At 42.9% G+C, this 122,415-nt stretch overlaps 1 protein-coding gene across 1 annotated transcript; it reads right to left on the bottom strand.

The window, feature by feature from the left end:
• Nucleotides 1-57,842: 57,842 nt before the first annotated feature.
• Nucleotides 57,843-118,836, bottom strand: sec13 (SEC13 homolog, nuclear pore and COPII coat complex component). The gene is made up of 9 exons (XM_063068379.1): nucleotides 118,741-118,836; nucleotides 108,707-108,751; nucleotides 97,049-97,164; nucleotides 93,146-93,297; nucleotides 78,215-78,348; nucleotides 77,745-77,878; nucleotides 69,603-69,723; nucleotides 66,695-66,841; nucleotides 57,843-59,148 (listed from the first exon to the last, which is right to left on the bottom strand). The coding sequence occupies exons 1-9, from the start codon at nucleotides 118,741-118,743 to the stop codon at nucleotides 59,038-59,040; spliced, it is 963 nt and encodes a 320-aa protein (XP_062924449.1). The 5' UTR covers nucleotides 118,744-118,836; the 3' UTR covers nucleotides 57,843-59,037.
• Between the last annotated feature and the right edge of the window lie 3,579 nt (nucleotides 118,837-122,415).

The following is a 122,415-nucleotide window of genomic DNA, read 5'->3' on the forward strand; positions in this document are numbered from 1 at the left end:
GTACCGTGCTAAACACCGTATTCAAACACCCTGCAACAGGTGCATGGTGTATCTAATAAGGGGAAACTCACACCGGCTTACTTACTGTCAAACTGTGGGCAAAATTAACACCAAAGAGGAATGTAATATTACAAGCTATTAGAAAAAATGTAGATGAGGGTTAATTGCTAAATGTACTTCAACACAGATAAATATATGGTGATGCACATTGGTGATCAAAATGCAAAGAGCAATGGGTTCCAGAGATGCTGATAGACAAGTCATTAGCAGCAGCCACATAAGTCAAAACAGTACTGAGCAAATGCTGCCATATGGAATCAGAAGTGGTAAAGTTATTCTAAACTTGGGATTCCTGGCCAATCCACACTTATGAGATCCATATAAAAATTCTGGTCTCCAGAAAGTAAAGGACAGTGAAGAAAGTACCAAGTAATTTATAATGAGGAGTGCTTGAAGGCTCTGGCCCTCTACTCAATGGATTTGAGAAGGATGAGGGGGATTCTCAACGAACCTACCTACAAAATGCAGAAAGGCTTGGGTAGAGTGAACGTGGAGAAGATGTTTCCAATAGAAGAAGAGTCTAAGATCTTAGGGTACAACCTCAGAATTAATGGACGCCACTTAAAAACTGAAATGAGAAGGAATTTCTTCAGCCAGACAGTGATGAATCTGTGGATTTCATTGTCACAAATGGCTGTGGAGGCCAAGTCATTGGGCATATTTAATGCAAAGGCTGATAGGTTCTTGATTGATAAAAGGGTTAAGGGTTACATGGAAATTAGGGTTTTAAAAAATCAGCCATGTTTGGTGGAGATGGCCCAATACTTTGCATGAACTAACTCTGTTCCTATGTCTCATAATTTCTAAGTGTGGTTCCCGAACTAAATGTTTGCAACTGTCAAGAATAGTTGTGGAGGTAAGGTGTATTTTTTTTTATTTTTACAAAGCCTTAGAGGAGATCTAGAAGTCCTTAGCATGATGAATAGGTTGGACAGGGGAGGGCTTGGTGATAACGCTTTAACTTAAAGGAGATTCCAATGCTAAACAGAAAGTAACAAACAAGTGAAGACAATAAAAAGAAATTTCTTTGGTCTTAAAATGATCAGAATATGGAAATTACTGTCACAGGGATTTGTTGAGGTAAATAGGTCAGGTACTTTCAAGAAGATCTTTACATCACCAAAGGAGGGAAAACTGAGAGCACAGAGGCCAAAGGAGAGAAAGTTCCTATGGAGAAAGACATCAGTTATGGTCAGTAGGGTAGAATGGCCCATTTAATCCATGCTAAACAATCAAATTATAAAGGCATCTCTGGTGCCAAGGTGCAACTCTCCGGTGTTGCAATTTAGTTGCAACAAAATCTATTGTCAAATTTCAATTAGTAAATTGTTGGTATAAGAAGCAAAGTTGCCTGATTACCAATAGAAATCTAATTAGAAAGTAAGTGAATCCATGAGGAATTAACAATGTATGATTGCTCTTTCAGTTCTTTATGAGAAGAGGGGATAGGTTTTCAACCGTTCAAATGGATTAAAATATTATATGGTATAAATTGAAATCAGAAGGGAGTTTTCACAATCACCAAACACTCTTCATTCATAATCAGACTTCCATCCATCACCCTATAAAAGAGCAACACACATAAAAGGTGCTGGTGAATGCACCAGGCCAGGCAGCATCTCCAGGAAAAGGTGCAGTCGACGTTTCAGGCCGAGACTAACGTTAGTCCTGACAAAGGGTCTCGGCCTGAAACGTCGACTGCACCTTTCCCTAGAGATGCTGCCTGGCCTGCTGCATTCACCAGCAACTTTTATGTGTGTTGCTTGAATTTCCAGCATCTGCAGAATTCCTGTTGTTTACCCTATAAAAGAGTCTGGAATTCACAAATCTCTAAAGTTTAGGAATCTCCATCCCCAATTCTGGTTCCTTTGATCATTTGCAATGGGACGAAATGGAGGGAGTAAAATTATCCAATAATTCATTTATTTAGCATTAACAAGTTGTTTCATCTGAAGACTAATTAATAGTCACAAGCATTTGAAATGTCACTGAGACACAAGGATTTTATACGGAAGCAAATTCTACTGTGGCACTTCTCACAAGTAGTCTGGCTCAGTTAGGCTTGCGATATTTAGATATTATCCAAATCCATTCTTTACTTTAAGGCCATTTGTAATCCACCAAGATAACTCACATGCCAACACACACAGAATGCTGGCGGAACTCAGTAAGTCAGCCAGCATCTATGAAGGGGAATAAACGGTCGACATTTCAGGCTGAGGCCCTTCATCAGGACTGGAAGGGAAGGGGGAAGAAGCCAGAATAATAAGGCAGGAGGGTAGGGGAGGGAAATGAAGTGAGAAGCTGGAAAGTGATAGATGGAAGAGGTAAAGTGCTGAAAAAGGAGGAATAAGATAAGAGAGGAGTGGACCATGGGAGAAAGAGAAGGACGAGGAGCACCAGAGGGGGGTGATAGGCAGATGAAGCGAAGGGCAAGAGGGGAGGGGTGAGAAATTATCGGAAGTTAGAGAAATCTATGTTTATGCCACCAGGTTAGAGGCTACCCAGTTGGTACACGAGGTGTTGCTCCTCCAACCTAAGAGCTTGCTAATCTCAAATTTTGATCTATGATAGGATATTCTTCTCTTTATATAAGAGACTGTTACTGATGTATGGACAACTCCCACAAACAACATTAACTACCAATTCCATCTGCTTTAAGGTCATCAAAGATAATATCTGCATGTGTGATGTGACAGACTATCCCAGTCATTGTCATAAGGTGGTGGCTGGGAACAGACCCAAGCGCAAGACACAGACACTGAAGTACTAGGGACAGGACTAGGATACAGGGTGAGGGCAAGGACATGGACACGAAAACCGGGAACCCAGAACAGGACTGGACAAGAGAGCTAGGAGCCCGGGCTTGGACTCCGAGCCAGAGACTGGACAAGGACCCAGAACCCGGGTCTTGCCTCTGGCTCAGACCCCAGAACTAGGCAAGGACATGACTTGGCTGGCAGGCAGGACGAGGCTGGAGTTTTCAGGCTTGAGGCGAGGCAAGGCTTGAGGCTGGAGACTTGAGGGGAGGCGAGGCTGGAGGCGAGGTTTGGCTAGAGACTTGAGGCGAGGCTTGGCTAAAGACTTGAGGTCTTGTAGCTCCTCCTGCCAGGGCGCAGTACTCCTGGGCAGGGCGCGGATCTCCACCCGACGGAGGCAAGGGACAGGAAGGGACAGAACCAACCGTAGGGAAACAGCAAGATGGCCTGACTTACCCTGCGGAGGCAAAGGACAGGAAGTGAGCTAGGTACAGGGTGGCTCCAAGACAAGACTACAGGCGAGGTAAGGCGAGAGTTACCGGCAAGACAAGGCAGGGCTTCAGGCGAGGAAGCAGAAAGCAGGGGAAGGGATACAAGAAGTAAGGACAAGAACAATCCAGCAGCCACGCCCTGGTCTCTGGAGGTATTCATGCAGCCAGCCCCAACGAGAATCAGCTGCCTCAATTAGTGCTCAACAGGAACAGAAACAGGGTAGACAGGAAAACCTGGAGCAAGGGTCGATGGACCAAACTGTGAACCGGAATGCGGACTTCATGGACCTGACCATGACAGTCACAATGAACAAACATGTGCCTTTAGTGTCTAGGAAATTTTAAAGTGCTATGCAATAAACAGATTACTTTTGAAAAGATACTTCATGTAAACCAGGAGAGTAACAATGGAAACATAGCCATTATGTCATAACGACATAGCCAATATGAGCCATTAATAATAAACCCCCACCCAGTTGACATTCTGGGTCTTCAGTGCAGAGACTGGAGTGGACAGCTCAGTGCATCTGTGAATGTGAACTTCCCACTATTCAGGACATTTACAGCAACAGGTGCATAAAAAGAGCCCGAAGGATCACTGGGGACCCAAGTCACCTCAACCACAAACTGTTCCAACTGCTACCATCCAGGAAACGGTACCGCAGCATTAACGCCAGGACCAACTGGCTCCGGGACAGCTCCTTCCACCAGGCCATCAGACTGATTAACTCATGCTGACACAATTGTATTTTTAAGCTATATTGACTGTTCTGTTGTACACACTATTTATTACAAATTACTATAAATTGCACATTGCACATTCAGACAAAGACGTAACATAAAGATTTTTACTCCTCGTGTATGTGCAGGATGTAAGAAATAAAGTCAATTCAATTCAGATGTTGTTCCACATGAAGGAGCTAATTCCTCAGCTGAGGGAAGATAGTAGGTGGTGATCAGGAGGAAGCTTTCTTACTCAAACTGTTTGTCCATCAATAAATAGCTGAAAGAACTGGCTGTATGCACACAATAATATAATATGACATAAGAGCTGAATGAGGCTCCCCAGCTCATTGAGTCTGCTCCGCCATTCGATCGTGGCTGATTTATTATCCCTCTCAACCCCATTTTCCTGCCTTCTCTTCGTAACCTTTGACCCCTTTACTAATCAAAAACCTATCAACCTCCAATGACTTGGCTCCCATAGCCATCTGTTGGGGCTTGTTGGGGTCAGTAATCAATAAAATAATGTCCTCAAACTCAGAGTGGGCATGATATGGGTTAGGTTGCATTGGGATGAGCTTGGTTTTGTACTTAAACTCAACAATAGCAAAATAATGGAATGTAAAATTGACTTTTCTGTAAAGCAAGACTTACTAGCCAACTCTTGGTGCACTGATGTTTAACTTGGGCTCCGCCGGAATTGCTTGGCCAAGACCTTATTTCGGCCCTAGTTCAAACACAGACGAGGAAGTTGAATTGAAGAGTGCGGTGAATGTGATGAATTTGACCATCAGAGTAACATTTAACTGAAAATAATAGCTCTGTTTCTCTCTGCACAGACCCTGCCCAATTGGCCCCTTATTTCCTGAACTTTCTGCTTTTGTTTTAACAACTTAGCTTAACATTGAGTAGCTCTCGTGAAATGGAAGTCAATGGGAATCAGTGGAAGAACTCACAGCTGGTTAGAGTCCCACCGAACACAAAAGAAAAGGAAAGGATAAAAGACCAGTCACTTTGACTTGAGCACATTGCTGCAGGTCTGTGCTGTGGGTCCAGCCACGTTCAGCTCATTGAACAATGACCATCTCTCCTGCTGCAAAGCCAGAAGCAGGACTCCATCTTGATGACTGCAGAGAATTCTACCTCATCTGCAGTTTCTCAGACAAAGAAGCATCTCGATCCTGCTTCCAGTAAAATGTGAACAACAATCGGCCATGGGTGACTGGTAACACCAGCACCACATACTGTGAGTACCAGACAATGACTGGCTACGAGAAAGAGTCTAACTCCCTTCCCTTGACATTCAATGGCATTACCACTATTACGTTCCCCCACCATCTAAAAACTGGTAAGAGTGAGAAGAGGGGGCACTAATGAATTCCTAAAAATATTGTAGCAACAAGCACAGGTCAGAAGCTGAATATCCTGCGATGAGAGACTCATCTCCGAACACCCAAAGTCTTTTCCCCTCTACAGGACATAATACAGGGGCATGAAGAAACACACTTGCCTGGTGTAGCTCCAACAGCACAATCCAAGACTAAATAGGCCCCATTCTCACACTCCACCCACCATCTCCTTCTATAAGTGTGTAGCATCTATAAAAGTTTTCCTGCTGTAACTCCCCAAACCTCTGTTGGGACCTTCCAAACCTCTGCCATCTGGAAGGTCACCAGACAATTGTGAAACACTTCGTTCCTCACCTTCTACCTTTACCAAATATTGACACAAGCAAAACTATGGGATCATCTTCACAACTGTTGTAGCTCAAGAAGGCAATGCATCACCACCTCAAAACCAACTAGATACATTCATATCCCTTAAATGAATAACAAACCATAGTCCTTGGTCTTTCTTATCAATGCTCCTTTATGAAGTGGCTATTATTTTGTAGAAACATACATCAAAGTTGCTGGTGAACGCAGCAGGCCAGGCAGCATCTATAGGAAGAGGCGCAGTCGACGTTTCAGGCTGAGACCCTTCGTCAGGACTAACTGAAGGAAGAGTGAGTAAGGGATTTGAAAGCTGGAGGGGGAGGGGGAGATGCAAAATGATAGGAGAAGACAGGAGGGGGAGGGATGGAGCCGAGAGCTGGACAGGTGATAGGCAGAAGGGGATACGAGAGGATCATGGGACAGGAGGTCCGGGAAGAAAGACGGGGGGGTGACCCAGAGGATGGGCAAGAGGTATATTCAGAGGGACAGAGGGAGAAAAAGGAGAGTGAGAGAAAGAATGTGTGCATTAAAAAGAGTAACAGATGGGGTACGAGGGGGAGGTGGGGCCTAGCGAACATTGACTTCTCTAACTTCCGCTAGGCCCCACCTCCCCCTCGTACCCCATCTGTTACTCTTTTTAATGCACACATTCTTTCTCTCACTCTCCTTTTTCTCCCTCTGTCCCTCTGAATATACCTCTTGCCCATCCTCTGGGTCACCCCCCCCCCGTCTTTCTTCCCGGACCTCCTGTCCCATGATCCTCTCGTATCCCCTTCTGCCTATCACCTGTCCAACTCTCGGCTCCATCCCTCCCCCTCCTGTCTTCTCCTATCATTTTGCATCTCCCCCTCCCCCTCCAGCTTTCAAATCCCTTACTCACTCTTCCTTCAGTTAGTCCTGACGAAGGATCTCGGTCTGAAACGTCGACTGCACCTCTTCCTATAGATGCTGCCTGGCCTGCTGCGTTCACCAGCAACTTTGATGTATGTTGCTTGAATTTCCAGCATCTGCAGAATTCCTGTTGTTTTTATTATTTTGTAGATGCAGTTTCTGCACCATAAGGCCCCACAAGCAGATAATAAATTGTAAGATAGTTTTTTTTGTTGAAGGATCAACGTTTTCTATTTCTTTCATTCAGATGCCTTTCCTTTCAATACAGCTGGACCGGCAGGTAGAGGCTCAGTTAACGTGTCACCATAATGACAGGGATGTCTAACAACGCTCCAGTATTTCCTGAATGTGACACTGAAGTGTCAGTCTTCCACCCCAGCAGATAGCATGCTATTGATGGAGCCAAGCCAATACAAGTGAATCCTCCTTGTGCTATAAAAAACAATGCAGGATATCTGCCATTACCGAGGTGACATTTGCAGATACATTGAAAAAGATTCATTCTATGGCTGATTGAAGTGTAAGCAAAGTCTGACTGTGATTAAATAAACACTCTGAATTTAATTGCTCTACTGGCACAGCTGAACTGGACCTTGTTTAAATCTATGTGTTTTCTGAAGTCTTTCAGAAGCTGGCAAGATCCATACTGTTCCTCTTGTTGGTTAGGAGATATGTTGAGAGTTGGCAGGCATACTGACTCTTGCATTAGAGCAAGTACACCTTGTCCTGAAGTGTGAGAAAAGAAATTCAACGTGTAACACTTCACATGTGACAAACTGGAAATGCATGGCAAATATTATCCATTCCTAAATGTTCTGGATTCAGATCGAACTTTTAGCTTTCCAGATACTTAGACTGGGAATTTCCAATCTTCAGAGCATAACATTTCTTAGATCAGACTTTTTTTTTCTTTGTTTCTTAGTGGTGGATTCCTGGGAAAAGACCCATAGATAAGACAATAAGTTCCAGGTCAGTGAGGGATTCATTTGGACTGCAGGCCCTCAAGCTCAGTGAAGACATCCATTGATTTCAGTAGTTTGTTTACCTCAGCTAGGTCTTCTAGCCTTAAATGGTGCCATTTTTGCTAAAAACCAGGACACTTCCCACTTTCTGACTGGTAGCATCAATATGTAATGGAAGAATGGAATAATAGGTCTAACCGCCCAGCTACTAGTGTACTAAATAAGGAAGAGGGGAAAACGAGACCTAGCCAGAGTAGGAAGATGTGGGTTGGTTCGTGTTCCTCACTGTCCAGTTCTGATACTGCTGCAGCTCACCGCCCTTCATCACTGAATGACTGTTCAATCCAAATGCGCCCTCCCAGGGCAAAGACAGCAATAGCCATTCCAGGGTTGCTCGTGAGCACCCCCTAGTGGCCAGCGAGCAGCGGGTTCTCCTCTGTCCCTCCATCCCAGTGGACAGGTTGAGAGACACTATACTGCAGGATCCAGATGTGAAAGATTCTCAAGTGATTGTGGAGGGATTGTCTTGCGGGGGAGAATGTAAAATTGTACAGTCCACTTCCACTTAAGGAGATCTCATGCATATAACAAAAGCATTTGATAGTGATTAATTAGCACAGGAACGTGGAGGATAACTGCTGGTGTCTTTTTTTCCACTTGAAGTGATAAAGACATCAAAGAACCAGGCAGAGGGTCACCAGGCGTGCTGTGCTGCAATCACCTCCTCTGTACTTGCCAACGACATCACATCATACATTCACAGGCATACAGCTACTTCAGTTCATTAATAGGAAGTTTGCACTGGCTTTGAACTGAGAACGGATGTGCAGCCAATGATAAAGGGTAGCAATATCCCGCAGCGGGTCAATGCAAATGATCTATCTGCCCCAAACCAAACCAGCTCATTCCTTCTCTCCCGGTCCCGGGAATATAAACTTTAATTAGAATGACTGGAACTAACTCGATTTACATACTCTGTAGCCATATCCGGAGCAAAAATGTACACTTCCCTTCATTTTTTTTCCTTCGTTTTAAACCTGGTTAATGCAACTCTAAAATAACTATTCGCCATTCTCTCTACCAGGGAAACAGTAGCTGTAACTGACGTACACGTGTGCAAAAAGCAGAAACATAAACATTTTCCCATAATAACACCGCAGGTCGTTGTATCGCAATGTAAACAGACATGATGAAAACACGTTAACCATTCTGGTAATGTATACAAATTGCCAGCTTGGAAACATTGGTGCAACATATACCATGCTTACTTTTAATGAACCAGATCTCATTTTATTGCAAAACGGGTTTTTTTTAAATAAAAGAAAAATCCAGATCCCTAGGAATCTGCCGCCTCCTACCTAGCCAGTCTCGCCGCAAGATGTAGGTCCAGTCGCTGTAAGAATGCTTCGCACAAAAGCACAGCTCCCGCAGCCCGATCCATCCCGTTACAAATTCAGTGCATATACATTAAAACAATAACACTTGCTTACCTTCGTCGTGTAGTTTCTGCAAGCAGGAAGTAAAGCTTTTCCTCCAACCCGGCATTTCTGCTCGGCGGCTGCTGGAGAGGGATATATGATCAGTGGAAGCGGCTCTCGCTTCAGCTCAGGGTGGCCGTTGAGTCAGCGCCGGTCGCTGAGTTCCGCGATTACCATCTTCCGTACTGCCGCTGCTACTGCTGTCCCCACGCCTCGTTGTCGACTGCCAAACACAACGCCGGTCAGTTTCCTACCTGCGCACATTCCCCTCCCTTGTTCGTGCCTAAATGCGAGAAGGACCCTGTGGCCCAGCAAGAGGGAAAAACCTGAACCGAGTCACCCCGAAAACACGCCCGTCCCCCACTTCCCACTGTAGGTGACCCCGCGAACCCCCGCCACACTAAACCATGGGAGATCGCCTTAATTCCCCTACTTTCCCTCCCTCAGCTCTCTAAGTGATACGTCTCCACCTCCTTCCCCAACAAAGTCAAGGGAAGATCCCCTCCCCTCACAGGAGACCCTCTTGCTCCTCACCTCTATAGGAGTTCCTCTCATACTCACAATCGCAGATCACCCACTACCCGTGTCAGCAACCCTCCCACCACGTGCTTCCACCCTGCCAACTCTCTCCCAATGGGAACCAAATAAAACTGCAGGTCCAGATGGAGGGTCTCCATCCTGACACCTCCATAGATGCTGCCTGAACCTGCTGAGATCTTCCAGCAATTTGTGTGTGCTACTCTGGACTTCCAGCATCTGCAGAACCTCCAAAATGGCAGGTGCTGAAAACCTGAAGCCAAAACGGATGTAAGTGACGCTTGCTTAGAGTTGGTTTCTCTTTCCACGGATGCTGTTTGACTGGCTGAGTTCTTTCAGTCTTTCTGTGGATGTTCTTTAAAACCTTCCGACAGTGGCCTGCGTTCTTCCCTAAGCCAGCCATTTTTGGGTACTTTCACACCTGCTGAGGGAGATCACTCTGCACCCCATCCCATGCACCATACTTCCCTAGTGTCATGGGAACACATGCAACGTGCTGGAATCAATGTTTTGGGCTGAGACATTTCAGCTGTACTGAGAAGGAAGGGGGAAGAAGCCAGATTAAGAAGGTGGGGGTCAGGGGAACGAGTACAAAGGATTCTATCTCACCCTGACCAGGGAGCCCTTGGAGATAAGAGATGCTTTCAATCGTGACTACTGAAAAGTAAGTACTATAGAGAAGCATCATTCACGTCAAGTAAAAATTAGTTGTTACTACCCCCCCACCACCCTGAGATGAGGGAGGGATGAACACCTGTACAATGATTGTTTAAGGTCAGTGAAACTATGACCCAGTCTTTAAGGAAGTGGGAATTCAATTCCTGAAGTTTATCCAAGGATCAACTTTATCTATCATATACATTTACATGTAGTAGAAACTTGCTGTGTGGTGCTGGTGAAACCTTCAACAAAAACAGCACTCAACAATTCTACAGAATAAAAAATTATATAAAACATAAACTTGGAACTTAAAGTACGGATATGGAATAAAATGTGCATAAATACATAAATACCAGCAGGTACTTACAGTGTAAACAGCATTATAAAATGGTTTAAAGTTTCTGCAGTGCAGTGCAGTGTAGCGACTGAGGTAATAGTCACTGGGGGATGGGGTTGGCTAACTAGAATGGTTGATCAGATTAACCACCTGTTAGAACATAGAAATTTACAGTACATTACAGGCCCTTCAGCCCACAATGTTGTGCTGACCATGTAACCTACTCTAGAGACTGCCTAGAATTTCCAGAGTGCATAGTCCTCTATTTTCCTAAGCTTGGTGTACCTATCTAAGAGGCTCTTAAATGACCCTATTGTATCCACTTCCACCACCGAAGCCAGCAGTGCATTCCAGGCACCCACCACTCTCTGTGTGAAAAACTTACCCCGACATCCCCTCAGTACTTATTTCCAAGCACTTTAAAGCTATGCCCCTCACGTTAGCCATTTCAGCCCTGGGAAAAAGCCTCTGGCTATCCACCTGATCAACGCCCCTCATCATCTTATACACTTCTATCAGGTCACCTCTCATCCTCCATCGCTCCAAGGATTAAAAGCCAAGTACACTCAAGCTATTCTCATTAGGCACGCTCTCCAATTCAGGCAACATTCTTGTAAATCTCCTCTGCACTCTCTCTATAACACCCACATCCTTCCTGTAGTGAGGTGACCAGAACTGAACACAGTACTCCAAGTGGGGTCTGACCAAGGTCTTATATAGCTGTAACATTACCTCACGGCTCTTGAACTCAATCCCACGGTTGATGAATGCCAATACCATACGCCTTCTTAACAACACTGTCAATCTGTGCAGCAGCTTTGAGTGTCCTACCAACATGGATCCCAAGACCTCTCAGATCCTCCACACTCCAACTTACCATTTATATTGTATTCTGTCCTCAAATTGGACCTACCAAAATGAACCACCTCACACTTATCCAGGTTGAAGTCCATCTGCCACTTCTCAGCCCAGTTCTGCATCCTATCGATGTCATGCTGTAACCTCTGACAACCCTCCAGGCTGTCCACAACACACCCCAACCTTTGTGTCATCAGCAAACGTACTAAACCACCCTTCTACTTCTTCATCAATATCATTTATAAAAATCACAAAGAGGAGGGGTCTCAGAACAGATCCCTGCGGAACACCACTGGTCATTGCCCTCCATGCAGGATACGAACCATCTACAACCACCCTTTGCCTTCCGCGGGCAAGACAATTCTCTATCCACAAAGCAAGGTCTCATTGGATCTCATGCCTCCTTACTTTCCGAAGGAGTCTTGCATGGGGAACCTTATCAAATGCTTTACTGAAATCCATATACACTACATCCACTGCTCTACCTTCATTAATGTGTTTTGTCACATCCTCAAAAAATTCAATCAGGTTTATAAGGCACGACCTGACTTTGACAAAGCCATGCTGACTATTCCTAATCAGATTATGTCTCTCCAAATGCTCTCCTGCCACTCAGTTTCTCCAACAACTTGCCCACCACTGAAGTCAGACTCACTGGTCTATAATTTCCTGGGTTATCTCTACTCCCTGTTTTGAACAAGAGAACAACATTTACAACCCTCCAATCCTCCAGTACTTCTTCCATCCCTTTTGATGATGCAAAGATCATCATAAGAGGCTCAGCAATCTCCTCTCTCACTTCCCACAGTAGCCTGGGCTATATCTCATCTGGTCCCAGTAACTTATCTAACTTAATGGTTTTCAAAAGCTCCAGTGCATCCTCTTTCTTAATGTCCGTGTGCTTGAGCATTTCAGTCTGCTGTAAATCATCCCCACAATTGCCAAGATCTTTTTCCCTGGTGAATACTGAAGCAAAGTATTCATTAAGTACCTCCGCTACCTCCTCCGACTCCCTGCTTATCTTTCCACTGTCGCATCTGATTGGTCCTATTCTCACACAGCTCATCCTCCTGATCTTCACATAATTGTAGAATGCCTTGGGGCTTTCCTTAATCCTGATCACCAAGGCCTTCTCATGGTCCCTTCTGTCTCTCCTAATTCCATTCTTAAATTCCTTCCTAGCAATCTTGTAATTTTCTAGAGCTTTAACAGTACATAATTTCTTGAATCTTTGGTAAACTTTTCTTTTCTTCTGTTTACTTTGTATACCATGGTTTTTAACCCTACCATCCTGTCCCTGATTCAATGGAATATACCTATGCAGAACTCCATGCAAAAGTTCCCTGAATATTTGCCACATTTCTGCCATGCATTTCCCTGAGATCATCTGCTCTCAATTTATGCTCCCAAGTTCCTGCCTAATAGCATCATATTTCCCCCTACTCCAATTAAATGTTTTCCCAAATTGTCTGCTCCTATCCCTCTCCAGGGCTATGGTGAAGGAGATATAGTTGTGGTCACTACCTCCAAAATGCTTTCCCACCGAGAGATTTGACACCTGACCAGGTTCATTTCCCAAGGCCAGATCAGGTGTAACCTCTCCTCTCGTTGGCTCATCTACATATTGCATCAGGAATCCTTCTTGAACACACCAACAAACTCCACCCCATCTAAACCTCTTGCTCTAAAGAGATGCCAATCAATATTAGGAAAGTTAAAATCTCCCATCCCAACAATCCTATTATTATTGCACCATTCCAGAATCTGCCTCTCTGTCTGCTCCTCGATATCCCCGTTACTACCGGGGGTATCTATAAAAAACACCCAGTAGAGTTATTGCCCCTTTCTTGTTTCTGACTTCCACCCACACTGTCTCAGTAGACAATCCCTCCATGACTTCCTCCTTTTCTGCAGCCGTGACACTACACCTGATTAGCAATGCCGCTCCCCCACCTCCTTTGCCTCCCTCCTTGTCCTTTTTGAAACATCTAAAGCCTGACACACTCAGCAGCCATTCCTGCTCCTGAGACATCCAAGTCTCTGTAATGGCCACAACGTCACAGTAAGATGTGGGAAGTTTTTGCTTGAATTGCCCTATAGAGCTTTTCAGAAGGGAGCTTGTGCTCGGTGGGTAGTGTCCGTAATGATTTTTTTCTGCCCGCTTCCTTGTCCTGGGTGCATACATTCAATTATATGTGCCCAGGTTCCATGTTCTATAATGCCCTTAACTTACAAAATTATCCAGTCTAGGTTTAGCCTTCTTCCAGGTGCGTCTGGAAGTTGAAGTCCAATCGCTGAAGCCGGGAGAGCAGAGGCCCGAAGGCCTACCCTGGAGCTGGGTGGCTGCCCACGTGTGGGTGGGTGGGTGAGAGGGAGGAGAGGGTCTTCTTTTCCAGTTGTTGTTTTGTTGCTTGTTCTATTCTGTTTTGTTCTGCCGAGCACTTTGGGCATTCTATGTTGGCACCAGAATGTGTGGTGACACTTGTGGGCAGCCTCCAGCACATCCTTGTGTGTGTTGGTTGTTAACTCATTTTGCTGTATGTTTCAATGTACGTGTGATAAATAAATCTAAACCTAAATCTGACCTCAATGATTTTTTGGTGGGAGTTCATTACAAAGTTCCATTCCCCTTTCTGCGGTAAAGTGCTTCCTCTCATTGTCTCAGAATTGCTTGACTCTAATTTCCTCCCCACTGCTCAAGCCTCTGCCACCAGAGAAGCTGTGTCATCACCTTCCATTAGTCCCCTTAAATGCCACAAGAATGATGTTAAAGGAATCTAACTGATCCTGCTGGAGACAAGTGTTTAAAGGAATGAGTTAAAGAGAAATCAACTGAATTCAGCGTGGCAGGCGTTAGAATAGTTGCAAAAAAAAGGGCAACACTAAGTAGCGGAACAGAGAGCTCAGAATAAAGCAGCAGCTGTCACTCACAGGACAAATATACAATTGTAATCCCATAAAGAATTAAAAGGGATTTACAAAAAAAAACACAAACACACACACACACACACACACACACGAACAGGAGGTTTTGACAGATAGTAATTTCATTTCAAATTCTGCATTTTGATTATTTTTTTCTTCAGAAAGAACTTCGAAATGGTCAGATAAGTTCAAAGTGAAGAACGTAATGGAGGAGGTAGGGCAATTCCTTTGACTGATTTCTGCCACCTTCTGCAATATTCTGCCAGTCCTGTCCCTTTGTTATTCTGGCCGTAAAACCATACGACTATAAGTAATAGGAGCAGAACGAGGCCATTCGGCCCATCAAGTCTGCTCCCCCATTCCACCATGCCTGATTTATTTTCCCTCACCACCCCATTCTTCTGCCCTCTCCCACTTTGACACCCTTACGAATCAAGAACACATCAACTTCCACTTTAAGTATACCCAAAGACTTGGCCTCTACAGTTGTCTGTGGCACTGAATTCCACAGATTCACCAAGCTCTGGCTAAAGAAATTCCTCCTTTATTTCTGTTCTAAGAAAATGTCCTTGTCTTCTGAAGCTCCCCCACTATAGGAAACATCCTTTCCACATCTGTTCTATGGAGGCCTTTCAATATTCGATAGGTTTCAACTAAATCATCGCTACCTAGCTATCCGTTATGTGCTGGCCTTCGTGGTCAATGGTTCTCACGTGGCTAAGGCCTGCCATGTGTGCACCCAGGAAGCTGTGCAGCTCTGAGAAGGGTCTTCTCGTCTTTCCGTGACCCTACCCTCAATGTCAGAAATACTTGCAACTTACAGCTGTATGGGAAAAAAAACTTGCATTTGCAGGGCAAGATCCCACAAGGGTGATAATGGTCAGATTATTTCTCTTATGTGAGGAATGACTGATGACCGAGGCACCGTGGGGGATGACTAACTCTTCTTCAAGCATCACAAAGGGGATTATTTATGATCTGGAGCAGTTTATACTATAACAAAGTGTCCTTCAATCAATACCGCACATGTTATGAGTTTGTGTTATGTGTTGAGTATGTGAAGCATACAAATTAGCCAGAGAAAGTAGCTCACCTGAGGACTGGGAGAAATTCAGAGTTCAGTAGAGGAGGACAAAGGGCTTAATTAGGAAGGGGAAAAAAGATTATGAGAGAAAACTGGCAGGGAACATAAAAACTGACTGTAAAAGCTTTTATAGATATGTAAAAAGGAAAAGACTGGTAAAGACAAATGTAGGTCCCCTGCAGACAGAAACAGGTGAATTGATTATGGGGAGCAAGGACATGGCAGACCAATTGAATAATTACTTTGGTTCTGTCTTCACTAAGGAGGACATAAATAATCTTCCAGAAATAGTAAGGGACAGAGGGTCCAGTGAGATGGAGGAACTGAGCGAAATACATGTTAGTAGGGAAGTGGTGTTAGGTAAATTGAAGGGATTGAAGGCAGATAAATCCCCAAGGCCAGATGGTCTGCATCCTAGAGTGCTTAAGGAAGTAGCCCAAGAAATAGTGGATGCATTAGTGATAATTTTTCAAAACTCGTTAGATTCTGGACTAGTTCCTGAGGATTGGAGAGTGGCTAATGTAACCCCACTTTTTAAAAAAGGAGGGGGAGAGAAACCGGGGAATTATAGACCGGTTAGCCTAACGTCGGTGGTGGGGAAACTGCTGGAGTCAGTTATCAAGGATGTGATAACAGCACATTTGGAAAGCGGTGAAATGATCGGACAAAGTCAGCATGGATTTGTGAAAGGAAAATCATGTCTGACGAATCTCATAGAATTTTTTGAGGATGTAACTAGTAGAGTGGATAGGGGAGAACCAGTGGATGTGGTATATTTGGATTTTCAAAAGGGTTTTGACAAGGTCCCACACAGGAGATTAGTGTGCAAACTTAAAGCACACGCTATTGGGGGTAAGGTATTGGTGTGGGTGGAGAATTGGTTAGCAGACAGGAAGCAAAGAGTGGGAATAAACGGGACCTTTTCAGAATGGCAGGCGGTGACTAGTGGGGTACTGCAAGGCTCAGTGCTGGGACCCCAGTTGTTTACAATATATATTAATGACTTGGATGAGGGAATTAAATGCAGCATCTCCAAGTTTGCAGATGACACGAAGCTGGGTGACAGTGTTAGCAGTGAAGAGGCTGCTAAGAGGATGCAGGGTGACTTGGATAGGTTGGGTGAGTGGGCAAATTCATGGCAGATGCAATTTAATGTGGATAAATGTGAAGTTATCCACTTTGGTGGCAAAAATAGGAAAACAGATTATTATCTGAATGGTGGTCGATTAGGAAAAGGGGAGGTGCCACGAGACCTGGGTGTCATTATACACCAGTCATTGAAAGTGGGCATGCAGGTATAGCAGGCGGTGAAAAAGGCGAATGGTATGCTGGCATTTATAGCGAGAGGATTCGAGTATAGGAGCAGGGAGGTACTACTGCAGTTGTACAAGGCCTTGGTGAGACCACACCTGGAGTATTGTGTGCAGTTTTGGTCCCCTAATCTGAGGAAAGACATCTTTGCCATAGAGGGGGTACAAAGAAGGTTCACCAGATTGATTCCTGGGATGGCAGGACTTTCATATGAAGAAAGACTGGATGAACTGGGCTTGTACTCGTTGGAATTTAGAAGATTGAGGGGGGATCTGATTGAAACGTATAAGATCCTAAAGGGATTGGACAGGCTAGATGCAGGAAGATTGTTCCCGATGTTGGGGAAGTCCAGAACGAGGGGCCACAGTTTGAGGATAGAGGGGAAGCCTTTTAGGACCAAGATTAGGAAAAACTTCTTCACACAGAGAGTGGTGAATCTGTGGAATTCTCTGCCACAGGAAACTGTTGAGGCCAGTTCATTGGCTATATTTAAGAGGGAGTTAGATATGGCCCTTGTGGTTACGGGGGTCAGGGGGTATGGAGGGAAGGCTGGGGCGGGGTTCTGAGTTGGATGATCAGCCATGATCATAATAAATGGTGGTGCAGACTTGAAGGGCCGAATGGCCTACTCCTGCACCTATTTTCTATGTTTCTATGTTTCGAGTGGGATTTGAACTCACAACCTTCCAGTTCAGAGACAAGACTGAAACTCCGCTGGTACTTCCAAGAGTCCATGTTTTTGAGGCAGATGAATGAAGAGTCATGCAAGTTAGGAAAGGTGAAGGAATGGACCATGATGCAAATTGGTAAATTTGTTTATTATTGTCACATGTACCAAGGTAGAGCGAAAATTTTGTCGTGTGTACCTTTCATACAGATCAATTCATTCACAGTGCATTGGGGTGGTGCAGGGAAAACAGTAATAGGGTGCAGAGTAAAGTGTTACAGAGAAAGTAGAGTTCGGGTAGACAAAGTGTAATGTCAGGAGTCCATTTTATCCTACTGGGGAATTTTTCAATAGTCTTAATACAGTGATTGGAATTGGCTTATTATTAGCACATGAACCAAGATATAGTGAAAAGCTTGTCTTGCATACTGTTCATACAGATCAAATCGTTACACAGTGCATTAAGGTAGAACAAAGTAAAGCAATAAGTACAAGCAGAATAAGTGTAACAGCCACAAAGAAGGTGCAGTGCATGTAAACAAATAGATGCAAGATCATAACGAGGTGGATTGTGAGGTCAAGGTTCCATCTTATCATATTAGGGAATTATTCAACAGTTTTATAATAGCAGGATAGAAGCTGATGGTACGTGCTTTAACACTTTTGTATCTTCTGCCCAATGGGAGAGGAAGAAGAGAGAACATCCAGGTGGGTGGGATCTCTGATCATGCTGGACACTTTAGCAAGACAGTAAGAAGTATAGACAGAGTCCTTGGAGGGGAGACTGGTTTCTGCGATGTGCTGAGCCATATCCACAACTCTCTGCAATTTCTTGAGATCATGGGCAATGCAGTTGCCATACCAACCTGTGATGAGCCCGGATGGGATGCTTTCTCTGGAGTAATGATAAAAATTGCTGCAGGTTGAAAGGGGCAGGCCAAATTTCTTTCGCCTGTTAAGGAAGACGAGTCAATGCTGAGCATTCGTGGCCGTGGTGTCATCGTGGTTGGACCAGAGCAAACTATCGATGATGTTTGCTCCTGGGAGCTTGAAGCTGTCAACACTCTAGACCTCGGCACTGTTGATGTAACGCAGGGATATGAGGACGCAATCTCATGGGGCAGCAGTATCGAGGATAATAGTGACATTGGTGTTGCTGCTCACTGTTACTGACTGCGGTCTGTTGGTCAGGAAATCAAGGATCCAGTTGCAAAGGGAAATGTTGCGTCCCGTGTCTGAGAATTTGGAGACCAGTTTGCTTGGAATTATAGTACTGAAGGTGGAAATGTAGTCATTAAACAACAGTGTAACATACAATTGATGTCTTTACTGTCCAGATGCTCCAGAGATGAGTGTAGGAACATGAGGATGGTGTCTGTCATAGACCCTTTTTGGTAGATCAAGATTGTGTGAGAGGCTAGAGTTAACATGTGACTTGAACAGCCTCTTAAAGACTCCATGATGGTGGATATCAGAGCCAGAGGACGATATTTTTCTCAGGTACTAAGGTGATAATAAAACAGGTGAGAGCATGGCTTTTCTCCAGGTCCTCCGGTTTCTTCCCACAGTCCATAGACGTACTGGTTAGTAGGCTAATTGGCCATTGTAGATTGTCCTGTGATTAGGCTGGGGTTAAATCAGGGGTTTCTGGGTGGTGGGGCTCGAAGGGCCAGAAGGGGCTGTCCCACGCGGTAACTCAATAAATAAACTGCAATCTGCAAAAATAGGTAGCAGCACCTACATCACAATTATTTAACATTTATATCCCACAAGGCTGTGTCCTCAGCCCCCTACCCAGCGACCTGTCCACTGAGGAATGCGTTGCCAGATTCTGCTCCAATGCCATCTACAAATTGGCAGGTAACACCACCGTAGTTGGCTGTGTCTTACATACACAGCCACAGTGGCATGGTATGACGCTATCACAGCTCGGGGCATTGGCGTTCGGGGTTCAACCCAGATGTCCACTGTAAAGAGTTTGTACTGTGGAATTTGTGGGTTTTCTTTGGGTGCTCCAGTCTCCTCCCACAGTCCAAAGACGTACCAGTTAGTAGGTTAATTGGCCATTGCAAGTTGTCCCGTGACCAGGTTAGGGTTAAATCGGAAGTTGTCAGAGTTTGCTCAAAGGGCGAGAAGGGCCTATTCCATGGTGTATCTAATTAATAAATAAATAATGAGTGAAAATTCAGAAAGGAGACAGAGAGCCTAGTGACATGGTGCCATGACAACAACAAGAGCTGGTCATTGACTTCAGGACGGGGGCTGTTGCTGCTGCTCCTGTTTACCTCAATGGTGCTGAGGTCAAGAGGGTTGACAGCTTGAAGTTCCTAACGGTGAACATTCACCAAACATCTGTCCGGGTTCAAACACGTAGATGCCACGGCCAAAAAAGCTCACCAGTCCCTCCTTCTCCTCCTCCTCAGGAGGCTGAAGGAACTTGGCAGGTCCCCTCTGAACCTCCCCAGTTCTCATCAATGCCACCATAGAAAGCATCCCTTCCAGATGCGTCACAGCTTGGTACAGCAAGAAACTACAGAGCTGTGGTCACAACTCAGCACAGCACAGAAATGAGCCTCCCCTCCATCGACTCGATCTACACTTGGTAAAGCAGTCAACATAAACGAAGACCCCACCCACACTCTACATTCTCCCTTCTCCAGCCTTCTATTTGGCAGAAGATACAAAAGCCCGAAAACACGTACCACCAGGCTCAAGGATAATTAGTTTCTACCTATGTGGTGCATTTTAAAATGTAGACTTTAATTGTAAAGTCCCTGTTGATAAGCACCATTGAATTGGTAGGAGGGACATACATGATCACAGGGATACCACTAGGAAGGCACTATTCTCCTAGAAATAGAACAACTGGAAGAGTGAAGAACTTCCTCCTGTTGGCTATTCCTTTCCTTGGAATAGTGATCAAGGTCCTTGACCTGGCATCAGTGACCTCGGGTTTGCAGAAGTTCACAGTAATCTGCACCCTCCATCAGACAGACATATACATAATGATGAGGGGTATAGATAGGGTAGATGCAAGCAGGCTTTCTTTAACTGAGATTGGGTGAGACTAGAACTAAAGGTCAGAGGTTAAGGGTGAGAGGTGAAATATTTAAGGGGATCCTGAGGGGCAACTTCTTCACTCAGAGGGGTAGTGACAGTGTGGAACAAGCTTCCAACAGAAATGGTGGATGTGGGTTTGATTTCAATATGTAAAAGAATTATGGATAAGAATAACAGTTGGGACAGACTACATACAGTGAAGGGCCTGTTTCCATTGTGACTCTGTAAGCTGGTAACGATCTGAAACAAAATTATTATTTTGGAAAGAAAAAGTACTGTTAAAGCAAAAGTGGCCCAAAACAAAGAAAGATGTGGACCTGTAGTCATAGGCTCAAAGAGAACTACAGTAGAGAAACTTTTATCTAGTCCATGCCAAACTGTTGTTCTCCCCAGTTCCATTCAACACCACCTGGACCAGAGCCCTCCGGTCCATGTACTTATCCAAATTTATCTTAAATGCTGAAATTGAACCCACATCCACCACTTACGCTGGCAGCTCATTCCACATTCTCACCATTCTCTGATTGAATAAGTTCCCCTTCAGGTTCCCCTTAAACATTTCACCTTTCACCCTTAACCTATGATCTCTAGTTCTTGACTCACAATGGGAAAAGTCTGCTTGCATTTACCCTATCTATAACCTTCAAAATGTTGTATACCACTATTAAATCCTTCCTCATTCTGCTCTGTTCAATCTTTCCCTATAATCTAGCTCCTCATCCCAGCAAAATCTTTGTATATTTTCTCTGTACACTTCCAAACTTATTGATGTCATCCCTGTAGGTAGGTGACCAGAACTTCACACCATACGTCAACTTAGGCCTCGCCAACGTCTTGCACAACTTCATCATAGCGTCCCATCCCCTATACGCAATATAATGATATTTACAGATTTTGGAAGGGAAAAACAATGTTTAAGGGAAGTCACAAACACAAAAAAATCTGCAGATGCTGGAAATCCAAAGCAACACACGCAAAATGCTGGTCAGGCAGCAACTATGGAAAAGAGTAAACGGTAGACATTTCGGGCTGAGACCCTTCATCAGGATGACTTATTCTGATGAAGGTTCTTGGCCCGAAACGCTGACTATTTACTCTTTTCCAAAGACACTGCCTGGCCTGCTGAGTTCCTTCAGCACTTTGTGTGTGTTGTTAAAGAAAAATGACCCAACTGATCAAAGACATAGAGATAGAGTCATACAACATGGAAACAGGTCCTGCATCTGCACTGACTGTACCAATGCCAATTAGAATTGTGATGGACGGTGAAGCTTGAGATTTGAGGTTAAAGGATTATCATCAGATATCAGTCAGAAATAATGCCTGAAAGTCTTGCGGTTCATGGGGTATTTATGGGGCTGATGAGCAGGAATGAAAGGAAATAATAAATCCTTGCTTTTAAGTACCTGCTATATGTGCCTTTGAGAAACCGTAAAATGTTTTGCAGCAGCAGCAGCAGCATGGCAGCCAGCAATCCAGGGTTCACTTCCCACCACTGTCTGTAAGGAGTTTGTTTGTTCTCATGACCACGTGGGTTTGTTCTGGGGGCTCCGGTTTCCTCACGCATCCCAAGGACGTACAGGTTAGTAGATTAATTGCTCACACGGGTGTAACTGGGCAGCAGGGGCTCGTTGGGCTATCAATGCCTGTTACCGTTAAGTAAGTAAACTTGATTCATCCTCTGGAAAGCATGCACGAAAGTGCTGCTACTCACATCTCTGCAAAAGAATTATTTTTAATGCAGTCCATGCTGAACTGCACCTTACTTACCAGAGAGGGAAAAAAAAACCTCTATTTGATCCTTGCATTGTACTTGGCAAGTTAATTGTCCTTTTGAGAGCTCTATGCTGTAAAGATAATACAAGCAGTCTCAGTAACTGAGGACTGGAAAAGGAAAAACCCAGCCACGCTTTCAGTTATTGACTTTTGTTCAGTGACCCCTGAATATCTCAGCTGGATGAAACTGCATAAGTCACTAACACTCATAGTCCAGTCTCATCTCTAAGGTAGAGGACCACATAGAAATGTTTGCCAAGTTTTGCCAAATCTATGCTAACTTAGACCTTTACCTCATTAAATGGTGAATAAATTACCACCAACAAACAGATTTTTGGAGCAAATATCACATTAGCACAGGAGAGCTTGTGCCTCATCATTATCTTAATAGCACTTACTGCTAACGGATTACTACTTATCACATTGATTGGTAGTTATAATTTTTCATCAACCTTTACAGCTGTAAATTAAAATATAAAGATTTCCCATTTCTGTTTTGTTGAGACAATAATTACAACGTACAATAAAACTCTGATGAACTGCAAGCCAATTGTCCAAAGATCACGATAATTTTGTATCTAGCTCAACGTGTGCAGAATTCTGTATTCCTTTTAGCACAGCAGTGCCCTGGTTCCTGTCCTCTCTTTTATCTTATTAGTTTCTGTGGAAAATTTGTAAGACCCTAAGATATAGGAGCAGAATTGAGCCATTCGGCCCATCAAGTATGTTCTGTCATTCAATCATAGCTTTTCGTTTTCAATTCCATACTCTCTGCCTTCTCCTCATGACCCTTACCCATACCCCCATACCCCGCCTTTGTCAATCAAGAACCTATCAATCTCTGCCTTAAATACACCCAACAATCTGGTCTCCACAACCCTCTATGGCAACGAATTCCACAGATTCTGGCTGAAGAAATTCCTCCTCACGTCAGTTTTAAAAGGACCTCCCTTTATTGTAAAGCTGTCCCCTTGGATCCTAGACTCTCGTTCTAGTGGGAACATCCACTACGGTCTACGTCATTGTGGCCTTTCAATATTCAGCAGGTTTCAATGACGGACCTCTGTATCCTTCTGAGCTCCATTGAGAACAGAAACCATCAGACATTTCCTTATACGTTGAGCCTTTCATTTCTGGGACCATTGTTGCGAACCTCCTCTGGATCTTTTCCAGGGGCAGCACATCTTTCCTTAGACACCGGGCCCAAAATACGTATTGCAAATGCAGACTGACCTACGCCTTATAAATCCACAGCTTATGCTGCTGTGTGATAATATAAAGAAATGGAATTATGTCAGGGAACAATAGTCCAGCACCACTGAAGTCCCAAACATGCCATATTAACAGAGTTCTAGTGCAGTGTAGGATTTAGCTAGTCAGCTATTCTGTATTTCTGACCTCTGGAAATTCCTGCATTTGTCAATGGACGTTGGGATATGCGAAGGTTTTGACTTTTCCTTATACAGTCACATTTAAGGAAAGTATCTTGTTCTCAACAAATGTTTGAACAAATTTAACAAAAGCTTCACATGAAAAATACGTTTGCACTTTTACATCAAGTGTCACAGACATAACACTGTGATTGTAAATGAGAAGATAAGGATTTGCAGTAAAATTACACCACTAAAAACAAAAGAATGCACACAATACTGAAAAATTACTTAGCTTGAAACTGGCCAAAATGTATGTCTTCAAGGACCATGCCTCATGAAGGACCAATCACCATGGAAACCTGCATACCTGTACGGAGTCAGAGCCAAAGGTCAGAGCGAGTAAGAATAAATCCATGAGGGGTTTTCAAAGGAGCCTATCAGAGCTTTGGAGGTGAGTAAACACAATGGAGTCTTATGAAATATGAAGTAAAAACATCAATAACCAGGAAAGAAGGTCATTGACGTAAAACAATTACCCCAGTGCCTGACTTAACCAAGGAGATAATAAAATGACTGTAAAGTGTTTTTTTCTCCCTGTCCATTTCTTCATTTAGCCACCTTCATCCAAACCTATCTTGATGAGATGTCCTCTTTTATGAGAAAGTACTCCACACTAAGAAGTGTATGAAATTTACAAAGCCTCGTAAGAGATCATGGCTTGAGGTATGCCTCAGTATACTTCAACATTACTGTATGCTTGGCTATTCATTCAGGACAAACCTTGCGCCTTGATCCAGATAATGTATTTTGGAACAAAAAGCTTTTCCTTTTCCTTTAAAACAATTCCAAGTGTCACAGATTTCATTAATTCAAAGTTGTTCAGGTTCTGCGGATATTAGAACAGAGAACAGAGAACATTTCAAAACAGTACAGGCCGTTCAGCCCACAATATTGTGCCTACTTTTTAACCTACTCTAAGATCAACCTAACCTTTTCCTCGTCCATATTCCTGCATTTTTAATGTCCATGTGCTTATCTGAGTTTTTTAAATACCTCTAATGTACAGTATCTGCCCCTTCCACCACCGTTAGCAGTGTACTCTATGCACTCACCAATCTCTGTGTAAAAATCTTACCTCTAACCTTCCCCTACACTTTCATCCAATCACCTTAAAATTACACCCCCTTGCATTAGCCATTTCTGCCCTGGGAAGAAGTCTCCGACTATCCACTTGAACTAAGCCTCTTATTGTCTTGTGTACCTCCATCGTCACCTCAATCCTCCTTCACTCAAGAGAGAAAAGCCTTAACTCACTCAACCCATCCCATAACACATTAGATTAGATTATGAGGACACGCAGTTCTCTTTTATTGTCATTTAGTAATGCATGCATTAAGAAATGATACAATATTCCTACGGTGTGATATCACAGAAACACAGGACAGACCAAGACTGAAAAACTGACAAAAACCACATAATTATAACATGTAGTTACAACAGTGCAACAATACTGTAACTTGATGAAGAACAAGCCATGGGCACGGTAAAAAAGGTTCAAAGTCTCTCGAAAGTCTCACATCTCACGCAGACAGGAGAAGGAAGAAAACTCTCCCTGCCATGCCCGACCACAGTCCGACTCTGAGTCGTCCGAAAACTTCAAGCCTCCGGCACCAAGCACCATCTCTGCTGAGCGCTTTGACCCCAGCCCCGGCCGCCAGCAGCAAGAAAAGCCGAGAATTTTGGGGCCTTCCCTCCAGAGATTCTCGATCACACAGTAGCAGCGGCAGCAAACTGGGCATTTCAGAAGTTTCTCCACATGTTCCTCCATGCTTCTCACGGCTTCCTCCATCAAATCAGAATTGTGCACGGTACCCTATTTAAGAAATACAATATAATTTCACCAGAGAGGCTGCGCACGCTGCGTCACGCCGCCATCTTCTCCTCCCGCCACATGCTCACTAATCCAAACAGCATCCTGGTAAAACTACAAATTGACAATAAACTGGACTGGTCAAAGAACACTGAGGCTGTCTACAAGAAGGGTCAGAGATGTCTCTATTTCCTGAGGAGACTGACGTCCTTTAACATCTGCCGGACGATGCTGAGGATGTTCTACAAGTTTGTGGTGGCCAGTGCTATTATGTTTGCTGTTGTGTGCTGGGGCAACAGGCTGAGGGTAGCAGACACCAACAGAATCAACAAACTCATTCGTAAGGCCAGTGATGTTGTGGGGATGGAACTGGACTCTCTGACGGTGGTGTCTGAAAAGAGGATGCTGTCTAAGTTGCATGCCATTTTGGACAATGTCTCCCATCCACTACATAATGTACTGGTTGGGTACAGGAGTACATTCAGCCAGAGACTCATTCCACCGAGATGCAACACAGAGCGTTATAGGAAGTCATTTCTGCCTGTGGCCATCAAACTTTACAACTCCTCCCTTGGAGGGTCAGACACTCTGAGCCAATAGGCTGGTCCTGGACTTATTTCCTGGCATAATTTACATATTACTATTTAACTATTTATGATTTTATTACTATTTATTATTGATGGTGCAACTGTAATGAAAACCAATTCCCCCAGGATCAATAAAGTATGACTATGACTATGACTATGACTCCTCTGCACCCTTTCTAAAGCTTCCACATCCTTCCTATAATGATGTGACCAGAACTGAACACAATATTGCAAGTGTGGTCTAAATGGAGTTTATAGATCTTACGGTAGTTAATAGTGTTACTTCTATGTCACTTGGTCAACCGCTCCCATGTGGGAGAGTTCACATACTGCGCAAGCAGTGTTGTCAATGAAGTTCAGTTGAATATCCTGCAAGCTGGTCTCCAGGTGTCCCTTTGCACTCTCCCTCAATATCGAACCCAACATGAGGTCAGAAGTATTTGGTCCTCAATGAATTTGGGCTACAGACCAAAGGAGAACCCCAACAAGAAAGAATTTACTGTAAGACTATTTTTGCTTGTATATATTTATGAAAAATATCCGAAGTCTTATCAACCTAAACTTCCGATGCTAATTTGTTAGTTTGTATGCACCATGAGACAAAGCTGAGAACTGGCCAGAGTTGCAAGGCAATGCCTTCATGCTGCACACAAAAGTGGATACATTGTAATAATCTGTGGACCACTAGCCTCGGGAAGTGCACAGAGACACAGACATGGCAGAGAAGGCAGTCAAAGCCTCACAGAGAAAAATAAAAAAGATTTTTGTCGTCCAAATAAATAAAATACTAAACAAACAAACAGGAAAATGGAACAAATATCTGTAATACCAACAAATACTTACCTAACAAAGCCCCCCAAGGCATTTCATTTCTCTTATCCAGGAGACTTTGAGAGATGACTCAGATGCTTTGAGAGATTTAGGGTTGCAAGTAATCTCACTCAGGTTTCAGAAGACCATCAAGTAAGCAGACTGATATACTGCATGGGTGACAAAGCAGATGACATCATGGATGGATTAGAACTGACAGATGCTCAGAAAACAGTGCAGGACAACTTCAAAGAGTATTTCACAGGCAAGCAAAATATGATATATGAGAGGGCAAAGTTCAACTCCAGAAAACAGGAGCCAGATGGAAGTGTAAATGACTTAATCAACTGTGCATGTGGAAATCTGAGAGATGAGCTCATTAAAGACAGGATTGTTGTTGGTCTACTAGACACTAGTTGTCAGAGAAACATCAGTTGTAGGCAAATTTCACACAAGGAAAAGCTATTACTATGATCAGGCAGAGTGAGAATGTTTGTCAGCAACACTCAGGCAGAACTCAGGCATGAAAACAATGCTGAGGTAAAGCTAGAAGCTGTACAAAAGGAAGGATACAATCAAGGTGCAGTCAGAAAGACTACAGAAAGAGGTGACAGTAGAGCTCAGTTCAAACAAAGCCAGACAAGTGAAACAAAGAGCAGGTAAAATGTCCAACTGCAGGAGATGCGGCAAGTCTCCATTCCACGTCAAAGAGCTCTGTCCAGCAAAAGGAGTGAAATGCCATCAATGCAATAGAGTCGGCCATTGTAAAAGCCAGTAACACTCAAACACAGTTCTTCAGGAAGTCAAGGGAGACTATGATTCAGATGAAGAGAGAGCTTTCCTTGGGGCGCTGGATTCAAATAGACAAGGGTGGTGTACTAAGGTTCAGCTGCAAAATGAGGCAGTGACATTCAAAATGGATACTGGAGCAGATGTCACAGCTGTCCCTGAATTTCTATTTGCAACAAAGGCATTAACTAAACCCAGCATAGAAAGTGCTCTTGGGGCCAGGGAAACATAAGCTCAGTGTGAAAGGAATGTTTACAATTTCCATCTGTAAAAATGAGAAACAGTTAAAAGAGGATGTCTATGCTGATCAGAATCTCTTCTCACCAGTACTGGGACGATAGCCCATTGAGAAGGTGAACCTCATTGCAAGGCTGGATTCGCTAACATTGTCCAGTAGCAGGAGAAGTACCCGGAATTGTTCACAGGCCTGGGGGTACTGTAAGAAGAGTACTTTATCCAGCTGAGGTCAGGAGTAATGCCCTACTCTCTGACCACAGTGAGGCATACACCAGTCCCTTTGATGAACAAATTCAAAGTTGAACCTGAGAGAATGGAGGCGCTTGACATCAAGAGTTAAAAATACACGTGGACTAAGATGTTAACTGTCCTGTGCTATCACCAGTGGGATCATCAGTTGATCTGCCACCTGTCTTCAGGAGTTTCAGCCCGCTTATGATCAAGACTCCCTCGAGGTGGTGGGCCAGCAGTGCTAAAGCACCACCTCCCACTGGTGAGTTTAAAACCTTGGCGTCTGCCTCTATCAGATTTGTTGGTCACTTCCATCCAACAGATAGTCTACTCTTCAGGTGTCTATGCAACTACCAAAGGGTTTGCAAGATATGTATAAACTGTCTCACTATCTGCCTTTCTGGACATACTTGGTCCACACCCATGCTGAGCCTTTCTCTGCTGCCTCAGCTACAATCCTGCTGATTGACTTGATCTCTCTTCCGGTGAAGCCAAGGTCACGCAGCCACTTCTGGAGAGTGAATGCAATAAAGCCACAGCAACCTACTTCGAATGGATAGCATGAGACCTTCCACCTTCTGTCTCTGCACTCTGATCTTAATTCTGTATACTTGGTTAACTTGCACTCATGGGCTTCATCAACGTTGTCTTCCCAGGGACTGTGAGTTCACCAATAACCACTTCTCTACTGGTGTCAGACCATATGATTATATCTGGACGCAATGTGGTGAAAGCTATTTGCTCCAGAAAACTGTCTTTCCTGTTCAGGTCGGCCTTGACACACCAATCATTGGCTGAAGAAAGTATGCTTGATCGTGAGCCTGCGCAGTACACCCTTGACTTGGAGCCTTCTTTTACAAATGATATGCGATGTTCTGTGCAGCATGGGGCATGAGATAAGTTGTGCTGCAGTACTCTCTGCTCAACCGCTTCTGTTACAACTTTGAGAACGTTGTTATGTCTCCAAGTGTACATGCCGCTGGAAAGATTGACTCTGCATGCTCTCAAAATATGTTGAAGTGTTCCCTTCTCGCCACAAGCAGCACACCTGTCTGTCTTATCTTCATACCAGCTGCTGAGGTTGGCAGGTGTTGGGAGCAGGTCGTACGCTGCTCTGCATAGAAAAGAAATGCGGAGCAGTTCCATCTGCCACAGGACATTCCAAGATAGGTGTCGTTGTTCAACACTTTCCCACCAGGTCCAAGCCCGTTGTTTGGCAAGGCCAGCTGTTTTAGCTAACCTCTTATCCTCTTCCACCTCTCGTATTTCTTGTGTTACAAGCTCACGGCGCTCCTTACCTGTAGAAGATGACCACCACTTGTGAGTTGTCCATCCAAGTCCCTGGCGGGCTAGCTGGGTAGCCCCAACCCTCTCCTTGTGCTTCAATCTAGACCCTGCCTCATCAACTGCTACACGGGCTGACCACTTCCTGCCTGATCGCACATCCGGCTGGGTGTTCTTGATGACAGGGTCTTTTGAGTCTCGAAGCATCAAGAATGATCTTACCTTGGCTACCTTAACCTCTTCAACAAGGGATTGCACTGGGATGGTAAGCTTTGTCTGGCTACTGTGGAGTGAAACGTTGGTGAGGCTGATCGGTACTCCAAGCCACTTCTTCACATACTTGTTGATCTTCCGTTCCATTGCCTCAACATGGGACATTGCCACTTCATAGACAGTTAGTGGCCACATTATCCGTGGCATCAGTCCGTACTGCAAGCACCACAACTTCAACTTGCCAGGCAAGCCACACTTGTCGACACCCATCAGTCCTCTGCTGATCTGTCCTCCTGTCTCTTGAGCCCTCTTGGTGTCTCTCAGCTCCTCTGTGTACCATCGCCCGAGGCTCTTAACTGGTTGGTCCTGAATGGATGGAATCTCCTCTCCACAAAGGGTGAAATGAAAGTCAACCAGCTTTCCTCTCTGAAGAACAAGGCTCCTTGACTTCTTGGTCTTGAACTTCATTCTTCCCCAATCCATTAGCTCCTGGAGTCTAGATAGTACATTTTCTACTGCCTCTGTGCTGGGACCCAAAAGGGTGAGATCGTCCATGAACGCTCGTATTGGTGGTAACTCCCCTCTGCCATCAAGTGCGACACCTGGTCCCACTGATTCTGCAGCCCTCACAATGACCTCCATGGCTAACACAAAAAGGATGGGTGAAATTGCACATCCCATTGAGATTCCAACATCCAAGCTCTGCCACGTAGTTGTAAACTGCTGAGTGGAAAACCTCATCCGGAAATCGTTGTAGTACTGCATAACAAAGTTCTTCACCTTAGCAGGAATCCATAGGAATTCCATTACAACATAACTAGAGTGAATGGACCTACTGAATAGTGTGCAGACATTGTTCCTGTTCCCAAGCCAGATGGCACAGTGAGGATCTGTGTTGATCTAACAGAATTGAATGGTGCAGTGAGGTGAGAGAAGGTTATTCTGCTCTCTGTTAAGCGCACATTCGACATGTTGGGTGGAACAAAGTTTTTTGCCAAACTAGATGCAAAATCAGGGTTCTGGCAAACCCATTTAGCTCCTGAGTCACAGAAGTTCACAAAATTGATCACACCAAATGGATGCTATGACTTTAAGAGTTTCCCTTTTATACTTTATAGTTTATATTTTATTGTCGCCAAACAATTGATACTAGAACGTACAATCATCATAGTGATATTTGATTCTGCGCTTCCCGCTCCCTGGATTACAAATCGATAGCAAATATTAAAAATCTAAATTATAAGTCATAAATAGAAAATATAAAAATGGAAAGTAAGGTAGTGCAAAAAAAAACCGAGAGGCAGGTCTGGATATTTGGAGGGTGTGGCCCAGATCCAGGTCAGGATCCGTTCAGCAGTCTTATCACAGTTGAAAAGAAGCTGTTCCCAAATCTGGCCATATGAGTCTTCAAGCTCCTGAGCTTTCTCCCAGAGGGAAGAGGGATGAAAAGTGTGTTGGCTGGGTGGGTCGTGCCCTTGATTATCCTGGCAGCACTGCTCCGACAGCGTGTGGTGTAAAGTGAGTCCAAGGACGGAGATTGGTTTGTGTGATGTGCTGCGCCGTGTTCACGATCTTCTGCAGCTTCTTTCGGTCTTGGACAGGACAACTTCCATACCAGGTTGTTATGCTCCCTAGAAGAATGCTTTCTATGGTGCATCTATAAAAATTAGTGAGGGTTTTAGGGGACAGGCCAAATTTCTTTAGTTTTCTCAGGAAGTAAAGGCACTGGTGGGCCTTCTTAGCAGTGGACTCTGCTTGGTTGGACCAAGTCAGGTCATTTGTGATATTGACCCCAAGGAACTTAAAGCTTTTGACCTGTTCCACTTGTGCACCATTGATGTAAATTGGGTCGTGCGGTCCGCTACTCCTTCTGAAGTCAACAACCAATTTCTTCGTCTTGCTGATGTTTAGGGATAGCTTATTGTCTTGGCGCCATGCAACCAGGTTCTTAATTTCCTCTCTGTACTCAAACTCATCACTACCCAAGATATGGCCTACAATTGTTGTGTCATCAGCAAACTTATATATTGAGTTCGATGGAAACTTGGCTACACAATCATGGGTGTACAGTGAGTACAGCAGGGGGCTGAGTACACAGCCTTGTGGGGCACCGGTGCTCAGAGTGATCGTAGAGGAGAGCTTGTCCCCTATTTTTACAGCCTGGGTCCTGTCTGTGAGGAAGTTGAAGATCCAGCTGCAGATCTGAGTGCTAAGCCCAGGTTCCGGACCTTAGGAATCAGTTTATTTGGAAATATGGTATTAAAGGCAGAGCTGTAGTCAATGAAAAGGAGCCTTATGTATGCGTCCTTATTCTCCAGGTGTTCTAAGGAGGAATATAGGGCCAGAGAGATGGCATCTGCCATTGACCTGTTGCTCCGGTAGGCGAATTGCAAAGCGTCGAGGTTGACCGGTAGGCTGTGGTTGATGTGTGCCATAACCAATCGCTCGAAGCACTTCATAGCAATTGATGTCAGAGCCACAGGTGTTCCAGGTCCGGGCTGCAGGAGCTTGTCAGTGCCACTGTGTCTGAGCACCATGCAGTGTTGATCAGTAGGGAGACACCACCTCCCCTTGTCTTGTCCGAAGACACCGTGCGGTCCATCCGATGGATCGAAAATCCCTCCGGTATTTTGGCATCTCATCAGCCCCTAAACTCTTTCAGATGAGGATGAACCAAATTTTGAAGAAGCTGGAAGGAGTAGTCTGCCACATGGATGATGTAATAATCTTCGGAGGCTCAAATAAGGAACATGACAAAAGAGTGGAAGCTGCCTTGGAGAAAGTGAAACGGGATGGACTCACCCTGAACAAAAATAAATGTGAATTTGTAAAGTTGGAGGTGAAGTTTTTCGGCCACCAACTAGATTCGGACACATTGGCAGGGATCCGCAATTTCCTCGGCATGCTAAGTCAGCTGGGAAAGTTTAATCCAGATTTGGCAGAGAAAACAAAGCCAGTTTGTGACCTCCCCTCTTAGAGAAACATTTGGACCTGGGACACATCACAAGAAAAGAAATTCTCATCACTTGAAGCAGAGCTTATCTCTCCGCCAACATTAGTGTTTTTTGATCTGAACAAAGCAACCAAGGTCTCAGCAGATGCCTCTTCTTTTGGTCTAGGGGGAGTCCTCATGCAAAACTGCAGTGGTGTATGGAAACCGACGGCATATGCATCAAAAGCATATGGCGCCTTCGGAACAGCATTATGCCCAAATCGAAAAGGACATGCTGGCTCTCGTGTGGGCTCGCGAACACTTCAGCTGCTACTTGATAGGCACTAAATTTCTGCTTGAGACAGACCACGAGCCTCTTGTCAGCCTCCTCAGCTCACAGCACTTGGATGACTTACCTCCACATCTGCAAAGATTCAGAATGGGGCTTATGCGATGCTGTTATGATATTGAACATGTCCCTGACAAACCTTTCACAACACCAGACACTCTGTCAAGGATGCCATGTGAAAGCGCGTGGACGAAAGCTGACTCCGCCCTCATGGAAAATACCAACATCCACTTAGCTCAGTTACGTGAAAGCTTTCCTGCATCACAGAGTAAACTGGACAAAATTCGCACTAAGTTGTGAAAGGACCAAATCTGCATGCAATACTGTGAGCATGGATGGCCAGATGTCCCAAAAGGAGCTCATGAACTCAGACCTTACCGGCTTGAAAGAGATACACTCACCATTCTTGATGGTTTGCTGCTAAAAGGCTCCAAATGCATCAACCCTGCTTCAATGCACACCAAAATCATCAGTCAAAGCTACCAAAGACATCAGGGCATCGACAAATGTCACCTAAGAGCAAGTTAATCCGTGTGGTGGCCTGCTGGGAGATTATGTAAAGTAATGTGAAGCATGCAGAAAACTGCACAAAAATCATGCTGAACCTCTCTGCCCCACAGAATTCCCAGACTTTCCATAACAATTTGCAGGCACAGACATTTTTAAGCTGAAAAGGGACAAATATCTTCTCACTGTGGATTACTACTCGTGGATTGTTAAAATGTCCAAGCTGTCCTCTACATCCTCAGCAGCGGCTACACAGAAGCTGAAAGCTGTATTCGCTCTCCATGGAATACCAGAGAAACTTGTGTCAGACTACGGCCCACAATTCAGCTGCTCAGAATTCAAAGCCTTTGCTAGGGACTGTGAGTTCAAACACCAGACAAGCAGTCCACCTTGCCCACAGCCAAATGGAGAAGCGGAAAGAGCAGTGCAAACTATTAAGAGTCTCCTACTGAAGGGGTAGACCCCACAAAGCACTGATAGCTTATCGCTCCATAACTCTTGCGAATGGCTGCAGTCCATCAGAGCTGTCAATAAGCCTGCCCGTTCTCCTTTCCTTCTCCAGCCTCACTTACAGGACTTCGACAAAGTGAGAAATTTTGAGACAATGCAGTGGGAGAAAACAAAGACCACGAACAATCTCAAACACAGCAACATCTTTGTCGCCGTTCAGGAGTGGTGAAGCTGTTTGGGTTTCAGACCAATTCACCAAAGGAACAACAGTCCAGCAGAATGCACCACGATCGTTGGTGATCAGAACATCATAAGGTGAAATCCGGTGAAACAGGTGTGCACTCGTATGTCTTCAAAGTCCACGAAAGGTAGAGAAGGAAACAGAGTGGCCTGATCCTTATGACAAGGACCACTTACGGAAGGCGGACACTGCAGTTCAAGAATCTCCATCTGCTCCAAGATTTCCGGGAACCTCTACCTGATCAGGTCATTTATCTGTTCCACCACAGAGGTACACTCCAAAGCCTAATAACTTAGCACAGGTGACTAAAGAGGCAGAATAATCCTCTCACTTTGCCAGATTGTTCAGGTAGTCTACCCCAACCTCTATTAGATTTAGTACTTTTTAACAAGAGTTCTGATGTTGAAACATTTCACAAGAGGAAACTGTTTTTTAAAAAGAAAGAATTGGTGAAAAATGGAGGAAAACTAAGAGAGGTAAAGACCTTTAAAAACAAAAAGAAAGGCAATTATCATGTTGGAAATACATTTTTATGTTTATGTAAGGAGCATAAGTCACGCGCTATGGGTAGAATGAACGGAATCACTCAATTTCACTGAAAGTAATTTCATTGCTGTTCCATAGACAAGAAGTACATAACTAGTTTTTCTTATTTTTCAAGGGAAATGTAGTGTTAGTTAATAGTGTTACTCCTGTGTCAGTCAGTTAGCCACCCCCACATGGGAAGAGTTCACATACTGTACAAGCAGTGTTACCAATAACGTTCAGGAGAGTGTCCTGCAGCCTGGCCTCCGGATGTGGCTCCCTCCCTCAATGTCAAACACAACATTGGAGTTGCAACATTAACTTATGGCTCTTGAAATCAATCCTCAAACTAATGAAGACCAACACACCATACGCCTTCTTAACAACCCTATCAGCTTGGCAGCAACTTTAAGGAATCTAGGGACGTGGACCCCAACCTCCCTCTGTTCCTCCACACTGCTGAGCATCCTGCCAATGACCCTGTATTTGTCTTTAATTTCGCCTTGTTGCTGTTAGATCTTACCTCTCAGGTTCTTTATCCAACCCTTATCCATTCTTCTGTTTACCTCTGGAATCAGTTTCTCCAGTGCAATAATCAGACAGATCCACCCTAAACTAATACCGTCTTATCCAAGCCTCCATTGTTCACATTCAGGTTGCCCATCACCACTATCCTCATTGGCTTCCATTCCTCCAATACATTCAACTCAGAACTCTCACTCACTTTTTTGTATCCCTAAGATTCCTCAGCTGAGCCAGAGAATGCATTTTGACCAGCACAACACATTAGTTGATGCTCTATGATTCCTTAGGCTCTGATATCATGGGCATATTCATAAACTTACTTCAGAAGTCCATTACTTCAGAAAATGTTGGTAGCACTCGGTAGTAAACCATAGCATTTTCTTACTTCGGACACTTGAAAACAAAATGTTGGTTGAGGGAGTACTGAGTACTGTTTGCAGTGGATGCTTTCTAATAAGGCAGTAATCTAATAGCAATGTCTCCATTTTTAGATGGACAGAGTCCTATGATATTATCTTGAAGAAGACAGGGTAGATCTTCCCAATGTACTGAAGAATATTTTCCTCTCACCAAACCGTAAGAAACATTTCAGCAGCTCATGATCACATTGCTGAATTTGTGAATTTGTTGCCATTGCAACAGTAGTTGCAGAATCAGTAACAGGTTTATTATCATAGACATCTGTTGTGAAATTTGTTGGTTTGCGACAGCAGTTCAGTACAATGCATAAAAAATTACCATGTTACAATCTGTGTACATACATCTATTGATGCTTCTGGACACACCTTCAGTGATGTTCCTGGAATCAGCGGGTGTTTCGGGTCTTTCAACATCATACAGCCTCCTCCAGGTGACCCAACCGGGGCTGATCAGACCCCAGCTTGTGTCCAGATGGCTAGCTACTTATGACTCCATGGTTCCCCTCTTTTGAGCCACAGCCATCTTGAGGCCCTCTCTGCCGCATCGGTGGTACTGCGGATGGCTCTCCTCTTCCTCTCTTCCTCGATGCCCAAACTGCTGAAGGCTCTAACTAAAGAATGGGCTACGAATCCCCTACAACCAACCTCCACTGGGAGACACCTCGCTCTCCATCCAACCTGCTGACAGTTGCTGACCAGTCCTGTGTACTTGGAGAGCTTCCTTTCAAAGGCCTCCTCCAAGCTATCTTCCCATGGGACTGTCAGCTCCAGCAGCACCACTTGCTTAGTAGACTCAGCCACTAGGACAATGTCTGGTCGCAGGGTGGTGGCTGCGATATGGTTGGGGAACTTCAGCTGCCCTTCGAGGTCCACCAACAGCTGCCAGTCCCTTGCAGAGGTCAGAATGCCTGCAGATGTTCTTTTGGCAGGTATTGGCTGCTCCCCAGCTCTGACAAAGGCAATGGTCTGTTTGGAGGGTCAGGACCGCTTCGCCCACTCAACTCCTGTGCTGACGGCTTCAGCAATGGTCTTCAGGACCTGATCATGCCTCCACCTGTACCGTCTCTCACCAAGTGCCCTTGCACAGCTGCTGAGGATGTGCTCCAGAGTTCCTCGCTTGGAGCACAGTGGGCACGCAGATGACCCTGCCTTGCCCCATGTGTGCAAGTTTGATGGGCTTGGAAGCACATCGTACACTGCCTGGATGAGAAATTGGATGCGGTGTGGTTCGGCTTTCCAAAGATCAGCCCAGGTCACTTTCCTCTCAACCGCATTCTCCCATCTTGTCCAAGCTCCCTGTTGCTTCATTCCCACTGCCTTGCAGGCTCTCATCTCCTCCACTACTGCTCTCACCTCCTCCTGAACTAGACGACGCCTTTCCTTCCCTCTGGTGTCCATTTGGGGAGTTGGAAAGGATCCTAGCCCAGCTTGGCCTTGTGTGACCACTCCCACCAGCCTCCTGTGACGCAGCCTCGCCTCTGCCTCCTGAACAGCTTCCTCTGCCCTCCACTTTCTGCCAGTACTTACTTGGATCCCTGCTCTAGCCACCTTCGGGTCACTTGAGTCCCTATACTGTAGCACTTCTCTGGCTCTTGTTACCTTGAATTCTTCCTCCAAGGATTTGAAGGGCAGTTGCAGTTTGTTGTGGTGTCCATAGAGTGCGATGCTGCTCAGACTCTTTGGCAGCCCCAGCCACCTCCTGAGGTGGTTGCTAACCCTCCTCTCTAAGGTTTCGACTGTCGAGATTGAAACTGCATAGACAAGGAGGGGCCACAGGATTCTGGGAAGAATGCCATGCTGATACACCCAGGCTTTAAACTCCCCAGGTAGACCAGACTTGTCCACAGATCTCAGCTAGCCATCCAACTCGGTGCAGGTTGCCTGAATGGATGTTGTGTCCCTTAAAGAGCTGTCAAAAACTTCGCCTGAGTTCTTGACTGGCTTTTCTGTGATGGTTGGGATGGCTGTGCCTGCGATGCTGAACCGGAACTTGTTCTCCACCTTCCCTTTCCTCAGCACCATCGATCTTGATTTGGCAGGTTTGAAACGCATCCGGGCCCACTCCATCAGCTTTTCGAGTCCTTGCAGAATCCTCCAGCAGCCTGGGACTGATTCTGTGGTGACTGTGAGGTCATCCATGAATGCCCTGATAGGTGGTTGCCATTGAGCGGAATTCATTCTGGGCCCGCTGCACTCTGGTTCAGCAGACTTAGTGAGCATGTTCATGGCTAGGGAGAACAGTGTCACTGAGATAGTGTACCCTGTGATGATGCTGACCTCCACCTTGTGCCAGGTTGGTGTAATTGCTCCTGAAGAGACCCTCATCCTGAAGTTGCTGTAATAGTCAGCGATAAGGTCTCTGATTCTGCTGGGGACATGATATTTGGTCAGTTTGAGCTGCACCAGCTTGTGCGGAATGGAGCCATATGCATTTGCCAGGTCGAGCCACAACACTGACAGGTTGTCCTTGTTCTGTCTGGCCTCCCTGATGAGCTGTGTCACCACACCGATGTGCTCCAGACAGCCTGGCATCCCTGAAATGCCACCCTTCTGGAGTGATGTATCAATATAGGTGTTCTTTGCTAGGTAGGTGCACAACCGGTTAGAAACTGCACTGAGGAGGATCTTCGCCTCGACACACAGCAGGGAGATGATGTGAAACTGATCTATCTGGGTGGCATTTTCCTCCTTCGGGATCCACACCCCTTCAGCCACTCTCCACTGTTCTGGGATCTTCCCCCTTCTCCAGAAGATTCTCAGGATCTTCCACAGATGCAGCAGGAGCTTGGGGCAGTTCTTGTACACTTTGTACGAGGTGTTGCTTGGTCCTGGAGCCGAGCTTGCCCTTGCTTTGCGGACGACCTCTCTGACTTCCTTTAGCTGCAGCTCTGACACGTCGAACTGCACATCCGGTTCAGGTGGGTCTATTAGGATGTCGCACTCTCCCAGCTCCTGCTCTCTTTAGGGGTCATTATATATCTTCTTCAGATGTTGGTCTATGTCTTCCTGTGAACAGGCCAGTTTCCCACTGCGCTTCTCCCCCAGCAACTCCTTGGTGAACTTGAAGGGGTTGGCGATAAAGGCAGCACGTTTTCGAGCCCTTTCACGACTCCACCTCCGATGCCACTCTGCCTGGCGGAGGACCCTGATCTTCTTTCGTAGTATGCACATCAGCTGGGCCAAGCCAATGCGCTCCTCTTCTCCTGCCTCCTTGTATTGGGACTTCAGCGCTTTCATCTCCTGCCTGATGTTGTGGATCCTCAATGCTCTTTGGTTCTTCGAGTAAGATGTTTTGGAGCCTTCTTTCTCCTCTTCTCCGAACCGTTCAGCTGCGATACTGACAATAATTGTTGTCATGGCTTGCAGCTTCCTATCAACCCCTCCCTTCGGCGTTACCTCCAAAATTTGGTTAACATCTTCATCAAACTGCTTCCACAGTGAAGTCATGTTAGCTGCAGGCCATTTGATCCACCTCCTGTTAGACTTCATGTTCGAGGGATTAGTTTGCAACACTTGGAGGTTCCGGGCACTATGGGGTGCCTCCGGGCCTGGCCCATCCTTCGTCTCACCAGGTTGGACACCTGTGCGTTGTGCTGCTCCTGCTCCCGCCAAACACTTCATCCTCGCTTGGTGGATCTTCAAGCCGCGATCGTTCTTGCAGATTTTGCCACATGCACACTGCTCCCTCATCGTTGTTTGTTCATTGCCTGGATCTGATGTTGTTGTGTCCATCCGACTGGGGTGCTCATCCTCCCCCCTTCTCGGGCACTCCTGGGGGTATCTTTTCCTTAGATTCTTTGCAGGTTTTGTGGGGGTCCTCCTCTCAGAGGACGCAGATTGGGTTGCCAGCCCGTTCTGCCCTGGTTGCCGTCTCTCTGAGCTGTCACTGACTCTCCAGTCGTCACCACTCTTTTCACAGTTGTCACCCAGTCTTTCCTGGTTGTCACGGATTAACTCAGGGTGTAAGCTGTGTACATACATCTATTGATGCTTCTGGACACATCTTCAGTGATGTTCCTGGAATCATCGGGTGTTTTGGGTCTTTCAACCTCATACAACCTCCTCCAGGTGACCCAGCTGGGGCTGATCAGACCCCAGCTTGTGTCCAGATGGCTAGCTACTTATGACTCCATGGCTCCCCTCTTTTGAGCCACAGCCATCTTGAGGCCCTCTCTGCCACATCGGTGGTACTGCGGATGGCTCGTCTCCTCCTCTCTCCCTCGATGCCTAAAATGCTGAAGGCTCTAACTAAAGAATGGGCTACGAATCCCCTACAACCAACCTCCACTGGGAGACACCTCGCTCTTCATCCAGCCTGCTAGAAATCTATAAAACATTAATAATTAATGCAAAAAGAGAGCAAAGTTAGTGAGGTAGCGTTCATGGGTTCATGGACTGTTCAGAAATCTGATGGCAGAGAGAGAAAAAAGCTTTTTTCTAAAATGTTAAGTGTGTGTCTTCAGGCTCTGTACCTCCTCCATCTTGGTAACAATGAGAAGAGGGTGTGTCCTGGGAGGTGGGGGACCTTCAAGATGGATGCCGCCTTTTTGAGGCATCCATTGAAGAGGTGTTCGATGGTAGTGAGGTTAGTGCCCATGATGGAGTTGGGTGAGTTTACAACCATCTGCAGCTTTTTCCAATCTTGTGAATTGGCCCCTCCGTGCCAGACATTAATTCAATAAGTTAGAATGCTCTGCACCATACATCTTTAGAAATTTGCTAGAGTCTTTGGTGTCGTACCAAATCTCCATAAACTCCAGGTACAATCTAGTCACTGGCATGCCTTCTTCATAATTGCATCAATGCTTTAGGCCCAGAAGAATCCTCAGCGATGTTGACGCCCAGGATCCTGAAACTGCTCACTCTTTCCACTGCAGACCCCTCAATGAACCGGCCTCTCCGGTGAACGATATCGGTATTTGTAAGTAGGAGGCTGTGCACAATTCAGATTTGATGGAGACAGATGTGAGAAGCACAGAGGAACATCTGGAGTAACTTCTGAAATACCCAGTTCGCTGCCGCTGCTACTGTGCGATCGAGAATCTCTGGAGGGGAAGGCCCCAAATCTTTGGCTTTGCCTGTTGCTGGTGGCCAGGGTTGGGGTCGAAGCACTCGGCAGAGATGGTGCTCGGTGCTCAGTGTTGGAGGGCTGGTCGGAGGCTCGAAGTTTTCGGACGGACTCAGAGTCGGACTGTGGTCGGGTGCTTCCAGGATGCTGCATCGGCAAGTTTGCAGTGCTGGAAGCTCATGGCAGGGAGAGTTTTCTTCCTTCTACCGTCTGCGTGAGATAATGGGACTTTCGAGAGACTTTGAGACTTTTTTTTACCGTGCCCATGGTCTGTTCTCTATCAAATTACAGTATTGCTTGCACTGTTGTAACTATATGTTATAATTATGTGGTTTTTGTCAGTTTTTCAGTCTTGGTCTGTCTTGTGTTTCTGTGATATCACACTGGAGGAACATCGTATCATTTCTTAATGCATGCGTTACTAAATGACAATAAAAAAAGGACTGCATGTCCTGATAATCTAATCTAATAATCTAAATGTATTTTATCAATTCCATTCGGCTTTGGGATTCCTGGAAGTCTTTTTCTTCCATAAAGCTAAAGCACCCTAGATCAGTTTCAGACAGTTGCCAGGAGCGAAATGGGGATGATGAAGAGGCACAAAGTTGGTAATGGATGTGGAACACAATGGCTTTAGGCTCCCAACTTTCAGGAAATGTCTGCTCATTCATTCTGGGGAATCTGAGTGTTTAAAGGCAGTTGAGGATGAAGTTGGTGATAGGTGTCATGGGGACCACATACTCAGACGATGTGATGAGGAATAGTTGGTTGGGCAGAAATAGTTTGGGAAGATCTCTGTATTAGAGGCAATAGCGTTGTGTGTGTAGTGAGACGAGGAAATGGGGAAAAGTGGTGGAGGGAGAGAGGTAATAGAGGGTATGCAAGGGAAGACATTTCTGGTTATTTTTTGGTTATAATTGATTGAATGAGTAGGTTGTGCTTTCAGAAGATATCCAATATGTTTGCCTATGTAATTGAAATGTCAATAAACCTAGAAACATATGTAAAGGAACATCAGATAATTAAATAAAACACAGTAATCAAGGTTCAGGATCAACTTCATTCACCATATACATTAACATTTATTAGGAATTTGCTGTGGTGTATTGCTCAGAACGTAAGACAGTAGAAGAATTAGGTCACTTGGCCCATCGAGTCTGCTCCATCATTCCATCATGGCTGATTTATTATTATCCCTCTCAATCCCATTCTTTTGCCTTCTACCCATAACCTTTGATATCCTGACTATTCGAGAACATATCAACAACCATCACTTTAAATATACTCAGTGTGCAGTCTGACCAATGCCTTATGAAACTTGAGCATTGCACTTTTGTTCTTATATTCTAGTACAATCAAACCGAAAGGTAACATTGCTTTTGCCTTCCTTACCACTGACTTAACCTGCAAGTTAATCTTTAGGAAATCCTACATGAGGATTCCTAAGCTTTTCCATCTCTGATTTTTGAATTTTCTCTCCATTTAGAAAACTGTCTACATCTTTATTCCGTCTACCAAAATGCATGTCTGTACACTTCCCTACACTATAGTCCATCTGCCACTTCTTTACCCATTCTCCCAATCTGTCTAACTCCTTCTGCAAACTCCCTGCTTCTTCAACACTACCTGCCTCTCCACCTATCCTCGTATCGTCCGCAAACTAGGCCACAAAGCCAGCAATTCTGTCATCTAAATCGTTTACATATAATGTGAAAGGAAGCAGCCCCAACACTGATCCCTACAGAACACAGGCAGCCAACCAGAAAAGGCCCCTTTTATTTCCACTATTTGCCTCCTGCCAGTCAGCCATTCTTCAATGCATGCTAGTATTTTTGAGGTCATACCATGGGGTCTTATCTTGTTAAGCAGCCTCATACACAGCACCTTGTCAAAGGTCTTCTGAAAATCTAAATACACAACTTCTACTGATTCTCCTTTGTCTATCCAGCTTGTTATTTCCTCAAAGAATCCCAGTGGATTTGTCAGGCAAGATGTACCCTTAAGGAAACCATGCTGACTTTGGCCTACTTTATTATGTGTCTCCAAGTACCCCAAAACCTCATCCTCCATAATGGACTCTCCCCAACACCTTTGCAACCTCTGAAGTCTGGCTAATTGGCCTACAATATCCTTTTTTTCTGTCTCACTCCCTCTTGAAGAGTAGAGTAACATTTACAATTTTCCAGTCCTCCGATACCATTCCAGAATCTAGTGATTCTTGAAAGAACATTACTAATGCCTCCACAATCTTTTCAGCTATCGTACATCTTTCAGAACCCTGGGTATAGTCCATCTGGTCCGGGTGACTTATCTTCCTTCAGACTTTTCATCTTCCCAAACACCTTCTCCCTTGTAACAACTACACTCACCTCTAAACCCTGACACTCATGAATTTCTGGCATAGTGAAGACTGATACAAAATACTTCAGTTCATCTGCCACTTCCATGTCCCCCATTACTACCTCTCCATCATCATTTTTCAGTGGTCCAATATCTACTCTTGCCTCTCTTTTACTCTTTATGTATCTGAAAAAAAATTTTGGTATCCTCTAATACATTATTTGCTAGCTTACCTTCATACTTCATACTTTCTCCCCTTATGGCCTTTTGGTTACTTTCTGTTGGTAAACATCCTGCCTATTGATTAGAGGCCTGTATATAACTCCTATTGGGGTCTTTTTACCCTTGTAACGTCATACTTGCCAATCTCTAACAGCGCTACAAGATTTTCTACCTTATTCTGTATATTGCGTGCATTCAACTATAACACCTCCAGTCCTGTATTCATCACTCTTTTCCATTTACCCCCATGTACACTTCAACTCATCCCAGTGAATGCAATTTTGCCCTATCAACTGCCTGTCCTTCCTCACAGTATCACTACACTGCATCCATTTGTATATCAATTGACCTATCCTCAGCCCTATCTCTCCGGTTTTCCATCCCCCTGGCAAATTAGTTTAAACCCTTAACCCAGCAACTCTGGAAAACTTGCTCACAAGGATATTGGTCACCCGCAGGTTCAAGTGTGACCTGTCTCTTTTGTACAAATTACACCTTGCCTGGAAACCATCCCAGTGATCCAGAAATCTGAAACCTTGCCTCCTGCACCAATTCCCCAGTCACGCATTCATCTGGCAAATCATCATATTCTCATCTTCACTGGCATGTGGCAATCCAGAGACCACTACCATGGAGGTCCTGCTTTTCAGCTTTCTACCTAAATCCCTATATTCTGTCTTCCGAACCTCCTCCTTTTTCCTACCTATATCATTGGTACCGATATGTATCATGACTTCTGGCTGCTCACCTTCCCCCTTTAGAATGTAGTGGACCCGATCGAAGATATCCCTGACCCTGGCACCTGTGAGGCAAAATACTGTCTGGGTTTCTTTTTCGTGTCCACTTCGATAATAAATTTACTTTGAAGCTTGAAGTTTGAACTCTGTAAATTGTAGAGACTGTAGAACGTGAAAATCCCAGAAGATCAGCAGTTTTTGAGATACTCAAACCATGCACTCCCGCCCACCCCCCCCCCCATCTTGTACCAGCAATCATTCCGTGGTCAAAGTCATTTAGATCACCTTTGGTCTGTACGACAACGGAACCTTTTGACCATGTCTGCATGCTTTTATGCACTGTGTTGCTGCCACGTGACTGCCTGATTAGATACTTCCATCAACTAACAGGTACCTAATAAAGTGGCCACTGAGTGCAAATACCGGCATGCATTTACATTGTATTCAGCATTATAAAAAGTGGATTGAAGTGTACAATGCAGTGCAGATAATAGATAGGGGGGGTGAGTGGCTAACTAGAACGGCTGATCTGATTAACTGTCTAGGGAAGAAACTTTTAAGAGGGGATGAAGTTTTTTGTTTCAATAGCCCTCTAGTGCTTTCCAGAAGTGAGCTTTTAGGAAAAAGGCAGCTTGTTGGGTGGGTAGAGTCTGCAGTGATGAAAAAATATATTAACTATTTGTCTTGTCACAACAAAAATAATTAGTTATATTCCTAGTGCAGTAGATAGCTGAGACTTGCCCAGATCCTCTGTTCAATCTATGCTTTCTGTGGAGCATGGTTATACACCTTGGAACAGGAAGTCATTCATGTGTTCCTACCAAACATACAGACTCCTGTTGTCGGGTGGAGCAAGACATTGGCTTTGGTTCAACACATATAACTAACAGAAGAAAGCTGGTGATACCAGCGACCATCCATGAAGAGAGGGGAGTAAATGATTCTCCAACAGAATTGCATATTTAATTTCAGATTTCCAACAGTTTTTTTTAATGTTCTCATTTTTCCTCAGAAGAATTGAATTCTACTCATCGACAAGCAGAGACCTTCCGTAAACAGACCAGGTCTATTTCTAGCTAACGGCTGGGCCCTGTCCATGCTGTAAGTGGCATGTAAAAGAATTGCTAGTTATTTCAAAAGTGTTGTATAATGCATAGAAAATTATGTGCGATCTGTTGTGTCCAATATGATCCCCTAATACTTCTGAAAAATGAAAAGTACCACATTATCAGACTTGGCAACATAGAGTTGTACCATGTAGGAAGCGGCCCTTCAACCCATTACTTCCATGCTAACACTTCCTGTCCATCTACACTAATTGCACTTGCCTTCATGAAAACTATATCCTTTGATATCTTGCACATTTAAGTGTCTGACTAAATGCTTCTTAAACATGACAGATGTATCTATTTTCACCACCTCCTCTGGCAATGAGTTTCCGACAACAACCACTCCCTGTGAAGAAAAACGTATCACTCAGTTTCCCCTTAAAATTCCTTCCTTTCACCCTCTTGTTTTTGATACTCTTACCAAGGACTAAAACTGTTGGGTGTATTTATAAATGAGACAATGCACATTATTTTACAAACCGCAATAAAAGTAGAACATTCTGATACTCTGAAACAAGATGTGAAAAAAAACACATTACAAATAATCCTTTAGGAATGCTTGATTTTAATGGTGCCATGATCTTATTTAAGAGTCTTTCATTGACTTCCAAGGCAGTGTTATACATAGCCGCAGAAGTCATCTGTTTAATGTGTACTTAAGATGATCTGTTCGAAAAAGAGATGCAGATTTGGTGATAATATATACTTCACATCAAGATCAAGGACAAAGACACATATTGGCTCTTCATCTATGCCTTCCTATTATACATTCATGCAATCAATCTGGTCAGTATTTTTCTTAGAGGCATTCAAATACTGTTCTCCAACTTAAGCATCGAGTGAAGAAAGAAAACATTATTTTAAAACTGCAATATTAATGCAGAAATATTTTCTTTAGCAGAGGCAAACCTCTTCTGGGCTAAGGCAGATAAAACCATGGATGTACTTGGATATGCACAGGTTCTCAGACCAGAGCTGTGACAGAGCTGAATCCATCATCAAGGACCCCCAACGTCCAAGCCACGCAGGAGTCGGCCATCTGGCCCACTGAGGCTGCTCTGCCATTCAATTAGATCATGGCTGATCTGGCCATGGTCTCATCTCCACCTTCCTGCCTTTTCCCCATAACCCTTAATTCCTCTACAATGCAAAAATCTATCCAGCCTTGTCTTAAATATATTTACTGAGGTAGTCTCCACTGCTTCATTGGGCAGAGAATTCCACAGATTCACTGCTCTCTGGGAAAAGCAGTTCCTCCACATCTCCATCCTAAATCTACTCCCCCCCCCACCCCAAATCCTGAGGCTACATTCACTAGTTCTAGTCTCACCTAGCAGTGGAAACAGCTTTCCTACCTCCACCTTACTTATCCCTTTCATAATTTTATATGTTTCTACAAGATCTCCTCTCATTCTTCTGAATTCCAGCAAGTACAGTCCCAGGCCACTCAATCTCCCATCTTAGTCTAACCCCCTATCTCTGGAGTCACCAGTACCCTGTACAGTTGCAGCATTATGTCCCTGCTCTTAAATTCAATCCCTCTAGTAATGAAGGCCAACGTTCCATTTGCCTTCTTGATAGCCTGCTGCACCTGCAAACCAACCTTTTGCGATTCACGCACAAGCACTCCCAAGGCCCTTTGCACAGCAGCATGCTGCTGTCTTTTACCATTTAAATAATAATCTGATCTTCCGATTTTCCTTCCAAAGTGTTTGACCACACATTTACTAACAATCTATCTATCAGGTTCCTGAACCATCATGGATAACTTCACTCACCTCAACATTGAACTGATTCCACAAACTATAGGCAGACTTTCAAGGACTCTGTAACGCATGTTCTCAGTATTATTTATCTTTTTATTTGCATAATTTGTCTTCTTTTGCACATTGGTTGTTTTTCCGCTTTTGTTTATTTATAGTTTTTCATAAACTCTATTGAATTTCTTTACCTCTAAATGCCTGCAAGAAAATGAACCTCAATGTAGTACGTATATGGTGATTTTATATATATATATATATATATATATACACACACTTCAATAATAAACGTACTTTCAATTTGACATCCATGGACATGCTGAGAGATGATATTTGCCAGAGAGGAGGGACAGAAAAATCGCCCCATCACTCTTTTCTGACAATACTCTATAACAGTTAAATTTTGGGTTAAATTTCTCTTTTTAAAGACAGTAAATTGCAGCAAGTCATGGTGCACCCAAATAGAGACAGCATGATTCCAAGCTGAAAGATCACTCTATCTGTTCTGCCTAAATGGATAATTAGCTGTGCCTTTGAGACAGTGTTCATTCAGTGCTCACGCAGTGTTAGGTGGGTATGAGAGATATATGAGCTATTTGATCTTTTGGCCAAAAGACATGTTTTCAATTTTCTTTGCTACTCCAGATATAAAAGTAGCAAATCTGCCCTGTTATCATATCTACTCACTTGGTGGTAGCATGAAATCAAACCTCTGGAACAGAAACCAGGAGGAAGCAGACTGACGTTGCTGGCTGTTCATTTGTTTTTGCTGGGATCAGGATGAACAGAAGCTGCTCCCCCCACCCCAGTGTTCCCCACCATCACCATAAGACACGACTAGCATCATCCTCATCCCCTCAGCAAGAAGATGTTTGGCTGTTTCTATTTTGCAGCGCAGAACTGGCTGATCTGTACTGAATTTTATGCACATGACTATCAGCATACTCTATTGATCTAATACTAGCAACATTTCCTACTTTTGTTTCCCCTCATATGCTTCCCCTTAAAAGCATCCAAGTATTTCACCTCAGCTACTCCCTGTGGTAGAAATTCCACTACTCTGTGGACAAAACTGTCTCCCAGGATTTCTTGTAAGTTATACATTTGTGACCTTTGGTTGGGGAAACATCTTGCCAATGTATTGCCTGTTAAGTACTAACATACTTCTCTTTCCTGCCATTTGTGTGTTTCTGGTATCAGATATTAATATTTCTTGTCCTTCTCTATACCTGGGAAACCCATTATGAAGGTGCACTCAGTAATCACTCCCTGAGCACAAGTTTCAAAAACAGCTACTTCCCTTCAACCATTTGGTTCTTGAATATAGTAGTACAATGCAAATCGCTACCTCAGCATAACAACACTATGATTACTTCGTGCTAAAATGGACTTCTATTTGATCGAATGGTATCCTATCTTGTAAAAACTGTGTATAACTTATGTTTGATTTATCATGTCTTTCTTACCAGTGCTGCTATGTACCTGTGAAGCCACTCCAAGTAAGCTTTTAATTGCACCTATGTACGTGCATATGACAATAAAGTCAACTTTGACCTTGGCCTGTTGATGGGGAATGATTATTTGTAACACTACTGTGAGAAAAAAGAGATTAACAAGATGGCATTATTGACCCTGGACCAACCTGCAGCCCCCTAACTTGGATAATTTAATACAGATTTGGCCAAAAGTTTTAGGGTTAGGTGATGGCTGGAGTGATGATTATGGCGGGGGAGGTGGGTGTTAGGCGTGTTGGAGCCCTGATGGGAGACATCAGGGATTGGGATTGGGTGGGGAGGGCCAGGTTGCTCATAATTAGGAGACTGAGCAGCCAAGGTCCTCAGCAACAAAGTCTATGGATGGGTAGGAGGAATGAGAAGAGTTAAAGGAGTCGTCAATCCAGTCAAATTTGCATCTTTGTTCAAGAACCAAAGAGCTGAGTTTATTGTCATGTGCACATGCATGCACAGGTGCAATAGAAAAGCTTACTTGTAGCAGCATCACAGACCTGATGAGGGTCTCAGCCAGAAAAGTTAATTCCTTATTCCTCTCCACAGATGCTGCCTGACCTGCTGAGTTCCTTCAGTGTTTTGTGCAGGTTACTATAGAATTGCTATACAGAGGTAGTGTTTAGAGTCAGTTCAATAACCAGATAAGGGAAGTAGCTGTTCTTGAATCTAGTGGTGTAGGACTTCTGGCTTCTGTCCCTCTTGCCTGGTGTTTGCTGTGGGAAGACGGTATGGCCCAGATGGTGGGGATTTTTGATGATGGATATTGTCTTCATGAAGTTGCACCTCATGTTGATACCATCAATGGTGGGGAGGAATGTATTTGGCAGAGTCCACGACAGACAAAGGTAACCAGCGATTCTCTGTGGAAAATGGGCCTTCAGGCGTGAATGCAATCTGCTCTATGGAAGATCAGGATCACCCCTGCACTTCAGGATGACTGAGTACTGTCAGTGGCCTGGTGGCAGGACGAACACTGAGCACCCCATCATGAGGCTGCTAGATTAACATCAGCAGAAATAAAGCCTATAAATGAGTCATAAAAACAGTAGGGGAATGCTCTCCTTTTTAGCACCTGAATGAAAGAATGAACAAATATATTCACCTGACAATGTTAAATGCTCATATCTGACTCTGGGCACAGCCATGCAGTACGAGGGCCAGAAGGTACTGCCCAACCCTCTGAGAACTCTTGTTTACTTATTTCACATTTCAGCTGGATCTTTTGCCTTTTCTACACCTCTCCATTGCTGACTGTTTGTGGGAAAGGTGGTGGACAGCGGAGAGAGGGCTGCAATAGGGACAGGGACAGGAGCAGGGCCTGCAATCTACTTCTTGGCCAAATTGTTGCCTATAAGACATTTAAAGTACCTTGTGATCGTTTGGCTCTTGGCCTCGACTTCTCATCTAATCTAAAATACAGCAGCTTTAACAGCTCACTTTATGAGGAAAACAGACATACGATCAATGGGTTTGAATCTATGCCTTGGTGCACTGTTGTAAACCCTTTTCTACTGCATTCAATGGTATTACTTCAGCAGTGCCTTTGTGTTAATTCAGGTCCCTCACATCAATAGTTTCTGGACTTTCTTTCTCTCTCTTCCTGGAAGGGGTGTGAATGAGGCAGTATCACCCTGCCACTAACTGTAAGGAGCTTCTTCGTTCTCCCCGTGGACGCTCCAGTTTCCTTCAACATTCTTAAAAACACGCTGGTTAGTCAGTTTAATTGGTCACATGGGTAGAATTGGGCAGCAGGATGTGTTGGACCAGAAGGGTCAGATACTGAGCTGTAACTCTAAATAAATACATAATTTTTAAAAAATAATTGATAATCTCTACTTTTGTACCTAATTGCTTAAATTCATTGGTCCAAAATCTGTTGGAAAAATAACACAGATAAACAACTCACTCTTACTAATGGACAACTGGCAAATTAATGGCATTAATGATATGTCATGGATCATTGCTTAATTCATACCATCCACTGCGTGACATAGGCATCAAGTATGCAAAGAAACCTTTCAAAATCTCTGTTAATATAATAATTACTAGTACAATGCCAAAAATTTTGGTCAGAAAAGGGGGAAAATAGTTCTCTTGATCCTACTCAAAGCAACGTGTCAGTTTCAAAAATTAGGCATTTTACATTTTTACTTCAATTTTTCCTCAGTCTTGTAATCCAGCGTTTCTCTTTTTTATTTACGTTTCTGATTCTAATTTGACCTTATTTCACCTTCTTCTCTGTGGCTTGTCCTTTCTCAGTTCTCATTCACTGATTAAGGAGATACACTCAGAGGTTACTTTATTGAGTACACATGTACTTGTTAATGCAAATATCTAATCAGCTCATCATGTGGTGGCAACTCAATGCATAAAAGCATGCAGACATGGTCAAAAGCTTCAGTTGTTGTTCAGACCAACCATCTGAACAGGGGAAAATTTTTGATCTATGTGACTTGGACTGTGGAATGATTGTCACTGCCAGACAGGGTTGTTTGAGTATCTCAGAAACTGCTGATCTCCTGGGATTTTCACACATAATAGTCTCTAGAGTTTACAGAGAATGGTGCAAAAGAAACCCTGAAAAGGGAACACCTATGGGCAAAAGCACCTTGTTAATGAGGGAGCTCAGAGGAGAATGGCCAGACTGGTTCAAGCTGACAGGAAGGTGATATCAGCTTAAATAACCATGCATTACAACAGTGGTGTGCAGAAGAGCATATCTGAAGGCACAACGTGTTGAATATTGAAATGGATGCACTACAAAAGACCACAAACTTACATTCAGTGGCAACTTTATTAGGTACAGGAGATACCTTTATTACCTTTCACTATTATCAAAATCAGAATTATTATCACCGGCATGTATCGTGAAATTTGTTAACTTAGCAGCAGCAGTACAATGCAATACAGGACAATATAGAGAAAAAATAAATCAATTACAGTAAATGTATGTGTGTGTGTGTGTGTGTGTGCGCGCGCGCACACATTAAATAGATCAAAAATAGTACAAATCAGAAATAATATTTTATAAAAGTGAGGTAGTGTTCATGGGTTCAATGTCCATTTAGGACTCAGATGACAAGAGGGGAAGAAGCTGTTCCTGAATTGCTGAGTGTGTGCCTTCAGGCTTCTGCACCTCCTTCTGACGGTAACAATGAGAAGAGGGCATGCTCTGGGTGGTGGGGGTCTTTAATGATGAATTCCACCTTTCTGAGACACCGCTCCTTGAAGATGTCTTTGATACTATGGAGGCTAGTGCCCAAGATGGAGCTGATTAACTTTTCAACCTTCTGTAGCTTCTTTTGATCCTGTGCAGTAGCCTCTCCCCACCCCCATACTAGACAGTGATGCAGCCTGTTAAAGGCTCTTCACAATACATCTATAGATGTTTTCGAGTGTTTTAGTTGACACACCAAATCTCTACAAACTCCTTTATTTATATATATATATATATATTTATAGCTGCACCGATATGGTGGGACCAGATTGGATCCTCAGAGATCTTGACACCCAGGAACTTGGAATTGCTCACCCTCTCCACTTCTGATCTCCCTATGAGGACTGGTTCACGTTCCCTCTTCTTACCTTCCTGAAGTCCACAATCAGCTCCATCAATTCACGGTACAGAGCAATGATTTATGCTAAAACACAGCCAGCACATCTTTATTGATTCAAAGCTTTAGAGAACGAACTTGCATGTGTAATCTCATTTTCAAAGCTTTCAAAGCTTGCTCTACAACAAATTAATTATTGTTTTAAAGTCGTGTAGCTGCTATTACATAATTAATGTAACAGCTATGATCTGACAGGCAGAAACATAAGATATAATCAGAAAGTAATCTGTTCTGCTGTTAATAAGATGAGAGATAAATACTTAGATGAAAGTAAAATAAGACTGAAGATATTGGAATTCTGAAATGAAAAAAGAAAACACCACAGACACTTAACAGGTCAGGTAACATCTTTGGAAGGAGAAACAGAGATAATATTTCAAGTCAGGGACTTCATAATGATGAGAAAGAGTGATAACAGTTTTAAATTGCAGCGGTGAGGGGAGTGATGGATATAGGACTGAGGAATATCTGTGATAGAGAGAGGCCAGTGTTGCTGAGGGGATGAGTCATCTGGTTTAATGGAGGAAGTTACAAAGAAATGGATTAATAATAGTACAGCAGTGGGATATGCTCAGCAGGTGAAACTAATGCAGAGAGAACAACTAAACCAATGTCATAGATAGGTTACCAATAGCAAAAGTTTGCCGGGTCTAATGCAGGCAGGGAATAGCAAAGCCATCTGAATTTGGCCAATTCATAATAGAGTCTGGAAGGCCTCAATGCGACCCAATGGAAGGGGCTGTCCCTCAGTCTTTTGCCTCATTAACTTGTGCAGGATAGAGACAGAAAGATCCAAGTGGGATAGAGAAACAAAGTGAAAGAGAGCAGGAGGCTCAGGGTGCCTCCTGCAGACTGAATGATGGAGTTCTTATCCTCAGGATAGAAACAGTACTAACAAATTGTCATCAGATTGAAATGTTTAACTTTTGGTTATGCTTGTCACTTATTTAAAATATTTCACCTCATCTTAGGTTGTTTCTTCTATCATGCAGTACGTTAGACTAACTATAGTCATAGAGTTACACAGCATAGAAACATGCCCCTTGGCTATGCTGACCTTGTCCAGTTTGCCCCTGTTTAGCCATTTTCCCTTTAAACCTTTCCTATCCATTAATGTCTGTTAAACTTTGAAGCTGTGCCTACCTCTACTTTTCCCTCTGGTAGCTCATTCCATGTGACCTCTACCCTCTGTGTGAAAACTTTCTCCTCAGTCCTTCTTTAAGTGTTACCTCTAGACTTATGCAGTTTCATTTTAGACTCCTCCACGCTGGGAGATAGAATATGCTTCAACCATATCAGTACATTGTTACTTCCACAGGTAAAAATGATCATTCATGTGAAATAATTAATTCAATAAGGAATAGAGTAATATTCCAGTGAGTTGTATTTGTCAAATTATAATCCTGCAAATATGACCCAGTCACACAGTTAACTAGGATCATTTGCTTCAAAAAATTCTGTTTCAATTGCAATATGTATTAAACCTATGAACAGCCCAACAACCTGAAGGCAAATATTTTTATAGCCATTCATGTCATCATTAGCAATAATATTTTCCTTTCTGCATCATAATTCATATCTGCTTTTAGCTTCATCTCAATTTATTTTTTTAATGCTGTTTTCTTAGGTAATGTGTCAAAGTGTATTGTCAGTTATGCTGCCATGCATCAATGTGTCTCATGATCGAAATCTCATGAACACACTAAATTCAAAGCCATTGCCACACAAGCCTTATCAGTCAAATGAACTCCTTCAAGCACTGCACATTGGGTAAACATTTCTCCTGAATGGAGAAATACGTACATCCACAAGCAAATCTTAAGCATTAAAGAGTGCCAGCTTTTTCTAGAGCTAGATTCATAAATAAAAGTTGTATTTTAATGCCATTTGTAGTCTAAGTTAAAGATAAATTACATAATTGAAGTATGTATATGTCACCATGAGATTCGTTTTCTCACAGGCATTTGCAGGAAAATAAAGAAATACAATAGAATTTATGAAAAACCTTACACAAACAAAGACTAACAAACAACTAATGTGCAAAAGAAGGTAAATTCTGCAAATGAAAAAAATAAATAATACTAAGAACAGGAATTGTAGAGTTCTTGATAGGGAGTCCATAGATTGAGGAATCGGTTCAGTTCAGGTGAGGGAAGTTATCTGTGCCGGGACAGAAGCCTGATGACTGTTCATGAATCTGGTGGTGTGGGATTTACCTCCTGTACCTCCTTCATAGAAACATAGAAAGTAGGTGCAGGAGTAGGCCATTCGGCCCTTCGAGCCTGCACCACCATTCAGTATGATCATGGCTGATCATCCAACTCAGAACCCTGTACCTGCCTTCTCTCCATACCCCCTGATCCCTTTAGCCACAAGGGCCATATCTAACTCCCTCTTAAATATATCCAATGAACTGGCCTCAATTGTTTCCTGTGGCAGAGAATTCCACAGATTCACCACTCTCTGTGTGAAGAAGTTTTTCCTCATCTCGGTCCTAAAAGGCTTCCCCTTTATCCTTAAACTGTGACCCCTCGTTCTGGACTTCCCCAACATCAGGAACAATCTTCCTGCATCTAGCCTGTCCAATCCCTTTAGAATTTTATATGTTTCAATAGGATCCCCCCTCAATCTTCTAAATTCCAGCGAGTATAACCCTAGTCGATCCAGTCTTTCATCATATGAAAGTCCTGCCAACCCAGGAATCAATCTGGTGAACCTTCTTTCTACTCCCTTTATGGCAAGAATGTCTTTCCTCAGATTAGGGGACCAAAATTGCACACAATACTCCAGGTGTGGTCTCACCAAGGCCTTGTACAACTGCAGTAGTAGCTCCCTGCTCCTGTACTTGAATCCTCTTGCTATAAATGCCAGCATACCATTCGCCTTTGTCACCGCCTGCTGTACCTGCATGCCCACTTTCAATGACTGGTGTATAATGACACCCAGATCTCGTTGCACCTCCCCTTTTCCTAATCGGCCACCATTCAGATAATAATCTGTTTTCCTAGTTTTTGCCACCAAAGTGGATAACTTCACATTTATCCACATTAAATTGCATCTGCCATGAATTTGCCCACTCACCCAACCTATCCAAGTCACCCTGCATCCTCTTAGCATCCTCCTCACTGCTAACACTGCTGCCCAGCTTCGTGTCATCCGCAAACTTGGAGATGCTGCATTTAATTCCCTCATCTAAGTCATTAATATATATTGTAAACAATTGGGATCCCAGCACTGAGCTTTGCGGTACCCCACTAGTCACTGCCTGCCATTCTGAAAAGGTCCCGTTTATTCCCACTCTTTGCTTCCTGTCTGCTAACCAATTCTCCACCCACACCAATACCTTACCCCCAATACCGTGTGCTTTAAGTTTGCACACTAATCTCCTGTGTGGGACCTTGTCAAAAGCCTTTTGAAAATCCAATGGTACTTCCTGATAGTAGTAGCAAGAAGAGAGCATGCCCTGGATGGTGGGAGTGCTCGATAATGGATCCTACTTTCTTGTGGCAGTGCTTCTTGTAAATGCGTGTATTGGTGGGAAGGGCTTTGCCTGTGATGGACTGGGCTGTATCTACTACTTTCAGTAGACTTTCCTTTCCTAGGCATTGGTGTTTCCATACCAGGCTGTGATGCTGTTATATCATTGTAATGGTGGGGATACCATTGTAAGTAACTAGAAGATAATACCATACTTTTCACAATTAAGTATAACCAGACAACTATGATAAAGTCGTGGTGTGTGGGGGCATGGAGGAGTGGGGTAGTGGCTGATGTTGATCAGCCTTACTGCTTGGGGAAGTAACTGTTTTTGAGTCTGGTAGTCCTGGGTGTGGATGCTACGTAGCCTCCTCCCTGACGGTTGTGGGACAAACAGTTCACCAGCAGGGTGGGTGGGATCCTTCATGTTACTGGCCCTTTTCCAGCACCTTTCTGTATATATGTCACTGATGGCGGGTAGGCTGGCCAAAAGAAACTGCCGGCAAATTTGAAACTCGTGCAATTGTGGATAGTTATTAACTGGGTTAGGAAATTGATTGAGCGGCAGCAATCAAAGTAGAAATGAAAGGTAAGGCAAGATGGACCCACAACTATTTTCAATCTAGGTGTGAACATGGAGCCAAGTGAGCCAATAAAAAATATTGTAATTTTAGGTAGTATAGATGGAAGCACAACATTATAATCAAAAGTTAATAAATGGATTGCAGTGACAATAAATCAGAGGTCATCCAGATTGAACCTGTAAAAGACATTGTATTTTGAATGATAAGATTTAGAAACAGTAGAGAACCAATGAACTTTGGCTGTCTAAGTGAAATGTCATGGACACAAGGATCAATCGTACAACTAAATAGAATCCTGGCATTTAGATCAAGTAAATTATATAAACAAGTGAGTGAAAGTTGTGTGAAAGCTATACAATGCCCAGCCCTGGAGTCATGAAACCATTTCTTCCACAGAAATTCAAAACCCTAAGCAGAACATTTTCTTTTCGATGTGGACCTTTGTTCCTACGTTATTCAACAGTTGGTGTAATTTTGCACTCAAATGGGCAATTATCCAGACTAATAAAACACAAAATTTTTCTTTCTTTTTCTGGTTGACTGAACTAGTAACTAGTGGCATTCTGCATGGATCGGTGTTGAGACTGCTTTTCATTTTATAAATAAACAATTTTGATGACAGAATTGATGGTTTTGTAGCAGGTTTGTGGATGATTCAGATAGGTGGAGGGTAGTGTTGAGGAAGCAGGGAGTCTTCAAAAAGACGGACAGATTGAGAGAATGGTCAAAGAGTGGCTGATAGAGTGGTAGGGAAGTGTATGGTTATTCATTTTGGTAGAATAAATAAAGGTGTAGGCTATCTTATAAACAATTCAGAAATAACAGGTGCAAATGGTTTTGGGAAGCCTCGCAACACACACAATATTCTGGAGGAACTCAGCAGGTCAAGCAGCATCTATGGAAAAAGGTACAATCAACATTTCTGTTGAGTTCCTCCAGCATTTTGTGTGTGTTGCTCAGATTTCCAGCATCTGCAGATTTTCTGTTTGGGAATCCTCATGCATGATTCTCTAAAGGATAATTTAAAGGTTGAGTTGACGGTAAGGAAGGCAAATGCAATATTATCATTCATTCTGAGAGAGCTATAAAATAAAAGCAAGAATGTAATGCCAAACTATACAAGGCATTGGTCAGACCAGACTTGGAATTTTGGGTCCCTTATCTAAGACAGGCATTGAGAGGGTCCAGAGGAAGTTCACAATAATCATCCTGGGAATGAAAAAGTTAACATATGAAAAGTGTTTAATGGCTCTGGGCCTGTACTTGCTGGAATTTAGAAGAATGGGGGGAGGGGTTAGAATCTCATTGAAACCTATCAAATATTGAAAAGCCTAGATAGAGTGGACATGGTCAGGATGTGTCCTATAGTGGGGGAGTCTAGAACCAGAGTCCATTTAGAACAGAGATGAGGAGGAATTTCTTTCGCCAGAGGGTGGCAAGTCTATGGAATTCATTGGTATAGACAGATGGCTGTGGAAGCCAAGTCATTGGGTATATTTAAAGCGGAGATTGATATATTTTGATTAGTAAGGGTGTCAAACACTATGGAGAGGAGAGTTAATGGGGCTGAGAGGGATAGTAAATCAGCCATGATGGAATGGTGTCATGGACTCCACAGACCAAGCAGCATAATTCTGCTCCTGTCTTATAAAATAAATATAACTAATCATAGTTATTTTACAATTAGATTCCCAGTTTTCAGAGCATTCCCTGACTCAGCTTATGACAAGTACTATATATCAAGGAAAAATCACCACATTGGAAATAAAATGCAAGAACAACACATCATCAAGCAACAATATTGTATCAATTTATTAAACAATTCTATGTAAACCAATGGGGCAGAGTCTCACAGGAAACAAGTGGCAAATATTCAAATCAAATGGCTTAATTTCTCGTCTTTGTGATGAGCTTTTAAAAAAAATCAGCCCACGGTATACAACTCCTGTAGTTTCTGGTCTGAATTACACTTTGCAACAATACTAATGAAAGTGGACTAGAGCCAAAGGCTCACTTGCATAGTCTTAAACACCATGTTAAGACCAGTCTGTAGTGGGCAAATGGGCTTTGAAATGGAAATGTTGCAGTTACAGCTGGAGGGTACATTAACTTAATCAGAACAAAAAGGAGTCCACATCCATGAGCCTGCCGGAAAATGGGAAACTTCAGAAGACACTAGTTTGATTAAATCCAGGCACCTTAATTCTGAGAGAGTATAGGTGGTATTTCTGCAATGCAATCAGAGCACGTAGTAAGGAGAGCCCAGAGTGGGGAAGCGTCTTGACTGGTGGGCAACATTTAGAGGGCAATGCATTTCTTATTTCAAGCAGCTGATGAATTTGAATCATCAAAACAGTTTTTAAGATCTTGGAAGTGCTTCTCAAACTCTATAGATGCTGCACTGAATTAGTTGACACATGGTGGACAGGAATAACTTATTGGAAAATACCTTCCCTTCCTCTCCAAGTGACACTTCAGAAAGTTTTCTGGAACGGAGAGAGCATGGACTCACTGCTTGTGCACCAGTATAGCATGCAATGGTTCCAGTACAATGGCCATTAAGTTGTCTTTTAAATCCCTCTACTGCTCTGCTGAAGGTACACTATGGTGATAGACAAGGTAATGGCTTGTACCTTGCTCTCAAGTCGCTGCAGCAACGTTCTTGATTTAAGTGCCTCAGACACAGCATTTATAGCACAATGCCTTATGATCATTCCTAGCACAGCCTACTTGGCCAAACAGCACCTCCTTTTAAAAGCCTCCATTATGATCCCTGGAAGCACTCTGAATGTTGCAATTATAAAGGGTCCTCCTTACAGAATGACAGCAGTCCTTGTAGCAATACATTTCACCCCACTCATAATCAGTACAAGGATCCAGACACAAGATACTTTATTCGTTTGTTCCCAGTTTTCTTGGAATCCATTTTATTTTGCCAAATATACAACACGGAACACCACTCCTGCAGTGCTCCTTTTCCATTCATTGCTCGTTCTGTTGGCCGTCTGTGACACTTGATACTGACCCTTGGCCCTTGTTCACGTCACTGATGCAAACCCACTGGCCTTCCACTGATTCTTTCCACAAGCTGACCTGCGGAGACAAATTGGTAAAAGCAAGGTGCAAGGTTTGAATTAGGCAGCAATTCTACCAACAGCACATTGTGCTTTCCTAGCTGTGGCACACTGAGTGAGGGGCTCCGAGAATGCTACACATCAACCATCAAAAATTTAATGTTTGATCAAAAATGTCCACAGGTTTTTAAAAAAAAATGTCAGTATTACTGACCACATTGCTGTCTGATTCATGTTAATCCAAAACATCTTCTAATGTACTTAATGAAGTAAACCTACCATTTAGCCGCTATGCGATCCTGGACCAAATCCACATGGTTCATTTCTAACATCCTCTAAACCCTTCACTGCTAAAGCCATTCACTGTCTTGCAGAGCCAGAGGCCCAGGATCAGTCCTGACCTCCAATACTGCCTGTGTGGAGTTTGCAATATCTCCTTGTGAATGCTGTGTTTACTCCCACATCCCGGTGAACTGCAAGCCAGTACGATAATTGGCCACTGCAAATTGCCAGCAGTGTGCAGCTGAGTGGCAGACCCCAGAGGGAGTCTGAGAGAAAAATGAGAACGAGAGAAAAATAAATTGGAATTACTGTAGGATTAGTGCAAATAGGTAATCAATGTGGATGCAATGGACTGAGGCGCTGTTTCCTTGCTGTATGGTTTTTGACTCAGGAGTAGTTGGATTCAGGAAATGGATGCCATCTGAACACCCAATTTAAATCAGAATTTTGCTGACAACAATCATTTACAGTTCATGATAAACAAGTAAAATGTGAATACACATGGAGAAAGAAGCTCTATGTATACAGAGCCATTCACAATCTTAAAATGTGCGAAACAGTTTACAGTCCACGAAATTAAAGGAAATTCAGCCAGAACTTCAAGAAGAGAACTGTTCCATAAGTAGTAAATGGAATAATGAACAGATTATATGTTTTCGTGACGATGATTTGAGAGGTAAATATAGTACATCTTTGACTGACTCCTAATACATCGTGGAATTTTCTATATCCGCATGAAAGGTAACACCTCCAATAACACAGCATTCTTTGAACAGTGTATTACAATATCAGTCTTAAGACTATTGAACCTACAAGATGACTTCGTTCAGTTAACCCAGCAAAGGCACTATCCAATATAAGAAGTCAAACGGTCCTAATGGAATCCATGTTCAATAAGAACTGGTGCAGAGTTAATTATTTTTGGAAGCTTCAACCGATGCCAGTGATATTCTCTATTCCCAAAGACACTCTCCTCAAACTCATATTGACGGATGAGGGAACAACAGCAATTAACTTCTTGTGCTGCCCTCAACAATTTAATAGCTATTCACTGCCCACTTTGAGAAAACGTTACTGGCATCTCACTGGTATCTTCAAAAGCAAATCTGAGAAAGCACCACCACCTTTGAGAACTAAAACCTGAAAGAAATGCAGATACATAAAATAGACTGAAGATGTACGTGATGTGAGAGGAAACCAGCAGGCAGTGAAATGTTTCCTATAATCAGTACCAATCATCTATTCCTCAAAATGTGATTGACCACCCACATCCCCGTCCAGGTTCACCTTTTTTATGTATAGTGTGACATTTTTTTCATCTGTCAGAGACTGAAATGGTTTCAGTTGTTACGAGAATACACATAAAATTAAGATGTTTGCTGGCCTGGGCTAGCATCAGTGGCATCAGCAGTTGGTCTGCCACCTGCCCTCAGGGGAAGGAGAGATAAGGAACAATGGAGCAGCGTCTGGAGATGTGTAATGAAGGGATGTGGGAGAGGGAGCTGTCTGGAGCGGCTCCCCCCTTTGAACCCTGAACTGTTTGAAGTGATGGACAGGCGATACCCCAGCAGGGGGATAAAAAGGGACAGGTTCGCTAAGACAGACACACACGCCACCCGAGGTAACGAGACCCTGGAAGCGGTGCGCCTCTCACGAGTGGTGAGAAGTACCGGACAACGCACAGGGTGGAAAGGTACGATCAGCGGGAACCCGGTGTGTGTCCGCCCTTGCCTGGGTGCCGGGTTCACTGCAGAGGATCGACCGCATCTGGAGGAGGGGTCACAGTCGGTGACCTCAGGTGACATCACCAAGGACCCGCCCAAAAGCTGTTTGTGAGCCATCTCGCTGGTCTGTGAGCCATCTTGCTGGTCTGTGAGTGAAGCCGTTCTGAATGATGAGTTGTTCCTATTCTATCTCTCTCTTCCCCCACGTTGTCCACCGCCATGGCAACGATTACTGCGAACTGAACTACTAAACTGGACTGAACTTTGAGTCATTTTGAAATTGGTCATTTACCCCTAGACAACGATAGAGCTTGATTGATGCTGTTATCTTAATTCTGTGCACATGTGTGTTTATCATCACTGAACTGTTGCATTTATTATCCTTTCGATTACTGTGTTGCTTGTTTCTTTAATAAAACTTTCTTAGTTCTAGTACTCCAGACTCCAACTGAGTGATCCATTTCTGCTGGTTTGGCAACCCAGTTACGGGGTACGTAACATAAGTGGGGTTCTCGTCCGCGATTTTGAACGCTAAATTTGGGACGGAGTAAATTGATTGGGTTAAAATTCCCGAAAGAAAGAAAAGACAAACAGCAGAAATGGAGGTTGAGGAATTTATAAAGGCGCCGACCTTGGAGGCATTAGAGGATGCCAGGAAATCGGAATTGATAGCTGTGGCAAAACGGGTGAATCTTGCTAAGGTGAAGTCGACAATGAGGAGAGAGGAGATACACAGAGCTATTGTAGAGCACTATGTATCTAAAGGTGTGTTTCCCCAAGGTGAGCTGGGGGAGGTGTCTATTGAAAAACCTGCTGGAGACGCGGTACAGGTACAGCTTGAAAAACTGAGACTCGAGCACGAGTTCCGGGTACGGCAGTTAGAAAGGCAGGAGAAAGAGAGAGAGGTAGAAAGGCAAGAGAGGGACAGACAGTTGGAGAGAGAAGAGAGAGAGAGGGACAGACAGTTGGAGAGAGAAGAGAGAGAGAGGGACAGACAGTTGGAGAGAGAGGAGAAACAGAGGGAAAGGGAATTTGAGCTGGAGAAGTTAAAGATAAGGGCCGAGCAGGGGCTCGTGCCGAACCAAGGTGGAGGGTTCCGGGCGACCCAGGAGGTTAGGCTGGTTCCCCCATTTGACGATACCGATGTGGATCGGTACTTTCTCCACTTCGAAAAAGTAGCTATAAGTCAGGACTGGCCGAGGGATAAGTGGGTTGTCTTACTTCAGAGTGTACTGAAAGGGAAAGCCCAACAAGCTTACTCCGCTTTATCCGCGGAAGATGCCCAGAAGTATGAGGTGGTGAAGGAGGCCATCCTCAGGATTTATGAGTTGGTCCCGGAGGCATACCGGCAGAGGTTCCGGAATGCGAGGAAGCGGTGGGACCGCACGTATTTGGAGTTTGCTCGTGAGATGCAAACATATTGTGAGCGTTGGTGCGCCTCGAAAGGGGTAGAGGGGGATTATGACAGACTGCTGCAACTGATTCTGATTGAGCAGTTTAAAGGTTGTGTCCCTGAGGGTATGAGACCCTACCTCGATGAGAAAGAGGCAGCCACGTTAGCCGCAACTGCTAAGTTAGCGGATGAGTATGCGTTGACGCATAAAATGAAGGTTGCCCCGAGTAAAGGCTACCAGAAGGGTAGTCAGGACGGCGGGGAGAGTCCACCGGAAAAGTCAGAAAGTAAGCCGGGGACTAGTGAAAAGGATAAGGTAGACCGGGAGCAGTCTGGTAGGAAGTCTCCTGGGGTCGTCTGTTATAATTGTGGGAAAGTCGGACACTTTGCGTCCAGGTGCTTTGCCCCAAGGAAGGAGACGGGGAAAGGAAAAGCGGAAATTTTGAATGGCTGTATCGAGCTGTTAAGCGAACCGCTAGGGAAGGACAGGTCTGAAAAAGTTCAGGAAGGGCGCGAGAGGTTTATCTCGGCCGGATTGGTGTCGGTGAAGGAGAGGTTAAAACCAGTTCCAGTGCGGATCTGGAGAGACACGGGAGCGTGTCAGTCACTAATACTGAAGAGTGTATTAGAGTTTAGCTCAGAGACCCAGACTGGGGAGGTAGAGGTCAATGGTGTTGGGGAAGGGACAGAGTCAGTCCCTTTGCACCAGATACATTTACAGAGTAACCTGGTCTCTGGACTAGTCACGATCGGGGTGAGGTCCGAATTACCGATGAAAGACGTGGAAGTCTTGCTCGGTAATGACATCGCCGGAGGAATCGTGTTCCCAGTCGTGAGATTGACGGGTCAGCCTGCCAGCATGGAGGCCCCGCCCGCGATGGTGAATTTGGCTGAAACATTTCTGCCAACCTTGTATGAGACAGGGTGTAGTGAGATAAGAGGTAGTGAGGGAGCTGGGACGGACGTAGCAGTAGCCAGGAAAGAATTTGTGCAGACGCAGGAGCGAGACGAGGGGCTGATGGTTTTTGCCGAGACAGCTCTCTCTGACACAGCCTTGACAAGGGAACTAGTAGGCTATTGTGCGGATGAGGAAGTGCTAAGGAAGAAAGGGAAATCAAGTACAGCATCCGCAGATGAGGAGTGGGGGGTGGTGCAAAAGAGTTATGGGGATGAGGTTTTTAACATGGCCCACGAGGTACCCCCCGGTGGACATTTTGCGGTGCTGGAGGAAACAGTTGGTGGAATCATGAAAGAGAGTTACCGGCTGCCCAGGGGGAAGAATGTTATTGATCATGACCGACGCGAACTGAGACGGTCACCGGCTTTTGATATGCTAACAAACCTAGTCGGTGTTAGCGTGGAAATCAATGAAGCTAGGGGCCCCCTGCTAAGAGGAAAGAACCATTTTGAAAAGATTAGGATGGGATCGGTCAGATGGGAGAAGGCTACTGTTTTGGCCAGGTCTACTGATAAGGTCTCTCCCTTAATCCCCGAAGGAGTAATTAAACGACTCGCACCCATGTGTTTGATTGTCCCGAGGAAATGCAAAGAACTGGGACGTTGGGTGATTGTGGTTACAATAGGGCGGCCAAGTAAACAACACCCATATTTTTCGAGTAATTCAGTGACTAAAGGGCCGATGAACACAGAGGTGTGTATTGGCAATTTAACACGGCTGTCTGAAGCCAGTTTGATAGTGAACCTTGAAAAAAATGAATTCGGCCACACGAGAGTCACTTACCTGGGAATTGTGGTGACACAGGGGCAGCTGGCAGTGATGCAAGCTACAGTGCAGGCTATCGCTGACCTCCCAACCCCGACAGACAAGAGGGCCCTCAGAAGGCTTTTGGAGATGGTGGGGTACTGCAGGAAGTTTTGCAATAACTCTGCGGTCAATACCCGTCCCCCTCCTACTAAGCCCTTGCGAGAGAAAATTGAGTCGGAATGGGACGACCCTTGTTATTGTGGTCCGGGACAAAACCAAATGAGAGGTTACATTGGTCGCAATTCATCAGTGTTTTTGGCCACTATGAAGTTTGCTGAGTTGGAGCCTGGTCTAAGGGATTATTAATAACACGTGTAAAAGGAACAGAAAATGTGATGACTGTCTGTCAAGGTGTTGACAGCTTCAAATTCTCTGTATTAGCTAAATAACTGTTAAAGATGTATATTGTGTATGTATCAGATAATGTAGTCATGTTTGTAATTTTTACCTCCCGGTAAAAATCCTTAAAGGGGGGAAGTGTTACCAGAATACACATAAAATTAAGATGTTTGCTGGCCTGGGCTAGCATCAGTGGCATCAGCAGTTGGTCTGCCACCTGCCCTCAGGGGAAGGAGAGATAAGGAACAATGGAGCAGCGTCTGGAGATGTGTAATGAAGGGATGTGGGAGAGGGAGCTGTCTGGAGCGGCTCCCCCCTTTGAACCCTGAACTGTTTGAAGTGATGGACAGGCGATACCCCAGCAGGGGGATAAAAAGGGACAGGTTCGCTAAGACAGACACACACGCCACCCGAGGTAACGAGACCCTGGAAGCGGTGCGCCTCTCACGAGTGGTGAGAAGTACCGGACAACGCACAGGGTGGAAAGGTACGATCAGCGGGAACCCGGTGTGTGTCCGCCCTTGCCTGGGTGCCGGGTTCACTGCAGAGGATCGACCGCATCTGGAGGAGAGGTCACAGTCGGTGACCTCAGGTGACATCACCAAGGACCCGCCCAAAAGCTGTTTGTGAGCCATCTCGCTGGTCTGTGAGCCATCTTGCTGGTCTGTGAGTGAAGCCGTTCTGAATGATGAGTTGTTCCTATTCTATCTCTCTCTTCCCCCACGTTGTCCACCGCCATGGCAACGATTACTGCGAACTGAACTACTAAACTGGACTGAACTTTGAGTCATTTTGAAATTGGTCATTTACCCCTAGACAACGATAGAGCTTGATTGATGCTGTTATCTTAATTCTGTGCACATGTGTGTTTATCATCACTGAACTGTTGCATTTATTATCCTTTCGATTACTGTGTTGCTTGTTTCTTTAATAAAACTTTCTTAGTTCTAGTACTCCAGACTCCAACTGAGTGATCCATTTCTGCTGGTTTGGCAACCCAGTTACGGGGTACGTAACACAGTGTACTGAGCAAACATTTAGAAACTGTGCATGAAACAGATTGTTGTAAAGAGCTAAGATATTAAATAAAATATTGATTTAAAGCATACAGATGAAAATACCCTTAGCACCAAAGAACTAAATGTGTGATATTGGCAGAATACAACTGCAGAAACCTAATGTCAGTGGAGTACTCAAAGTATTCCAGTTCAGTGAATTGTAGACAGATTTACAGACTATCAAGGATGAAGTGACAGGCCTGAGTTGCAATACAAGCATTAAGATTATTTATTTGATATACATCAGATCAGTCAGACTGTGCTATGGACCATCACCTAAAATCAAGGTAACAATTTGGTTTAGCTCATGAATGACAACTTCAAGATTAGTCAAATCAGTTCAGAGTCCAATTTTAAAACACACTCAATCATTCCATGAATTCTATGGGACAGGCCAGTAATGAACCCAAAGGACAAATATTCTGGGTAGACCATAATGGTATTCTCTTAGGAATAGGGTAAGAGTTGTGTACAAACTTCTTAAAGAGCTTGACAGTCTAGATGCGAGGAGGACATTTTCCCTGACAGAGGAGCTAGGCATCGGGTGACACAATCTGAGAATATAAGACTGAGGAGAGGAGAAATTTATTCACGCAAAGGGTTAGTGAACTGATGGAATACTATACCTGGAGGATTATGAAGCTCAGCCATTTTATTAATTCAAAACAAAGATCAATAGATTTTATGGGCATTTAGTGAATCACGCAGTGTGAGGATAGTGCTGGGAAACGGCACTGAGTGGAAGATCAGTTGTGATATAATCATGGCACTTAGGAGGCTTTCAGATATACACATGAATATGTGGGTACTGGAAGGATATGGATCACGTGCAGCATAAGAAATTTAGTTTAATTTGACATCATGTTCAGTGCAGATACTGTGGGTTGTAGGGCCTGTTCCTGTGTTGTATTGCTCTTATGATTTTGATAAATGGTGAAGGCCTGAAGGGCTGGATGGGCCACTGTCGTCCTATTCATTAACATATCAAATACAAGCAATGTTACCTTGTTGTCACCTCCAGAGACCGCCAAGATATTGCCAGTGATGGACCAGCTGACGTGCCATACTACATCATTGAACTTGTGCAACAGTTTGTGCGTCCATGTGTTCCCAGCAGGATCATCACAAATCCAGATAAAAACTCGGCCATCCTATGGGGATTAGAAATAATAGAAATGGAACCATATAGTCAACATGAAGGCTATCCAGATCATCCTGACTACAGTGACTTGGAAACAGTTATCCTCCTAGCTCTTTCCACACAGCCAGGCAGTTTACATCTAAATACATATCCAATTTCATTTGAAAATTAGTACAGATTCTGTTTTCCAAGCTCACTCAGGGCAAATAATTCTACATCCCATCAGTTACTCTTGGCAAGTATCGTAATTCTATGGAGATGAAGGGAGATCTTACAGAGGTGTACAAGTTTATGAGGGTATAAACAGGGTGAATGCCTGCAGACATTTCCCCCTCAGGTTGGGTGAGACCAGAACTAGAAGTCAAAGGGTGAAAGATGAAATACTTAAGAGAAATCTGAAGGGCAATTCAGAGGGTCCTGTGAGTGTGGAATGAGCTGGCAGCAGAAGTGGTAGATAAGGGTTCAATTGTAGCATTTAAGAAAGGTTTCAATAGGTATGTTAATGAGAGAGGCATGGAGGGCTATGTTTCAGGTGCAGGTAGACGGGACTAGGCAAAAAACCATGCTGGCAAGAACCAAAGGGTTTGTTTCTGTGTTCTATGACTCTAATGACACTTCCCATATCCGATACAGAGAATAAATTCATTCAGGTATCAAACCATCACTTTTACAGTCAAGGATTTGAATGTGTAAATCAAAATTAGCACTATGATCTGACTTCAAAAATCCTAATGGCAAATTAAAGTACTACAGGGTGAAAGATAAATCTACATCAGAAAAGGAGAGATAATACTAAAATACAGCTCAAAGATTTCAAGTGCAATGGTAATATTTTAGGCGAAATCTTAAGAACAGTCTTGATTTATGCATCCATTTTCAATCACTGCTTCATCAATTCCTTGCTCTAACCAAGGAGTTGCTCCATTCTGTGCACTAGTCACATATGGATAAATAAATTTTTATTAGAAATGAAAAAAAAATAACAGAATCCTCATGCAACTAATCTCTCTCTGCTTGAATTCAAAACAAGGGAAAAAACATAGTTATCCACTCTGAGTGTTTCACTGGAAACTAACAATTTACCTATTACAGAGCACTGTGAGCCCATTCAATCTATAAGGCCCATGTCAGATCCCAGCAGGACAATCCATCACTCCTGATCCCCTTTCTCCCTCTACCTCTACAACTGATTCTCTCTCACACACCCATCAATTTCCTTCAGGTTCTTTTGCTACTTACCAAGGTAAAGGGGCAATTTATAGTAGACAATTAACTTGCCAGCACCCTTTTGGGATATAGCAAATTTCTATAGATGTACGTGGCCAGCATTGAACGTGGCATCACCATCTGGTATGGAAAGGCCATTGCACAAGACTGAGAAAGTTGCAGAGTGTTTTAAACTCAATCAGCTCCATCACGGGCACCAGCCTCCCCACCATCGACATCTTCAAAAGGCGATGCCTCAAAATGACAGCATTCATCATTAAGGACACCCACAAACAGGACATGCTCTCTTCTCATTACATCCATCAGGGAGGAAGTACAGGAGCCTGAAGACATGCACTCAATTTTTTAGGAACATCTTCTTCCCTTCTGCCATCATAGTTCTAAATAGTCCATGAACATGTGAGTGAGTGAGTGTGTGTGTGTGTGTGTGTGTGTGTGTGTGTGTGTGTGTGTGTGTATATATGTGCATGTATGGATTCTGGTTAACTGAGACACATCGTGACCAGTACATTGAAGTAGTGAAACCATTTCATTTTCACTCCCAGCCATTTCTGGTATCTCAAAGCCTGAATGCTTGAAACCATATTGAGCAGAACAATTCTAAATCATCCTACTGCTTATTTCCTGACATCGATCAGTGACAAAAATCACTGCTTTGTGAACAAAAGTGCATGCAACTGATGCTATTTAGAAAGTTCGCTTTAAGCACAGTGTAGTGTCTAACAGCCACACAAGTTCTCGTAACTGACACTATTCCATAGTGTCCCAAATTAACAAAGGGAATCCCAGCTATTATCTCGATTAGTTTTTGTTCTTTAAATGTTGTCCCAAATAAGCTGCTGTCCCGATTAACCAGTGGCTCAATTAACTGGAATCCACTATGTACATTTTACACACACACACACACACATATATATATATATAGTGTTGGCACGTGGCCAAGTGGTTAAAACGTTCGTGTAGTGATTTGAAGGTCACTAGTTCAAGCCTTGGCTGAGGCAGCATGTGTCCTTGAGCAAGGCACTTAACCACACATTGCTCTGCGACGACACAGGTGACAAGCTGTATGGGACCTAATGCCCTTCCCTTGGACAACATTGGTGGTGTGGAGAGGGGAGACTTGCAGCATGGGCAACTGCTGGTCTTCCATACAACTTTGCCCAGGCCTGCGCCCTGGAAACCTTCCAAGGAGCAAATCCATGGTTTCATAAGACTAACGGAGCTCCTTTCTATTCATGTCTGGTCATTCATACTTGCTCAGTAAATATATGAAGGAACAATGACTTGTCAGTGTACTCAAGACAAATTTATTAAGTATGTGCAACTACTCAACAGGTTTTACTAGCTCACACTTTATTAGCCTCATGAACTGGCATCTTTTGAAGAGAGGACACACCATTCACTCCAAGAAGTGCAATGTGCCCATTCATCCATCTCTGAACACAAAACAAATTGCATCTACAGTATCTCATCGGACTGACTTGCTCTTTGCTGATGTCCAAGTGGAACTGTCTGTCTGTACATCTCAGATGTATTATGCTTACCTGGGAGCAACTAGCAATTGTACTTGTGGGAAGCCCTATAGATGGAGCCCAGGCAACATCTCGAACCCAGTCACTATGGGCTTCAAGCTTTTGATCCTCTTTCCATTGACCTTCCTCCTCTCTGAGAAAGACAAAAATACGTTACTGAAGCAGAGTATTTTAAAACATTACCAGAAGCAAAGGTTCACAGAAAATATGTTGTGCACAATTTACTGGGAGAATTCCTGGGATGTGCAGAATACTTCAATGTGTAAAACAGCCCAACATGCTACTTTGAATTGTGATGACTAACTTTGACAATGAGCTGAGGGAGAATTAAGACAGAGCACCAAAATATTGCCAAGTGCTTGGTCTTAAGGGGTTCTAAAAGAGGAAGAATGAGGAAGCAATGCTTAGGAGGAAAATTTCAGGGCTTGGGATCTAGAAGACTGGAGATATACCTTTCAAAGAATGTGCTAAAAACTAGATGCAATTCAAAGTTCATTCACCCAGATAAATCACTTTGAGAAAGGACTGTCACTAGGTGCATTTATCATAATATAGAAGTTATGCTGAAGGGAGAAAAATCAGACAAAAGCAGCTCCCTTTGATGAAGTACAATTCACTGCTGGTAGGGAGCACATAATCTCTCACATAATTTCTATCACCAACACCACAACTGCAACGGTATTGCAGTAATCCTGGTGTCACCGTAGAAAATGCTTTCCTTTACATAAAGCCAGATTTGAAAGAACTTCATCTACATTATAAACACAAGCATTTCCACAGATGCTGGAAATCCAGAGCAATACACACAAAAGACTGGAGGAACTCAGCAAGTCAGACAGCGTCTTATGGAGAGGGATAAGCAGTTGACATTTCAGACCCAGAGCACTTGTCAGGACTGGAAAAGAAGGGGGAAAAGCCAGAATAAAAAGGTGCAGGACAGGGGAAGGAATACAAGCTGACAGGTGATAGGAGAAGACAGTGAGGACGAAGGAGGGAGGGTGGAGGAGGGAAGGATCAAGTGACAAGCTGGGAGGTGATAGGCAGAAGAGGTAAAGGGCTGAAGAAAGAAGAATCTGACTGGAGAGGAGAGTGGACCATGGGCGAAAGGGAAGTAGAAGCACCAGAGGGAGGTGAGGAGAAGGGAAGGAGTGAAGGTGGAGCCAGAATGGGAAATGGAAAATGAGAGAAGGCAGAAGTTAGAGAAATCAATGTTCAGCCTGTCAGGTTGAAGGCTACCCAGACAGGATATGTAATGTTGCTCCTCCAACCTGAGTGGCCTCTTTATGGCACTAGAGGAGGCCATAGACCAACATGTCAGAATTGAAATGAGAAGTAGAATTAAAATGGGTGGCCACTGGGAAATCCCGCCCATTGTGGCAGAAGGTCCTCGACAAAGCGGTCCCCCAGTCCATGTCTGGTCTCACTATAATAGTTGTTTATGCTGAAGCATTTCATCTGCCCATCATTATGAAAACCTGACTAACACTTCTTATCAAGATTTCCAATGACAACACATATAGAAATAACCATGAATGGCAGAAACAAATTATAACCTGCAATAATCAGAATTATTAGTCACAGGCAAATCTATTAAGAGTATAGAAAAGTCATACAGTGCTGGTCTAAGGAAACAGATGGGCTTCTAGGTGACTGCTTTGAGAAGGTAAACTGGTCTGTGTACAAAGACTCAGCAGCCAGCCTGGATGAGCAGTGCGGTCACTCAAGTTGGGTATGATGATCTCCTGAGGGATTGTCTATTGGTGGGTCCTCAGGTGGCCAATCCAGGATCCATATAGTTAGGGTCAATTGTGTGTGACTTTGCTGTTTGATGTGGGGAGGCTGATGCACGGGCAGCTACCACACAGTCCTGGACAGATTGGGGTCAGGGTCCAGTAGCATGGAGCACAACATGACAGGGAACCTTTCACTGCTGTTGTGATGTGTCATCATCTTCTGCCAGCTCCACCTTTGGATTGCTCTTTGTCTGGAAACTTCTTAACCTTATCGGCGTGGATGACCCGTACAGGAGCAAAGCATCAGAAGGCATCGCTTTCAGGATCTCAGGAACTTACAAGCCTCTCTCCCAAGACATGTCCTGGGAAAAGAGGATCATAGTAGATGAGTACGTCACTACCATCACCTACATGTTTTATCAGGAAGTGTGCTGAGGACTGTGTACCACAGAAGACAATCTGGCTGATTCGAAACCGGAAACCATGGATGAACAGGGAGTCTCACTCGCCTCTGAAGTCTGCAGCATTCCCTGACCTTTTCAAGAAACGAAGATATGATCTCTAAAGCTATCAGAGATAGTATCAGTCCAAAATCGAGTGTCAGTTACGCCGTCAGCTGCAGCAGAGCTTACATACTATATTGGGTTACAAAATGAAGTTGGGCTGCATTGCTGACAACAGCACATCCTTTCTAGATGAGCTTTTGAACAGAAGCGAATGGGTATGTCACTACCCACTTTCTAGTCTCAAATGCACCTGAACTTACAGATACAAAAATCAGTTGTTCGGAGCTTGAACCCTCAGAAAGCATCTGGCCCAGATGGTGTCCTGGCCGTGTGCTTAGATCCTGTGTAGATCAGCTGGCGGGGTATTTGCAGACAATTTTTCACCTCGCTTTGCCTCAGGCTGTGGCTCCCTCCTGGTTTAAGACAACCACTATCATCCCAGTACCAAAGAAAAACAAGATAACGTTGCTTAATGACCACAGCCCAGTGCCTCTGACATCTACCATCATGAAATGCTCATGGTATGCATCAACTCCAACTTTCCAGACAACTTTGACTCACTGCAATATGCCTACTGCTGAAATCGGTTAAAGCAGACACAATCTCTTTAGTCCTACACTCATCCCTGGAGCATCTGGGCACTAAAGACACCTACATTAGACTACAGTTTATTGACTATAGTTCGAGGGAGTGAACATCCACAGCTTGTCCTAGTCTAACCACATTGGTGTCATGGCCAAGAAAGCTCACCAACATCTCTACTTCCTCAAGAGGCTCAAGAAATTTAGCATATCCTTACCAATTATTATTGATGCACCATAAAAAGCATCGCATTTGGATGCAGAATGGCTTGATATGGGGCAACGGCTCTGCGTGTGACCACAGGAAACTGCAGAGTTCTGGACTCCACTCAGCACAGACCACCCGTCCTTCAATGAACACTGTGTACACTTCTCAGTGCCTCAGTAAAGCAGCCAATGTAATCAAAATACTCTACCCAACATGAACATTCTCTCTTCTCCTCCCTCCCACTGGGCAGAAGATACAAAAGTCAGAAAGCATGTATTAATAGGCTCAAGAACATCGCTTTGTTATAAGGCATTTGAATGGACCTCTTGTACAATAACTTCCTCACTTTCTAGGGCTCAACAACTTATGTTCTCAATATTAATTAATTTTTGTATTTGCACAATTTGCTGTATTTTGCTCATTGGATGTTTGTAAGTCTTTGTGTTGTTCTTTATTGATTCTATCGAGTTTCTTTGTATCTACTGTGGATGCCTGCAAGAAAATGAATCTCAGGGTATTCTGCGGTGATGCACACAGTATATACGCTGTTATTAAATTTACTTTGAACTTTTATAAGATGGAACTGACCTTACAATTTACCTCATTACAATCCTGTACTTTATCATTTACCTGCACTGTACTTTTTTGGCAGCTTTAACACTTCATTCTGCATTGTTATTATTTTATCTTATTGTACTCAATACACTGTGTAATGATTTGATCTGCATGAACAGTATGCAAGACGTATGACAATAATAAATCAATACCAATAGAAAGATCATTACAACAAAATTTCTTCCAACTTGCATGTCAACCCCACATGGAATCAAACTAGCTACTGTCTGAGTACAATGCAGAATCAAACTAGTGCAAGTGTTGTGTTAGGGTGGATAGAGAAGTAAACTACAGTGATTTATTTAAATGTCAAGAAGTGAAACATTGTCACTTGATGCACAACTCATTGGAAAACTTACTTAAAATGTAAACTACATTGCTGATGCAAAAAGCTAATTTTCATGGCACTTCAGATATAGATACAGGTCGTTTCACTAATCCGACTACCTGTAATCCGGTTCCTTCAATAATCCAGCCTAATGTGATCCTTCTGTAATTTGGCATTTTCACTAATCCGGCATTCCTCAGGTCCCAATGGTGCCAGATTAGTGACGGTCGACCTGTATATATTTCTCCTTGTAGCTTCGAGTAATTTTTTAATGTATCGCACTTTACGACCGCTGCAAAACAAGTTTCACGGCCTATGTCAGTAATAATAAACCTACCTCTGATTGTTATTCTGAATGCTTGTGACAATAAACGTGAACTCAAAAGGATGGCCATAACCTCTTTCACAACCAAGTCAAACGTGGAGAGGCAGAATGCATTCATACATTCCTGGTCACAGCAAAATATTATTTGTAGCTTTATAAAGGCTTTAATGCACACTTTCCTTCTGTAGCTTAGTATGTGATTCTGATACTGTTGTGGCACTGAACCTTAGTAATCAAAGGTTCTCAGGTTTCATCTCAGACCTTTGCTGTAAGATGGCTTCCCCCAGGTTTCATGCCATAAGACCATAAGACCATAAGACCATAAGACGTCGGGGAAGAATTAGGTCACTCAGCCCATCAAGTCTGCTCCGCCATTCCACACCTCTGATTTTCGACTTGCCCCTCTGTTTAGAAAATAGGCTATGCCTTTATTTCTTCTACCAAAGTGCATGACCATACAGATTCTTACACTATATACCACCTGCCACTTTTCTGCCTATCCTCCCAATCCGTGTAAGTCCTTCTGCAGACTTCCTGCTTCCTCAACACTACCTGCCCATCACCTATCTTTGTATCGTCCGCAATCTTGGTTATAAAGCCAACCATTCAAGTCATTCAAATCATTGACAAATAACATGGAAAGAAACAGTCCCAACATTGACCCCTGGAACACCACTAGTCACTGACAACCAACCAGAAAAGACCCACTCTTAACCTCCTGCCATCTTCTATCCATGCTACCATCTATCCTGTAATACCATGGGCTCTTATTCTATTAAGCAGCTTCATGTGTGGCACCTTGTCAAAGGGTTTCTGAAAATCCAAGTATACAACTTCCACTGACTCTCATTTGTCTACCCCGCTTGTTATTTCCTCAAAGAATTCCAACAAGTTTGTCAGGCAAGATTTCCCCTTAAGGAAACCATGCTGACTAGTTTATCCTGTGCCTCCAGGTACCCCAAAACCTCATCCTTGATAATGGACTCCAACATCTTCCTAGTCTCTGAAGTCAGAGCAACGCAAGTTCATCTGCTATTTCCTTGTACCCCATTACTACTCCAGTGTCATTTTCTAGCAATTCAAAATCCACTCCTTCCTCTTTTACTCTTTATTTCAATGAAAAAAAACTTTTGGTACCTTCTTTGATATTATTGGCCAGCTTACTTTCATTTTTCATCTTTTCTCTCCTTATGGCTTTTGGAGTTCCCTTCTGTTCATTTTTAAAATCCTCCCAATCCTCTAACTTCCCACTAAATTTTTGCTTTATCAAGTACTCTCTCTTCTTTAACACAAAATACTCTGCAGATGCTGGGGTCAAAGCAACACTCACAACACACTGGAGGAACTCAGCAGGTCGGGCAGCATCTGTGGAAATGATTAGTCAACGTTTCGGGCCGGAACCCTTCGTCAAGACTGAAGAGGGAAGAGGCAGAAGCCCTATAAAGAAGGTGGGGGGAGAGTGGGAAGGAGAAGGCTGGTAGGTATCAGGTGAAAAACCAGTAAAGGGAAAGATAAAGGGGTGGGGGAGGGGAAGCAGGGTTTCCCTTCTGCCATCATCAATGATGCCCTCACCCGCATCTCCTCCATTTCCCGCACTTCAGCCCTCACCCCATCCTCCCGCCACCACAACAGAGACACAGTTCCCCTTGTCCTCACCTACCACCCTACCAGCCTCCGGATCCAGCACATTATCTTCCACAACTTCTGCCACCTTCAACAGGACCCCACCACTAAACATATCTTTCCCTCTCCACTTTCCGCAGGGATCGGTCCCTCCGTGACTCCCTGGTCCACACGTCCCTCCCCATGGATCTCCCACCCGGCACTTATCCCTGTAAGCGTAAGTGCTACACCTGTCCTTACACCTCCTCTCCTGCCACCATTCAGGGCCCCAAGCAGTCCTTCCAGGTGAGGCAACACTTCACTTGTGAGTCTGTTGGGGTCATCTATTTCATCCGGTGCTCCCAGTGCAGCCTCCTCTACATCAATGAAACCCGATGCAGATTCTTCGAGCACCTCCGCTCCGTCCGCCACAACAGACAGGATCTCCCAGTTGCCACCCACTTCAACTCTGCTTCACAGTCCCATTCAGATATGTCCATACATGGCCTCCTCTACTGCCATGATGAGGCTAAACTCAGGTTGGAGGAGCAACACCTCATATACCGTCTGGATAGTCTCCAGCCCCTTGGTATGAACATCGAATTCTCCAACTTCCAGTAATTCCCTCCCCTTCCCTTCCCCTATCCCTATTTCACTCTGCCCCCTCCCCCAGCTGCCTATCACCTCCCTCATGGTTCCGCCTCCTTCTACTACCCATTGTGTTTTCCCCTATTCCTTCTTCACCTTTCCTGCCTATCACCTCCCTGCTTCCCCTCCTCCACCTCTTTATCTTTCCCCTTACTGGTTTTTCACCTGATACCTACCAGCCTTCTCCTTCCCACCCTCTCCCCACCTTCTTTATAGGGCCTTTGCCCCTTCCCTCTTCAGTCCTGACAAAGGGTTCCGGCCCGAAACGTTGACTGATCATTTCCACAGATGCTGCCCGACCTGCTGAGTTCCTCCAGCGTGTTGTGTTACTCTCTCTTCTTTGACACACCTCGTCACTATTGATGTGTATCAATTAGAAAACTTCTTCCATCTTTGGGATATATCTATCCTGCACCTTCCAAAATGCTCCCAGAAAATACAACCATTGCTGTACTACCGCCATGCCTGCTAGTGTCCCCTTCCAATCAACTTTGGCTACCTCCTCTCTCATGCCTCTGTATTTCCTTTGCTCTACTGTAATAGTGATACATCTGACCTTAGCTTCTCCCTCTCAAACTGCAGACTGAATTCTATAATATGATCACTGCCTCCTAAGGGTTTACCAAATTTTTCTGGTAAGTGGGAGGTACTTAAAAGTGAGATTATAAGAGTCAGTGATTCCCAGCAGATGCTAAATTTAGGGAGCCTTGATTACTGTTATGAAATTAGATAACATGGGTTTATTTTCACCAGACTGTAGGAAGCTACATAGGTGTGACTTATAAAACTATGAAAGCAGAAATAGGACAGACAGTCATTTTCCCAGGGGAAGGAGAGTCTAGAGCTAGAGGGTAAAGGTTTAAGATGAGAGGAGAGCCATTTAAGAAAATCTCATGAGCAAGTATTTTTTGTTTTTACACAGAGGATCATGGTTACCTGGAACGAGCTGCTGTGGAGATGGTAGAGGCAGATACAATTACAACATCTAAAAGACATTTGGACAAGTATGTGATGGGAAAGGAGAAGAGGGATATGGGCCTAACATAGTCAAATAGGTTATTGTAGACAGGCATCCTGTTCAACACGCAGGCAAGCTTGGCCAAAGGGGCAATCCCTATTCTGTATGGTTCTTTAACAGGAGAAGTAGGTGACAAATGAACCAGTGAGATGGTGCTCTCAGAGCATCAAATCTTATATAAAAACACTTCTTAGGTCTTGGTCACTATATAACAAATGATAAACTACAGGTTTTGAAAACTTACACACTTTTCCTGCTTGTTTTAGCATGTGAGTGTTGCTGCACTGCACCCCAAGAATCAAAAGTTCTGAGGCTCGTCTCTCTCGTGTGCCAAGTTAGATTATGTTTTCCAGGCCTCGGAGAACAAAATTGAGGAGCCCACCATCCCTAATCTTGTTGTTTGTTTTTAATTCTTAATTGTCCGATGCTGGCACTTCATCTATATACACTTTGAACACATTCTTCTCCCTTTCCTTTTTGCCCCAACGCATCTCTCACAGATTAAATTCTTCATTGTGTAAAGTTACACCTAGCTGTCCAGAAAGAAGTTATTTCTGAGTTCGCGAAATTCACACAAAAAAAAAACTTACTTCCAAATTTTGACCAGGTTGTCACAGCCTCCTGACACAAATCTCTTGATGTAGTTTGGTTTCTGTCCAGAGGGCTGGTCTATAAGACTCCCCGGTAAAACTGCAGGAGCCCAACTGACAGCATTGCAACCAATCTGTAAGGGAAGAAAAGCAAAGAGTGAATGCAAAAATCATGATTCCTATCACTCATCAGGGCTCAGAAACAAAAAGATATGCAGAATAATGATCTGAATTATTACACAATTTAACCTGGCCTGAATGGAGAAAAGTTGCTAATTCCATAAATCACATCAGAATACATGAATACTACAAATAACTTAGACTCACAAATATGACTCAAATTGTGTATTTCATTGTGATAGAGAAATCATACTGTACACTCCTGTGGTTTTGGCTTGAGTTAATCAATCGCTGCAATATTGACCTCTGCATCAGTCAATCAAATAAAAACAAGAGGTATAGTTTCTTACCGTGTGCGCATTGCTGATTTTCTTCATTTCCCACTGACCATCGCCCGTGTACGAAAGCACTGAGATTGCACCATCTGAGCTACCGCATGCAAGAATCAACCCAAACTCGTGCGGTGCCCAGCATAAGGAGTTGACTGCAAAAAGAAACAAACCACAGTTGGTTCTGGGTGACACATAAGAAAACAGTATGCCCTGCATTCAATATAATCCTGGCTGCTCTGCCCCATGTTTCATCTCCTCTTCTATCCATTCCCCACAATCCTCATTTCCTTAATCTTTCAAAAATGTGTCTATCTTCTATTTTAATATGCCTGGTGACCAAACCTCCAGAACCCTTGAGGGTAGAGAATTAGAGATTTGCCACTCTCTGCAAGAAATTCCTACAGACCTCACTTTTCAGAGGTGGAGCTCTTTCATGTCCTGGCACTGGAGTTTTTTACATTTGAAGAAACAGCCCAACATCCACCCGACCACAACCAGTTAAGACCTTCTATGCTTCAGTAAGCTAACTCCTCGTTCTTGTAAACACCAAATAATATACACTCAGTGGCCACTTTATTAGGTACACCAGTGCACCTTAATGCAAATATCTAATTAGTCAATCATGTGGCAGTAACTCAATGCATAAAAGCATGCAGACATGGTCAAGAGGTTCAGTTGTTGTTAAGACCAAGCATCAGAATGGGGAACAAAAGTACTCTTTAAGTGACTTTGACCGTGGAATGATTGTTGGGTGTCAGATGGTGCGGTTTGAGAATCTTACAAACTGCTGATCCCCTGGAATTTTCATGCACAGCAGTCCCAGAGTTTACAAAGAATGATGCAAAGAGAAACCATCCAGCGAACAAGAGTTCTGTGGGTGAAAAGCACCTTGTTAATGAGAGGTCAGAAGAGGTTGGCCAGACTGGTTCAAGCTGACAAGAAGGTGATATTAACTCAAATAACCACGTAGTGTACACAAGAGCATCTCTGAATGCACAACACATCGAACGTTGAAATGGATGGGTTATTGTAGCAGAAGACCACAAAAATACACTCAGTGGCCACTTTATTAGGTACAGGAGCTACCTAATGAAGTGGCAACTGAGTGTATATTCTTTGGTGCTTGACAGACCAGGGGATGATCTTATTGAAACAGGTGCCTCCATATTGTATATTCTTTATTAAATAAGAGGGCTAAAACAGTGCACAGTACCCAGGTGTGGCCTCACCAACAATTGTAACAATATTTCCTTATTTATGATCTCCGATCCTCTTACCACATAACAATCTACAACTTGTACTCAGAAACACCGAGATCACTCTATACTTTGCTCATCTGCAAACTTTCTCTGCATTTCTGTACACTGGCTATGGCTGGCAAGAGGACATCAAAACAATCTTAAAAAGCCAGGAAGAGCATCTAAGAGCATTCTTGAAACCTCCTAGAATATCTACATTCTCAATGGTGGTAGAACTAGCACGAAAATGAAATGGAGTAAAAAGGATCAGCCATAATTGAATGGCGGAGCAGACTCGATGGGCAAAATTCTGCTCCTATGTTTTATGGTCTTATAAATGCAAAAGCCAAAGCTGAAATAACTGTGTTCAGCTACAAGAGCCAAGTGGATGATCCCACTCAGTATAGGCCTAAGATTCCCACTATCACAGAAGCCTGTCAAGAAGAGGACAAATTAAATCTAGCTACAGTGAATTATCAGCTAAGTGATGTAATTTGTCATCAACAGTACTATTAAAATGCACTTACTAATAACCTGTTTGTAGATGATCAGTTCAAGTTTCATTAGGACAACTTGGCTCAAACCTCACCATAGCTTTGGTCCAAACAAAGGCCAAAGATCTGGATTCCAAAGATGATGAGACAGTGAATGCTGTTTACATTGATAGTATTTTCCCAGGTGTGGCTTTATGGACTGGTAAAATTACAGTCAATGGCTCAAGGAAAATATTCTCCTCTTCAGGGTCACAACATTCAAAAAAACCCACGCTAAGATATTGCTCATCTGAGTCTAAACTTCTTTTGCTCCCAATTAAAAGATGAATGGATATACATTTCATGTGATTGCTCAGCCATTCATCTGATACTGAATATAGAGGGTGGATTTGCAAGTCAACAACTCTTGGGATGCCTTTGGAGTCTACTCATAAAAATCATTTCAGAGTTCACTTTGAGTATGGAGGCCATTTCAGAAACAGATATCATGAGAAATCCTTCAATGCAGTTTGATAAAATTAAGAGGCATTACATTTTTAGCTTGATTTTAGGAACAAGAAGCCACTTTAATATTCATTGGAATGCAGGTGCAGAAGGTTAATCAGCTTTATAAGCCTGTTCCACCATTCAGCTATAGTATGCTGATCTGTACCCCTTCTTCAAACCCACATTCTTTGAAATCCTTAATTTAAAAAATGGACTTCTTTCTTAATGAGTTAATTACTCCAACATCTAAGTATTTACAGAGAAAGAATTCTAGATCTCTACTATCTTGGTGTGGAAAAATGCTTCCAATTACAGTCCTATGTGCACTTTTAAGATGGTGCCATTTTGTGCATGAGGTAATGTGTTTTGCATATAGTCTTTACAAAGAGCCTAGTAATCTTTGTGCTGAGAACTTCTTTATTTCCTTAGAACAAAGAAATTTGATCTCTCTTGGAGCGCTAGATGGAGTAGGTCGCATTTTGGGTTTGCTCCAATCATTTTTCAATCTTTTTACCACCTTTTTACTATCTACATCAAAGTGTTTATAACACTTTTATATGTTTGAATTTTGACTATTAATCGATGGAAATGACTACCAGAGGAAAAAAGGCATTAGCTGAAGGCAAGGAAACCGGTAATGGAAATGGAAAGAAAGAAGGCGTTTTTGAACAGCCTAAACAGTCTCAACTTACTTTGGAGGATATCTCAAAGCTCTTGGATGATAAATTCAATAAAAGATTTGCTACCTTGGAAGTATTGTTAAAGGAGATCAAAGGTAGATTGGCAATACTTAAAGCGGGAGAGTGAAAAACAATAACAACAAATTTCCAAACTCGTTGAAGCTGGGAAACAGAGAGATCGTAGGCTCGATCTATTGGAAAAGAAATTAACTTTGACCACTCAAACACTGGAACAGTATAAAGTTAAGACTATTGACTTGGAGAATCGTAGTCGTAGCCAGAATTTGCGAATAATAAGACTCAGTGAAGACGTTCAGAGCGGTGACCTTACTAAATTCTTTTCTCAATTTTTAATGGACCAATGTTTTTTCTTCCCCCCCCCCCATACTCGATCACACTCATCGGTCTTTAAGAGTTAAACACCCCTAAGGAGTTGAAACCCCGACCTGTGATACTCCGATTTCATTATGTGCATACTAAACAGCATTTGATTTGTTTTCTCGTCCGAAAGGTGCATGGAGATCTCAAGTTTCGTCTGGTTGAAGACTACGGTCCTGAGGTAATGCAAGAAAGATCGCTTTTTAAACAGGTGATATCCGAGTTATATCAAAGAAATTTCCGCCAGCTCTGCTAATTCCAGCTCGCCAAAGGGTTGTTCTGCCTGATAAATCACGTAAATGGTTTAAATCCGTGGACGAAGCACATCAATTTCTTGAGGACCAAAATCTGAGCTCAGATGTCTAATACATTTGCTGTTTCTTCATGTTTATATTCATTTGACTTATAAACTGGTTAAGTCCAAGTTCTATTAAAGAAAGTTCTAAACAGTTCTGCTATTTCCAGCTCGCCTAAGGGTTGTTCTGCCTGATAAATCACGTAAATGGTTTAAATCCGTGGACGAAACTCATTAACTCCTTGAGGATCAACGTTTGATTTCAGCTGTCGAATAAATTTACCTTTTTTTCATGTCTGTATTCATTTGTTTATAAGTCAATAACCAGTTCATAGATTTGGACTTTTAAAGTCTGAAGAATTTTGCCCTTGGTTTGATAATGCTCATACTTTGTTTTGGAGTATGGATATTTATCATCCTTTTATGTTAAAGTTCCTTTTCCTTTTTCTCCCTTTAATATTTTATTCTATTATTTAATTGCTTTTTAAAATAATTAAGAATCTGATTTGGTGATTGATTTTTTTTCTTGAAATATTAATAAGATTGTATTTTGTTTCACTTTCCAAGATCTTCCTTTTCAAAATGGTTTGCAAACGGCTGTTTATTTTTAACATTTATTTGTTGCTTGTTATGGCATTCTCTTCTCAATGTTTTGACTGTGGGTGGTGTTTTGAATTCCTTTTTCATTGGAAACTAGCCTTCAAGAGAGATGGGGGTACGGAAATGTCTAGATAGCTGTCTATTGGCCAGATATCGGGCTTTTTTTTGGGTGGGGGTGGGGTTATTTTTAGTTTGATTTTCTCTATCTGGGCTGATCCAAAACTACAGATATGTCTGAATTGTCGTAACTTCTGGTTCCTCTTTAAACCTTTCTTCCTCTTCCTGATTCATGAGTTTCCTATGCAGTAAGGTTAACCCTTTGCATATCATATGGTTTATTCAAGTACAGTGGATAATATTATTAACTTTGTTTCATGAAATACGAATGGTTTGAATCATCGGATTAAACGGAAGAAGATTTTTAAAGTTTTTCATAGATTGAATGCTCAGATTATCTTTGCCCAGCAGACTCATGTAAGGAAGGAGGATAACCAGTGGTTTTTTTTTTAGTTTTGGAAAAAATAACAATTTCACTCTAATTCACAGGCTAAGGTGAAAGGCGTTTCTATTTATATAGATTCCTCTATTTCATTTGTTCACTATGAAACAACTTCAGACCTAAATGGTAGATTTCTGTTAATTACTGGTTTACTTTATAACCAAAAAGTTGTTATGGTTAATATCTATTCACCAAATACCGATTATCCTGAATTCTTTAAGCATTCATTTGCATCTCTTCCTAATTTAAATGAATATACGTTGATAATGGGCGGAGATTTTAACTGTTGCCTGAATCCCTCGATGGACAGATCTGCATCCAGTCAGGTACTTCCAAACAAATCTGCTATTTTTATCAATTCCTTTTTAGATGACTCCGGAATTTTAGAAGTTTGGAGGTTTTTACATCCTAACGATAAAGAGTTCTCATTCTTTTCTCATCTACGTCATAATTACTCTCGAATTGACTTTTTCATTGACTCTCGATCAGTTTCAACTGTTACAGCCTGTGAGTATGATGCAATTGCCGTCTCCGATCGTGCGCTCCTGAAACTATCAATCAAATTGACTGATATAACTTTCAGCGCTAGACAATGGCGGTTCAATTCTACTCTGCTTCAGGACTTAGGTTTTGTTAACTTTATTAAAAAACAGATTGCCTTTTTCTTCTCAACTAATTTCACGTAAGAAATTTCCAGTGGGATATTATGGGACACTTTTAAAGCATATATCTGTAGGCAAATTATTTCATATTCTGCTGGATTGAAAAAAGGAGTTAATAATGAAATATGTATATTGGTTGATAAGATTAAAGAAATTGATAAAAAAAAATTCCGTTGCTCCTAATTTGGAGCTTTACAAAAAGAGTTGAACTTCAAATGCAACACAGTTTGTTATTAACATCCCCAATTGAAAATCAATAACATAAATCTAAGAGTCAATTTTATATACATAGTGATAAATCGGGTAAATTACTGGCTAACCAATTGAAAGCTGTTTCGGCTAAATGTCAGATTATTAAAGTTTGTAAACAGGACGGTACTTTGACAGTTGATCACGATGAAATCAATAAATCTTTTTAAGAATTCTATACCTCTTTATACCAATCAGAATTTCCTGATGATTCTACCATAATACGTGAATTTTTAAGAAAATTGAATATTCTGAAATTACCACCTAATGAATGTTTAACACTAGATGCACCTATTACGGAAGAAACAATAAAGAAAGAATTTCTTTGATGAATTCTGGTAAAGCACCCAGCCTAGATGGGTATACAGTAGAATTTTCTAAATCTTTTTCAAGTCTACTTTCTCCTTGGTTATGTAGAATTTTTAAGGATGTCTTATTTGTAGGTAAATTACCACAATCTTTTTATGAAGCATCTATTTCTTTAATTCCTAAAAAAGATAAAGACCCCACTGAATATGCATCATATAGACTTATAGCCTTGTTAAATATGGACTCCAAAATTTTTTCCAAAATATTAGCAATTAGATTGGAAAATGTATTGCCACAAATTGTTTCTGATGACCAGACAGGATTTATTAAAAATCGTTATTCGTATTTTAATGTTAGGAGATTGATGAACATTGTATTTACTTCTTCATCTAAAACTCCAGAATGTGTTATTTCACTTGATGCCGAGAAGGCGTTTGATAGAGTTGAATGGGAATATTTACTTAACATCCTTGAGAAATGTAATTTTAGTCCAAAATTTATATCTTGGATTAAATTGATATATCATATACCTTTGGCTTCTGTACTTACTAATAATCAGAGATCCCATTTTTTAAAGCTTTTTCGAGGTACTAAACAGGGCTGTCCTTTAAGCCCTTTACTATTTGATATTGCCTTGGAACCCTTGGCAATCGCTCTTCATGATTCACCCAATACAGCCTCTTTCTATGCCATTAATTTCTGTGATTGTGAGATCAGTTCAATGTGATTTCTAGTGGATATTATTAAGCTGGATAATCAGCAGGAAAAAAAAACACCAAGCTTCAATTAATTTTCTGTCATTACAGTGTTAATTAACACAAGAGATTCTGCAGATACTGAAAATACAGAGTAACACACACAAATTTTTGGAGGAATTCAGCAGGTCAGGTAGCATCTACAGAGAGGAATAAACAGTCGACGTTCTGAGTTGAAAAGTTCCAAACAGTTATTTCAGTCTGGTGTTCAGCATTCTTGTGCTGGTTCCACCACCATTGAGAATGGAGGTTTTCTTGAAGCCTCTTAGAATGCTCTTAGGTGCTGTCCCTGGCTTTTTAAAGTTGTCTTGACAGTGAAGGAACTTGGTTTGAAACATCGAGTGCTATTGAAATGTTGGCATATACGTATATGATTAAGATCAAAGTGATAACTTGTATATTTCCAAGTGAAAAATTTGGCAAAGCACACACATGAAATTGGATTTTTTTTCCAGAGCCAGATTGTTAAATACAGCCTATAATGTTCCCAAAATTTCATGGAAACCTCTGTCAATGAAATGCAAGATTTTCAAGACAATTTACAATGGGACTAGTTTGTTTATGGTTTGAAATCATGCCAATTCAGGAAATTTCCCTCGGTTCAATTGGAGGAGATTGCAAACAGCACAATCTGTGGAGGAGTTGAAACACCAACAATAATTTCAGGATTTTGCAAAAATGCCAAGTTGCTGTCAATTACAGAGTTCCACTTTCAGCACTGAGAAAATCCAGACCAATAGATCAACCAAAGTATTCAAAACATCTTTTATCATTTTGGATCAATGACTTATAGTAGATTAGAAGCTTCCACATGTGGTCAATTGATTACTTACTAGGTTGAATGGTTTAAATGCCAAGGGCAGATGTTGAAAATGAGTTAGGGAGAAAAAAAAGGGAAAAATGGAAACTAGAAAACTAATTGTGCCTTAAATTAAGTCACCGTGGTAGACCTGTTATTTGAAGTGCAGAAATGGATTAGAGATGTTTGGATAATTTTTTGGGAGGAAGAGTGAGAATAGGTTGTACACGGATTAAAATGGACAGGAAAGGATATTCTCCAAAAGTAATATGCTTACTGGATCCTAATTTTTTCGCTGCTCTGAAACATTCCAGAGGTTGTATTATTATCTGCTTCCAAAATCATAGTGTTCAATATCTTCAATCATCTTTGGTACGTATTTTGTATTACCATGCTGTGCCACAGCCTGGATAAATGAGTCCCTCAGGATAACTTATACTAGAATAGTGTGACCCAAGTTATTTTAACTTTCACAGGTCAGAACAGCTTTCCTGCTGGCACAGAATGATTTGGAAAAGCACCATGGCTATTTTGTTGCTTGTGAATTTAAAACAAAAAATAATATGATAAATCTTACTCTTAGTAAACTGTGGACACAGAGTGGAACCTGGTTTCTTCACTATTTGAGTATTAGCATCTCACCTTCAAGTCAACCCAGTAACTCCTAATTACCCATCTCTCTTTGAATTGATCTTGAAACTGCGTTGCAGGGGTGGTGGTAGAGGCAGATACATTAGGAACATCTAAGAGACTCTTAGATAGGAATGCGGATGATAGAAAAATTGCTGGCTTTGTGGATGGGAAGACATAGATGGATCTTAGGCTAAAAGGCCAGCACAATATCATGGGCCGATGGGTCTGCACTTTGCTATTATTTTTGATGTTCTTAATTCTCTGTTCTCAATACAGACAGTCCCCAGGTTATGGCAGGGCTCCCTCATGAAGGCTGTTCATTACCAGAACTGTTTATATGTTGGAAATGAAAAAGAGTGTCAGAAGGGATCACAAACAGGATAGCAAGCAGGCATGGGAAGAGCAGCCAATGAGTGAGTGAGGGATTCTGCTAAGCACTCCCACCTCTGCTCAGTTTGACCCAGTCCTGACTGATGAGGCTCAGAAAAGGAGGGGCTGTGAGCAAAGAACGCATGTGGAAATGCCCCGCTCCCAACCAGAAGATGCTTACAGCCTCAGAGCAGCTGGCAAATCCATCTCTATACATCCCACTGACTTCCCAAATGCTCACATTTTTCCATATCAGCCATGATGGTAAACTTGCCTGGAGAACACTAAATTATCAGTTATCTTACTCTTCATTTCAATTTATTGTTTTTAAGATTGTAAAACACATTTTCAGCCTTCCTACTGCTCAAATGTGTACTGCTATTTATTACAAATACTCTCAGTGGGCACTTCATTTGGTACCTCCTGTACCTAATAAAGTGGGCACTGAGTGTATGTTCATTGTCTTCTGCTGTAGTCCATCCACTTCGATGTGTTGAGTTTTCAGATACTCTTCTGCATACCATTGTTGTAATGTTTGGTTAGCTGAGTTCGCCTTTCTGTCAGCTTGAACTAGTCAGGCCCATTCCCTTCTGTCCTTTCTCATTAATAAGGCATTTTCACTCATAGAACTGTCACTCAGTGGATTTTTTCCTTTGTTTTTCACACCATTCTCCGTAAAATCTAGAGACTGTTGTGTGTGAAAACCCCAGGAGATCAGCAGTTTCTGAGATACTCAAACTGCCCCATCTAGTACCAAACCACCCTGTCTAGTACCAACAATCATTGCACGTTCGAAGTCACTTGCATCACATTTCTTCACTATTCTGATGTTTGGTATGAATGATAACTGAAGCTCTTGACCATGTCTGTGTGCTTTTATGCATTAAGTTGCTGGCACATGATTGACTGATTAGATATTTGCATTAAGGTGTACATTTGTACATAATAAAGTGACCACTGAGTGTATGTTGCAGTGTACATCACTGAATGAATCCAGGAAGAAAGTTGACAACCATGTTCATGTTGGAACTAATAACAGACAAGTGTTTGGGTCCTTTATGTGGTATTTCAGTGCCAGTTTAAAAAAAATCAGATGAAGACCTTAAATTGCTAAATTACTCTATGTTCTAGATGGGAAAGTAATCAGATGGAGGGCTTTGAATTCCTGGAGCACTTGAACTAATTGTACAGGAGTTACATGTACAAACAAAGCAGGTTTCATTGAACAGGACTGGGCAAAAATTCTCACAGAGAAGTTAAATTATTACTGTGGGGAATGATTCAAGTAATTTGTCAGGGAATAACAGTAAGATGCCAATTCACCGACGTAGCACAGGGTCACGGGAGGACAGACAAAAACAGAACTAAGAGAACTAGAAAGGACAGCAATTAGATGGTGGAGGAGCCAGAACTGATTACATTGGTCACACCTGCACCAGCCCATTCACCTCCTCCCTCATCTTCATTCAGGGCCCCAAATAGTCCTTTCAGGTGTGGCAACAGTTCACCTGTGAATCTGTTGCTGTCGTCTATTGCATCCAGTGCTCCCGACAGGACCTCCTCTACACTGGTGAGACCCATCGCAAATTGTGGGCCTGCTTTGTCGAGCAACTCAGCTCCACCTGTCAAAAGCGGAATTTCCTGGTGGTCAACTACCTTAATTCCTATTCCCATTCTTGTTCGAGCATGTCGGTCCATGGCCTCCAGGTGTGCCACGATGAGGCCACTCCAAGGGTGGAAGAGCAAGTTCTCATATTCCATCAGGGTGGCCTTCAACCTGATGGCATGAACATCGATTTCTCCTTCTGGTAAAAATTGTTCCCTGCATTTTCTCTTTTCTATTCTCCACTCTGGCCTCTTACCTCTTCTCACCTGCCTATCATTTTCTCTGGGACTCTTCCTCCTTCCCTTTCTATGGTCTACTCTCCTCTCCTATCTGATTCCTTCTTCTCCATTCCTTTACCTTTCCCACCCACCAGGCTTCACCTATCACCTTCTATCTAGTCCCCTTACCCTCCCCTCACCTTTTTGTTCTGGCATCTTCCCCGCTTCCTTTCCAGCCCTGAAGAAGGGCTTCAGCCTGAAATGTCCACAGTTTATTCATTTACGTTAATGCTGCCTGACCTGCTGAGTTCCTCCAGCATTTTGTGTGTATTGTTTTGGAGTTCCTTTATCTGCAGAATTTCTTCTGTTTATGATTACATTGATTTTGGAATTTGCGTGCTAATGTAGTAATGAAATAAACAAAGAAAAAGCGTTGGAAATGTAAATCAGATCAAACTGCATCTATGGAAACAGGAAGCAAGAGCAGTCAGTGTTTCAGGTCAATAATCATTCATTGTTTTGAACAATAGTGGCATCACATACATTGTGGTCATTTTATTAAATACTTCCTGTACCTAATAAAGTGGTCATTAAGTGTATGTTCATGGTCTTCTGCTGCTGTAGCCATAAATTTCAAGGTCCTGCACACCATTGTTAAAATGTGTGGTTATTTGAGTTACTTTCAACTTAAATCACATTTTTCCTCATTCTGTTGCTTGGTCTGAACAACAACGGAACCTCTTGACCATTCTGCATGCTTTTACTCATTGAGTTGCTGGATATGATTGGCTGGTTAGATATTTGTATAAATGACGAGGTGTACCTAATGAAGTGGCCACTGAGCGTAAATCAGATTAACCAGAAGCAGAATAAATCTCCCAATTCTGGTTATCCATTAAAGGACTCAGCATTAGATATTGAATGAACACACACACACAAATATGAAGTAATAATTCCTGAACAGAAGTACAGGAAAACATGGACTATGACAGGACTTCAAAGTGGGTAGAATATATGGGTGATCCAAGCATGTTCTCTTTAGATGAGGTACTGAAAGCTAAAGCGACCTAGATGGTGACAAAGCAAATATTAACATAAAATAAACAAAACAGAATTATGACTAACTGCAGGTCCATATTTCTGGGCGGAGCCAGGATGGCACTCGATAGCGACTTCTTTGAGCTCATCTATGGAAACAGCTTAATTTCTACCTTTAATGTCTCTTTCTCCTTTTCAAGGTGAACAATATTCTGTCAAAGATCCTGGCGTAGAGCTACACTCAAACCTCGGTTCTTTGAAGCAATTGGACCCGCTCCCGGGGCTCACCGATCAGCTGTTTCTCAATATCCTAAGGCTGTGGCCTAGAAGACAAGTGTGAGACGAACATGCCTTCGGGGTTCCGAGGCTTTGCAGCCCTGGAGACGAGCCAATTCTACGCCAGTGCCGCCAACTGAAACATTGCAGGAGAAGGGGGGACATCGAGAACAGTAGATCAGTTGTCCGGGGCTCTGTAATCAATGAATCCCGTGCCCTCTCCCCTTCTCCCGTTGGGTGGGGGAGAGTTTGTTGCTGATTCTCGAGTTGAAACACTCAAAAAAAAGTTACACGACAGACCTTAACACCATAATCAGTGATTTATATGTCTCTGTTGGTTTCTCCTCTTGCTATGAAAGGATGACACCTCTCTGTCCCTTTATTAGGGAGAGGTAGAGCCTTTGGAATGTTGAATTGTTGGGTGAATAACTAGTTTTTGTTGTACTGCATATCACGGTCTTTCTTGGGGGCTTTGAAGTTGCTTGCTTGGTGGGTGGAGGGTGCTGATGCTTTTTTTGCTGAAGTAAGTAGGAGAGGGGGAGGGTTGTTACTTTGCTGCTGCTTGTGCATGGGAGGGCAGAGTAGGGGGGACTTTGGGGTTCTAACATTTTTCACTGTTTGGGGCACTCTTCTGTTTTCGTGGATACATGTGTAGAACAAGAACTTCAGGTTGTATATTGTATATGTTCACTGATATTAAATGGAACCACTTAACTATTTCTGCAGAAAACCATTGAAAACCAAAAGGAAATTTATAAAGGATGAGGACAAGAAAGATGAGTAGGACTTTCAAAAATACTTTAGTAACCAAAAGTAAAGTAGTTAATAAAATGTGCTGCTAATTAGAGGCAAATCAAAATGGAGACAGATAAAAACAGAATTATCAAATGAGTACTTTAACCTCATCATGTCACTGAAGATGAATAAAAAGATTTTGGATATGAAAATAGAAATGAATGCTAAGTAAAGCCATAATCAAAGCTAATGTATTTTGGTGCAGATGTGTTCTAGATTGCTATGAAAAGCAAACATGGGGAAAACAAAAGCACAGACCACAGGCTTTCCATCTTACTAGGATAAGAAAACAGTACAAACCACAGGTTCCAAACAAGGGATATGTGGTGAGTGCAGGTAAGTGGCATTGAGCTAATGCATCAGCCATGACTCACTAAGTAGCAGAGGAAGCACGATGAGTCAACGGGCCAATACTTGTTCCTATTTACATTCTTAATATACATTCCACTTCAAAAGAGGAGAAAGGGATCTACTTTGTTATCGTGGACCACATTAATTCTATAATCCCTATCAATAGAGATATTGTCAAGAACAAAATCAAATATTGGAGAAAAGAAGTATTCAAATACTCTGACTTTGCTGTATGATGAAATATGAGTGTTGATGAGGGAAGTGCAACTGGCAGTACAAAATTTGATATCCAAAAAGGCATTTTATTTTGCTTTGTATTTATTTTCATTTAGAGATACAGCTCAGCATTTTATTTTGCTTTGTATTTATTTTCATTTAGAGATACAGCTCAGTAACATGCCCTTCACACGGGAGGAACGTACAAACTCCTTGCAAACAGCGGAATTGAACCTAGGCTGCTGGTAGTGTAATAGTGTTGCACTAACTGTGCTACCCAAAATTATCACTTAACACAGATTCAGAAAGTAGAAGCTACTGCCTTTAAAGAAATGATAATTTAGATATGTACTTGACCAGCAAATAGGAAGCTGAGGGTTACAATGATCAGATGTAATTCTAGTTGGGGGGAAATATGCAGCAGGTGCCCATGGAACACTATCCAGACTAATTCTTCTCTTTCTACTTCAAGTAGGATGAAGAATTGTTTAAAAATGTGCATAATGCAGAGACAATAAATTAAATTGTGAATTCAGAAGTCTAGGCAAATTGATGAAATGAAAAGAAGCATAGAAAATGTGCTAATTGCTAGTTGTGTATTCTGGAAGAAACAATATGGAGGAGGAGTATAATTTAACTAGTATAATGAGAAAGGTGCAAGAGCAAAGGGTTATATCCTTGAAGATGGTACAGCAAATTGATAAGTAGATTAAAAAATTAAGCTAAACCCTTACATATCACCGAATTATAAGAAAGATGTCAACAAAATTGAGAGAGTACAGAGAAGATTTACCAGAATGTTACCTGGATTTCATCTCCTAAGTTACAGAGAAAGGTTGAACAAGTTGGGTCTCTATTCTTTGGAGTGTAGAAGGTTGAGGGGGGACTTGATAGAGGTATTTAAAATTATGAGGGGGATAGATAGAGTTGGCATGGATAGGCTTTTTCCATTGAGAGTGGGGGAGATTCAAATAAGAGGACATGAGTTGAGAGTTAAAGGGCAAAATTTTAGGGGTAACATGAGGGGGAACTTCTTTACTCAGAGAGTGGTAGCTGCGTGGAACGAGCTTCCAGCAGAAGTGGTTGAAGCAGATTCGATGTTGTCATTTAAAGTTAAATTGGATAGCTAGGAAAGCTAAACAGGAAAGGAATGGAGGGTTATGGGCTGAGTGCTGGTCGGTGAGGCTAGGTGGGAGTAAGAGTTCGGCACAGACTAAAAGGGCCGAGATGGCCTGTTTCCGTGCTGTAATTGTTACATGGTTAGATAGTTATATCACTGTTTAAGCTTCAACTGGAGTACTGCATACAATTCTGGGCACTATAATTTTGAACAGATATCAAGCCCCTGGACAGTGCCTAGAGGAACATAACTGACATTGATTTGGGAAGAAAGTGAGAAAATAGAATTTCTCACCCAGGGCAAAGATTAACTGGAATCCAACAAAAGCATTTAAAACCATAAGATACTTTCATAATTTCTTCTATTTGTTCAACTTCCGTCTTGATTATCCATAACATTAAAATAATAGGAAGAACCAGGGAGAAAATGAGACAATATTGTTTCACATACGGATCATTATGTTAGATCCAAATTCAAAACCAGCCATGAGCCCATGTTATGTTTTCTCTCTCCTCTAGTTACAAATATCCTTGTAAAACAAACCTGACAAGTTGGAGTCAACTTGTAAATGCGGCAAAAACTCTCATATACTCAGCAGTCTCACGCTGACCAGAGTAAGGAATATATACGACCCAGCAGTACTTCCAATTAATATTAACATTTCAGCAACTGTGTGTGGAAAATCGGAACAGTTTGACTGAAGACAGCTTAATTTTTTTTCAAAAAATCTGCCCGAATAGATATTTGTACCTGAAGAGAACCTCCCCCTTTGACAGATAGAGATTCAATCGACACTCAAATCAGAACAAAAAAGAGAAGCAGAAAACATTTCTGTAAAAGAACAACACAATACTAAACTGTGACTAGCAAGGAGAATCCATACCTGAAGAATCATGGCCTGTGTATTCATACATCTTGTCCCAAGTCCCATTCTCCTCTTTCCAGATGATGATCTTCCGGTCGTAGGAACAAGATGCCAAGATGTTTCCGTACATTGGATGTGCCCATGCCACCTGCCACACAGGACCTTCATGGCTGAACAAGGATTTATTCATTTAAGTATGTCATCAACAATTTTCTTCGTATATAACTGTTTCATGCAAAAGTTCACCATGTACATTACAAGGATACAAATCTGGAAAGCAGCATTCTTGTTGGACACTCAGGATCCTTCCCAGGAAAGGGAGGCTTTGCAAATTGCTGTAATCCTGTGTTGTTGGAATTGATTCAGATTCAGATTTATTACATGTACATCGAAACACAGTGAAATGCATCATTTATGTTAACAGCCAACACACCTAGGGATGTGCTGGGGGCAGTCCACAAGTGTTACCACACACTCTGCCACTAACATAGCATGCCCACAATGCTCAGCAGAAAAATAAGAGAACAAGAGAACAAAAGAAAATAGAGCACAACAAGCAACAAAACAACAGCAGCAAGGCAAGCCTCTTTCCACACACCCACACACACGAACAGTCCTCCAACCCAAGGACAGACCTCCAGGCATCTAGTCTCCGAGCTCTGGCCATCAGGCTTTGACTTCCATACTTCTGATTGACCTCAGACTAGCTGATGATGGGACCCCGAACTCCTGGAACGTTGATTCACCAACCCGCATGTCTCCTGCTCACTCAAGACATCTGATCCCAGGGCCCACCGACTTGAGACAGTCTGATATCCACATTGCCGGTGTTTGAACTTGAAGCACAGGACTGAACTTTGGATGTCCTTCATCACCCATCCATATCCTTGAACTTCAAATGTGGAGTGAAGGCCTAATCTCTAACTCCTCCATATCTTGTCCCTAAATCTTAATCTGACCTCATACTCACATCACGGTCCATAAACCCTAACCTGACCCCCAGCTCCCCTTCTGATCCCAAACCAACCTACATGCTTAAAAAACAGCTAAGCTTAAGCCACAATCTTGGAACCATCTTGACTAGAAGCCACTTATAAGCCTGACCAGGTAAGAACCACGTTTTTGCTTTCCTGAAGGACACTGACAAAACAGGTAGGTCTTTTTTAAAAATGAGAATTGTGTCATTTCATAGTCATCATTACTGAGAGCAGATTTTTCCCTAAATATTAGATTACTTAATTATTATAGATTGATAACTTATTTGAATTAGATTCCCCAGATGACAGAACCTGGACGCTAGTCAAGTAAGTCAACCACTGTGCAATTATACCTGAAAAGTAAATTTCTGACTTCAAAATGATTTAAATCCAACCATCCCCCTCCAGTCCCTGCAGCTGTGCACAGTATCTGCAATATATATGTATCTAAGTAAAGCAGCATCCAGCTATACAGTACTTAGCTGGCAAGGCCTGGCACCAGGCAAATAACCCCTCGTTCAATATCAGCAAGACAAAGGAGATGGTTATCGACTTCAGGAGAACTCGCACAACTCACACCCCTCTCTACATCAGCGGCACAGCAGTGGAAACTGCGAGCAGTTTCAAACTTCTGGAAGTGCACATCTCACACAACCTTGTATGGTCATAGAACATATCCTACACAACCAAGAAAGCACACTAATGCCTCTTCTTTCAGAGGAGCCTGAAGAGAGCAGCACTACGCACATCAACACACAAGATCTTCTACAGATACGCAGTAGAAAGCATCATAACATGCTGCATCGCTCCATGGTACACAAACTGCACTGTGATGGGCAGGAAGCTTTTACAATGGATAATCAAAACCGCTCAGCACATTACCGGCACCAGCCTACACGCCAGGACACATATACAAAAGGTGCAGGAAAGAGGACAGCAACATCATGAAGGGTCCAACCCACCCTGCCCATGGATTACTTGTCCCACTCCCATTAGGAAGAAGGCTACTTAGCATCCACGGCAGGACCAGCAGACTCAAAAACAGTTACTTTCCCCAAGCAGTAAGGCTGATCAAACACCTCCACCCACTAAGTCACCCCACTACACCCCCACCACCACTACTTGACCATTTCCTGTCAGTCACTTTATGTACAGACAATCCTGTACCCAGTGTCACTTTATGTACATACAATCCATGTATGTATATATAAGCTACAGTATTGTATGTATCTATTTTACTGTTTTTCTATTATTGTGTTCTCTGTTTAATTATGTAATTTTAACATGCTGCAACGGATCCAGAGTAACAAGTCTTTTGTTCTCCTTTAGACTCGTGTACTGGAAATGACATTGAACAATCTTAAGTCTTAAGAAAACACTCAGCTCAGGTTTAATGAAGAGTCCCTGGTGGAAATGAGAGGGCGGGGAAGCTCTGAGTGGGTACCAGACAGTACCTTACAGCCATGGAGAAAGATTAGATTAGGTAGATTAGACTTATTTGTCACATGTACATTGGAACAGTGAAATGCGTCATTTGCATCAAATTAAATCAGTGAGGATTGTGGAGAGCAGCCCACAAGCGTCGTCATGCTTCTGGCACCAACGTAGCATGCCCACAACTTACTAACTCTAACCTGTAGATCTGGGAGGAAACTGAAAAACCCAGAAGAAAGCCACACAGTCAAGGGGAGAAGGCACAAGCACACAGTGGTGGGAGCTGAAACCCACTCTTACATCTTGCACTGTAATAGCATTATACATACCACTCCACCACCACACTACCCTTAATCGGGAAAGATAACAATCACATACCAAAGGCTGAAAAGTCAGCATGTGGGATCTCTCCAGTGGAAAAAAATGCTCTCATCGAGTACATTTGTTGAGATTTATTTAAAAATAACAGGTCACCTTTTTAAGAATTAGGAACCTGGGTCTTTGGAACTCAGGAAGTAGCCGCAGAGCTCTTGAATATTTTTAAGACTACGTGAGGCAGATTCTTGTTAACAACAGGAAGGGTTATCAGGAGTGAATGAAAAGAGGAGTTGAAGTTAGAATCAGATCAGCCATGAACTTATTAAATGCACAGCAGGTTTGAGGGGCCAAGTGGGCTACTCCTGCCTCTAAATTGTATGGGAAAAAGAAAATATTAACATGCCTAGTATTATAAATTGAAATTGCATTTAACAAATTCGTTTTTTGAGGATGTATCTACCAGGGTGGATAAGGGAGATCCAGCAGATATTGTATATCTGGATTTTCAGAAGTTTTCTGATCAGCAAGATGCTCACTTTGGAATAATGCTGACACAGCAAGATCCAAATGGCAATTACAACCATTGGCTTGTTGGTTTATGCTATATTGCTCCTCCTGACATTTAAGCAGAAGTGAGCTAATGCAGGTATTCCTGGAGGGATGCATGCTAGTCTGGCTCAATATCATGTCTTTTGTGGAACAAGTAATGGTTGCTATCTGGAAATCTGACTGTGTGGTCATTTAGTTTTTGATGGAGGAAAGTCTTGCGCAGGACTTACAGAGATAAGAAGAAAGAATTGCAAGAATATTTTATTTTTTCTTCTGACCAGGAAAACTAAACCAAACAACACTCATTTTTCTTTTTTAATACTAAACCGAAAATTGGAAATTTCCAGCATTTCACACATTAGTATGAAGGGAAACATGCCTCTTACCAATATGCAACACACATCAAAGTTGCTGGTGAACGCAGCAGGGCAGGCAGCATCTCTAGGAAGCGGTGCAGTCGACGTTTCAGGCCGAGACCCTTCGTCAGGATGAAGGGTCTCGGCCTGAAACGTCGACTGCACCTCTTCCTAGAGATGTTGCCTGGCCTGCTGCGTTCACCAGCAACTTTGATGTGTGTTGCTTGAATTTCCAGCATCTGCAGAATTCCTGTTGTTTGCGTTTCTTACCAATATGTTTCACTTACCCTCTCAGGTCAGCAACAAGGATTTGACCTCCATTCTTAACATCAAATATCTTTACAGATCGATCAGAGGAGCAGGTTGCGAGACGAGTACCGTAGTAATCCATCTGTGCATCGTGCTGCATGAGAATGGTGGAGAAAGCTTTTATCAAATCCACACAGCACATGGCAATTACTCAAATTAATTCAGTTGCTGGAGCAAAACAATTAATTTCTCTTTACTCAGTTAGTAGTTAAAACACAACACCTACACTACTAATTCTATTATTCTAACTACTAATTCTAGCTATTAGAAGCATTTAATGAGAAGAGTTTATAGGGCTGGTGGGACTAACTGTTACAAAAAGTGGTCAGGATGGGCCAAATGACCTTCGGCTATGCTCTAATCATATTAATTGACCAAAATGCTTTGAAATGACAGAACCATATCAGAAATATTGAAGTTAGATGCAAAGAAACTACTGCAGCAACAGAGAATGGAACAGACAGACAAATATACAATTACCTTGGCCTCATTTGTTATTATACATCAGAACTTGAAAGAGATTAGACTGACAGAAGTCACCCATTCTTCAAAAGAATATCGGTGTTTATAAAATATTGCACTCTCCCCTACATCACATTTTAGCCACAGACTTTGTTACCCAAGATCCTTGTCTAAGTCCCCCTGATCCCTGCCACGGTAAAGAAATGAACATCATAACATCCTATATGATTGTCACAAACATGATCTCCCCTGTTTACATTCTTAACGTTCCTAATCCAAAGGAAGGTGGCCTTATTTTTCTCCCATTTCATTGCTGCTGTTATATACAACATGCTCTCTAGAAACCCAGAGCTATCATTCTGAGCATTAAGCTCAAAGACCGGGAACTGGGGTTGAGGAGGAGATAGAAAGAAAGGATCAGCCGTGATTGAATGGCAGAGCAGACTTGATAGGCCAGATGGTCTAATTCTGCTCCTATGTCTTATGGACAAGGGAAACATTTCAGCTCTGCTTTCTTATTTTTACGAGGCCGAGTTGTTAGCTCGACGCTCAACCCCTCTTAACCCCATTCTCCTGCCTTCTCTTCCAAACCTTTGAAGCCCTTACTAATCAAGAACCTATTAAACTCCACTTTAAATATAACCAATGATCTGGCCTCCATAGCCACCTGTGGCAATGAATTCCACAGATTCACTACCCTCTGGCTAAAGAAATTCACCCTCATCTCCGTTCTAAAGGTCACCCTTGTATTCTGAGGCTGTGCCCTCTGGTCCTAGACTCTCCGATCATCAGAAACATCCTCTCTGTCTGTTGCGGGACTAATGCTCTCAGAAAGACTTGAAGAAACTTTCCCCATAAGGTTTATTTTTTGCATTTTCTGAAAGGGATTTCGGCTGAACATCACATCTGAAATGCTTCAAAAGATCCACCATTATAGTTAAGAAGTGTGGACCAAACCCCTGAAACATGGAATCGGTTACCACATGCATGATGATGACATCACCTCTTGATTTATCAATTTCAACTCTGAATCTAATTTGAACTTCATTAAGTGGCATTTATAATTGATCAATATTCCAGGTGGAAGTAGGCAGTGCAACTTGTAAAGTAGCCACTAACAACCTTCAAAGCTTGACAAATGAAAGAAAAGAATGCAACTTGTGTAATATGGAAGCATAAAGTTGATACTGCATAATGCAGATGATATGTATACCTACATTGTCAAATGATCAATGAAGGAACAATACTGAGGGTCCAGTCCTTCTCTGCATTTCACAAGGGCCCTTGACATAGATTTGAATCAAATAAGCAGTTTTATTTGAAATGCAGGCAACATTTACTGAATAGTAAGTAAACCACAAATTAAATTTACACTCTTATTCAATTTCAACAGCTCACAAGCATGTTTTATGAGCAGAGAAATCTATCTGACAAAAACACAGAATGAAGTACTGATAACAAGCCACATTGGAGCTCCCAGTACTGATGTTCACCATAATCAACACTGCCATCCTCTGGTCTCTGTGAATGAAAGCACTCTTCATTCCAGCCTCCAACCTCGAAAGCACCATTGGGATTTTGGAGCAAAAACAAAGTGCTGGAGGAACTCAGTACATCAGGGAGCATCTGTAAAGCTCAATGGATAGTTAATGTTTTGGGTCAAGACTCTGCTTCAGGGTTGAGCGTGCAGTAGCAAGGTAGGGAGTATGAAGAGATGAGAAGAAGTGGTGAGGCAGGGGTTGGCAGGCAACAGGTGGAACCAGATGGGGAGAATATGAAGTGAAGCAAGGTAAGGAAGCGGTCTGTGGAGTCAGAAGACAGTGTCTAATAGTCATAGTCATACTCATACTTTCTTAATGGTTGATTGGCTGAGATGGATCAGGAGAGAGAAAAGGGGGACAGGTGAGGTAAGAGAAGGGAGGGTGGAGGTGGAGACAGGCGGTGATAGATACAGAATCTGACAAGTAAAGAAGGTGTAAGGAACCAGGTAACAGGGTGATGATGGAACCCTTTGGGCAAGGGTATCAGAGATTTAGAAGATATACTGTATTGGTGATGGGCAGATAGAAACAGTTGGGGGAACTGTTGAAGCTGGGTGATGGGAAAATGGGGGTGATGGAAACTAGAAGGTGAGAGACGGGGCAATAGTTAAAAAAAAAATGAATGTTCACTCCATGGGGGTTGTAGAATACCCAGAGAGAATACGAGATGCTCTTCTTTGCCTAAAAGTTCCCCAGCAGCTTGTTTTTTATTTGCTCCAGATTCTAGCATCTGCAGTCTCTTATGTGGCCATTAGGATTTTGAATATTTCTGCCATTTGTTCTTCTAAACTCAAGACAGTATAAGCCAGTGTGATGAATCTCATCCAAAGTAAAAAAAAACACATTGATCTTTGCTCAATGACAAGTACTTCCTTCACTGGGTCAGGAGACTAGATCTTTTCAGAATAGGCCAGATGCAGCATCATCAGGAACCTACACAATTGAAGCAAGGTGCCTCCGCTGCAGTGGTCGAATATTCGTGAAATAAAAGTCAACATACTATTTATATTTCAAATTGATGCTCGACTGACATGTTAACTTTAAGCAATTCATGTACAATCTCTCATCACTTAAAACTGGTATTTTCCACCAAAGTGGGTAACCTATTTGCCGTGCCCTCACTCATTCTCTTATCCTGTCTTTCACTATCAAAACCTCCCTGAATCTTTCTCATAGCCCACACTGCACCCAATAAGTAAGATCAACGAAATTAAATATATTTCATATATTACATCACTCAAACCACTGCTATAGGCTGCAAACAGCTTGTGCTCCAGCAGCAATCCCAGCCATGCACCATTAGACACAGCATCTTAGGTATAAAAGATTATTTCTACTGTTTTCTGACATCAGTCTATACTAACACTTCTTCTAATAGCATGTGCTATAATTCTGTTTTTTTTGTGTGTCGCACGTAACTGAAGGCCTTCTGAAAGTCCAAGTACATAAGATCCATTGATTCACTCTTATATGAAATGCTAGTTACAACATCAAAGCACCAATGGATTTGTCAAATAGGGCAAGTCCTCTAACTTTGCCCCCAATCCTACTGTTTTCTAAATGCCCTGATATCACTGACTTAACAACAGATTCTAACATTTTCACTACACGGGTTAACAGGTTTGTCACATCTGCTTTCTCTTTGTGAATATATATGTAACTTCATAATCCATGGGAAATACTCTAGAATCCATGGAATTTTGAAGACTGACAGCCATTTCCTTCAAACTTCTTAGATACAGGTCATTAGGTCATGTGGATTTATTGCATTTTATTCCTATTAATTTCTTCAATACTTGTTTTTCACCAATGCTAATTTCTTTTGTCTTTTCATTCATCTGTAGTTTTTCCACTTGTTCCGCGAGATTCCCCCATCATCCATAAAGATGGACACAAAATTCACTCCTCTTCCCTTCCTAGCATTTGTCCTTTTACTTCAATTCTTTGGCCTCAATAATGAGACAAAACATAAGCTTTGAATCACACTAAAATGCAAGAACAGAAACTAGCATATCAAATGTGTCATGGGATTTCTTATAGTTTAACAATAAATCACTCCAAGCCAATTAAATCTCCTCACGAACACAGGTGTTAAATTCATGAGCTACTTCTAACTGTTATCACTGCCTGTGTCCATGTAATAAACACAAAATGCTCTTAATTAAAACTGTCTCCCCTTTACTTAATGATATGAATGTGCCAACATTCAAAGAATATAACTATTTTACCTACACTGCGTTAGCTAGAAATGAGGAATAAAATACTGCGCAGAAGGGCAGTGATGCAGAGCTGTCCATAATCATCAGTCGAAGCAGTGGTCCATCCAGTCTGGAGATAAAGTTGCAGCTATTTATTTTTGCTCACATTGTCAGAAATACCCGTGAGTTAGAAAGAACATACATTTATAGATGACCTTCATAAGTACGACACTTTTTTAGGCCGGTGGTGCACGCTCCCTCTAAACTATAATGTTATTTAAATTAGGTAAAGCTGACCTGTAGTTTAACCTCATTGATCCTACTTCATTCAATTAACCTTAGTATTACTGTTATTCATCTTCAGTGTTGAAAATTTAAATTGTATAACCTCAGCAGCCTCATCATTCCTTCTCAAACCCAGTGTGGAGGATCTGCCATTTTTCTACACTGATTTCTATATGCCAGTTTTCACAAATTAGTTTGTTCTGAAATAAGTCTTAATTTAGTCTTAAAATTTTTAACATAATTACTTAATCATACCTTTAACCTGAAATGTCTTTTGGCAACCACACTTAAAAAAACTGCTGGTTAACAAAAATATGGTACTGCAGGACTGTCCCTGTGTAAAAATGATGTGTTAGCAAAATAATCTCACTTTCTAGAAAAGACACTGTCCTTGTTAGCTTTGTTCATTTACCTTGAAATAGTGTGTCCAGTGCTTGTCGGATAGATTGTACGAGCATTTGTAAAACTCATCAGGCCAAACATTTTTGCAAGCAGAAAAATCCTAGACCTGTGATCATCTGACAAGTTTAGTGACAATATTATGACAATTTCCATCTGCGTCAGAGACTAGGATTAAAATAATCTGGTCTTTTCCTGAAATCAACATCCCTACTTAAAATGGTCATAAAAGGGTGTTTCATTCCATGTGTTTTCTGTTTAACAGCCACAAACAACTTTATTAAAAGGACATGTTTTCTAATATCGTGGAGATGTTGTTGCCAATCTGAACTGACTGGGGTCTGCAGGTGAGAAAATCGAGGATCCAATTGCGCAAGGATGTATTGAGGCCAAGGTCTTGAAGCCTGTTGATTAGATTTGAGGGGATGATGATACTGAATGCCAAGCTGTGATCGATAAAGAGCATCCTGTTGTATCCATCTTTGCTGTCTAGATGCTCCAGGTTAGAGCGAAGAGCCAATGAGATGGCATCTGCTGCGGACCTGTTGCTCCAGTAGGTAAATTGGAGCAGATCCAAGTTGCTTCTCAGGTAGCAGTTGATAAGTGTTATCATCAACCTCTTAAAACACTTCATCTCTGTGGACATAAGTGCTTTTTGCAAGCACGAGTAATGAATAGGACCTTGATAACATTAATCAATGCCAATATCTAATGTTTCTGGTCACTGAATCAAACATTTTGTATCAGATAACAGGATGGCACTACCGTTGACTAGTTCTTATGACTGACTTGGAAACCAAAGACTGTATTTAAGACGATAAGATATAGGAGCAGAATTAGGCCATTCAGCCCATCAAGTCTGCTCCGCCATTTCATCATGGCTGATCCAATTTTCCCTTAGCCCCAATCTCCTTCCTCCCCGTAACTCTTAATGCCCTGACTGATCAAGAATCTATCAACCTCTGCATTAAATATACATAAAGACTTGGTCTCCACAGCTGCCTGTGGCAAAGAATTCCACAGATTCACCACCCTCTGGCTAAAGAAATTCCTCAATGAAGCAAAGGGGATCAGGGGAAAACTTACATAAGTAGTTAGAAGAATTTGGAACTGCCTCCGGTTAAGAAATTGAGAATGTACAATTATCAGTCTAGAAATGTAACATAATGATTCCATTTCATACAATCAATTTTTTAAGTTAGGGCTATATCAGCATAGCCAACTGAAAGGTTTAAAAAGTGTAGGCAGGATGGTAGTCACGGCATGCTCCTTCTGTAAGATGTAGGATTGCAGGGTACTTCATGGTCTCCCTGATGACTACATCTGCAGGAGATAGGAGATTCAGAGGGATGCACAGGAGGTTCTGTGGCTGCACAAGAGAAGCTAGGATGGTGCGTTGCCTCCCAAGTGCTAGGGTTCACCATGTTTCAGAGCGGCTGCGGAAGATTCTCAAGAGGGAGCGTGAGCAGCCAGAGGTTGTGGTGCACATTGGCACCAACATTATAGGTAGAAAGGGAGAAGAGGTCCTACACAGTGAGTATAGGGCATTATGGAAAAGACTGAAGAGCAAGACCTCCAAGGTAGTTATCTCCAGATTACTTTGCCACATGCTAGTCAGAGCATGAAAAGGATGCTAGTACAAATGAATGAGAATCTGGTGCAGGAAGCAGGATTTCAGATTTCTGGATCATTAGGATTTCTTCCAGGGAAGGCATGATCATTACAAAAAGGACTGGTTACACCTGAACCCGAAGGGGGCCAATATCCTTGCGGGCAGGTTTTCTGGACGATTAGGGAGGGTTTAAAATAACCTGGCAGGGGGGTGGGAACTGGAGAGACAGGGCTGAGGGTGGGATAGTTGGTATACAAGCAGATGCAGGATGTAGCGAGACTGTGAGGAAGGACAGGCAGATGATTGGACAAAATTGCAGTCAGTGGAATGAGTTGAAGTGTAATACGGGGTAAAATCGAAAAGGGTGATGAATACAGAACTGGTGTTATATTTGAATACACACAGTATACAGAATAAGGTAGATGATCTTGTAGTGCAAATAAGACCTTAGCAGGTGTGACGTTGTGGGCATCGTTGAATCGTACATGAAAGAAGATCATAGTTATGAGCTTAACATCCAAAGATACACATTGTATCAAAAGGACAGATCGATAGGTGGGGGGGTGGGGGTGGAGTGGCTCTGTTGGTAAATAATGAAATCAAATCCTAAGAAAGAGAGAACATAGGATTGGAAGATGTAGAATCCTTGTGGGTTGAATTAAGAAACTGCCTCCGAACAGTAGCCAGGACGTGGGATATAAATTACAACGGGAAATAGAAAAGGTTTTAAAAAGGGCAATGTTACAATGATAGTGGGATATTTCAGTAAGGAGATAGATTGGGAAAGACGTATTTTGAAACAAGCTGAGTGGTTGAGACCACTAGGGGAAAAGTAATTCTGGATTGGATTTTGTGAAATGAACCAGATTTGATTAGGAAGCTTAAGGTAAAGGAACCTGTAGGAGACAGTGATCATAAAATAATAGAACTCACCTTGCTGTTTGAGTGGAAGATAAAGTCGGATGCATAAGTATGCCAGTGGAGTAAAGGAAACTACAGAGGCATGAGAGGAGCTAGCCAAAGTTGATTGGAAGGGGAGACTAGCAAGATTGATGGCCAAACAGCAATGGCTGGATTTTCTGGAAGGAACAGGATAGATACATCCCAAAGGTGAAGAAGCATTCTAAAGGGAGGGTGAAGCAACTGTGGTTGACAAGTCAAAGACAGCTTAAAAGCAAAAGAGAGGGCGTGATGAAATGGTGAAGCAGAATTGATGGGCCGAATGACCCACCTCTGTTCCTATGTCTCATGAAGAAGACAGTGTACCATTGGAAAAAAGGGAAGCACATGGGGCACCAGAGGGAGGTGATGGGCAGGAGACAAGAGAATGGGTAAGAAGGGAGCCAGAATGGGGAATAGAAATAGAGAAAAGGGGAGGGGGAGAAATTACCGGAAGTTAGAAAATCGATGTTCATGCCCTCAGATTGGAGGTTATCTAGAGAGTGTTGTTCCTCCAACCTCATTTGTTCATCCAAGGAACAAATATTCCTTGTTTAGTTTTGTGCCAGGCTCAGGATGGCTTACACAGGGAAAGATACAACAAGTATTTCGTTGTGAAAATCGCAGGCAAAGTAAAAAGAAGTTAGCAGGTAGATGAAAGACTTTTTTCTACATTAAACAAAGGGAAGCTTCAATAAAATGAAAGAAATTAAATGAAAAACATAAATCCAGAGTCTTACCACTATGAAAACTAAGCAAATATAATCAACCTCCAATGAAAATGCAAACTGACATCATCTTTTAAAATATCAGAGTCAAGCCTAATGGATATAAACCTTGTTCATGCAGTGCAAGTCCTTTCCTTTCCCAGAATTTCTTGTTAGGAGTAATATAGCATTGTGATTAAATTGGCAGACTATTATTCAGCAGCCTGAACTTTTAGTCTCACCACAACAGATGGGGAATCTATATTCAAATAATTAAATAAGTCTGCAATACAAAGATTATGCCAATAATAAAGAAAAATGCTGAGAATGGCAAAGATCTCTTCATGCCAGGTGACATCTCTGATCAGCCAAAGGTCACAGCATTGAAATGTTAATCGAAAATAAAAAAAAAGACACCCATGTCAAAAATCTGTAAAACAAAACTGAAAAAGCTATAAACACCACAAGCCAGGCATCATCTGTGTAGAGATCTCAGCAAGCCTCCAGCAAAAGTACACAACCTGCTGAGTTTCCTGTTTTAAATTCAGCCCAAAATGTTAAGTCTGATTGTCTCCCCACAAATGCCCTGTGATCTGATGAACATTCCCATCGTTTTAAATTTCTGACTTACAGAACATAGAACATTACAGCACAATACAGGCCCTCTGGCCCATGTTGAAGTACTGACCTTTTAGCCTTCTCTAAGGTCAATCTATTCCTTCCGTCTAGCATAACCCTCCATTTCTCTATCATCCATGTGCCCGAGAGTCTTTTAAACGTCCACAACGTATCCGCCTCTGCCACCACCCCTGGCAGCGTGTTCCATGCGCCATCATTCTACGTGTAGGGTTCTCAGTGATACTCATCGTAATGTTAATTGTTAAGGCTGACAAAATGACTTCTCTGTACTGTTAACTGCTGAGTAAGGGGTTCTCTGTAGCAGCATGTTTGGGTTATAATTAGTGATAATGGGACTTGTATTCATTTGCTAACCAATGGAAGTCATGTTATTCTATCTGTATGTGAAGGAACCGGAGGAGAAGCGCGGGCTTTTGGTGGAGGAGAAGCGAAGAGGCCGGACGTGAGTCGAGCGCTCTGGTAGATCACCAGGAGTGATCCCAGCCGAGGGTCGACGGAGTTCGGAGGAGATCAAGGGGAGGAACGGATACCCCATTTCATGAGCTCCAACAAATTATTGTGCACAGAACTGATAAAATTTATTGATTTGGCACCTTTAATTTTATTTGTTTCTACCTACCCATCACCGAGAAATCATTATAAAGTGTAATCATTTACTTGCCTATTGTGTACCGTGATATTTTGTGTCGTGGACTTGTACCTGGGTGCAATCACACAGTATCCACACCGACGCACTATAAAGCCGGCCCATTATGAAAATATACCGGGGAGGGGGAGAGGGGGATAGGGGTGGGAGACATTGACATGCACACACTCAACACAATGACAGAAAAATGACAAGGCAATGTTTGTGTGTGTGTGTGTGTGTGTGTGTGTGTGTGTGTGTGTGTGTGTGTGTGTGTGTGAGAGAGTGAGAGTGAGAGTGAGAGTGAGAGAGAGAGAGAGAGAGAGAAAGAAAACAAACAAGAACAAGCGCGCGTATACTTGTGTGTGTATGGAGTGTGGTTACCGAGTGCTCTCCATCAGACTCTAAACCTTCTGAAATGGCCCAGAAAGTTACTCAATATTTTACCAACAACTTTTGCCAATCTTGCAAGCTACATTGCAATGAACAAGTCAGAAAATGTGTCCAAATGTTAATGCTTTAAAAAATCAGAGGGCTGAAAAAGTTAAGAGTGGAGCAAATATCTTCCTATACATGTCTAAATAAAATTCTCATGGCAAGGGTAAGTATTAAAATCAAATAATGATCTAATAGATTAGAATCTGCAACTTCTTGCCAAGGATTCCAGTATCCTTTACAGACACACGATTGCAAAGATATTCAATTAGTTCTATATTGTAACTTACCCAAGGCCTTCAATCACTATTATACATCTTGCAGAAATGAGCAAATAACTGGACATATTTGCTGGAGTTCCCTTTGCAATTTATGTGTGGGTTACACTGGATATATTCACTTTGAACCACTCAATATTAGATAGCATTATTATAATTCTCTCTCTGTATCCCTTTCTCTCTCTCTGCCTCTTTCCAATTACTTTTCCAATATTAAATTAATCTGTGACCACCTTATTTCCCCTGTTGTCACACTGCTCTGAGTGAGATCACCTTCCTGGCAGAACAAAACAAAATAATTACTTTATCGATTTCCTCTTGTAAAATGGGATTCTATATTGTGATGCCAAGAAATGAGAAATTGCATTGCTGTGCTGAGGATAAGCAGTTGATACCCTGCTGCTAGGAATAATCGCTATGGAGATTGGGGATAAATGAGCCTGCTGTATAGAAACAAGACCTTCTCTCTCATCTCTCCATACTTTCCCTTGATATCTCAGTCCTAGCCACAAGGGAACAGAGTTCTCAGCCACAAATTCTCAGAATTGTCTATTGGGAAGTTGTAAGCAATGCCTGTCATGCAGATGGTTCATTTAAAGGACACCTTAGGGCAATTATCCTAAAGTATTCATGACATGGGTGTAACTGTGCGAAGTTCAAACAGAAAAATGAGTAGTTCATTAAACTGCAATGATGAAGCTAACGCCTGTAAGATACAACAGCCCAACTCTCTCAGTGGATTTACACACTTAATGTCTATACTTATTACCAGAATCCACATCAATGCCTTTCCCCTATATAACAAAGGAGATGGAGATTTAGATATAGGTGAGTAAGAAATGGTAATGGACAGGGAACCTCCTTCTTGTTCCCGACTTCTGATCACAATTTACAGAGGAAAAAAAACTGAAACTGAAGATCTAATGTTGATATTTGAATTGTTAAGTGATAGTTATTCTGAGGTTTTTGCTGAGGGAGCCTGAATACCTACTGTACAAATATGGTCAAGGTACTATACAGAAAATCAGACTATCAAATCTTCATTTATCAATTGAACAAGCACTAATGTACACATTACAGTATGCGAGCAAAGGTCGTGGAAAACCCAAATAGATTACAGTGTCATCAATCATTATTCATTATGGCATAGCGGGTGTGTTTGGGGTGGAGCATCACTTGCTGAAGAAGACAGTGAGTGCAGCTCTGTCCTCACTGAGACTGCCCTTTTGCTGCACTCAGCCACAGTGAAGCATTCATGGGGCAAGGGACATGATTTCCCCATTCCATGTTCTGTAAATTTTTTTATGATTCCAATAACCCAGCCCAATGCTATCCTCCATTCCTACTCCTCAAATTCAAACATTCAAATGCAAATAAATCAGGATAGGAATTTCATTTTTAAAATAAACTACATTCTCCCTAAATTTAATCAATCATTGAATGCTTTTGGTAGTAGTAATTAAGGAAGTTTCTGTACTTTGGGAGTTTATTTAATATGAATGAGCGATCCACTTACAATCATATCCTCATGGGACGTATCCACTGTGTTGATCACGGAAACCTGTAAATAACAATAACAAGGCAGATTAAGAGAATCTGACGGTGCTTAAAAATGTGTCCACTTCAGATAATTTTAGCCATTCTCACACCAAGTACCCAGTGGCATTATCAATTAATGCCAGAAATGTGCCTCAGGACTCATTTTCAAGAGGACTGTAATGCATCAACATGACCTTTAGGCTGCATGCCAGGGACATCATGTTCTTTAGGCTAGAACTATACTGAATTTTCAAGTAGATCATCGCAATAACCACATAATTTCCCTAATATGTACATTAGTTCACATGCAATCTTTATGATCCATACAAGAAGCTTATTGGTTTACCAAATCTAAGCAATCTGAACCTAGGTCCTCATGGTGGTAGCCCCTCCCCCAACCAAAGTAGATTTTTGAAGCTAGCTGCAATGCAAGTGTCCACAAAATAAGGTTTACTAATATCTCTTCAAGACTATTCTCCCCAAAAAATACAAATTCATTAACTTTTGTTTTGTTCCTTTCATTGAAGTGTGCATCACCAGTAAGGGTGCAGAATTTGCAAGATTCACTATCTTCTGGATGAAGAAATTTCTTCTAATCTCTGCCTTGAATGACCAATCCCTGCATCTGAAACTGCAAATCTCATCCTAGGCAAACCAGCCAGGCTAACATCAACACTGGCAACAAACAACTTAGTGGTCCGAGAAGCATCTGTGGGAGGTCAGGAATCATTAAATGTTTTGAGTCCTGATGCAGGGTTTTGACTCAAAACTTTGACAATCCCTATCCTTCTACAGATGCTGCTCAACCTGCTGAGTTCTTCCAAATTGCTTGTTGCTCCAGATTCCAGCATCTGCAGTCTTGTTGTCAACATCAGCCTTATAACCCACATCTGCCATGTCAAACTTTTCAATGAGATCACTTCTCATTCTTCTAAATGTGTGACAGTACAGGCTTAGTTTGCTTAACCTGCTCACACCATAAACCTTCCACCACAGTAATTAATCTCCAACGCACTCCCTTCTTCAGAACTCTATTATTGCTTAAATAAGGAGAACAGATTTCTATATAACATTCCATATGTATGCTTGCTCAGAGAATAAGAACCAGGTTTATTATCACTGATATATGTCGTGAGATTTGTTATTGAGTGGCAGCAGTATAGTACAATACATAAAATATACTGTAAATTACAATAAGAAATATTTAGTATATAAAAAAATCAAATAAATAGTGCAAAATAAGAGCAAAAATAGTGAGGTTGTGTTCATGGGTTCATTGTCTGTTCTGAAATCTGATGGAGGTGGGGAAGAAACTCTTTTTAAAACATTGAGTCTGTGTCTTCAGGGTCTTGTACCTCCTCTGTGATGGTAGTTATGAGAAGGGGGCATGTCCTGGGCTGGGTGATGGGATCTTTCCTGATGGATGCCGCCTTTTTGAGGCAACACTTCTGAAACTGTTCTGGGGCGGCCAATGATGGAGCTGGCTAAGTTTCCACCCTCTGTAGCTTTTTCCAATCCTGTGTGACGGCCTTTTCATACCAGACAGTGATACAATCAGTTAGAATGCTCTTCATGGTACACTTGTAGAAAATTGCTAGAGTCTACATAATCAGAGCTAAACATCTCCACTCTTGGACTCAAATCCTCTTACAATAAAGGCCAAATTCCTAACTGCACGCAGGTGTCCCTTGACTGATGGAAATTTAATTCGTGATTTTTTCATGACTTTTCTCACTGTAACAAAAAGTGCACCAATTCCCACCCATAATGCATTCATACTTCTCCCACGTCATTGTGTCTCCACTGAGATTGCAGTACAGACATTATCAGAATTCATCACAATTTATTCCATGCATCCTTTGTGAAGGCTCAGAAATACTTCAGCAGCTCTGAGGATGAATCTCTTCCAGAAATCATAAGAAATAAGCATTACTGCTTTTCTGGAAGTAATTGAAGTCCTCCATTGGTCAGGGTCTACATGATACACAAGCCAGTGCAGTAATTAGATTATGAGAACACTCAGTCCTTTTTTATTGTCATTTAGAAATGCATATATGCATTAAGAAATGATACAACGTTTCTCCGGAGTGATATCACAGAAACAGGACAGACCAAAGACTAACACTGACAGAACCACATAATTATAACATATAGTTACAGCAGTGCAAAGCAATACCATAATTTGATGAAGAACAGACCATGGGCACAGTAAAAAAAAAGTCTCAAAGTCTCGAGTCAATTGACTCCCGAGAGGATTGCAGGAAGCAAAAGGGAGAAACTCCGTGCCATAAACCTCCAGGCACCGTCAACTTGCTGATACCTTGGAAGCAGCCGACCACAGCCAACACTGAGTCCATCCATCCGAAAACTTCGAGCTTCCAACCAGCCTCTCCGATACAGCCTCCCGAGCGCCATCCTCTGCCGAGTGCCTTCGACCTCACCCCGGCCGCTGAAGCACACAAAGCCAAGGATTTCGGGGCCTTCAGCTCCGGAGATTCCGGTTACCACACAGTAGCAGCGGCAGTGAAGCGGACATTTCAGAAGTTTTCCAGATGTTCTTCCATGCTCTCACGTCTGTCTCCATCAAATCAGAATTGCGCACGGTCCCCTACTTGACAGATAACAGATACCATCACCGAAGTGGCCGCATACATTACGGAGAGCAAGCTGCTGCCCATACAGCAAGCTCCATCAGCAGAGAGTGATACAGTTTGGCACCAGCAGTGTCGCAGGAGTTGTCTATTAGCGTTGAATTTAATGTAGGACTGCCTTAGGGACTCCAGTTCCAGATTTTTTCTCCGGGTTTTCTCCTGAAGCTTTTCCCACGCATGGGTACAGCCACAAGGCAGTGGAATTTGAGATCAGAGTTTTCCTTCTCTTAGATGAGCAGCCAACCACGGCTGAAAGTCACATCTGCCCAAAGCAACTGGTTTTAAAGTGCCAGTAATCCACCTTTACCCTTTTTCCTGTTTGTAGAAATGGTTCAGCCACACTTAATAGCTAAGTCACACATGAAACCCAGGAGTTGGACTTGGTTGTCAGAGGTTATTTGAGAAGCACACCATTAGAAACATTTAACAGGTAGAGGGAGCTTATCCCCACTCCCACCCCGGCTATATCAACAGGAAGTTGTTACAGTACAAGTAACTAATAGATGTAAAAAAGGTGAATTTTTGTAGGCAACAGCCAGTTATAAGTTTCACAGCATCAACAGGGCAAACAATCATTAACATACAGACGAAATAATAGTGCCCAAAATGTTACTGCTAGAGGTGTCATAATGCAGAGAACAACAAACAGTGTAAAAGTGTGCTTAAATTGGACTCAAGGGCACATGCCTCTGAAATTTGAAGATGATCCAGGAAACACAACGTTGTTAGAGAAAGTGTGAACTGAATGTGATGGGGTGAGAGAGTGTAAGGTGACGTGGTGTGATGGATTTTCTGAATTCCAATTTATTCAAGGGAGCTATGGCTGGTATGATTGCTTCAAAGAGTTTGCACATCTGCATTATGTTCACCTTCCACAAGAGCAGATATTGTGATGGAAAAATATTTTCCCTAGATGCTAAATGAATCAAGGAAGTTGTTACTCTCCTGATCAAATGTTTAACGTGGTGCAAATGAGCCTCTTTTAGAAGAGGATGCCATCACACGCTTTCTTTTCGACAGAAGAGGTAACTGCTCCAGGAGTGAAACAGCCAAAGGCTGCCATGCTCTTCTCCTTGGAGGCAACGGTGAGTGTGACTATCAATCTCTTCATCTATCAGTCAGAGAATCCGAGGACTTCATAGGGATACTCAATGGCCATTCGTCTAGCAGTCTGGCAGTCAAACAATAAAGCTTGGACGTCGTTGCTGCTCTTGCAACATTGTCATTAAAGCCAAGTTTTCTGTCATATGCACAAGAACAATAAAAATTTTATTTGCAGCAGCATGAGAAGGAACATTGCATTATACATATAAGCATGCTATTTTTCTCTCCTGTAATCAAAAAACACTTAAACCAATAACCAAGACCACTGAGCCTTGCTCATTGTCAAGAGCGCTCATTGGTATGTGATTAATGTTGAGAACAAAGCAAATGACATCAGGGCAGCATTTTTGCCCTTTAGTATCACTTCATTAATACAACCCTTGGACCATGGTGCTACTGTTCAGAACACCTCTCTGAGGATCATCACCTTGTCATGGTGCAGAGGCTTGTGAAGTCCCGAGAGCCACGCTGTCTGGAGTTTAGCTATTTGGCACTTAACTCCTGGTAGGGTCACCCATGTCGGTGAGGTTCCAGAGAGAGTAATCCAACCAAGACCTCAATGGTGGAGCTGGCTGAAGACAAAGACATCACAATGGCAATAAGGCTACTACAACTACGTCGACTCAGGCCTAGGGGGCCGGCGTCAGGCAATAAGGCTGCAGCAGTGAAAGGTCTCAGTCATCTTGTATTCCATACCACTGATGCCTGACCTCATTCTGCCAATGCATCAGCCACTTCACATTAAATAAATTCATGCACAGGTACCCTGCATTAAAGGAATTCACCCTAACCTCCCAGATCAAGTCCTGTGGCAATTAGCAAGTGGTGAAGGGGGCAGGACTGTTAGGTCTGGATGAGCTCAGGATCCATTGTGCTGGGTTTTATGAAGGGCAACTAAAGGAGGAGGAGACTGGTTACTCTTGCACACAATGCAACAGAATATGTGGATCCCAGCTCAGCCTTTATAGCCAAAACACCACCCCTTAGGACAAGGTTTTCCAACCTTTTTAATGTCATGGACCAACGCCATGAAGGAAGGGAAAATTCTGCCTTAGGAGAATATCATACTCAACATCCAGTGTTTGCACTACTTTGTTAGAAACAATGCTTACTACTTGTAGCATGTAATGAAGCATGCCATTTCACAAATAAACTTCAATGATAAACCCAGCATTAAGGAAATTTGGATGAGGTACAACATCAAGATACTCAGAACTGACATTAATGACTCTTGGGATGTGTTAAATAGCATCCGAAAGAAATTTTTCCCTCAAAATATTTCCCCCAAAGACCTCTGAGAAGGTATTGTCAGGCTGTGTTTAATGAAATACACCAGTGATGTGGAAGAACCATTAGAATCACAAGACAATGAATCCATAAATGAGAATCTGTTCGAGCTTCAGCAACAAAATTCACAAAAGGCAGAAGCTGTCAGTAACATAACACCAACAACAAAACAGTTCACTACCTAGACGTTTTCTGAAGCATTCCTCCACATCAAGAAAGCATCGGCCAATTTAAAAAACAATTCCAATATGAAGACTACATGGCAGAAAATGTATTTTGTTATGAAGTGGTTCATCAGATGAAAAAGAGTTGCAAAGATTCAATCCTTGTTCATCTAGCAAAAGCCAAAGAACCCTCAAGATCAGTGTTGTTTGCGTCATCAAGTTCAGATCGGCCACCATCTGAAGACCATTAACAATTCTGCCTCCCACCTCCTGCACTGCCACCTTGACATGCAAAGCCACATGAGGGTATAAATTAATAGTAGACCACCCCACACCATTCATCTTGCAGACACTATCCTCTCAGCAAACTGCCTTTTCCAAAAGCTCCCTTCTGGAAAGCGCAATAAAGCCATTAAAACAAAAGCTTCATGTCATCCCAGGCAGTTAATCTGATCACTCATTCTAATTAGCCTGTCACTGCACTGCAGACACTCCAATGCTGCTTACATTGTAAACACATGCTGGTATTTCTGTATTTACACACATCTTATACCACATCCCTCCTTTAACCTCTAACTTCATTTTTACATAATTCTTAATAATGGTTGAATGTAGTTCTTTGTTGCATGTTGCACCCTGACCAATGCACCATAGCAAATTCCTAATACATGTAAGTGTATATTGTAAATAAAGTTGATACTTAAAATAACTAATTTGATTAGGAGTATTTTAAACACAGCTAACTATATGAAGATATGAATCAGGAGTAGAAATATCCAGTTTGATCCCTCCACCAATCATTAATATCAGGGCTGAGCTCATTGCAATTTCAATCCCATAATCCTGGCTACTCATGGTAACCGTTCAGCTTTTGCTCAGTAAGCATCTCCCTCAAAGGTGATTCTGCTTCCTCTGACCATCGACAAAAACAATTCCAAAGACTCACTGTCTTTGGAACAAGAATTTTAAAATTTCCTTATCTCTGACTTGAACAGGTGAGCCTTCTTTTTTGACAGTGACCCCCTAGTTCTTAAAAAAATGGAAACATCCTAACGTTCTCCCCATATCCACTCAAGACTCATCAGGATCTGCTATATTTTCCACAAAAGAGGACACAATTATAGTTTAAGATAGGATTGTTTAAAATTTATTATTACCGATACTTGCACTGATATATTTTAAAAGTTTAGGATTTTTTGGCTGAACTTCTTCAGCTGTAGAACACAGACAGGCTTATTACATTGAAACCAAAGGAAAAACATATCCAATTTGAAAAAAAATTAACTTAATGAAGCATTTTTCAGAAACAAAACGCTTTCATAATCCAAGAAGTGCCTGGAGCACTTTCAGTGATTTACATCAAAGAACACCCAAGTAATTTTATAATTTCAACATCACAATTTAAACACACTTAGCCTTTCTACTTATCTTAGCAAAGGGGATAACCTCATAATTTTTCACATTATGTTCATCTACCATGTCTTTGCATTTAGCTGGAATGTCTATATCCCTCCCCCCCCACCAAAGCTTCCGTATCCTCTTAATAATCCACAATGCTTCCCAGCTTCCGTCATCATCAGACTCGGATATGTCATATTCATCAGGTTATCCAGAGGATCCGGGCAGCATCTCACCAGCCACAGCCTCCCAACTCAAAACCCTTTATTCCTGCTCTCTAATTTATGCTGTTAACTGACCCTCACCTCATGAATGTTTATTATCCCCAATGCATAAACTCTAATTCTTGTTTAATAATCTCGTGTGACCTGAGCTTCCCAATGGACAACTAGTTCACCCTTACCCATTCCGCTAGCTACAAACTCAAAACATAAATTCTCAAATATTTCACTTCTGCATATCCATGACAATTATGCCCAACCATATTATTATTTTTAAATGCTTGTTAAACTTCATTAATAATAGATTTAATCAACATACACAAAATGCTAGAGGAACTCTGCAAGTCAGGCAGGAGGATGTTTTGGGCTGAGACCCTTCATCAGGACTGGAAAGGAAGGGAGCAGAAGTCACAAATAAGAATTTAGGTTGCAAGTCTTTGGCTTCAGGGGATTTAATTATACTTCAGTTACTAAATCACATGGCACAGACACAGAACCCCATCAGCTCAAAAATACTAGTTTACACTACTCTCATTTCATTCCCATTCTGATGAAATGCCCTTAGACTCCACCATTTACCTACACATTCAGGGTAATTTATGGCAATAAATTAACCAACACTCCTGCACGTCTTTGGGAAATGGGAGGGAACCGGAACACTGGAAGCTCACACAGTTAAGGCTGATTTATACTTGTACATACTAGCTTACGCCGTAGTCTACGCAAGTGGGCTACACCGTTGTGAGCATTTATACTTGTGCATTGGTGTGTCTGCGTCGCTCTGCAATTCACCGCCAAAACGCTAGTTGGCGGTGGGGTTTCTATGCCACTGTGTTGAGTTTCTTCATGTTGAAACTCAACACGAAGAAACTCAAACTTCAAACAATGGCGACTGAAACTGAAGGAGGGTGAATTTTCTGTGCTTGTCTGGCCACTGAAAGACATTGACGAGGAAATGCATTTCAAATATTTTCGGATGTTGGCAGGTAGATTTGACGATTTGGTTCATCGTCTCCAACAATTTATTTCGCATCAGCGTACGCACAGTATACTCAGAGACTGGCAATCACCATTCGAGTTTTAGCTTCAGGTGGAAGTCAACAGGCTGTAGCAGCTAGTTACAAACTGGCGTCAAGCACAGGGTCCTGCATAATTTCAGAGGTCTGTAAAGCTTTATGGAAAGCATTGCAGCCAGAGTTCCTTCCCTACCCTTCAGAAGCCCAATGGCAAGCTATTGCAGTGTAGGAGGAAATGCGATGCTACCAAGCGGACCAATCACAGTTATTGCGGTCTGCGTCACCGCGACGCATAGTTACATTTTTGGGGAGGTGCACGTCAGGCTATGCCGTAGGGTACGTGACTACGCCGTCAATTTGACGCACAAGCATAAATTGGCCTTTACACCGAGAACATGGAAAACTCCGCATAGACGGTACGTGAGGTCAGAATCACTGGAGCTGTGAAGCAGCAGCTCTGTTAGCTGCATCACTGAATGACCCTCTCAATTGCTGCACATTCATTTTTCCAAATGATTCATTAGTTTAACAATGATAATTTCTCTGAGCCCCTCATTCACTCTAGGTCTCTACAGTAATTCCAGTAAATTTTAGAGACTCCATACATCTGCTTCCTTGGAGACAAATAGAAAACATCTGTCTTCTATCAGACTCCCCCTCCTACAGCCCTGTATCTCTTTCACCGATCAACTTCCTAGCTCTTCACTTCATCCCTCCCAGTGTTACCCATCACCCTGTGTTTCTCTCTCCCCTCCCCCACCTTTTAAATCTGCTCATCATTTTTTTCCCCAGTCCTACTGGAGGATCTCGGCCCGAAACGTCAACTGTACTCTTCTCCATAGATGCTGCCTGACCTGCTGAGTTCCTCTGACAATTTGTGTGTGTTGAATAGAAAACATTTGTTGAATTCCTCTGCCATTCACCGATATTATTTCTCCTATCCCAGTTTGCAACGGACCCATAGCGACTTTAATAGATCTTTTTGTTTCTGTATTTCTATAGACATTCTTACAACTTGGCTCGACACTTCCTGTCAACTGTTACCAATTTTTATTGATGAACCAGAGAAAGCATCGTATCTGTGTGCCTAATAGCTGGTATGGCAACAGCAAGAAACTGCAGCAATGCGGACACAGTCAGCATATCATGGAAACCGGTCTCCACTCTATGCTTCCTCTGCCTCAGTAAATCACCCAGCATAATCAAGGATCCTACATTGTTTCTTCTCTCCTCTTTCATCCGAAAGAAAATACAAAAGACTGAAAGCACATAAACCAGGCCCAAGGACAGCCTTTACCCTGCTGTTACAAGATCATTACATGGTCCCAAGTACAATATGTTGGACTCTTGAACTCACAATCTACCTCATCATGATCTTGCACCTCATCGTTTACCCAGTCTTCATTTTCTCTATAACTGTTACACTTCATTCTGCATTGTTGTTCTACCTTGTTCTACCTCAATGCATTGTGTAATGATCTCATCTGTATGAACAGTATGCAAGACAAACTTTTCACTGTACATATTCTCATAAGTCAATTCCAAGAGTTGGCACATTAATTACCGCTGAAAATTTGCCCTATTCTAACTGGGAATTGATGGCAACGATAGCAAAACCAGAGCCTGTGCAGGATCAGTACGAATTCAATGGCTTGTAAGTTTTTCCTATGCCCTATGAATTTATAACACTTCATTATAATAGCCTGGCTTCAAGTTGCCACCGAAGAATCTGTATGCATGGGATGAAACTGAACGTTCTGTTTGATCTCTCACACAAAAAAAAACAACTAATTTGACAAATAACTTTAAATTTGCGACCGATCAATTGCGCGAACTAACAGTTCATGAACAACGGAGCAGGTTGTGAGACCGACGTGAACTAGATGTGGAGGAAGGTAATGCGTCCACAGCTGCACGGGGTGGCACTAGACTCCAAATGCATAAACAGATGGGTCACCCATAAGGGCGCCCCTCTATCTGATGTTCAACACACTCCAGCCCGGAGCCGGGCACCGTCTAGGCCAACTCCCGAGCCAGGTCTCGCTTCCGCCTCCTATATCGTGCCGACCCCTACTCCCACCCAACCCCGGGCACTGATCGAACGCAACAGCCCCACACCGCCACCCCAACCCAGTCCGCCGGAGAATCAGACGGGTGCGGAACCCCTCACCATGACTCCCGCTCCCGGCGCCGCGCCGCTCCGCTCCGCTCCGGTCAGACGTGGCAAGACTCAACCAGCGCCGCCCGCTAAACTGACCGGCTTCCCGCGAAGGCACGGAACAAAGGTTCCGGGCAGCTCTACAGACCCAAGAGCACAGTTCGCCCCCTGAACTCCAAGAACACACCCCACACTCTGAACCCCAGATTTACAATCTACACCTTGGGCACTAAGAACATGCACGAAGCCCCAGGAGCTTGATCACAGGAACCCCCCCCCTCGAGCGTGTCTCAGATGCACCTTTACTCTGAACCCTTTGTCTCCAGAGCAACCCACTGCACTCTGGCATACCTTCACCCATGGATGTCGTCTTCATTTTCAGCACACGCCAGGACTACACTCCCTTCACTTCTCCTGTTATTCAAAGAGTGTAATCTGATTCCCTCCATCACCAGCATCAAAGGCCTAGCTGCACTAGTTCATTGACAACTCTTTCGGCTTCTCTCACTTTCTCCAAATCAAGGCTATACGGTATATTGTTACTTGCCATGACGCAAACACAAAACCCCAAACCTTTCTATCGCTAAAATTGCCTCCTTCCACTTTTATAGCACCACCTCAGTCTGATCTTGCCTTTCAGCACATGCACAGTTTAAACCTTCGTACGTGCCTCCATCATTTTGACTCTGCCCAATTTCATTCCAGCACCTGTCACTGTCCCTGCCTCCAACACCTCCACTAGCACCTCATTCCACATTCAAACTACTCTTTTTTTGTGAAAATATATCCCACATATCATTATTCACATTGGACTGACTGTGTTCGTGCAGGTTCGAGTGTGGATATTATCCCAGTATTGTGGATGTTTGTGTGAGGTATTGATACCTTATTGTCATTCACACCAGACTGTTCTGGTGTGCATACTTCTGGAATTGGAACTGGTCTATTCTTGTCACATATACTGGGGTATAGTGAAAAGTCTGTCTTGCATACTGCACAGTGCATTGGGGAAGAAACAAGGCAAAACAATAAAACAACAACAATGCAGAATAAAGTGTAACAGCTACAGAGAAAGTATAGCGCGGGTAAACCATAAGACTATAAAACATAGACCCATTGAGTCTGTTCCGCCAATTCATCATAACCGATTTATCATCTCTGTCAACCCCATTCTTCTGCCTTCTCCCTGTAAGCTTTGATGCCCTGACTAATCAAGAACCGATCAATCTCCACTTTAAATGTAGCGAGTGACTTGGCCTCCACAGCCAACTGTGATGATGGATTCACCACCTTCTGATTAAAGAGTTTCCTTCCCATTTCTGTTATAAATGGACATTCTTCAATTCTGAGACTGTACCCTCTGGTCCTAGACTCCCCCAGTATAGGAAATATCCTCTCCAATTCACTCCAACTAGGCCTTTCAATATTCAATAGGTTTCGATAAGATACTTATTCTTCTAAATTCCAGTGAGTACAGGCCCAGAGCCACTAGATGCTCCTTGTGTTAACCCTTTATTCCCAGGATAATTCTCGTAAACCTTCTCTGGACTCTCTCCAATGCCAGAAAATCCTTTCTTAAATCACGAGAGGCTGGATAAACTTGGGTTGTTTTCTCTGGAGCACCCGGAGGCTGAGGGAGATCTGATAGAGGCTGACAAGATTATGAGAGGCATAGATAGAGTGGACAGAGAGTATCTGTTTCCCAGGGTTGAAATGTCTTAATTCCAGAGGGCATGCATTAAGGTGGGGGAAGTAGGTTCAAGGGGGGTGTGAGAGGTAAGTTTTCACTCAGAGAGTGGCAGATGCCTGGAATGTGCTGCCTAACAAATACTCAAATACTTCAGAGCCCTTTAAGAGATGTTTGGATAGGGACATGGATGTAAGGAAGATAGACGGATATGGACATGGCGTAGATAGGAGGGATTAGTGTTTGGGTGTTTTTGATTTGCTTTTTAGCTGGTTCAGCACAACATTGTGGGCCGAATGGCCTGTTCCTCCACTGGACTGTTTTATATTAAAGATAAGGAGCTCAAAACTGCAAGTGTGTCCTGACCAATGCCTTACAAAGCCTCAACAATAAATCCTTGTTTTATATTCTAATTCCCTCGAAATGAGTGCTTACACCACATTTGTATTTAAGGCTAGGCCTTCTGAGGCTTTTCAAATGTCATGTAACGTTCAGTTATATTGGCTCGTATATGTCGAGGGGAAATCCCACCCAGCACCTGCCTCAAAGCTTCACACTGAGTCGGTGCCCGCTCGAATCAATCCCAAACCTCAATCATCAGCCAGCACACCCAGTACGTTTTACCAAGTACACTTTATAGATATTGCTAATTCTATGACATTAATATAAATTCAGTACAGAAAAGGAAGTAATGAAAAAAAGGCGCCAACACTTATCAAGTCCAAGTTCTTCGTGCGCAACCGTTGGAGCTCAATCGATTCCTGACAACCACCCGGATCCTGACGACTCACGGCTCGGGACCACCCGGAGTGATCGACCGGAGCCTTTCCACACGTCCGTCGTCCTCCCCGTCTCCCCTCCGACTCCCCGTCTCTCCACCGTCCTCCCCGTCTCTCCTCCAACTCCCCGTCTCTCCTCCAACTCCCCGTCTCTTCACCGTCCTCCCCGTCTCTCCTCCGACTCCCCGTCTCTCCTCCGACTCCTCGTCTCTCCTCCAACTCCCTGTCAAAAACCCCGGCACATCCACCGTCCTCCTCGTCTCTCCCCCGACTCCCCGTCTCTCCTCCGACTCCCCTTCTCTCCTCCGTCCTCCCCGTCTCTCCTCCGACTCCCCGTCTCTCCACCATCCTCTCCGTCTCTCCTCCGACTCCCCATCTCTCCTCCGACTCCCCGTCTCTCCTCCGACTCCTCGTCTCTCCTCCAACTCCCCGCCAAAAACCCGTCCACCGTCCTCCTCATCCCTCCTCCGTCCTTCCCGTCTCTCCACCGACTCCCCGTCTCTCCTCCGACTCCCCGTCTCTCCCGACTCCCCGTCTCTCCACCGACTCCCCGTCTCTCCTCCGACTCCCCGTCTCTCCCCCGACTCCCCGTCTCTTCTCCGTCCTCCCCGTCTCTCCCCGACTCCCCGTCTCTCCTCCGTCCTTCCCGTCTCTCCTCCGACTCCCCGTCTCTCCCCCGACTCCCCGTCTCTCCACCGACTCCCCGTCTCTCCTCCGACTCCCCGTCTCTCCCCCGACTCCCCGTCTCTCCCCCGACTCCCCGTCTCTTCTCCGTCCTCCCTGTCTCTCCTCCGACTCCCCGTCTCTCCCCCGACTCCCCGCCTAAAGCCCCCGCACGTCTGCCGTCCTCCCCGTCTCTCCTCCGACTTCCCGTCTCTCCTCCAACTCCCCCCAAAAAACCCCCGCACGTCCACCGTCCTCTCCGTCTCTCCTCCGACTCCCCGACAAAACCCACCTCCACTGTCCTCCTCGTCTCTCCTCCTACTCCGCGCCAAAACCCGTCCACCGTCCTCTCCGTCTCTCCTCCGACTCCCCATCTCTCCTCCAACTCCCCGCCAAAAACCCCCGCAAGTCCGCCGTCCTCCTCGTCTCTCCTCCGACTCCCTGTCACTCCTCCGATTCCCCCCCAAAAACCCTGTCCACCGTCCTCCTCGTCTCTCCTCCGACTCCCCACCAAAAACTCCGTCCACCGTCCTCCTCGTCTCTCCTCCGACTCCCCGT

Source organism: Mobula hypostoma, chromosome 15, assembly GCF_963921235.1.
Source record: "Mobula hypostoma chromosome 15, sMobHyp1.1, whole genome shotgun sequence".
Lineage (NCBI taxonomy): Eukaryota > Metazoa > Chordata > Chondrichthyes > Myliobatiformes > Myliobatidae > Mobula > Mobula hypostoma.

Coding starts and splice junctions, on each gene's coding strand:
- sec13 (XM_063068379.1), bottom strand. Junction 93,298..97,048: donor CTTGTTGCTGACCTGAGAGG/GTAAGTGAAACA, acceptor ATCCTTGTTCAG/CCATGAAGGTCCTGTGTGGC. Junction 59,149..66,694: donor TCTCTGGAGGTGACAACAAG/GTAACATTGCTT, acceptor TTGTCTCCGCAG/GTCAGCTTGTGGAAAGAATC.